This window comes from Uloborus diversus, chromosome 1 (genome assembly GCF_026930045.1).
Source record: "Uloborus diversus isolate 005 chromosome 1, Udiv.v.3.1, whole genome shotgun sequence".
Taxonomy (NCBI): Eukaryota; Metazoa; Arthropoda; class Arachnida; order Araneae; family Uloboridae; genus Uloborus; species Uloborus diversus.
The window spans coordinates 117,666,974-117,811,152 of NC_072731.1; the positions used below are offsets into that span (position 1 = coordinate 117,666,974).

Below are 144,179 nucleotides of genomic sequence, written 5' to 3' on the forward strand. Positions count from 1 at the left end.
GCAGAGGAATTAGTGGATGTTATTTTGAATATTTTCAATGCTTCTTATAACTCGAGGACGGTGCCAGAGAACTGGAAGCTGGCTAACATATCGCCACTCTTCAAGAAGGGGTCTAAAGGTATTGCTGGGAATTATAGACCTGTAAGTTTGACTTCGGTGATTAGTAAGATTTTCGAAACTTTGATCGAAATTAAGATCATGATGTTCTTAGAGACTAATAGTCTGTTGACTAGTTTGCAGTATGGTTTCAGGAAAGGTAAATCTTGTACTACTAATTTATTGCATTTCTACGACAAGGTTACCTCAGCTTTAGATAACAAAAAATGTGTGGATGTTGTTTATATTGATTTTCAAAAAGCTTTTGACAAGGTACCGCATGTTGCTGTTCTCAGCAAGTTAGCTGACATTGGAATAGGAGGAAAAACTTTACTTTGGGTTAGAAATTGGCTTACTGGTAGGAAGCAAAGAGTAGTTGTGAGAGGAAATCATTCTAATTGGAGTGATGTTTTAAGTGGGGTTCCTCAGGGATCAGTTTTAGGGCCTCTTTTGTTTATTATATTTATGAATGACATCAATGAAAATATTTCTGGAAGCATGAATTGTTTTGCTGACGATGTAAAAGTTATGGGGATTGTTGAAAATGAAGAACAAGTAAAACAGCTGCAAGAGGATTTAGATCACATTACTAAGTGGGCATATAAATGGGGTATGGCAGTTAATGTAGGGAAATGTCAAGTGCTACACTTAGGTCATGGAAATAAGCATATGAGATATCGTTTACAGGGTTCAGTCATAAATCAGGCAGAAAATGTTATGGATCTGGGTGTCTTTATAAATCAGGACTTCAAGTTTAGTCAACAGTGCAGTATTGCTAGTAACAAAGCCAACAAAATGCTTGGGTTCATCAATAGATCTATTTCAAACAAATCTAAGAAAGTTCTTCTGCCTTTATATAGGAGTTTAGTAAGACCTCATTTGGAGTATGCTGTTCAGTTTTGGTCGCCTTATTTGAAGAAAGATATTTTTGTATTGGAAAGGGTTCAAAGAAGGGTAACTAAATTAGTAAAGGGACTCTCAGATTTAGATTATGATACCAGACTTAATAGGCTTAACATGTATAGCCTGGAGCAAAGGAGAGTCAGAGGGGACATAATTCAGTTATTTAAATTTATCAAAATGAAAGATGTAAATGGATTAAATTTTTGCGGGGAAAGCAGGACAAGGGGTCATTGTTTTAAGCTATTTAAATCTCAGGCTAACTTGGGAATCAGGAAAAACTATTACTTTAGCCGGGTCGTGGGCACTTGGAATAGCTTACCGGAAGAGGCGGTAATGAGCAAGGGAGTGGATAGCTTTAAGAGGGCCATTGATCTTCATTGGGGACTAATTAATTGACTAGGACCAGCCTAGCTGGGCCCAGAGCCTGTTGCTGGTCGTCACATTTGTATTTGTATTGTATTTGTATCTAGTCGGTCGCCTAGGACGTCAGATTTTAGGGGTAGCAAATTTTGAGATTGAAGCTTTTTTTATTTTTAAGTATGAATATCTGTTCCAGCACCATAACATTCACTGTTTCAATGTAAAAAATAAAAAAATAATAATTTAGAGTGTATACCAATAATTGGATATGCAAAACATAGTTCGGAATTTAACAAAAAATTCATTTTAATTTTAGAGGCAGCAAATTGTATCATTTAAAAGTCTTTTGAAAATATTAATATCAGTTTCAGTGCCATAAGATGCACTACTTTAATGTTAAAAAAGATATTTTAAAGTGTGTACCAGTGCTTGGCTATGCAAAACCCTGTTTGGAATTAAAAACTCACTTTTATTTTAAGCACTTTGCTATTATTTTTGTTTCATTAATATATTATTATTTTACACTATTATTATTGTTATTATTCAATGGGGGGGGGGGGCATTGTCAATATCGCCTAGGGCGGCAGAGCTACTAGAGACGGCTCTGCTCAAGATCAAAGTATTCAATCTTAGGATGAGCTTCCCAAGATTGCTTCTGTATCTGTAAAGTTGTTTATTTTGCCTAGCTTGAATTTTCCTTCACCTATTCTATGCTACGTAAAATAAACAACTTTACAGGCAAAGAGGAAGCCATTATTAATGACTTTGCTCCCTTGCTTTTACTCATTGTCTTGAAGTAATTAGCATACTGTTATCACGATTTAAAGAAAGAATCTTTGTTTTTTAAATTAATGCTGAAAAAATCTTAAAAATTATCACTTGGTGTTTTTAATTTGATTGCTAAAATTGAATTTTGAATTAAAATCAAATACACGATGGTTTTTTTCTTCAGCCTTTAAAACTCTTTTATTTTAAAACCATATACATATACATTTTGAAATTAATAATTGTTTTTGCGTTTCAATGTTGTTTGTTACTACTTAGATTACTAAAGTAATCTAAGATTTTTTTTCGACAACTAATGAAATCATTTGAAATTGAGTTGTGTTCATAAGTAAATATTTTTATTATTCTTTAATAGTTAAAATGCTCTATTCATTCAGTTCTTGATTAGAGAATGCGAGGATGCGTTCCAAGACTCCTCGCGTAAGTCGAAATTTCGCGTTGTGGAAAAATGTTGCGTATATGACTTTTTTATTAACATACCCAATCATTTTAGACATTCAAGATCTTTTAAAGTGTTTTTGACCATTTGTTAACTATATATTGCCGTTTCTTAGATAAACAGCTGAATTTTTTTCGTATTTTAAAAAAAGTTGTATTATCTATACATATAATAAAATAAGATGTTTTTGTGTGTGTGTGTGGCGCGAATTCCGGGAAAACGGTAAGGCCTAGAAAGATGAAATTTGGTATACAGGTGCAGTTTTTGCCGAGGATGTGCACCTCGGGCTTCGATTTTTGATATTTTAATTAGAAAAAAAGTTATTTAATGTTTTATGTGTTTTTTTGCACTTTTTAGTACTTTTTACCTCACAGACCCCGAACCAATCGCACCATACAAATATTTTTTGTACTATAGTGTAGAAAATTTAGTTTTAAATATGATGAATGAAAAAATTTTGTAGATTGAGCAATATTTGTATTTTTTATGAATTTTTGAAAAAACCTTTAATTTGCATTTTTTCCAGGGTTTTATTTTTTTCTAATATCATCCTGCGAGAAGAATCAAAGCCTCATTTCTAAATTTTAAGTTGGTAATAGTAAAAACATTTCGCCCTCTTCAGAAAAAAAAATTTCTTAAAAATACGGAATAGTTTTTTTTTTTTTTACAATTTTTTAATGCTGAACACATTATCTTTTCACGCATCGGTCGAGAAAAGCGTTCTTCAATCTTTTATACTTGTGACGTCACTACTTGGATTTCGATTCGATATTTACGATGGAATCTTAATCGCAAGCAATGTTAATCTTTTTTTTTACTATATAGCTTTCTTCTACATTTTATGACGTGATGACCACGTGTTTTTCTGGCAGCGCTTGCTTTTTTTCATTTTTTTTTTTTTTTTTGTTTTATTTAGGGATTGCATTTATTCCTTTTTGCATCCCCCCCCCCCAAGCTGGATCTTTTGCTGGATCTATATTACGTTACATTTCATGGTTGTGCGAATTTAATTCAATAAAAACAGCGAGATTTTTTTTGTTTGTCAAACACTACTTTTTGCACACTACGGGGAATTTGAGATTTTTTTTTCTTTTGCTTTACTTAAATAAAAAAAGCTGTTTTTTTTAAAGATCTTTGTTTTTATTAGTAAATGGGCGGACATATTAAAATAGAGATGGATAAAAAAATTTAGAAATCGATCGTAAAGGTAAATAGCCGCGGAAGGCGGCAATCTTGGCGTAAAAATGTGAATGGCACAAAAAAAAAAGAGATGGATTGATTGATACTGCTGCCAAATTTATTTAAACAACCGCCGAAGGCGGCAATCTTGAAGTAAAATGGTGAATGACAAGTTCACCAAACAGCCGCCGTAGGTAGCTGCTTGCACAGAAAGGCGAATTGCGTAAGAAGGCGAACCAGCTGGTCGCCGCAGACGGCTAGTTCAATATAAAATACTGTTACAATGCACAAAATCAATGATCAATGGGAGAAATATCTATAAAAATAAAACAGTATGGTATGTACAGTATGTAGTAATAATAAAGCACTGCATTGTAATAGTACTATACGGTAGATACAATAAATTACATTTATAACTTAAAAATTGAAGATGATGATTTATCCTGCGCAATCTGATCTTCATTCTAATATATTTTTAAATACAGTAGCTTCGCATTCACTTTTATAACATTTACATCTATGGTCCTGGGACCGCCTGGACTTATATGGATTGCCTTCGCCTGACTTTTAATTAACATTTGAAGGATTCACCCCATACCTAATTGTCATGCTACCTTCGACCCACTTTCTAATCGTTCAAGCTTTACCTTTTCTTAAATTGTCGAACTTTCGTTTTTTGTTTCCATCTTCAAACTTTAGATGAAACAGCATGCCTATGTGCCACAGTATTTCATCACCTTTCATATTTAAAATAAATATATGAAAAATGAGGAGTGGTGATACATACACACTAACAATACTATGTTTATAGTGTGGTATGTGGGAACTTGCGCAGTCAGTGATGCTGAAAGGATGAAAGTACATTCACGAATTAATGCTTAGTAGTCAATAGCAAGGCCGAAAGTTAGCATCACGATTCCTTTCCAAATATTTTCTTGTTGAGAACGAGAAATTCGCTTTAGCTCTAAAATGCATTGCTCCTGAAAAACTCGCGTTATAGCCATTTCGCGTAAGTCGGATCGCGTTGTAGCAGGAGTCGACTGTAGCTCAATATGACTGGTTGTTGAAACATTTCAATTTGTTACACATAAATATGTCTATTCTGCAGTGTGCATGTAAAGGGCAGTAACAGAAATTTTTTTATTTTCTTTTACATTTTTGTCATCTATGGTACGTTTACCTTAATTGTGCATACTTGCTTATTTGGTTTCGGCAACATTTTCCTATTGTTAGTACGGAATCCGACACATTTCTTCAAATACCTCGAAAACTAATTTCTTCAGTTACAGTAAAACCTGTAAAGTTGACCACCTCTGTAAATTGACCAATTGTCTATGTGGACTGCTTTTGTCAGGAACGGAATTAGTCCTATCTTATATAATGAAGGAAAACCTCTGTAACTTGCCACCCCTCTATCTTGACCACCTGTCTATCTTGACCACTAATGTACCCCAAATTTGGTTTGGAATATTGTAAAAAACCCTTTGTAAGTTTACCCTTGGTTTATTTTTTTAAATTTTACTTAGCAAATTATTTTATTTTATTATTTTTTTATAGCTTTCCAAGAGTATTTTTGATATCAGACCAGCATTTTACTAACTAAATGAAACAGCAGCATAACTAAACATCCTTTTGAGTTTAACCACATGGGAAAACTACTAAGAACCCTTTTGTTCCCCAAACTTGTTTTTCTTTTGTTGATCTATTTGAGATTGCCTTTTGTACTCTCTGTTCAATGAAAACATGTGTCAATAGAAAAGAATATTTTTTTCCAGTTGCAATATTTTGTGGCAACAATCGAATTGTGCTAAAGAGTAAAGTTACTTGCATTGCAGTATTTCTGGTGCAAGGGATTAAGAGACAGGACATTTTCATTTTCAACTGCTTTTTTGAACTATGATAGTCCAGCTTGTTGCTCTTTGTGTTATAGTTTTACATAAAAGGGCTTCAAAAAAAAGTTAGTTGAACTTGAGATTGATAAAAAGTATGAAATATTAAAATTAATTGAAAAGGGAGAAAGCCAGAGAAAATTATCTGACACATATGGAATTTCTAAAACTAGTGTCTAATAAGTGCGCCAACTTCAATAAGGAGTTATTTTGTTGAAAAGTAGATCATCATGGGGTTATAAATGTGTATGAGAAAAAATTAATTTTTGAGAAGCTATGAATTTTTAGGAACTATTAATATCAAATGAGTAACTTTTCATAACAATAAGATTTTTTTTTTGATCAACTTACCGAAATTTTAAATTTGCATGACACATTATACGTCATTCTGGGAAAATAATCTCTAAAAATATTTGAATAACATTTTAAATTATTGTTTCAAAGTAATCTAAACAATGAAAGTGAGTTGAACAGAAACAGTAAGTGTCAACCAATCAAAAAATGAATACATGGTGCAAGAAATGACAAAAAAAAAAAAACATTACCCCCCTTCATAAGTTAACCACCTGTCTAAGTTGACCACCAAAGTACTGCACCCCAAGTGGTCAACTTACACAGGTTTCACTACTGCCGTTTACCTGCACACGGCAGTATTATTTACGTAAGTAAAACTACATTACTTCCATACTTCAACTATCACTTGTTTGTTATTCTTGCAGTGACAATTATACTGCTTAAAAATTCAGTTCAAGATAATTGCCATTTAAATTTTTCAGTTTTATCATGATTAGATATGTTTTTAAGAGTGGTTTTAATAATTTCTTAGAATTCTTATGTTAATTGGTTCCTGAGCATAAAGTATTTTTTTTAGATTTCCTACAATATTTCTCTGTTGATAATTTAAGATACAATTTTTACCAAAAACGGAGCATCTTTTCAAAAAATATTTTTAATTAACAGCTGAAACCGTTTTAAACACTGCATTTTATTTAATATGCAATGCTTTTCAAATAGGCAAAGAAAGGAAACCATTATCATTTGTGACGTAAATCAGGGAAATTTGGTGAACTAAGTCAGAGAAAAGTCAGGGAACTTTTTTTTCCAGTTCCTGTCGCCACCCTGTAAAACTTTGCTTAAATTAATTACAAACATTTTATTTGTTAAGAAGTTGAAGATAGAAACAGAAAGCTGTTTTTTAATCATGCGTTTTTTTGACTGTTTGATTAAATCCCCTACAAGAGTTTCTTGATGCAATCATAATTAAAACATTTAAATTTTATTCATCTTTCACATTGTTAATTACAATACGAGAAACAGTGAAATTCCCCCCTTAGAGTTTTTTGACACTGAAAATGAATTGGCACCTATTTCAGCAAAAGTTCGCTTTTATTCCAAATTTCATCGACATCATCGCATTACTTCTTGAGATTTTTCAGTCATAATAATGCTGTCTAATTAATAAATTTAATTTTGGCGAGTATCTTATTTTATTCATTGCCACCATTTCTTGTGTAGTGACACCGTACCTTATTTTATCCGTTTGATGAGCTTCTACACAAACAAAGCTAAGAGTTCCATTAAAACAAAAATAATTTGCGGGATAATTAAAACAAAACGTCAGCAAGTTTAACCTTTAAAAGTGAAGATAAAGGTCCCTTTTTTAGAATTTAGGTCCCTTTCTCCTTAGGGACAAAATGAAAATCTGTTGCAAGCTCTGGAAGGGGGCCTTAAAGCTTTGATGCAATCCAAAATTTTACACATCAAATTTGGTGCCCAGGTTTGAAATCTGAGCGTGAGAATGAAAATTTTGGTTTCAAATTAACATTAACTGCATATTCTTAACACAGCTGAGTTGTTTTTATTGACCAACTAACTAATATTACTGACTGTATATATAATTATAGTAACTATTTTTAATTTTTGTAGCATTGATGTTATAATTAGTACTGTCAATTATTCTAAGTAGCAAGAAAATTTACTAGTATTGTTCTGACTGCCTGAAGGGAAATATCCCATTTTATTGCTCTACTTACATTACGCTTTCTTAATTTTTAGGCTGAATTTTCAGTTGAAGCCATTGCCAAAGCTTGCTATGAAAGGTTGTTTCGATGGCTAGTAAATAGAATTAATCGGTCTTTGGATCGAACAAAACGACAAGGTGCATCTTTTATTGGTATTCTTGACATAGCTGGTTTTGAAATTTTTGAGGTAAGTTTTTTTTTTTTTTTTTTTGAAGAAATTACCGTTTTTAACACGCTTTTATTAGCTTCACTTGTATGTTTGTGAGTAACTCTCCTTGACTAAGAGCTAGTGGCTTATTACTGTTCGTACATTCAACTACTCTATGAGCGTTCCTGGCTGAGCGGTCTAAGGCGCTGGTCTTCACTGACGTCCATTTCCGGGAATCATTGGGTGTGCATTCTAATCCCGTCTACACCAAAATTAAATTTATAATCTTGCAACTCAATTTTCGCCCATTTTTTGTGATCGGATTCTTTTAAAATTTGGAATGCAACCTCAGACCAGATGACAATGCAATATTCCATAATCAAATTAGTTTATTAAGGATAAGTTATTAGTTTATTCTAATTAACACACTTTTATTAGCTTAACTTGTATGTTTGTGGGTATGTTTATGGGTCCAACTTTCCTTTGGACAAATAGCCAGTGGCTTGTTAGAATTAATTACCAGGTACAAATTAGAGCTGTGGAATGCAACAACATTTACACATGAATTTACCATAAAGCATTCAAAATGTCTGATGCAAATAATGCAATAAAATACTAAGATTCATTCCATTATAAAAATTGAATACACACACAAAGATTTCATTTAAGAGTTACAAGTGTTAGCAATATTTAGCATCTAAATCTTATTTGAAATAAAATGATAGTTTAAAAAACTAAAGAAACACGATTTTGTAGCAAAATGAACTGAAAAGTTAAAAATAATATTTGAATGACAAGTATATAAAGTAATTGACCAAACACTTAATTTTACTGTAATAATAAAAAAAAAAAAAAATAAAAATAAAAAAAAAAAATAAATTAAAAAAAAAAAAAAAAAAACCGTGGGAGGATTCTTATCAGTTGACTTAAATTTCTTCCACTTGTTATCCATGCAAAAATGTAAATAAGCAGCCCTCCACGCTTTTTTTTTTTTCATTACAGTAAATTTAAGTGTTTGGTCAATTACTTTATATACTTGTCATCCAAAGATTATTTTTAACTTTTTAGTTCATTTTGCTACTAAAGCAGTTGGCAGTGTATTTCATGTTTTCTTAGTTATTTAAACTGTTATTTTTATTGTGCTTTGCAGACAACTATAATAGACATATTAATTTTTATCCCATAATGTGATTTGCCACATATTTTCATAAAAATAACCGACCGAAGTGAACAGATTTTGATATATTTATACTAATATTATAAAGAGAGAGGGCAGATTTTTGTGTGTTTATATGTTCGAAGTAATCTCCGGAACCACTGCACCATTTGAAAAATTCCTTCACTATATGAAGGGTGCTTTCTTACTGAGTGACATAGGCTATAATTCGAAAAAATCAGATAAAATAGTTCTTTTTTAATTTAAATTTAGGCCCAAATTTCACATAAGTTTCCGAATATGGGAGTCAAAAATTACTGGCACATATTTGTATTATGTATCGTTGAAAACTGTAGAATTTTTCTCGTTCTAAACAATTTCTTTCAATGCTCTAACTTAATTACAGCGGGAGTAATTTGCGTTTTTAGCTCGAACTTTTTTAGGCTTTGCTGAAATTTAGGCACTACTTTCTTCATTAAATCTATCAATAAAAAGTGAAGGAATTGTCCCATAGTTTTCTTTTTGACACCATTGGAAAAAGCGGCATTTTTTACTCCAGATCTCTCTCGACCAATGGTCGAAAAACTTAGCTTCTATCTTCAAAGGTAAAAAAGTTACAGGCATTTTTAAATCAAATTCGAAAAATGTCATTTTGATTCAGGTTGTCAACCATTTTATTTTCATGTTTCCACGGTTACGTTTTTTAATCCATTGTTTCTTTTCTTATTTTGCATTTCATTTCTTAAACTTATTTTATTTCGTGTTTCCATGGTTACGCTTTTAAAAGCCATCTTTCGCATTTTAATTTCGTAAAAGTGTTTTAATATCGGTCATCATTGTTTGGAAGGGTAATTTTGCATGGTGTTTTTTTTTTCTTTTATTTAAGCCTGATTGTTGAATATACAGGGTGTCCACCCTTAAATTGGAGCAATAGCTAATTCCTAAACCGTTAGAGGTAAACTTATAGTTCCATTTAAAAAAAAATCTTTAAATTGCGCAAGCACTCGAAATTCATGAAATTTTTGTCAAAAAATCAAATTTTGAAAAAGTTACAAAATTTAACTTTTTATACAGTCTCCCAGCCTTAGCAGTGATATTTAGTAAAACATTTTGGATGCACTAACATTTACAACCAAAAAAAAAAAAAAAAACGCTCTTCGACGACCAAAATTGACCAAGTTATGAAGTTTTGAAAATTCACTATTTTCGAAAATTTTATGACAGCGAGATAGCTCTAAAGGGCACGTATGCAAATTGACAAAGTGTGTTAATAGGTTTAAATTTATTTTGGGTTCTTTTCATCAGGAGGCAATATTAATGGTTGAAAAGACTCTGCAAGAACTATTTATAAACTCAATGGTATATTTATGATTAAAAGCTTTTTTTAATATTATTTATTTCAAAAATATCTGATTTCCAAACTTGAATTTGATTGGAAAACATATTTTGTATCTCAATTTATAGGAAAGGTTATCACTGTATTTAAATTTACAGAGTACTGATAAAGGAACAAAAACTAGTATATATAAAAAAGGAAAAAAACCCTAAAGGTTTGAATAATTTAGAACTTTTGTCATGGTATTTCAGAGGACAGACGATAATTTTGTAATGCTGAAAAAATGTTTTTTTTCTCACTTCACATTTCGTTTGATGGTTGTAACAAAAGTTTCCAGCCAAGAAAGAAAAAAAAAATTTGTGCAGACGATATAAGCGGTGGCTTGAATTATTCGTTACAACATAAATTCTTTTTCTGAAACATTGCTGGACTTTAGGTGCTCTTCAACTTAAATATTGTCATTAGTTTTTTTTTCCTTATCCTTTTAAAAAACTGGTTTGATTGCTTGCTTGCCGTGTTTTATAAATTAATTGACGGGTGCGAATTTGTTTCTCATTTCCAACCCATTCCATTTGTAGAACAGAAACTCAACGAGTAGGGTCCTATCGCAATTTGTGGTGTCGAGGAACATAATTTGAATTTAAGATTTTAAAAACAATTGAATTTAAATAATCCTAAATTTAAATTATGTTTTTTGCAATCGGGAATTGTGAAAGCCTATTCGTTGGGTTTCTTGTTTCCACAAATGGAATGTAATAGAAATGAATAAGAAATTTGTACCTGTCATAATATTAAGATTTAATTTTCTAGACTAAGTAATACGAGGCTTACCCAAAAAAAAAGAGAAGAAATGACGATTAGGGTGCGGCAGTAAAGATAAAGATTTGACCAATTTCCACCAGTACACTTATCATATACAGACCTGCCAACTCTCCCGTTTTTCACGGGAGGCTCCCGTTTTTTACTCCATTCTCCCGGTTGTACGTTTGATTATCCATTTCTCCCATTTTTTTAATTCTTTTCGGGTTTTTTTTCTTTTTTTTAAAATTAAACTTAATTTTCTTCCTTAAAATAGTTACTCACAGCTCTAATAGATGGCGTGGCTAGCAGAGCAAGCTCACGTTCGACGAGCATGACCGGTTAGTTAATCACGTGACAACTAATGATCACGTGCTCCAATCAACTGCTTAGAATGGTAACGGATGCGGTAACCAGTTGCTCATAGAACGCTGCGGTTAGTAACCGGTTACTTACCGATCGACCAGTGAGGTTCGTCGAACGCAAGGTGAGCGGCAAACATCCGATGGGTGCGTTCGGAGTGTCGACCGAAATGCTTCCGTAGATGGTGTTTTGGTTTAACTCTACGTTCACACTTCCACTTCTATATCACGCATGCGCCGTTGCCGTTTCGCGGTATCGTTCAGTTTTCAGACGCATGCTAACTGCGCCGCGTGTTTTCATCTTGATCTACAGCGTGCGTTGTAGTTTAACATTCATCTTTAGCGATGTCTGAAAAAATAGAAATATCTACAAACAAAAAGAGCGATTATACGAGTGAATTCTCTTTCATGAAAAAATCAAATAAATACTTGTTATAACAGTGTTTTTTTACTTATTATAGCATCGTTTAAAATCTCCCTTTTTTCTCCCTTAAAGCTTTGACTGGATCTCTCGTTTTTTCTTTTCATAAGGTTGGCAAGTCTGCATATATCATTTACAGCGTATACTGTCATGTATTTTTATTTCTGATCAATCTTAAATGATGAGAATTAGTAATCTCGAAATTTTGTACAAAGATGAAGTTTTTCTGTTTAAGTTCACCTATATAGGTGTTTTTCTGAAAAAAACATAATTTTACACACAGAAACCTTTTTTTTTAAAATAACGTCTTCTTGAGTTATGCCCTGAAAAGAATGAATAAAATGAAACCACAGATGATTTGTAACTATGACCACGAAAATTTTACTCCTTAAATAAATATTAAAAACAACCGTCATCATAGCAATCTAAAAATAAGAGCAACATCAACTTTGATCAAATAAGGACAACAAGCAACTCATGTTGCGCAAAAAATCCCCTGACATTAAAGAAAAATATTTAAAAAAAAAAAGAGAATATAATTGTTTAAAGAAAAATATTTGATTTGAATTTTAAAAAAAATATCCATTTACTTAATGGTATTCGGGGGATGGAAATTAGAGGCTCTGAAAACAAAACGACAACCAACTTCAATCCCCCCCCCCCCACCTTTTGACCATAAATAGACTTTGAGCTTATAAATAGCACTTGCTAAGTCTTTTCAACCGTTAATATTACCCCCGATAACAAGGCCCAAAATAAATTTAAACCTATTAACAAACTTTGTCAATTCGCATATATGACCTTAAGAGCTCTATCGCTGACATCATAATATCTTCAAAAATAGTGATTTTTCAAAACTTCATAACTCGGGTCAATTTTGGTCGTAGAAGAGTGATTGTTTTTTGTTATAAATGTTAGTGTGCCCGAAATGTTTTACTAAATATCATTGCTAGGATGAGGAGACTGTATAAAAAGTTAAATTTTGTAACTTTTTCAAAATTCGAATTTTTTGACAAAAATGCATAAATTTCGAGTTGTTGCGCAGTTTAACGATGTTTTTCAAAATGGAACTATGCGCTTAGGAATTAGCTATTTTTCCACTTTTAGGGTGGACACCCTGTATGTCACTTGACACAATTTTTATTCCCAAGGTAGAGCAGGCAAAGCCGGGAAACGCAGCTCTTAATATATAAAGATTTGAAAGCTACTGTTAATGTGATTTTATACTTTTTTGTTTGTTTGGCGAAACATTTATTATTGCCAAAGAAAAAACATCCACTTCTCTCGCAAGCAACCATAAATGTAATTCAATGTTTCGGCGATTTGTTTTGAAAGAAAAAACTTTTGATGTTTTTATCGGAGTTAAATGTACATTTTCTGCTTTTTTTCTGACGATGATTTTCTTCGAATGTTCCACTGGTTGTTTTTTTTCTTTTCGTTAGGACAAATGGATTATGATAGCGTGGTTGCTAGGCGAGTTTGGCGATAAACAAAAGAGTTGTGGAACTATTTTTACATTTGAAAGATATTATTTCATGTCTTTTTTTTTGTTTGTTTTTTGGCAAAATATTTCAAATTGCAGTAAAAATTGCTTCACTTGCTAAATAGAGTTTTAAAGCAACTGTAAATCTAATTTAATGATTTGACGAAAAGTTTTAAATTCGAAGGAAACTTTAATAGTTTTTTTTTTTGAAAAGGTGTGTTCGTATTTTATACAAAGAAAAATGATAATTTCACATCAGAGGGGGGGGGGGAGGAGGCATCAAATTTTTTTTATTCAACCGACTTTCATTAAATTTTTAGCATGGACATTGCTGTGCTAGTTTGTTAATATTCTGAATTGAGTTTTCAGTGTATGACTTATAAAAAAAGTTAAAGATTTTATAATTCTTTCTGTTTTCTTTACAGCTAAATTCATTTGAACAATTGTGTATTAACTACACAAATGAAAAACTTCAACAACTGTTTAACCATACTATGTTTGTTTTGGAACAAGAAGAGTATCAAAGGGAAGGTATCGAATGGAAATTTATTGATTTTGGACTTGATCTGCAACCTACAATAGATCTTATAGAAAAGGTGAATACGAAGTATTAGTGTGATAATAATGGCTGATAAAAAATGTTTAAATGGCTGTTTCAAATCTGAAACATTACAAAAATGTTCTCACTGGTAGATATGTGTACGCACACATATCAATCAGTGATAATATTTTTCCAATGTTTCATATATATACATATATAATTCATCTTTCTTTTCAATAAAAAAGTATTATTATTTTTGTTATTTTAAAAAACGGTTTGGAGCTTTGTATATACTCTACTCAATGCAAAGCAACCTCACCCACATTAGTGTAAATATGTTGATTTTCCAAAGTCAAGGGGGCTATGCGCCCCCCCCCCCCTTACTCCCGACCTCTCAAAATTACGGGCTGCAGCTCTTTCAATATGAATCATATCATTAGTTTAATATTCGAGTAGAAATAGTAGGGTTAGAATTATTGGTTCGAGTAAGAATTGTAGTTCCAAAAGTGCAATTTGACAATCTTTGGTAGTGTTACAGAGCAATATTTGCAGCCAGGGTTCTAAATAAGCGATCATTTTTTGTATAAAAATATTTAATGTTCAGTTTGTCGTAATTTATTGTGTATTATTTGTTTATTTTTTATAGCAATGCTATCATCGAGTCCCTTTTACTTTGTTATAATAAATGAGTTTGATTAAAAAAGTGATAGAATGACTCTTTGAAAGTCAAAGAGCTATGTTTGTAAATGTTAAAATTAAAGGCTATGGTATGAGACATTAGAGATAGCTTCATTTCTTTTATACTATATGCTTCCAAGAAATATATTTTATTTTTGCTATAAATTTCATTCACATAATTTAAAGTTTATATATATAATAGGAACGATGGAATAATAAAATATTATGCATATTAACCAGCGCACAAATGCAGCTAATGAAATAAATGTATTTCAAATCTGAAACATTACAAAAATGTTCTCACTGGTAGATATGTGTACGCACACATATCAATCAGTGATAATATTTTTCCAATGTTTCATATATATACATATATAATTCATCTTTCTTTTCAATAATTTTAGCCCATGGGTATTTTAGCACTGCTTGATGAAGAATGCTGGTTTCCAAAGGCAACTGAAAAGACGTTTGTTGACAAGTTAGACACATCCCATGCTGTTCATCCAAAGTACATTAAATCTGATTTTAGAGCCAATGCAGATTTTAGTATCATACATTATGCTGGGAAGGTATGAATAAATTAAGTATTTTAATTCATTTATTTATTAAATATTTATTACATTCAGTTTTTTGCTTTTCAAATTTAACAAATGAAGAAGTAATTTGTTACTAGTGTTTGATAAAGAATTTAGAAAAAATTATGCATTAAAATCCTTAGGTTATCATAAAGTTTAGTTTTATGTATTGATAGTTTTTCAGATTTTCATAGAATACCATACTGTGTTATAATGTATTATTGAACTGATTGCCAATTTACAAAATCTAGTATGTAAGGAACAAATTTGAAATTGATTTGAAGTTTGCGGATAGTTTCAAAGTTTTAAATGAGAATACAGTAGAGAAAGTTGTGAGACTTGTATTCTCAAATTTGTTTTCCCGCTTGAAACCTAAAATAAAATTTTGTTTTGTAAAAATGAAAATCAATATTTTATTAGCACTGTTCATTGTTACACCTTATCTAATTTTTCAGGTTGATTATTCAGGTGCCAAATGGCTGCTGAAAAATATGGATCCTTTAAATGAAAATATTGTATCACTTCTCCAAAATTCCCAAGATCCTTTTGTTGTCCACATTTGGAAAGATGGTAAGTAGAACTTTAAACTGAAAACAAAAACTTGCTTTCTTTCTTTTGTGTTCTATTTGTATAGTCAAAATTGATTTCTGTAAACTAACTTAGGTTAAAAATGAATTTTGATAGTTTTTGAATTTTACAGCTGAAATTGTTGGAATGGCTGCAGCTACTATGGGTGATACACAGTTTGGTGCTCGGACAAGAAAAGGAATGTTTAGGACTGTTAGTCAGCTGTACAAGGAACAATTAGCAAAATTAATGGCAACATTGCGAAATACTAATCCAAACTTCGTTCGTTGTATTATTCCAAACCATGAAAAAAGGGTATGCTATTTTGAGTTCTTATACCTTGAAACTATTACTTTACATGAATTGTAGTGCCAATGGTTCAGTGTAGCTTATGCCTTCAACTCTATATCAATATAATTATAGAGCGCTAAAAATGGAAAGGAACATTGTTCCCCAAAATATTTTGTTTATCATTATAAGAATTAAACAAGTTTATGGTAAATTGGCTTCAAGCCGCTTTTTTTTTCAGACATTAAAAAATAAAATAAAATTGTGTCTGAATATTTAATTAAATCTACCATTAGTAATTTAAACTGACCTTTTTTTGACCTAGCAAATATTTATCAACCATGACATATACTCTATTAAAAGGTGCATATTTCTCTATTTTTCCATTTCTCTATTTTTCTCTATTTTCACTACATGCACAATGTGAATAAAAATGATCAAAAGAATTTTATTGATTGAAAGGAAGTATCTTTAATTTTTTTTAAACAAATTCATAACCTATCTCGTGATTATCCTTTTAAAAGAATAAAGAAAACCTTTTTCTTTTTAAATAAATGGATGATGTTTATCTGTCTTTAAACTCACACTACTTTAAATGTGTTTTGTACAAGACTACACTTTTTAGTAAAATTTCTAATTTTCAACTTGTTATGCATTTTTGTATTTCAGCTCTAATTTTTGGAACAGGTGCTCAAAAAGTGCTTAGTTTTGTTGAGTATGAACAATAAATTGCTATATTAAAATACATAAAATGTCAAAGTAAACTTGTCCACTAGTGCTTATTAAAATTGATTTACGTTTTTATTTTTTGTGAATAAAAGGAAGAAAATAATTCTTTGAAATATATTTTGCTAATTTTTGATTAATTGTATGAGTTTTCCAAGTAAATTGTACTATTGCTCAGCTTGCCAGGTGGGCAGTAGGATTTCCAATCCTGCATCGAACTTAGTCCCGCGGGATTTTGGGATTGTAAAGAACCAATCCCGTGGGATTGACTTTATTCTTCTAAAAATTAAATTTTTATGACCAAGAGAAAGTATTGCTTTTTAGGAAGTCCTGCTTTTATTATTTGATTTAATAGTCTTTTTGAATTCCGTACAGCAATTGTAAAGCACTACAATGTCAGATCCTAATTAACAATTATCGTTTGGTAAGCAAAAGTGTACCGTTTGTATGGGATGGTATAGGATTTTCACTCTAAAAATAAGGCGCGTTATGAAAACACGTGCTGTGGCTCCACTGCAATTGGTTTTATTAAAATTAAATAATTGTGGACATTTAGAAAAAGATCTGCATCAACTTCATCATATTCTGAAATAGTTTTTTCTTTTTTTTATGCTGGGTTGCTCAAGAACCTCAAATTTCGAACCAAAACGATGTCTGTTGGATATGTGTTTTACTGCATCCACTTTAACTTTCATTGATAATACCTTTGTTGCTTCATTAATGTTGTTCATTGTATCAGTGAATTTGATTCATTGCGGCAAAGTGTTAATACTGCTTGATTTCATTATTTCACCAAGTCGCAGTCTCAGTAAAAGTGTTTGGATAACTTCGCTAATTTTACCTCTCACTTTGAAGAGGAATTCAAAAACATGAGCCTCTTAACTTACTGCATTGTCATGAGAGTCATCCTGTGTTTCATACAAGTTTCTGTCCCCCCCTTTAAAGTCGTGCTGAATATATAAATAATGTCAGAATTTTCTTTGATTTTTTTCTTTGGTAACTTAACTTTTTGTAACTTATAGGTTTTGAGTGCATTATTAAAACTTACAAAAGTGCTCCAACATTGCATTCAAGCTACTCAGCGGGTTTTAGAATGTGTTTACTTGCTCTTCTTGCAGATATACAAGGAAGAAGGTTCAAGCTTCAGAGGATACTTGTGAAAATAATCGTTTTATGAGCGGTAAAAGCTGGAAAACGCTTGAATCAAAAAAAAATTGCAGCATTGGGAGCCAAATCCCACGGGATCAATCCTGCTAAATATCCTGCGGGATCCTTCGGGATCGGGAATTTCAGGATTGGGAACCCTAGTAGGCAGCTCTGTTATAGATATCTCATATTACCTATAAGCACTATTGATTAATTCTAATATTCATTTTTGAATTTTCTATGTAACGTCTCATATGCCAATACTTTTCTCCGCATTCTTTCTACCTTAAGATTACCTCATTGTTTTCATAAGAACCTGTATGAAATTGTTAACCAATTTTTAGAAATGGCCACAAAATGAATACTGTCTACCAAGAAATAGCTACTAACTAAACTAGTGAAGTGCCGGGTCTAAAATCAGTTTATAAAGTTCTCAGTTTTTTGAAAATTTGTATACCAATGTATGCAATTTTTTTGCACATTTTCTTAAATTGACGAATAAAAATTGCAAAAATTTTGTTGTAAGTGTATGAAATTTCCTATGTTAAAATTAATTATAAAATTCATTTTATGAAAACATATAGGCTGGGAAAATTGATGCTCTTCTTGTATTAGATCAGCTACGCTGTAATGGTGTTTTGGAAGGGATTAGAATATGCAGGCAAGGATTTCCCAACAGAATTGCTTTCCAGGAGTTTAGACAAAGGTAAGTATTTAATAAATTTTAAAATTTTCGCAATTAAAAAAGTGTTTCATGAAATACTAACTATAATGATTAGTTCAAAGTTTTTGTAGACTTGGTGAAACATGATGCATTAATTTATGTCTTGTCTCATTTTTCTTCTTTGTCTATCAATCATCTATCATCTGATCCTCACTAGGAATGGTAAATTGACTAAGACTGAGCTAGCACCTTCTAAAGAAAGAAAGCCATTCCACAGCAAACCTAAAAACGATGACGCAGTAGTAAAAGGCCGAGTCAAAATCCTTGCTTGCCTATTTAGCTATCTCAACAATTGGCAGTGCAGTTCCCTCAATTATTGTTATCTTGCAGTGAAATTGACTTCGTTGATTTAGTCCTCATTTTCAGTTAAATTAATTATACAAATATAAAGGTATTTTAGTAGTCTTTCATTATTATGAAGATGAAAAAAGAAAAAATAAATCCTTAAAGATTTTTAATAATCCAAAATGTATAGATTAGCTCTATTCTAACACTAGATTGGGTATCTTTTGCTTTAAAAGATATGTTTCTAAAATAATGCTATTCGTTACATTTCACACTGCACAAATGTTTAATAAATGTATAGATAAGTACATCAGATTAAAATTTATTATTAGTTTTAATTTATGTTGTCATTTTCATGCTATCAACGCTAAAATTCTGAATATAAATCTTAATACATTTATTCTTTCTTTCTCGCAAATTGCAATTTTACAATGAAAGATGTTAAGAATTTCTACATTTTGCACACATTTTCAAATAAATGGCATGTATTTATACTTGTATGTATATACCATTATAAATTGCTTTTCAGGTATGAATTATTAACTCCAAATGCTATCCCAAAAGGTTTTATGGATGGAAAATTAGCATGTGAAAGAATGGTACTTCCTTTCTTTCTTCTTCTTATTTTTAATGTTTTATTAGTCTTTTAGATCATAGAATGATTTTTTTTATTGTAAAAGTTTTTACTAAAAATATTATAATTTTATTTTAAACATAAATAATACTTCTGATAATTTTTCTAATGTATAACTTAAATTTTGACTTAGTTAAATGATTATACATTAGATCAGTTCGAGTTTTTTTTAAGTTATTCATTTAAGTATTCTGATTTCTTTTTTTCCTCTTGCTTTTTCAGATTTATGCTTTAGATTTGGATCCTAATTTATACCGTATTGGCCAAAGTAAAATTTTTTTCCGAGCTGGAGTTTTAGCTCACCTAGAAGAGGAAAGAGATTTGAAAATCTCCGATTTAATTATACAATTCCAATCATTTTGCCGTGGTGGCTTTAGCACGAAGGTAAAATACTTTATTATAATAATTTTTTAAAAAATGTTTTTAATTTATGGATGCACAACAGTGAATTTTTCTCTGAAACCTGAGCGTATGAAATGGAGAACAGCATGAATAAAATCATTGAGAAGAAAATTCTGTTGCCCTTTTTTTTCGAGTGTGATCAAATAAAGTTCTTGCTTTTGCTTTGAGCCTTTTCCTGTAATCGGGAGATTTAAAATGTTTTTAATCTTTTTGTTTTTTCCGCAGTGTGCTGACATTTTTGCACTGCTGCCCACAGTAGGTAATCAGTAGTATTAATGAACAGTTTTGCTATTCACTTTAATGTTATCGGAACTTTTAGATCTACTGCTAACGTTTTTTTTTAAGAATTGTTGATGTGGATTTTGAGGGGACTGACATTGTTATCCCAATGGAGACTTTTAGAGAACTTTTTTCAAAGGGAAACCTTTCGAAGCTATTGCTCCTATTCTGATGAGGATTAAAAGTGAGAATATTGATGTTATTTTTAAAAAAAATTCTTATTCTGAACGAGTGTTTTTAGAACTAATTTCCTCATTCATATAATTTTGGAGAGACTTGACTTATTTGAAAACTATAACCCTTAACTTACAGAGATATTTAGAAACAGATGTCCTTATTATAGCATTAAAAATTTTAAGGAATGATTTTCTTTTTCCAATGGAGAGTTTGGTAAACTAATGGGAACTTTTTGGGTCTGTTGTCCATACTCTGATAGGGATCTTTAAACATTTTCCTCATTCAATAAAAGATTTTTAGGGACTAATGCGGAGATTGTACTGGACATTTTTGGTGCCTGTTATCCTAATTCTAATGAGGATTCAAAGAGAGATCTGTTGATGCTATTGTGGGACTGTTGCCTTCATTCAAATGATCCTTATATCTATATTTATCCTTATTCATTGGAGTGTTATGATTTTTTGAAATATGTAAACTTTATTAAGTAAATTTTGTTATTCTAATGGGAATTTTTAGGGATCAAGGTCAAAATTTTAACGGGATTTTTAGCAACTGCCGGCATTATTCCGATGGGAAAGTTTACCCTATGTTTTTTTATTTTATCATAATACCCCGCATTATCCGGTATGCCGCAAAATTCGGGGGGGTCACCAGATTTTCAATAACACCTGTCTGGTCCTTTCCGGCATGCCGGAAAAATCGAGGTTAGGGAAAAAATTAATAGATACTATAAAAAAATTCAACTTAAAAATGAATATAAGTTCTATACATATCTTATTAGTATTAATAAACAGTTTTATTTTGTGAAAATATTTACTGACAATGTCAGTTGTTATTTTATTAAGAAAAATATTGTTTAATAATGAATAATTTTATAAAAATTAAATTAAAACCAAGCAAACATTTAAGCAGTAAGTTACCACCCCTAAACCAGTGCTAAGGAATTCATCATAGCTATTCAATAAATAAAAATTAAGCTTACCTCTCTGAAAGGAACCTAAAATAATTTATTTAAAAAAATTATGAACAAATAGCAGTAACAATGATTGCTTCTGAATTGATTACTTTATTGGCATATAATTAAATCCGCTAATAATGACCTACCATAAATAATAAACTCATTGTATGCAATACACCATTTTCTTGAAAGAAGTTCACTTTCTGGATTTTTTTTTTCATTACAGTGGTTTGCTTTCTGATTGGAACTCAATGGGAAATTTGTTTTGTTGCAAAATAACCCTCAAATTATCTGGCATTGCTGAAAATTCGAATTTCTCGGCATGCTGGTCAACCTCGCTTTTTTTCCGGCATGCCGCATAATATGGGGTAATACGGTATTTAACACTGATTGTTGAACATGCGTCACTTGACATTAATAACTATATACACTTGAGCAATATACCCACAGCCCAGTTATGCCATCCGCAGACTGCAGTTTTGTCTTTATCATGAACTCATTAGTGTGAAATAGACAACAACAACCAAGCTGGAGGCGGATGTCATCTCATTGAAGCTCAGTTATTGTCTATTCTAGACTGATGCATCCATAACAAGGACAAAACTACAGTCTCTGGTTCGTATAACTCGGCATCAGTGTATTACATGTAGTTTTGCTGATCCCTCGCTTTAGGGTAACTTTCTACTTTATATACATGTGGTTTTTAGTTATGTGCAACTCTTTCGGTGCAAAGAAATAAAATTGGGTGATCAACAAAAAAGTAGTGTAAGTTAGTGTCCTGTATGTTGGAGTTAAGGAAAAATACAATTACAGTGGTGGTCAAAATTATAAGGACAAAAGAAAAATGTCTAAAATCCTGACTGCGTTTGATCGGAAAGTTATGCAAGACTGAAAACTAATGTTAAAAGGAACATTTTTAACTACTTTTATTGGAAATGCATATTAATTTTGTATTCATAGAATGAAGTCTGAATTTAGACATCCCCTGTTATAAGGACAATTAGATTTGTGTGTTCTAAAATACAAAATTTGCTTCTTTTTCGCTCAACACACTGCACTACATAATGGTATAAATGCTTAGTAAGCAATTAGGGATTTCACATTCTATTTTTACAGTCATGCTGCTAGATACTTAACTTAAAGAATTTTAGAAAAGGAAATTGATTAATTGAAAAACTTCACGACTTATTGTATATCAAATAACAACAAATCTGAAAAGAGGATAGATTAGTCATTTAAAGTTTTCTCAAAAATCTCTTCAAATAAGGATCACAAAGACGATCCGGTAGGAAATCTTGTTTCTATATGTGTGAAACACATGATAATAAGACAAACTTGCTCCAAAAAACAAGCATCATGAGATATTAAATAAGAGTTCAAGTTACGATGCAGTTCTCGAACTATTCAAAATGTTTTACAAAAAAAAGAAAAAGTTTCATGATGGGGAAACTAATGTCATAACTGACTCTTAAAAAAGTTCATAAGAGACCAAAGGTTGAGCATGCCAAAAATGTGTTATGGATAAAAAGTGGGACAATGTAAAATTTTTTAATGAAAAAAAGTTTAATTAAGACGGTCTAGATGGTTTTTGCTGCTTCTGGTATAATCTCTGTAAAAGAAAAAAAGGGTTCTTATAAACTCCTGCTTTTTAAGAAAATAAAATAAGGGCCCTTAAAACTCTTGAATTTTATTATTATCTCCTTACAAACTCCTTATTTCTTTATCCTATATGACCTTAAAGTTTTTCTTCTATCGGCAATCCGATATGAGTGATTACTTCATCGGATGCAATCTCTTTGCATCCGATATGAGAATCGAATTTTTTATATTTTTGATGCTAATTATGCTATTTTGGAGGTCAAATAATGAAATTTCTTTTTTTTTTCGTATAAAAATTACCAAGTTAAACTTTCAAGCCAAATTCTGTGTCCTTTATGAGAGTCTAAAAGTCAAAATCTAAATCGCTGGTTTAATTTAATTTTTGCTTCAATTACGTAGATTTTTGTTAATAATACGTTTATTGTAGAGCTCTAAAATCTAATTCAAAAATAATTTACTCAAATAAATTCTTTTATGTGCCGTTCTTTATATTTTTATCATTTCACTTTAAAAATCTCAATCGCCTTGCATCTGCCACGGGTGTACGGTTTTTTGCATTTATGATGCTTACTGTGCCTTGCGAAGAGGCAAAGAAATTAAGTTCATTTGTATTTTTATTAAAATAATTAAATGGAAACATTTTTAACTAATTTCATGCTCTTTAAGAGTGTCGAATGTTAGTTAAGTACGGAATTGCTGGCTGAAATTAATTTTCGTTTCAACTTTTTAAAGTGTTTTAATACATACACAACATCTGTAGCTGACAGGGTTTGTAATTTTTTTTATTTAAAAAAAATCGGACTTTTTTAAGTTTAAATCTTTTTTTTTTTATTTTAAAAATTTGTAAACATTAATTACTTAACATGAATAAACATAACATGTTTAATACAATAGATAAGAGAGCAACTTAATAGTTAAATAGTAGTACCACTATTTCTTAGAATTATAATTTTCATACTTTTTAGAAGAAAGACTCTTAAAATTAGTCAGTTTTTTTATATTGATCAGCGTAAAGTCACACAAAAGTTTTGAAAGGTCTGCAAAATTTCGAAGATTAAAATAATTTGAACAATTTTTTCAAAAGGATTCCTTATGCTTTAATTGAATTTTCTGTCTTTCAATCTCATATGAGTAACTTTATGTTTCTATGCCAAAATCAAACACATGCTTCGCTGAAAATTGTTTGTTGTGTTTGAAATAAGTCCTTTTATATCCTGTAAATATTTCAATTACTTTATTATTTTGATAGTTGGAAGTTATTTTGACCTCTACTACTTTCAGTTATTATTGTTCTTATTTTAGCAATTATTTTATATTTTAAAGTCTTTTTTTTTCGTTAGGAAATGGTTTTTGTTTTTGAGAAAATACTAATCTTCAATAAATATCACTTATTTTTTTATCAATTATGAAAATAAAACATATTTCAATGGTAATCCCCCCCCCCCCCCCATAATTTGAATTTGATTCAGAGATGGCTAACGTCTAAGAAGCAGAAATGCATATTTTACTATAAATTTAGTATGTTTGTTTATTCAATATATTGTATGAAAGAAAAAATAAATAATATTAGAGTTGTACAAATTTTTCTGAAATACGTTTTAAAAAATGCATCTTTAAACAAGAAACTTGTCCTTAAAAAGTAAAATGAACTCCTGTAAAACTCCTTAAAAACTCCTTATTTTTAATTTTCAAAGTAGAGTATGAACCCTGAAAAAACACATTTCGAAGCTAACATTTAGAGGCAGCTCAGTAATCTTCTGAGGAAGCTTCCCAACAAACGGAAACAATATCAATATTTTTTAGTGCACGGCAGAATGAATTCTGAGAGTAATGTTGATGTACTGAACAATATTTTTAAAAACAAAAGAACACCCTTAATTATGGGTTTAAACAATTTGTTCCAGCAGGATAATGCCTAATTATGTGTTTCTCAAACCTCAAAATGATTTATTTGCCCTTGTTTTATGAAATTATTGTACTGGCTGGACAATCTAAGTTTAATGGAAACTTTGTGAGGCATTCCAGCACCCAAAGTGTGATAAAATGGTATTCAATTTGAAACAAACAAGAACTCATTTTCTCCATTTAGAAAGTCAGGATAAAAATTTCCAAGAACGTTCTTCAGCTTCCATGACATCAAGACTGATGAAAGTAACTGAATAAAAAGGGGAATATTATTGATTATTCGGGGAGGGGCATTGGCGTAAACTAGGAGGGGCATAGGGGGGCAAGTGCCCCCCTACTTTTTTTGAGCTATGGGCAAAGTATTATTTTGCCCCCCCCCCTAGTTCTTAAGCAAAGGATTTTTTAAAATCGTTTGCCAAATGATCTATATATTATTTTCAAATGATAATAAAATGTAATTCGCATATTATCAATGCAATTGTCATGAATTATATGCAAAAGATGTATCCTTGTCTTCAACTACCAATTAGTAATTTCAACCTATAATTAATCTGTTTTTAAACTGCACCAAGGAGACGCAACTGACGCCCAGAAAAGGTCCGTGTACCTGATCGCCTAATCCCGAAATGATGATAAACATCTCCCCCCCTCACAATACATATTGGCATGTAATCCTAGTTTACTAAATTCAGGTAGTAAACTAGGATTACATGACCAAAAAAATGAGTGTTTTCGGGGAAAAGGGGAAATGTTGCTGCAAAATTCCGAAGTTTTTCTTAAAGCGAAATTTACTTTTAATCCTTTAATTAGAGCTCACATGAATGAGCAACCAACCATGTAATGGACGGGTCAAAATAGAACAGTGGTACAACCAGAAAGGAAGCTTAAAGCCCGAGCCCCATAGAATGTTTGAGTTGAATGTTTTTTAAAAATATTTTTATTATTGATGAGAAGACATCTTTCGAAAACAAAGTAATTTTTAGAAATTAATAGTAATGTTACGGGAAAATCTTACTTTCTTTTAAAAATAAATCTTTGAATAAAAAATATTCAAAAGTAACAGCCAATCACCCCCGCCACCACTCTTTCCGTCCTATTTTTTCTCTCTTTTTTTTCCTAGTTCGTCTAAAAATAAGAAAGTTATCAAAATACTGCTCCTCCAAAGAGCCTCCTCCCCCCTCCCCCCTCCCACACACTAGGAGCATTATGGAGCATTTGACATTTCATTTTCAGGTTTCAATTTCGCGAATTTTCCAGGGGAAAGCCCCCAATTACCGAACAACATTGAAAATCGCTTAAAATTACGTTTTTGGAGTTTTAATTTCGAAAAATTACTGGCCCTAATATTACAAAATATGGTCTTACAACCGCGTTTTAAGATTTGAATTTCAGAAAGTATTCGGGCTAGGGTTCCTGTGTCGCCATCCTCCAATACCATAAGCAGTTTGGTTTTTTAAACTATACTTTAAAAAAAATTTTAAGTGAAATAGTCCCTGATTATAAAACATTGCTTTAGTTTTTAGCACCATAATTTAAAACATTTTAACAGAGAAGAGCTTCAGAACCTCCTGCCCGTAAAATCTTCAACGTTTGTCAAAAATTACGTTTTTAAACTTCAATGTCGAAAGCAGGGGGAGGAGGAATTGATTTCAACCTAAAAAAAAAAGTCGATCGGGGACAGTCCTTGAGCTCCATCCGTCACCCTAACGTCGATAAAATATGGCCTATAATCGCGTTTTTAAAGCTTTAAGTTCTAGAAATTCCGCTGAGACCCCCTGTACCTTTTGTCACCCTAACATCAACGAAGAAAGTCAAATAAATTGCGTTTTTGAAGCTAAAAGTTTCAAACATTTTCCGGGGGAGAACCCCCGGACCCTCCTTTCCTATAAGTTCTAAATGTTTCTTTTCTTTTTCGATGTGCCCCTCCTCCCCTCCCTATTTTTTTTTCTGGTTACGTCACCGAAGTAGAATATTACTTTGGTTCAGGGCATAGATCACTAATAGCAAGGTGCTGTACAGATTCTTCATTCTTGGGATCCTGGAAAACAACTTCGGAAAGAAAGAAAAATCATTTCCAAAGTACGGAATTCCTTGAACTTTCCAATTAGTCCATGGAATTATTCCAGAATTAAAACCAACGCAACTTAGAAAACGATATCCGTACTTTGGGATTGCAAAACTGTTTGGCGCCAGTGATCATGTAAACTATAAATACAACAACAAAGGAGTATCAGCATATTTTTTGGGAAAGAGTGATGCTTCTCCGGATGTATGTGCGCATTACTCTCTGTAGCTCTATTCTGTTTAAACTGAATAACGTACACTCTGGATTAATGACTTTCTCAGAGGCAGGAGATTCTCTGTTAAGTTCAATGGTGTGCTCTCTGAGTCACGTAGACTGTGGGCTGGAGTACCTCAGGGTTCAGTTCTCAGTCCTCTTCTTTTTCTTACATATATGAACACCATTCACCCTCACATTCATCCAGACACGAAAATCGCATGCTACGCAGACGATGTCGCTCTATGGCATACTCACGCAGACATTGCAGCATCAGAGGAGGCTCTGAACAAATCTCTGAGGGGCATTGCTGCATGGGCAAAAGAGCTCAAGTTGACCATAAATGCTGACAAGACAAACTTTTGCATTTTCTCTACTGACAGACGACATAGAGGCACTTTTAATGCAAATATCAAAATTGAAGACTCCAACATCGAAAGGATTTTCTTCCCTACCTATCTCGGAGTAACCTTAGACCCTGAGCTTCGCTTTTCAAAGCACATTGAACAAACTTCCAACAAAGCGCTTGGAAAATTAAACATACTTAGAAAACTCTGCGGAACTACATGGGGATCAAGACCTAAAACCCTAAAAAGTGCTTATTGCTCTATTATTACACCAGTACTTGAATATGCTGCCCCAATCTGGTGTCCGGCATCCGCCACTTCCAAACTTAAATTAGATTCAATACAACACCGAGCATCAAAAATTATTATTGGCGCAGTCTCTTCCACTAATAACGAAAAAGCTGAACAGGAATGTGGTCTGCCTCCTCTGGAGTGTAGGCGCAATCTTACCACCATTAAGTTCACCAACAAACTACATTGCTACAATAAAGACCATATCTCCACCAGAGTGTTCAACGAATGGAAAGACAGGAAAAGGCTTAAAAGATCATCAACGCTCCAACTTGATGGAGACATCAGGAGCCAAATAAAGTTAGAGCATTCCACCTTGAACTTTTTGCAAGAGCCTCTATTTCCCAGAAAGCCACCAAAGGAAACAAAGATTAATTTGAACCTCCTACAGCCATGCTCGAAAAAAGAAGACCCACAAACACTCAGACAAAAAGGCCTTGAGACGATTGAAAAGTTCTCCCAGGGTAACTTTGTGACTGTCTATACGGACGGCTCATCTGACACATCCCTCAACAAAGGAGGTGCTGGCATTCTCTTCCTCCTTCCAAATGGAGATAAATATACACATAAAATCAACACAGGCATAATTGCTTCTAACTTCACCAGCGAACTTCTTGCGATTAAGGAGGCACTCACCTTTTACATGACCAATCAAGAGATCTCAGTCCCAACTGATGGATTGGCAATCTTCTCTGACTCAAAAGCGGCCTTAGAAGCAATCAAAAACGGAGCAACCAACATCACCTCTGCCATAAATGCCCTACTCGAAGACTTGCACGGCAATGGAAAATCCTGCATGCTGCAATGGATACCGGCACACGTGAATATTGAAGGGAATGAGTGTGCGGATTCCCTAGCAAAAGAAGGCAGAAACATTGGCAAACCTTGCACCACCATCACGCTAGCAGACTCAAATGCTGTCGCAAAACATAGACTTCTGCCACATAATTTTAAGAAGCCCCTCATCACCGACTTTGATTGCCCCAGAATCCTAACATCTACAATTGCAAGATTAAGAACAAACCACTATAAAGGGATGAAAATTCTTCCCGACAAAACGAGAACTTATATCCCCTGCAAGAACTGCACCGATGCCCAACTGACTCCGGATCACATTCTTGAGTGCCCGGCCCTTATCCCACATGTTCTGCAGCTGGGTATGGTGCCACTGGCTTCAGAACTTCGAAAGGTCCTCTACAGCACAGATGCGTTGCAGCTAGCGGGCGCGGTCTTGAAGACACACGGAGCCATTTAATTGTCCATGGACACGACAAAAAAAAAAAAAAAAAAAAAAAAAAAAACGTACACTGCGTTAAAAGTTATGATTTCTTAAATTCATTAATTTTTTGAAAAAGTAAATTTTTTTTAGAATTTTAGTTGGATGGCAAAATATGAATCAAATAAATTTCCCTTGAAAAAAAAGTTTGCCCCCCTACTTTACGTTGCCAAGTTACGCCTCTGGGGAGGGGGGGGGGGGGTTCAGGGGAAAACCCTAGTTGTCCTTATTAATTTTGTCCAGTTTTAACAATGATTTTTTTTATTAATCACAGTAAAACCTTAATATTTTGTATTTTCAAATATTCTGCATTCCACAATGATTTCTAGCATAAAAATGCATTTTGTGTATGAATTTCACTGAATTATTTAAGAGTTTTTTTTTTTTTTTTACTGTACAATTATCTGTGTGTCCTTATAATTCTGACCACCACTGTATCACATGGTAAATGCAGTGCTGTGATTCAGGGAGAATGTGGGGGAACATTATCCGTTAAAATATTTGGTTTTCTGTTGTAAAAAATGCTGATTTCCTGCAAATTGGTTTCAAACCTCCTTTTCTTTTGGTGAATCCCCCAAATCTCTTGGTGAGTCCCCTTAACATTTTTTTCCAACTTCAGCTCTGAGTAAATGTATGTCATGTTGTGGCTTATCATATTTTTTTTTATATAGAAACTTCCACAAAAGACTGCAACAGCTAAATGCTATTAGAATAATACAAAGAAACTGTGCAGCCTACTTGAAACTCAGAAATTGGGCTTGGTGGAGATTATATACAAAGGTATTTAGTTCTGTGCTGCATTTCAAATAATTAACTTAGCTGCATATACTGATAAATTCTGTTTAAATTTCAGTTATTTGACCTTTTATCATCTTAAGTTCATTGCACTTTTAAGTACTCTTTAATTTTGTATTGTCTTAAATTTTTCCATTTCTTTTAAAATGAACATCGATAGTCGTAGCTAGCATGATATTTCTTGTATTAAATTAAGTTTTATATTAAGTCAAATTAATTTTAGGAAATGAAATACAGTCAAACCTCGTTATCACCAGGGCTGCGGAGTCGGAAGGAAAATGGCTGACTCCGACTCCTGGATTTTGAAATGCCCAACTCCAACTCCGACTCTGGATTAAAAAAAAAATTTTTTTAATTGTATTTTTTCAACTCCCTCTCTCCCTTCAGGGGAAGAGGGAAAACCTCTAAACAGAGATTAAAATATTAATTCCTTTTTATGAAAATTTCGCATTTTGTTTTTTATTGTAAACCCAAGACGCTTACAACGTTACAAATTCAATTTAAAGATCAAATTTTCCAATAGTTACGAGTTAAAAAGTGAGATGACTTAAAAATCCCTTTTAAAAAATTTGAAAAGGATTATCTGAAATTTGCCCTCCTTTAAAGTTTAACAAATAGATATCAATCAAATCGTGTGGTTTCAATTTTTGAAAGCTGTAACTTGAGAGAAAAAAGCTTTTTTTCTAAATCCAAGTTCTTGAGAGGGGGTGGTTTGCTCCAGATGACACCCATCTGGTAAATGACACCCAAAGCTAATTTCAGAGTTTATAAAAAATATAAATACTTTAATAGGGAAGTTGCAAGCTATTAAATGTTCATATTTTGGCTATTGGATATTGTTAATTGACCCTCAAAACTGAAAAATTCACCATCGCCGAATTTGAAAACACCGTGGTTGATTTTTGATGAATTTTTAAAAATCCACGCGTGAAAGTGCGCTCTTCTGAAACGTCACGAGCCTGCGTCACAGGGCGCGAATGGGCAGCCTTCCGCCGAAGATCCTTTGTTTGCGCTAGGGACATTTTGTGTGCGCTGATATTTTTATTTTTTAGAAATTCAATAATCCTTTTGAACACACTATGGAAACCGGATTCGTTAAAGCACAATCTAAATAATCTTCCTCATGTAACATCAATGATGATATTCGAATATTTCCGAAAGGATGAGAGGTTTAATGTTCCAGAAATGCGAGGAGATAAGCCTTTTACGTTTCGTCTTCGAAGTCGAATGCGTGACCTTCGGCTTCTCCCCTATCGGAAGAGCGCATGACGTCACTTGCTATGCCATTTGACGTCGCAAGCGCTTGAACTTTAAAAATTAATTTAAAAAAAACTACTTATTGTATCGCAAAAATTTTTTCATCTATGATGTTCATACATGTTACTCTATCATATAAAAATGAAATTGAAAAATCGAAAACTTCCCTATTCTGAAAAATTTCGCTAATATATTTTAAATTATATTTAATCAATAAAATTTCAACGGAAATAGGGCACATATACATCAGGAGCTAAATTCACACAAAATATGGCGGTATATGAATTTGTACGAATAGCTGTTACTATACCTATATTTCTTCTTCGCTAAATTGTTAATTTAAATTTTATTAGCAGGTTTAGAATTAACCTTAATATGAAGATTTTAAGATTAACTGCAATTATTGAGTGTTGTAATCAAGAAATCATACTTCTTAGTGAGAACCAAGCTTATAGAAATAGCCTTAATAAAGAAAAAAAAATTAGACTTATTCATCGAATCTTTTGTATTCGTACTTTCGCGCCGGAACTTCTTGAATTGCCGATCACCCTTAAACGTTTCAACCTTAGCTACTGGCCTCGACTTACTAATTTGTTACGTTTCTTTTACTATTTTGTAACTGAGATCGAACAAAACACTATATTTCTATTTTTATTTGAAAGTGATTACTTGAAAATGTTAGGCAACAAAACCGTTTGCTGACAGTTGCTATTAGTTAAGTTAAAAAGCAAGCAAACTAGGGGACGGCTACAGAAAGTTCGATAAGCACTCAAGCTAGCTGATTGCCATAATGGCAATTATTTTCTCATTATTATCTTTTTATACATGTAATCGAACCAATTGGTAGTCAGTTTCTAAAAAATGCAATCAGAGTCAGTGAAAAGGAAAGAAAAAAAGAAGCCCGGAGTCGGCATGTTTTCTAATGACTCCGACTCCAACTCCTTTACCCCAAAATCAGTCCGACTCCGACTCCACAACCCTGGTTATCGCGGCAACCAGATTTCACGAAACTCATGATGTCACGGCTATTTTTTAAAATTTTGAACTTATGTCATATGATCTTAATTTTAAATGATTCTACATTTTAGATCAGTGGTGGAACTTTGGTTACCACAACACTTTAAACTGCTCAGACAGAATTAAAAAAAATTTATGATTGAAATATTTTCAGTAAAATGTTGAAAAAACATATTGTAAAATCTGGAAAAGTTAGCTGTGGAATTTCGGACAAGCAATAGCAGATTTTAATCTTTGAGATGAGGGCCAATAGAGAAGAACTCAGATGAATTTTAAAATTGGACTAGAGCAGTAGCAGGAGTAATGAAATACCATTACTATCTTCAGTTGTGGTTGGTCATTACAAGCTTCTCCCATGAGAAAATAATAAGGTCCCCTCATCAGATTGACAAGGAACCCAAAGTATTGAAGTATAGAAAAGAATTCAAAAGCATTTTTCCACTTTCAATAGGGTGGGGATTAGCTGTCGGAAAATGCTATTGTGTGATCAAAAGTCAAGAGTCCTTTCATTGGATTCTTTCTTGCTAATAATGACAAGAATCCCTTTTTTTTTCACTTAAAAATCAACTTTGTGAAAAGTAGGATTGATAAAAATGTTATTTAAAAATTAAGCAAAACCCTTGTTAGAAAGTAGTTAGGATTAAATTTAAAAAAGGAATGAAGCATTTTTTGATTTTAGCTTTGTCCACCAATAATTCAAAGCTCTGTTAGTCAAATCTAATTAAAAGCATTGAATTATTAATTAAACTTTTTAATCTAATTTTACTATAAACTAATGCTTAATTATGAATTTTTAAACGATTTTGGTGAAGTCGTTGCTTTGGCTATGGTGACAGTAGACAGTCCAAAATACAACGTAATAAAGAAGTTTTCATGTAAGTGAGCAAATTTGTCAATTGTTTTGAATGGTCATATAATTTTACCCCAGACTGTAGTTTCAAGGGTTAATTTCTCAAATTTTCATCAGTGTCTATATATTTGAAAGAATTTGCATTAAACAGTTGTAATGTTTTTATTGATAGAGAAGTTTTATTCTCATCTTGTTTAATAGGTAAAACCACTTCTTCAAGTTACTAAACAAGAAGAAAAGCTTAGTGCCAAGGAAGATGAGTTGAGACAAGTAAAGGAAAAAATGGAGAAAGCAGAAGGTGAAGTTTCAGAACTGGAAAAAAAATTGCAACAGGTATGGTCTCACTTGTCAGTATCTTTTTTGAATTCAAACCTGATTTAAATTTGAAGGCTTTGCACATATCAAGGCCTGGTCCCGCAATCGAACAAGGCGTTTTCCTGTAGAAAAGTTATCGAGAGACTGATGAAAAAATCCTTTTACTGGTTAGCAAAGAAAAAGATTAGATGTGGTTGGAATTTACATTTGGTTTGTTGTTATTTTTCTTGAAGTATTTATTATCTTCATTCTGTTAGTATCTGAAAACACCATTAATTCCTGAATTAGAATCATCTAGCTAAAACTTCACTTAATAAAAGCACTTATTCTTATTGTTTTAACTTGTTGTATTGTGGAAAAAAAAAGAAAGAAAAATGAAAGTTCATACCCTAGGCTTAAGACATAAGATTAGAACTACAAGGAATGATATCCTACTAGAAATGAATTATACACTAAGTTGAAATTTTGTTATAAGTTTTATTTGTGAAATAGCTATAATATTCTGCTCTTTTCCATACATTTTTTTCATCATCTTTATGTTTGATTTACTCTTCTGACTTAACTGCTATGTTGTAAACTTTCTTCTATTTTCTTATGAGTGTTCAATATTTAAACTCTTAATAACTACTCCCTGTTCAAATGATTGGCCGCAAAAACCTAATCAACACCAGTTCCCATCGATGGTCATCTATCTTCCAATTTATGTGTGAAAACTTGCATCAATTTTAAGACATAGAAATCAAGTTTAGCAAATAAAATGCTTAATGCTCTTTAATTATTTGATGTAATTTTAAATAGTGCATTTTTATCAAATAGATGATTTTTCTCTTTAACCAGATTTTTGCTAAGCTGGAACGCCCCTGTTCCCATTTGAGACGGTTTATTGGGAGTCGACTGTAATTTAATGTGTAAATTTGTAACCACACTTTAGTCCTGGATTAGTTGAATCTGCTTTCCATATATATTCTTGTGTTTTTATTAATCTGTAAAATAGTTTCTTAATAACCAGTGTAGTTTACATTTGTGCTAATTCTAAAGCAGTTAATAAAATTTGAATAAAAAAAATTAGGGAAGAAATATAGACGGTAGAAAGTTATTCGCTCACAGCTGCATACCATCTGTTCTCCTTTCAAGTTTTTATTTTTAATTTTATTAGCTGCTTTAGAATTTACATAAATATTTGAGAGAGCAACAGCAATTTTCGAGTGTTATAAACAGAAATCTTTTTTATTTTCTACTTTTTAATGCGAACCAAGCTAACATAAATAATCTAGATTCATTTCGTTTTTAAACATTTTATTCATGTAATGCTATGCAGTTTTTCTTTTGAATTAAAATAAAATTACCTTTAGAAGGGTCCGATGGGACTAATGCTGCTTTGCAGACTGTTCTTCGTTTTCTTCAGACGACGTTAATTTTCTCTTTTTAGAGCAATCCTTTTCGTCATTTTCATTTTTTTCTTTGGGTTTAAAAAAGCTTGTTATCGGTTTTGCTCGCTTCATTATGCAGCAACTTTCACTTAGAATGTACTATTCTAAACAGACTGTACGTTTCCAAAAGAATATGCAGTTAATACTGGCTGAAAAATCAATGTGATTGCAGTAGATCCTCTGGTTAGCAAAGGCAGTTTTGACTATGACCTATGACACACACAAGACCAGACCAACAAAAACCTCTATCGTCTCGAATTCCGGTTATGCTATCATTTTCGGATTCAAAGCCCAGTGATCTTTAAAGCAGCAAACAAAAACATTTTCATCAACTCAGAAACAGAGGAATTGTCTTCAAGAGCTGAGGAGCCAGTGGAAAAAAGGGAGAAATGCGTTGCACGAATAAGCTTTCGAGGAAGTTTTACAGGGCTCGGAGTTGTCCTAAAATTCCTAATATTCCTAAAATTTTTATAAATGTCCTAAAATGTCCTAAAATTTACATTTTTGTCCTAATTTTCCTAAAATGTTATCAATTCTTTATCATTTTGATATTTCCAGCTGTCAAGCTGTGAATTTTTGCTTTTTGTTAAGCATCCGAACTTTCCCCGTCTTTTACGATCATCGAGCATTCCACGCGCGAATTCGTTCTCTCCTTTCTCTGATCGGGGCCAATGGGTAAAACCGATGACGTCATCAGGAATCCGCCTCCGCTTTGTATGACGTAGGGAAAAGGAAAGAGATAAACCAATCAAGTGCTGAGAGAAACTCCACGCGTTCGCAAACAGCTACCGATTGACTGCGGTTAACTGGTGACTAGCCGCTGACGTCATGTGATTAACCAACCGTGGTCGACCGGCAATATGCGAACGCATCATAGAACTTTTTTCTTGCGCTGTGAAGTAAAGTGAAGTGAGTTGATTTGTTTATTCCTCACGTTTGTTTGGCTGTCTTTTTTTTTGTTTTGCTCACGTGTTGGTGCGATCATTTTGAAAGCGGAATGTTCTTTTTTGAATGATATTTACATAAAAAGAACAAAATGCCTCGTTTGACGAAATTTTCAACAGCTTGGTTGGAAAAAAAGGATAAAAATGGGGATCCCATTAAAAATTGGTGTATCGCTACGAATAACGAGTATGAAGCCAAGTGCGTTCCGTGCAATTATGTAATGAAGGTTGGAAATCAGGGATTTTCTCAAATATTGTCCCACGGGAACAGTGAAAGACACAAAAGAGCGATTCGTGGACTTAAAAATCAATCAGTGTTATCATCATCCTCAACTGCTGGGAATACTTCAGTTCTTCAAGCAAGTAAAGAAGTTTTGCTATTTTCTTTGGCAGATAAAGTTCTTAAAGCAGAAATCTACTTGGTTTTAACTGCAGTGAAGAATAACTATTCGTTTGCATCACTGACTGATTTGTGTCAGTTATATGGTGATATTTTTGGTGATTCCGATGTGGCTAAAGGCATAAAACTATCCGAAAAAAAAGTGAGGTATGTCATAAATTTCGGACTTGCACCTTACCTGAAAGGTGAACTTCTTAAAGATGTAGGAGGATCATATTTTGCTATACATTTTGATGAAAGTACAACAAAACAAGCCAAAAAGCAACTTGATATTTGTCTTTCATATTGGTCTGAAACGCAAGAGAAAGTAGTGTACTCATACTTTGATTCCTACTTTTTGGGGCATGCTGATGCACAAATTCTTCTTAGTAAATTGTTAACTTTCCTTGATGATAATAACTTAGAAATAGCAAAACTTATACAGTTGTCCATGGATGGCCCCAACGTGAACTTATCATTGAGGAAAAAGTTGGATGGATTTTTAAGTGAAAAGTCACTGCCTCCTTTGTTAAACATAGGAACGTGTTACCTCCATGTACTTCATAATTCTTTACGCAAAGGATTAGCGAAGTTAGTAGAGGTTTTCGATATAGATAGATTTGCTATTGATGTTCATCAATGGTTTAAACTATCACCTGCTAAAAAAGAAGATTATCATTACTTACAAGAACAAATGTTAGATGATGTCTTAGCCAACCATGCTTTCATCCGACACGTAGAAACCAGATGGTTGACACTTGGACCTGTTTGCGACAGGTTAATTGAACAATATGAAGTATTAAAAAAGTACTTCTTAAAGGAATGTGTTGGACAAGATATTATTAAGTCGGATAGATATTCACGAATTGCCATGTACCTAAAAAAACCCACCACAATAGTTTATTTGCATTTCATTTCATTTCTTTCATCAATCTACCAACCATACACATTGCTTTTACAGAAAGAAGAACCTATTGTACATGTCATGTATTCAAAATTAAATGAGTTTGTCAGGAGTGTTTTATTGAAGTTTATGAAAACAGCAGTTGTTGGCGATAAAAAAGGTACTCAGATTTGTGCCTTATCTCCAGACAATGCAGAAACCTGGTTAGATGCAAAAAAAAATTATTATCGGTCAAAAGACTACAGATGCGATGAAAATGAATGCAGTGGATAGGTCTTTTTTTTTATGTGTTAGGAGTGTGTACACAGCTATTTCTAATTACTTGTTAAAAAATCTTCCCATTTCAAATTCCTTTTTAAAAGATGTAGAATGTTTGTGCCCTTCAAGCAGAAAAAAGTCAAACTCCAAATTGTCCGTGTGCCGCCTTGTAAATTATTTACCGCAGATATCAGATGTTGGTAACCTGAGTGACCAAGTAGGAGAAGAATGGCTCATTTACATGTGTGATGAGGACATAACAAGTGTAGCTGACAAGTACAATGACAGTTTTGATGTATGCCAATACTGGGGTGAAATTTCCAAAATGAAAGATGGTACTGGAGTTCTAAAATATGCAAATCTCTCAAGAGTTGCTAAAGCTTGCCTCACATTAACTCCTGCAAATGCTCAGCCTGAAAGAGGCTTTTCAGTGAATAATAATATTGTTACTAAAGAAAGATCGTCGCTTTCAGAGTTGAGCATCAATTCTCTTAGAATGTGTAAAGATGTAATCCGGCAACACAAGAGCATCTCGGATATTAAAATTACAAAAGGAATGATGACATCAGTGCGAAGATCTCATTCAGAATATTCGGCTTATTTGGAGCAGGAAAAAGCAAAAGCAAAAAAACACAAAGCAGATGCCGAAGCAAACGAAACTGCAAAAAAGTTAAAACTTTCAAATTCAGTTGAGTTACAAAAATTACAAAGTGAAGAAAAAAAAAATATTAAGTGATCAGAGTGCTGCCCAAAAATTGCTCAATGAAGCAACAACAAAATTAACAAAAGCTATAAATGATAGCGATATGTCTGACATTAAGGTTGCTCAGATGATGCTATCTACTGCGAACTCTTCAATGCAGATAGTCAATGAAAAGCTTGCTGACTGTCGCAATAAGCAGAAAGTATTGAAGATATGAGATATATTATTTGATTTGTATTAAGTAGTGTTTGGTTAGATAAAGAAGAGAAGTTTTATTGTTTTTCGAAATAATTTTTATGATTTGTTTTTTGGGTATTTTTCCGTTAGCCAGGCGCAAGCGAAAATCCCCGAAATCGAATACATCTAACACGAGTTGTAGGTAAATTGGCGGATTTCTACATCAATTTGGCAAATAATTACTTAGTGTTGGGTGTAATCGTTTGGCGATTTTCGCTTTCGCCCGGCTAACGGAAAAGTAGTTTTTTTGTGAAAGAGATATGTTCAGATTTGGATGCAGTGTGAGTAAACATTATTAATTAGTTTTGTGTAACTAATGACAGGTATTTGAATAAAAATGTTTATCATATTTCTCATGTCTAATTTTAAAAAATCCATCTTCATTCAATATAACTTTATCTAATTCATTTAAATTTTATGTGAAAATGTAAAATATTAAGTTGGTTTTAAACTCCTGTATTTCTTTAAGTCGTAAAGAAATATATTTTCAAAAGGTATACTTGCCTAAATGTACAGGAGAGGACAAAATTGCAAAAATCCCATATTTGCATCTTATCAACTTTTACAAAACATATAAAAAAATAGGAACCTGATACTGCAGGAGTCAAAAACAGTAAATACTATTTTTATTTTGACTAATAGTTGGTACGTAGGGCTATGAAGCCCATATCACATGTCCTAAAAAATGTCCTAAAATTTTAAAAAAGTGATGTCCTAAAATTTTTAAATTTCCACTCCTACCCCTGAGTTTAACAAAAGGACAGTCGTTTCGCGCACTTTCTTGGAAGAAGAGTAAAGGGGTTAAATTCAGAGGTTTGATTTGTAAGATGAACTTTTCAAGTTCATGTTTAAACCTCATTCAAGTTAAAAGCCTTTCGCTCTGTTATCTGGATTAGTACTGTTCTTTCGTTGCTCTCTTTCTTAAAATTGTGATTCTTAAGAAAAACAAAATGATAGGAGTGAAAAGAAAGTATAAGATTTTTTCAAGTGATGAAAAAGGAAAATCGTAGAATATTGGCCAAGTTAGATTTGCAGCAATTGCTAACCTCAAGAGGATAAATAATGAATCCAAAAAAAAAAAAAAAAAAAAAAAAAATCAGGGATAAAAAACCCACTAAAAGATATCCTTAAAGTTCTTTTACTGTCAAAATGATTCCTTAAACTCGCAATAAAGAACTTAATAATGTAATTGTCTAAATATTTGATATTTTTTATTTGTTTTCTTGACTTTCCGGTACTGGGGAAATGATATTAATAATACTTACCTATTTTTTATGTGAGGGGACTCTCCATATTTTGACGCCGCACTAATTAAATACAGTCCCAAAACTTTCGTTCTTTTCCTGCATGCGTAGTAAGAGAAATGTAAACAAACCGCACAGTGTTTGATTGACGGTTCAGTTAAAAATCACAGTGAAAAAAAAAATCTTGTCCATCAATGTAACGGTTTCAACAAAATTAAGTGTTGCCAAAAATTTTTTTTTTGGAGTTTTCTTAGTGAATTTCATCGAACTTGCAACCAAGAATATGTAAATTGTGTGGAACGTCATCGAAGCAGTATTTAAGCGGTGGACATCCGTCCATCGATCTGTCTCTCCCTGTCTATTTTTGTGGGAACAAAAAGTTGTTCTTTGAACTGAATGAAGTAAAAGATGTTCAAATGGAAGTAGCAGTAGGCGGAGTACAGAGCCAAATAGAGGGAATTGGTAAAATCATTTTTAATGTTAAAGTAAATGGAAAAATTAATGAGATAACCTTGAATGATGTATTTTATGCTCCTGGTTTAAGACGGAATCTAATGTCTGGTCCTTGCATAGATAAACATGGGTTCAATTTTTCTTGTTCAAATGGTAAATTATCTGTGTTTAAAGGGGGGAGAAAAGCTTTTGATGCATTTTTAAGGGATAATTTGTATTATGTAAAACCTTTTTCATATGTTTTAAAAGAACCCAAGCCTTCAGTATCAAATTGTAAAATTTTTGAAAATTCTAATCAGGTCAATGGGGAAAGATTGAGTCCCTTGAATCTGGAAGTTTGGCATAAGCGGTTTTGTCATAAAAATAATGAAGATATAGTAAAAACAGAAAAACATGTGTATGGACTAGCTATAAAGAATAAGAATGCTCCAAGTTGTGAGCCTTGTAAATTAGCCAAAAACCGCAGGGTTTCTTTCAAACCGGTTCAGGGGATTCAATCTCGTACCCCATTGGGACTAATTCATATGGATTTAATGGGGCCTGTAAACACTCCATCTTTGGGGACTCGAAATATATTTTGTGTTTAATTGATGATTTTTCTCGTAAATCTGTTGTATATTTCCTGAAATCGAAGGACGAAGTGTTTGAATATTTTGTAAGGTTCCAGAAAAGGGCTGAAAGGTTTACTGGGAAAAAAATTAAAGAAGTCCATTCAGATAACGGTAAAGAATTTAAAATGCCCGTTTTGAAAATTACCTTAGGAACCAGGGTATTAACATACAGAGAACAAACACTTTTAGTCCCGAAATGAATGGAATAGCAGAGAGATACCTTAATGAACGGGGTAAGGACCCTCCTCAGGGAATCAAATTTACCAGACTGTTTTTGGGCCGAAGCGGCCTTATGTTTCAATTACGTTTGAAATAGGACTGTTGTAACAGGAAGAGAGAAGACTCCTTTTGAGTTGTATTGTGGCAGAAAGCCATCGGTTAAACATATAAGAATTTTCGGATGTATAGCCTACGTAGGTTGGCCAAAACAGAAATTGAAAAAATTAGACATGAGGGCATATCAAGGGATAATGATCGGTTATGCCATAAACACTAAGGGCTATAGGATTTGGAACCCCGAAACCCGGGAAGTAGAGGAAACAATCAATGTTAGATTTGATGAATCCCGAATTTCGGGGAAAAATAAACAAGAAGTTAGCCGGGAAGGGGGAGACAGTTTTACTTATATAAGACCTTTAAGTGAAATGGATATCGAGGAAAAAGAAATTAAAACTACCCCTACAAAATCTTGGACATCTTGTCGTGAAATTCCATAGGTGAGAAAAGCAGTTCAAAGAAAAAATGATACTCGCTTGGACATTTACTATTTGATTGAAGGCGAGGATGTCAAATTAAGGTCTAAAAATGATGTAAAAAATTACTGCAATTCCCATAATATAGAATTTGATCAAGATGTTTTCGATTTTTCCACCAAAAATAATGTAAAATAATAAAAATCCTGCGTCCATTTTAATTTGAATGTTTTACAAACCATGCGAATGAACTCCCCGTTTTCCGATTTTTAACGAACTTTGCAAGCTCCAGTTCCACATTTTTTTTTCTTTTTGAACTTTTATGTATGTCGCCCGCGGATTTGTGTTTTTTTTTATTAAGTGTTTGAATATTTTTTTCCTGGTAATCACCATACTAAAGTCCTGTCATATCTGGTCTGCTTCGAAATTTAGCATGAAATAAAGAATGTACGGTAACTGATGTGTTTCATTCCTATCATCCACATACATTCAACATGGGGTAAGTCTTACAAATTTTTTTGTTCTTTGGCGTTCAAGGCTGTCGTTGATCTGAGGTTATGTGCGGCTGCGATGCTTCCACTTTCACGGCCAAAATTGTTATCTTTTTGTGTTTCTGAATAATTCTTCAAAATTGAACGCGATGCATCCTGACAATGTTCAGCAATTATAATTCATTTTGTAAGACATTTCCCTTTAAATCTTTAGATAAAATATGGAGATCTAACAACATACACACAAAACTCAAAATACAAATTTTCAATTCAACAGTTAGAGCAGTCCTACTCTATGGCAACATTGATGTCTTTACAACAATAATGCATAATAATGGCAGCAATACATGGAAGCTAACTAGACAGAAGAAAAAGAGCTTGATGCCTTTCAAACTAAAAGCTGAGAAAAATATTAAACATATACTGGCCAAATAAAATATCGAATTCAGACCTGTACAAACGTACAAATTGCAAGCGGATAACCACACTGGGCAATTCCATGTTGTCGGACGTAAAAAATGAAGAAAAATTTCTCAGTTTTAATTCCATTTACCAAATATAAACTGTTCCAAAATGATCAAATTTATTTACAAGATATTTACTACATCCCACTGAATAAAAAATCATGTTAGTTTTTCAAAATAGATCCCTAAAGTATAAATTAAAAAAATTTAAAGAGTTGGTGTCGGACGTAAACACACAAATAGTAAAATTGATGGTTCACTTAAAAATTATTAAAAATCTGAATTGGCTTACATTTTAATTTTAAAAACAGCATAATTCTAAAGTACACTTATGATTGAAGCATATATCACAGTTTTCAAATGATATTATAAGGAATAAAATTATTTAAAAAAATATTTTTAGCTTGGTGTCGGACGTAAATTGTTCATATTGGATGTAAACTATTGCTCTTAAATGTAAATACATAACACTGATTACCGTTATAAATATGTAAATTATAGGTTACATATACTGAAACAAAATTTACCAAGTAAATTCAAAAGTAGGGTTGATTGGGGGAAGTGGGACACTGGGGTAAGTGGGTCACCCCCCAAAAACTGAAATATCCATATGATTTTTATACTTTTTTATATTGATCATGTCATGGTTCATTGTAGTGATCAGTTTTGCATATATTTGGGTTAAGGGGAATTTTTTTTCTAGGTCAGAGAACTTAGTTAAAAAAAAAAATCTGAACAATATTTTTTGGTGCGTTTAAGCAGCATTTTTCAAAGAAGTGTTTCCCGGTTAGCATTAATTTTTTTATGATCATTAAACATTCATGTACAGTTTAGATTAAAGTGCATACTGCAATCAGAATTTTTGAGTAAAATATTATTAAAAACTGTTTTAGAGGAGGGGCCCCCACTTACCCCGTAAAATTTTGCTATAAGACGTCCGCACACTATGGGGTAAGTAGTCCCCCCCCCCTAACAGTGAGGATTTGAAAATCAAAAGCAACTTTGATGAAATATTTGTATTAGTGAAATACAAGATAATTATGATGACTTGAGGAATTGATAGTTCAGCTACAAAAGCTGGTGCTTAGTTATTTGTGAAACTAACATGAAAGAAAACCATCAAGGTTTATATGGGTTGAATGTTGATAATGGTTCTTCCTTAGCCAACTTTACATAGACTCAGTCATTTAGTGTTTCTAATTTCTTTTTACACTTATAGTTTTGGCAAATTTGCCAAAATTGATCCTAATCAACTGTATTACGTTCATCCAACACATCTTTTCTCAAAAGGGGTCCTACTTACCCCTGTCAACCCTAAATGTATATACAATAAATTCACTAAGTTGTTTTTTGTGCATGTTTCACTTTAACTTTGATATTAAAGGCATAAAAAGGAGAAATACAGTTGAAAACATGTTATTTAAAAGAATGTAACAGTGTCGGACATAAAAAATATTCACTTGTTACAAAATGAAAATAGGTTACATCAACGAGATTGAAATTCTTACTTTGTACCCAAAAATATATGTATGTAGCTTTAAAATTATTGGCTCAGCATAATTAACTGCCCATTTTGGTGTCGGACGTAAAACACTTCATCTACCCCAGAGGAATTCTTTTACAGATCAAAATGAATTATATTTTGACACATTTTTGCAACATCACCAGCAACACTCTGTATCTTTAAATGGTTATTCATCTCAATTCATAATATTTGCATGTATTTTTTGGAAAAAACAGAATTTCTTCGAGAGTCTCCAAATATGGTTTGAAAATACTCAAGATGTTGACCTTGGTTTAACCTGCTGTAACTTATTTATATCTGAAGTGATCAAATTTTAGACAGGCATTTCAAAATATACAACTCTTTACCTTTAAAATGACACCTCATTTGTTTACAAATTTTAATTTTGAAAATTTGATCATCTGGTTGACCTTATCATGGAATTGCGCCACTGATAAACTAGTATGTTGTGGCCATCACGAAACTTTCTTCTATATATATATTTTTTTTTTCTGTTCCCTCCCCATGCTTGACAATATCGCAATATTCCCAACAAAAACAAAATTACACATGCAAAAACTAGACGACCATCCCAATGTCTGAATTATTGCAAAAGCAAAACAAAGAGCAAAAATTGGAAGTTATTTTAAAAGCCTTAAATATTTTATTTGTTAACAAACATAAGATGGCAGCAGTTAAAAATTTTAAATCATTCAGATAATATTTCTGATCATTTCCATACAATTAAAATCACGAGAAATACGCAGACGACAATCTATTACAATTTATCTTTCTTATTGTTGCATTAATAAAGCTATTTTTATTCGCAAAAAAAAAAAAAAAAAAAAAAAAAATCAAGACCTCTTGGAGCCATTGGCGTCAAAATTGAACAAAAGCCTGTTTACATATGGATTAACAAATATTCCAAATTTCAACTAGAACGTAGTATTACTTCTTGAGATAGGGCACTCACAATAGAAAAAAAGAACTGGCGATTGCGCTACCTCCTTTTTAGCTGTTGACACCAAAATAAAATCAGCTCTTATACCCACTAAGGGCTACTTGCCGATAAATTTTTCTTTCATTCCGTTCATTATTTCTTGAGATACAGCAGTCACAATTGACGACAAAAAACGTTCAATAGCTCAACCCCTGTTTGAGTTATTTATACCAAAATTGAATCAGCACCTGTTCCTGTTAATGGCAACATATGGACCAAATTTTGTTTGATTCCGCCAGTTACTTCCTGAGGAATAGCAAGCACTCGCAACTCAAAAAACGTCCCATTGCTCCACCCCCATTGGAGGAATTCGCGCCAAAAACCAATGGGCACAAGTTCACATAGCGGCACATATATGTACCAAATTTCGTTCGATTTCATGCGGTAGTTTTTGCTGTAGAGAGGCCACAAAAAACTAACGTGACACACATACACACACACCACACATACACACACATACACACAGACATACATTTTCCAAAAATAGTCGAAATGGACTCAGTACACCTCAAAACATTTGAATCCATCAAAATTCGAAATTCGAAAATTTGTACGAATCCAATACTTTCTTCTATATATTAGAAATAGAAGAAAGTAAAAAGCACAGATGGTCATGGATAGGGCATGTTTTCAGAATGCAGGCAATAGCCCCTACAAGAACTGCTTTCATGTGGACACTTGATGGCAAGAGGAAGCGCGGGCGTCCAAAACTAACCTGGCGTCAGATGGCCATACAAGAAAGAAATGCCTTTGGTTGGCCAAGCTGGGGAAGTGCCAGGGAGGCGGCATTAAACCGGTTGGGATGGAATGCCACGCTAGCAGCCTCATGCGCCACTAGGCGTTAAGAGAATCAAGTCAAGTGTAAGACATTTCTCAGTTGCTAAATAGGAAGAAATGTTTTCCATTCCAAAAATCACAGATTCCATTTTGGCATGTCAAACAATTCAGTTACTAAATTTTTCCAGCTACAGCACTGTATACATAATATAGTATTACCAATAGACCATGTATAACAGGGCTTCTCAAACTGAGTGCCGCAAAGTGTCCATATTATCAATACCTATATATATCTGGAGGGTTTGCCAAATAAGGTGATATAGACCAATTTAGCCATTCTCCCATTTTTTGATGTAGCATAGTAAAAAGTTGACTAAATAAATTCATCTTTATCAGAAATCTTAACTGATGATGAAATGTTATCAACAAGTAATTTTTAATAATCAGGCATGTGTAGCAATTGTTATTACAGAAGAGTGGTGTAAAAACTACCGGTTCTTATTCTGCTGTAAGTTTTGCTTCTACATGGCTCACTGTAGATTGCTAGTAGTGTAAAAAAAAGTTGTTTATTATTCTTGTAGCCTAATTTATGCAATTGACGAATTCATAAAGATAAATGTCACTGTGTACCTTCATTTTTCGTAAAATTTGATAACCTGGAAAAGTAGATTGTTGTCCGTTAAAGCCGTGGTTAACCTTCTTTGCACTCCAATGTCTTTATAATGTGACACCAGAGTAACAGGATGATCATATGATGTTCATGTTGCATATACTATATGCACGAATTGCACGCAGAAGTGACAAAAAAGAAAACAGAAAATAACGAATTGTCAGTTGCTCCGAATAGGACCATTGATGTTTCTCCTTTCCATGGAAGTAAACATGGAATTTTTGATTGTTTTTGAGCTTATCAAATGTGGCTTAATAGATACTGATATTAAAAACTCTTTTGATTTGTTTGATAGTACTTTTGGGCAATTTTGTCTCCAATTCTGTGTGAAGTAATCTTGACCCAGAGTTTTCCTTATTGTGGCATACATACCATATAAGGGCAGATCGCTTTTCTTTGCTGAAACTGCTCAAAAACATGATCAAAACTTAAATTTTCACTTGGTTTTATTTTTTTCCTTTGTTTTTAGGAGTCAACTGATAAATATGCAAATGTCAGATCAATACAATCATAAAGAAACGAGATGTTAGGTTTTGAACCTTAAGGAGACATTATTCATCACACTTACACACTTATCGCAAAAATAAAGGTGGATTATAGAGTGCCATGAGAAAATTCTAATTCTTCAAAGGATGCCGCAACTCAGAAAAATTAGAACCCTAGATGTATAATGAAAAAAGTAACAACAAATGCATCAGTAACTCAGCAGGAGAACCGGATAACTAAATTTTGAAAAAGACTCATCTATTAGGGAACTTCAAAATTATTCCACAGTACTGTTGAGAACAAAAAAGAAAAAAAAACTTTTTTAAATGGGGAAAAAATTACAGAGCAATAATCCTTTTCAAAATCTCTGGATATTGAATGTAAAATATGCAACTTGGAAGTCGTGAAGTAAGTTCAGGGTTCGTACCCTCCTTCAAAACTCCTCTAATACGTTATGAAAATTTTTTGGAGAGCCCTTCAAACTCCTTCATTTTGGTTTTAACTCCTTCAAAACTCTTTCTTTTTTAGTTCAAGACTACATAATCTTCCTCTATAACAGAAACTTAAAATACTTCGATTAACAACTAACTTCGTCACAAAGGCGATTTTAATGTAGTAATTTCCTTCATTTATTATTATTTTTTTTTATTTACAAATTGATCATAGTTAATTCATAAAAGTTGAAGGTGAGAATTTTATTAGAATACTAAGACATTTCATAAGTGAAGTAAAACATGCTTTAAATGGTGCTTGGCTATTTTTTTCAAGATTATTGTTTTTCCCTTCACCACACTCCCAGCAGCAAAAATCAGGTTGTCTAATTGTTATTTAAATATTTAAAAATACATAAGTAAATGTACTACATTAAGTGATTGCATTAAAAAAACAATTGTTTAGTTAATTGCAGTTATGATATTGTAAAAAGGGTCACCCACAAGTGATGTCATGCTTTGAGGAGGCGACGGGCTCATGAAATTGTGACAAGGGAAAGAGAGAGGGTGACAAAAAGTGACATCACACAGTTATTGTAACAATATGTTTGTAAAAAATGTGACATGACAAGAGGAGAAGTTTGGGGTGAAGTGTGACAGTTTGTGACAAAGGGTGCAGATGGTCAAATATATTGAAAAAAGTGTGACATCATTTAATGACACTCCATTAGTACTCCTTCAAAATCTCATTTTACTCCTTCAAAACTCCTTCATTTTATTTCTGAAATTGAGTATGAACCCTGAGTTAAAAATAAAGTCAAATCAATACAGATGGTAGTTTGATAGGGATGTTAAAGAAAACAAAGGAATGGGCAAAAAAGTGTTTAATGGCATTTTTAAAAATAAGTTTGGCGATTGAAAGCGTGAGAAGGATCTTAGCAATTGCGTGGGACAGGAAGTGGGCATTTTGTTAGTAGCCCAAACAAGTTACACAAAACATTACTAATGGATACATTGGAAAAGTGCAAAGGAACTTCAAAGATTAAAGAAAAACGATGAAAAAACCGAAAGTAAAAAGGTTCAAAATGAATTTTTTGTTCAGAACTGATAAAAAGGAAATTTGAGATTCATTGAGCGTTAAAAATTTAAAGATGAATGTAATTTTTTTGAAACATATGAATTTATCACAGGTGCATCAATACAATGTTCCAAACTGTACACCGTAAAAGAGAATAGTCGTTTATTTTTTAAATGAATAATCGGATCCATTCATTTTAAGGATTCATTCTTTTTGATTTGTTCGTTCATGAACGACGCATCTCTACAACAGATATTTATTTTCAATAATTTTATTGACATTAATTAAAACTGAGATTGTACAGACGATAAATTTCCAATTTAAAACTGATTTTCCAGTACTTGAAAATGCTTTTAACTATTTTCCTAGTCAATTTAGGAGCTTGGAGCTTTCAAATCCAATGGTAAAATATCCGTCAAAGGAATTTTTTGGTGGGCTTCAAGTGAGTCTAAAATCGAGACGATCCAATAATAATTTTTGGGGGAAAGACCCATTTTATCCAATTTTTGGGTCTTAAAATTTGAACAGATTGATACTTTCTCAGCGTTCGACCCCCCCCCCCCCCCTTCCCACACACACAACCCTTTCCGATTGCAGAAGTACCTGCCTGCCAAATTTGGTTGAAGTTCAACATAAATTGTGGATTTCTGTAAGGAATGTACACACACATACATATATATTTTCTGCTTTATTTATGTGAGTTAATGTAAAAAAGTTCATGCTTTCAGATAGTTCTAACTAGTCTTTGAGAAACCTCATTTTCTCTTTTGAAAAATCCTTGAATTCTCCTTGGGAAAAAAATCTTTCTGTATGAACCATGATAAATAATTCAAAAGTTATGTACTGTACATGTCTTTTCTTACTTAAATACTACACCAATAAGCATTGTTTCCTGTTAGTACATGATTTTTGAAAGTTATAAGACTTTTTTGAGTATGAGTTTATTTATTTTGTAAGCATTGGGGTTCACTAAGTACATTTTTTGGAGTTTTTTAAATCATAAATTTATTTCAGGAATGCTTTATTCTTTCTAGTTATCTGAAGAAAAAACTACACTTGCTGAGCAGCTACAAGCTGAGACTGAACTTTGTGCAGAAGCTGAAGAATTAAGGTTACGGTTACAAGCGAGGAAGCAAGAACTGGAAGATATTTTACAAGATATGGAAGCAAGGATTGAAGAAGAAGAAGAAAGAAATCAAAACCTAACAGCTGAAAAAAAGAAATTGCAATTGACTATCCAAGATATAGAAGAACAGTAAGTCACAGCTATATGTTTTGTATCTGACATTGGTTGTACCAGTTAATCTAGATATGACCATAAATTTATGCTCTAAGAGCCTGACAGTTATGTAAAGAGATAAGAAGTTTTAAAAAATTGTCTTTAGTAACTAAACATTATTTCGACACTAGTCACATACTGTCAGCCCCACTTAATCACGCAATGGATAAACGAATACGACCCTGATACAAATAAAAACTCCCAGGACCGAATATTTGTCCATAGACGTAATGTTAAAGATCCCCGCTTAATCGAATATTTTTCCCAGATAAATCGAATAACATTGACCAGCTTTCACAAATATTTTTGCTGATTTTTTTAAAAATAAATTAGAAATTAAATTAGAAATAATTTAAGTAAGAAAAATGATTGACGTTAAAAGATAAAGCAATAGTTTTTGCCGACAACCGATGAGGAAAAACAACATGCATATTTCATTAAAACATTTCCACTATTCTGTCAAATTTCTTTTGTCTTTGCCATTAGAAAAAGCAATAAATAGTGCAGTCGAGTATTAAATAACACAAAGAAATATACACCTTTTAGATGATAATGAATTAATGAAAATTATGTATAAAAGTAAAGCACGGTAAACAAGGAGAAGAAAAGGAGAGTCAGAAAATGTGTTCGCAAAAGACCTTGAACAAGCTATCCACAATTATGGACTTTTTTCAAAAATAATGTAGTGAAAAAAGAGAGCAAAATAAAGATTTCATAATTTAAATTGTAAGTTACTTTTTATTATTTTCAAAGGTAATTATTAATTTTGGAACGAGTCTTTTGTACTTGATTTATCTTCTTTCAAAAACTTTTTACCAATAACATTAATTATTCCCTTTATATAGCCATTGATTTATTATTGTTACTTTTTAAGACAAATGTTGTCAATTTAGAAAGGTAAAGAAAATTTACCCACTTAATTAAATACTCCGCTCAATCGAATATTTCTTAGAACCGACAATATTGTATTAGCGGGGCCCACAGTATTTGAATTTTCCCAAGCGTAAAATATTTGCTAACCTTCTTGTGATTTCTGAGGAAAAAACATTAATTCATAGGTACTTGATAAAATCTGCAATTATTCTGTCCCTGCATATTTTTTCTATTTAAATAATAGCACTGAATTAGCATTCTTCCATATCTCTCTGGTTTGGCAAGTGCTAAATCCTAATTGCTTTTAGAGCAATATTTTCCTTTTAAAACTTTGTTTCATGTTTTGCTTGCTGATTCATTTTATTTTCTCTTTTGTTATGATTTTCACACAATTGCTTTGAGTTTTAAAGAATTTATTTGAAATTAATATTGTTAGAATGATGTGACCATGATGTAAAATCTGTCTGCCGCTAAGCCCTTGGACGCTGTGATTTGCGATCAAGACAAGTGTCACATGTCGGAAACATGAATAAGTTCACATCTCACTGAACAAGCCTCTGCAGATATATTTTTATATTACAATTAGATATTGAATGAAATGTTCAAATGTTCTTAACTTTTCTCCTCAATGAAAATAATATAATTTATGTACATAAGCACCCCTCCCCCTCCCCACTGGTTTCTTCCCAATTTGGCTGTTGCTGATATCAACTTTAAAAGATCGAGCAATTTCCAGATAAACTTTTTGAAGTAAAAAAGAAGCAACAGTATTTTCAGGGGTGCTCTGATCTGAGGTCATTATGACTCTCAAAAAATATATTTATTTGAAAAAAATTGGCCAACTTTACAGCAAGAATGGAGACAGTATAGCATAAATAGTAGAATCATTTTAATGATGCCAAATGTGTGTAGGCTCAAAGTTGATCATTTGGTAAAATTCAGTTTCGTTCAGTAAATTGAGAATTTCCTTCCTTCTAAAAAATAAGTTTGGAACACCCGTAAGTATTTTAAATGTTATCTGCTAACTAAAAAATAATTTTAATTATTAATCTTTTTAGTTTTTGAATTAGAATCATAAAATAATACTAAATAGAAAAGTAGCAGTATTTACTCTTTCCCCCATCTTCTAGATTAGAGGAAGAAGAAGGAGCTAGGCAGAAATTGCAGCTTGAAAAAGTTACTTTAGATTCAAAAATAAAGAAGTTAGAAGAGGATTTTGCTACTTTAGAAGACAGTAATCAAAAAGTAATTAATTGTTTGTTTTTCTTTAGTATATGTATTAAAGATTGTATAAAGTTTTGAAAGTTCTTTTACATTTTAAAAATATTTTTCTAGGTTGTTAAAGAAAGGAAAATACTAGAAGAAAAACTCTTAGAGGTATCTCAAAATCTTAGTGAAGAAGAAGAAAAATCTAAACATTTATCAAAATTAAAAACTAGACATGAAGCAACAATAGCTGATATTGATGAAAAGCTTAGAAGAGAACAGCAGGTAATTAATATTTTATACCACTTAGTAAAGAAAACATAAGTAATTAATTTTTTTATTAGCCTAAGTTCACACTAACCCTTTTTACAGTAAAACAAATTCTTACGAATATTGAAACTTTAATGACACTTATAATCCTCTTATAATTCAAAAGATTTCAATCCCATCCAATAATGTGGGATTTTTTTTCTTTTCATTATTGGTAGGTTATATTCAATATCATGTTCATTCTGTTTCATTATTCAAAAAATGCATAAAGTAGTATTTATTCAACTTCCATTGATTTTTTTTTTTTTTTTTTTTTTTTGAGAGAGGGGCACAAAAACTAGACAATTGGAAAATTACCAACCCCACCTGCCCCTTTTATAGTTAATTATAATGTTGTAACCTCTCTCTCCACTTAAAAAGTTTCTGCCTAAGCTATTTACTCAACAGATGTGCAGCCTGCCGATCTAGCTTTGTGAATGTGTTGATGTGGCCCTCTGAGGATGAAGCATTGAAAAAACTTCAAAACTAGAGCTTTAATTAAAGTTTTGCCAAGTAAAAAATAATAATAATTAATTTTTTTTCTAGTACCAGAAACAGGTCATTTGGCTTAGAAAGTGTAACTGGTATAATTTAAATAAGTTCTCTTTCGTTTTTCTATGTCTTGTGTTTCATTTTTGTAAACATTTAATGTAGTAACACAATAACAAAATATGAAGTTCAAATTATGTAACCATTTCCATGGTGCCATAAATGTTGTTAAATGCCTTAGCACTGCAAGTTGATCCCATTTTAAATTAGTGATCTGTTATTTGTCTGATTTCAAGGAGTCGTACTCTCTAATTACATAATACATCAGAACCTCGTTTATACGGCCCCCGTTTATCCAGATGTCTGGTTTATCCGTATCAAATTTGTAAAGTCTAAGAAAATTTATATTCACTCAAATAATAATTCTAAATAGCAATAGCAAGAACAAAACTATAAATGCTCCTAATATACGCTCTTTATTTCATATAATTGTACAACTACTCCTGCATGACATAACACCCCAAAGTCCCCCACATCTACCATTTGCATGGTTCATCTGTTTTAGATATCGAGGAGTTCCCCCGACAAATGGGACCGCAGGGACAGTTAAGCATGGACCCTAAGCATTTAATTCGACATCCTTGCCAGTCGACCTTTACCAGCAAGCTCAACAAGAGAAATATTGCCCATTTATTAAATTTTAAAACAATACATAGTTGCAATCTTTTGATAAGCAGATGAATTTTTTCTCATCATGCAGGATGCTTACAATAAGAAAAACATTAAAGTTTTTGTTAAAACAAACATTGTATGAGGAAAACAATAGCAACATTAAATAAAAGTAATATAATGAAAATAAAATATAATAAAACTATTTGCTTTTTCTATCCCTCCCCCCCCCCCCCAAGACACACACAAATTCTTCAAAAGGGAGAAATATTAGGCTGATAAATATAATTCAAAGATAAAAAAGAAATTTATTTGTCCCCCCCCCCCTTTTTTTAATTCCCTGAATTAGATATCCCTTTTTTGAAAATAAAATAAAAAGTTGGTTCATTAAGGGACAGGAATGTGGGTGAGCTAGAGCTGCCAGAAGATTTTGGCTTGTGTAGCTGTGAGGAGTTTTCTCTTAAGTGAAATTTAGATGAAATTGGGCATTTCTACAAGAAGTGCTTTATACTGTGTACAACTCCTGAATAGGTTTTGCAATAAATTATGGGCATCTAATAAACAACATGGCTTATTTGGAGTGTCATTCTGACACCAAAAAGCTGAACTATAAATGATAAGTGATTGTGAATAACAGTCCTATGGAATTTTGTTACAAATCATTAGTTTTTGAGATAAGTCTGCATATTTACAAATGTGTTTACTTATTACCCATATTACCAGGATTTTCGTTTATCCGGATATCCTTCGGCCCTAGTTAGCCCAAATAAACTAGGTTGTACTGTACTGTGAATAAGTAGTTGATAAGTAAAAAATGCATGAACACTAATTTATTAGCTAGTTAAAATGATTTTTCATTCATGTTGGTTTATAAAAAGTAAAGTTTTAGACAAATATATAAAATTGCATAACTTTTTTTTCTAGTGGCAATTAACAATTGCTTTCTCTGCTGCTTTCGAATGTAATGTGAGATTAAATATAATTATCCTGATCATTATAAATATGAAACTTTAAATAAGAAATTTGAAGCTTTTTTATTGCAGAATTTGCTTATTGCTTAATGGCAAAACCAGGTTTGTTACAAACAAAAAGCTAAAGCTGTTATGTCTGGCTTCTAGTTTCCCTGTGAATTCACATTAAAGATGAATAGATAGGAAACTCCTGGACTTTGCCAAGTTTGGACAAAATGTTTTATGAAAGATACTTACAAGTGCACTTACTTACAACAACTTACAAGACAGAATGCTTGATTTCAGTCATCAGTTTTAAAATCTGCAATATTCTTGCTTTACACTGAAAAAAGTTCAAAAGTAGTAATTTTGGGAATTTCCTGATTTTTGATTACAATCTTCTGCTTTGACACTGTAAAGGGATGTAACTTCTTAAAAGAGTTTTTCTACGACATTTTTTATGGTGTTAATTTTTTTTAGATGTGTTTTAAGTATTATAATATTGCTACTTACATAAAAACTGTTAACTGTGTTTCCAATAATTCTGTCTTGGATAGTGTCTTAAAAAACTTTATATCAGTCTTTAAAAGTCCTTAATTTATTTGACTGTCCCCTCCCCCTTTTTTCTACTCATTCAATTTGCTTTAAACTTAATAGGTTAGGCAAGAATTGGAACGAGCCTCTCGTAAAGTTGAAACAGAGTTAAATGATTTAAAAGAGCAATTATTAGAGAAGAAGCAACACATTGAAGAAGTACAAATGCAGCTAGCAAGGAAAGAAGATGAGTTAGCTCAAGCACTCAATAAGTAATTACATGCTTCATTTTGATGCTTGTAACATATAGAAAATATAATTTTAAAATATTTTGAAAAACTATTTACTGTTAAATTTTTAAAGAAAATATTTAAGATTAGTTGTTACTAATTGTTGCATTACTTGAAAAGTAAAAGCTGTATAATTGTTCAAACAACTATTTTTATGTTATTTAAGGTGTGACGAAGAACTTGTTGCTAAAGCTCAAGCTCAGAAATTCCTTAGAGAAATGGAAAATCAACTGACAGAAGTTCAAGAGGATTTAGAAGCAGAAAAAGAAGCAAGAGCGAAGGTAGAAAAACAAAAACGAGACTTAAATGAGGTAATTTAACCCTTGATTGATTGTATTCCCCCCTCCCTCTTAAGTTGTCTTTTATTAAGTGTGTTGTAGTGCATGAAAAATGAATGTCACACTATTCATGTCATTATTAATCTTCATCATATCTTCTCAAACTACTTCCGAATATTCCTTGACTGCATTCTACATGCTGTGCGTTTTGTTTAAAAGTAATGGCCAATAGATTATTTTCCCCTTAGTTAAGAAAAAAACGAGCTGATGTGTGCATTACATGACTTCCTTTTACTCCAATTTAATGTCATTTCCCCATTACTGGCATGTCATTCAAGTGTTTACTCTCTAAATATCATCAACAGTGGCCAAATTGAAACAGATTTTTGAAAAAAATAGATAAAATCACCACATTTGTCACCAAGTTGACGACAAAACTTACCGACCAAAAAACTGGCGATATATCCCCAAGTGTCTGCCAAATTATTACACCACTTGAGTTTACATCGAAATTAACAACGATTTCTCCCCTCGCAAAAGACCCCTTTAGAAACACCTGAATGCAACCAAAAAGGGAGGTGCACAACTAGACTTCACTGGGAGTCTATGTACCAAATTTCAACTTTCTAAGACATATCGTTCTTGGGTTATGCAACATACATACGCACATCTGTACATACATACACACGTACATACAGAAGTCACGAGAAAATTCGTTGTAATTAACTCGGGAATCGTCATTACGGATATTTCGCGTGTCTATACGTTCTTAGGCACTTATCCACGTCTGGTCAAGTCGAAAAAAACTCGATATTCATTTGGGGTTGAGTAAAAATGCAAGGTCGATTTTTGAGTGAAAATTTTTTTGCGAATACAATACTTTCTTTTTTGTAAAAGGAAGTAATAAATACATTTTTTTCTTTGTTTTGGTAAAATAACTGTTAAGGATGCTCTTCGAGAAGTTATGAAATATGTCAAAAATAACTCGTTTAGTTGAATTAAAAATAAAATAATAAAAATAATTGAACTAATATAACTAGAGTGCTCGGGAAAAAGAGTATAAGTCAAAAATTGAGTAAAATCAGGTTATTTCATATTTATACTATATGGACCTTATCTTTCATTGCGGTTCAGATAGTAAATGTCAATTCGTTTTAATTCTTTGTGAAAGCAATATAGTATAAAGCAGGTAAGTCATTTTTGCTAAAGGGAAAAAGAGTATAAGTCGAACTGTACTGTTAAGAGCATTCATCAGTATTTTTGACTTATACTCTTTTGCCCGAGCACCCTAGATAAAACAAATTAACTGCAACTGCTTGGCAGATCATCTTAATAAAGCAGGTATACTGCCCTCAAATATTTATCAAGTCTGCAAAGTGGATCCCATGAATACAGAACACCTTCTTAAGTGAACTTAGAGCCAGAGACATGGTGAAATACCCAAATTATATTGGATTGCCAGAACTCTGATTAACATTACATTTATTAAACTCAACCCTTTGTTCTTTCAGGGGCGGATCTAGAGGGGTGCCATGGCCCCTCCCAAAGCCTTGTGATTGTAAGAATTTTTTTAAGAAAAAAAGAAGAAAAAAATATGAGAAGATATCAAAATTTAACACATGTGTTTTACTGAAAAAACAGTGTAGGCCTTAATTGGGAGATAAATTATGTCCCTATCCTCAAAACAAAACTTTTATTTCCAAAATTTTTCTCCATCTTTTACATCATTTCTTGATTCCAACTACAGACACTTGGACGATCTCTAAATGCTGCTGTTCTCAGAGTATACCTATTGTTCACAAGACCAAAGAGAGCCTAAATTTTCGTTTTTATGGCTTTAATTTCGAAACTAGGGAGAGAACCTCCCTTTCCCATGCGTTTTCACAAATGCCTTGACATGTAGCAAAAAAATTGCATTTTAAGTCTTTTATTTGGAAAAGGTCAACGGAAACTAGCTTATCCAGCCCTTACCACTTAACTTGCTTAAAAGCAACTTAAATGAAATTTTTTGGACTTCAATTACAAACGATTTTTGATAGGACCCCCCCCCCCCTAGTTTATATCGTGATGATAGCTTTAAAAGGAGGTTTTTGGAGGAATTAACGAATCTTCCATCCCTTGATTAAATATGTATAAATATAGTTAAAAATCGAATTTTTAGAGCCTCGAATGCAAAATATTTCCAGGAAGGAAGGATTCTGAGCACCTTCACATTTCCTTTAATGTAAGCAAACATTACCTAAAGGTGCATTTTTAGGCTAGACAGCTTAAGAGCTAGAGAAGAGTACCCCTCCTCTTCTAACTTCTCAATGTATAATAACAGAACATTTTGGTTTCTAAGTTTTATTTTCAAAAAGCATTTTGGGGCCAGCGCCCGAAACCTGACCTTTCTCCGTACATCATCAAAAATAGACAAAATGCGTTTTTAGTTTCATAATTTTCAGAAAATACTCGGAAATTTAAATTTTGAAACATTTTCGAGGGAGATTCCTAAATCCACACCTTCACTTAATGTCTCGATACCCCAAAAATTGAGTTTTTGAAACTTCATTTTAATAAAATTTCATGGGAAGTTCGGAGTTTGTTCAAAAATTTCGGATGGCCCCTCCCAAAACAATCGGTTGGATCCGCCACTGTGTTCTTTGTTGGGCAGACAATAAGAAATTTGCAAGAATATATCGTTATTTTTTTCTTTAATATTTAGTTAAAAGGATTGAGCCAAAATCGGGAGAAGCTATCCAAATTTTTGAGTAGTTTGAGAAAGTTTTTTAGAACCTTATTTTGGGAATAAGTCCAATCCTACATCTTTAAAAATTGTTTTTTGGATTAAAGTGCTGAGATTTAAGCCAACTTTCCTGTAATTATTTCAATGAAAGTTCATAACTTTCTTAAAATATACATTAAAGTGATTGTTCAAATCAAATTTTTACCTCTGTTATGTCAAACTTTTCGACAGTGATCTGAAATTTGGAAAAGTCTGTGGTTTAAAGATTTAGGGTCCTTAACTATAAGTAAAAAAATTTTAAATTGAAAAAAAGCCTGTTTGATTTGTAATCTGTTTAAATTCCTTTCCAGTTTCTTTGAAAAACAGATTTATCTATTTATTTATTTAATTTTTAAAGCTGTTTAACTTCTGATGTGGCGCTTACAATCCCCCCCCCCCCCCCCCAATGCAGCTCATACAGTCGATTATTTCATTTCTTGAATAAATATTGCAAACTTTTTTTTTCTTCCCATTTTCGCTTTTTTTTTTTTTTTTGTCTTTATCTTTACTAATAATAAAGCTGAAATTCTCTCCCTGTCAGGATCTCTGTGACGCACATAGCACCTAGACCGTTCAATTGATCTTCATGAAATTTGGCAAAGAATCAGTTTGTAGCATGGGGGTGTGCACCTTTAAGCGATTTTTCGAAAATTCGATTTTGTTCTTTTTCTATTCCAATTTTAAGAACATTTTCCTAAGCAAAATTATCATAAAATGGACGACTAAATTACCAAGTTATCATAATGTGGAACCGAAACGTGGGCAAGCCAATTGGCGAGAAATTCATCATGCATTATTTGTAAATATACAGGGGAACGAAAATACCTTTTAATTTTCTACTACGGGCAAAGCCGTGCGGGTGCCACTAGTCATAAATACAAGCACCTGACCGAGAGATAAGAAATAACCAAATGTTTTTTTACACTTATTACACTTCATTACACTTATTTTTGCATGTTTCACGTATCAACTAGTTACTCACACAGAACTATTAATGCGAATTCCGTAGCATAACATGCCACATAATACGAAACGCAAATTCCATAAAGTTGAGCAAAGCTAAATCAACGCTGTTTGATACAAACAATGTGGTGTTTTCCCATTTGGTCCAAAAATTTCTCGTGGTTTTGACTGACAAGCTTATCTTGATGTGTTTGACAGTTTAGGCCAGTTGGAACCTCACCAAACAATGTAACTACCAGATGTCAAAACTCAAATTTAACAAAAAAAATTTTTCCCCGAGGTTTTTTCCCCCCAGGTTTTCCCCAAGAAAATAATTTTTCTCCTAACAATTCCCCTCAAAACCCATTTCCCCAAAATTTCCCCAGAGAGCAGCAGATTTCCCCAAAATGGGGAAATTTCCCCCAATCTGGCAACACTGCCCATAACTTGTAATTTACCCTACCCAGGACTCGTGCTAGGGAGCAGAATTGCTTTATTCCCGCAACTTTTTTAAAAATCTCTTTCCAGGCTGTTCCCACTGATCACCATTGACAGACCTACATTAAAAAGATCAGGAAATTTCCCATCTCCAGACCTGCCAACTCTTCTGTTTTCCAAAAGGAGACTCCTGTTTTTTACTCCATTCTCCCGGTTGTATAGTGTTGCCAGATGGTCAAATCCAGATTTCCCCAATTCCCTTCCAACTTTTCCCCAAAAAGCGATGTTTTCTATCAAAATTCCGCAAATTCAAAAATTATTTTTCCACTAATATTTTCGTAAAATGAATCGATATCCTGTAATATTTTTGTCTCTTGAAATTTTTTTTTCCCCCAAATAGCCAAATTTTCTTACAATATTCCACAACTTTTTTTCTTTCCATTTTCGCTTTCTTTTTGTCTTCTTTATCTTTCTTTATCTTTACTAATAATAAAGCTGAAAGTCTCTCTGTCTGGATATCTCTCTGTCTGTCAGGATCTCTGTGACATGCCTAGCGCCTAGACCGTTCGGCCCGATTTTCATGAAATTTGGCAAAGAATTAGTTAGTAGCATGGGGGTGTGCACCTTTAAGCGATTTTTCGAAAATTCAATTTTGTTCTTTTTCTATTCCAATTTTAAGAACATTTTCCGGAGCAAAATTATCATAAAATGGACGAGAAAATTCCAAGCCAATTGGCGAGAAATTCATCATGCATTATTTGTAAATATACAGGGGACCCAAAAGATCTTTTAATTTTTTACTACGGGCAAAGCCGTGCTGGTGCCACAAGTCATAAATACAAGCGCCTGACCGAGAGAGAAGAAATAGTCAAATATTTTTTTTCCTACTCGCATTTACTACTCTGCTTCTGTATGTACATTTAAACTATGATTTTTGTATATACAGTGAAACCTCCGAATAGCGGACAGTCAAGGGATCAGAAGTTTTGTTCATTATTGGGAGGTGTCCGCTATTAGGAGGAATCACTTAATTTACCTTTTTCAAAATGGGCTGTTGTACCCTTTGTAGAACACAATCGAAACAATTGCGAAAGGTTTACTACATTTTACGTCAAGTGTAATTAATCTTTTTTTTTTCTTAATAAAGGTATACTGACAGCACATACTTGTCTTAAAAAGCATTTAATCAATTGAAAGTAATCAGTTAAAACAGTTTGACATCTCTTTTTTGCATTACCAACGGCGGCGATTCGGCCAAGCAAACCCCCTCCCCCCCCCACACACATTTTTTATGGTTAATTTATTGATTTTATCTCGAGTATCACTATTGCATGATTGACAGTTGGCAATATGACCTCGAATATGGGCAAATCTTTTTCATGTCTAAAAATTAAACAACCCAACGAAACCACGGCGCCATTAAGCCGACTACTACCGGTGCCGGTCTGCTCAATTGCATCTCCCGAGAGCCCCAGTTAGAAAAAGCACCCAGTTTCCCCTTTTCTATCTTAACTTTTGAATAGTTATTGTGTACAAAATTCATTAAAATCTTAAGAAAAACGTACGTTAATTGTTAGACTGACATCAGTTTTCACTTATCTGCTTCAATACTCTCAAAACTAGCCGTAACAAAATTATGACTTTTTTTTCTTTTTCATTTTTTGCTGCCCGCAAAAGGTACCATGCCTTTTAGTTCTTTTTTTTTTTCTGCCCCCAACTTTTAAGCCCCAAACGCTGCATCTGCCTATTACCACCCTTTTAATTCCAAGAAACAGTGATAAGGAAATGACGAGGGGGGGGGGGATATCAGTTGTGGAGGATGAAAAGCTTTGTAAGGCAAGCAAGTTACTGAGATATTCTGTGAAAAAAAAAAAAAACGGAAGTGCTACGATCGCAAGGAAATTTTTTTGTGAAATAACTGTCCGTTATTCGGAGTGTCCGTTATTCAGAGTGAATTACATGGAATGGCCTATATTGAGGGACTGGGACTTGCAAAAATGTCCGTTAATTAGAGGTGTCCATTATTCGAGAGTGTCCGTTAAGGGAGGTTTCACTGTATTTATCCAAGAACATTTTTCATCGCACTTATTTTTACCCGTTTCACACATCAACTAGTCACTCACTCAGAACATTAATGCGAATTCCGTAGCATAATATTCCACATAATGCGAATTCCATGAGGTTGAGCAAAGCTAAACCAACGCTGTTTGATACAAACAATGTAACTACTACTTGATGCGAATTTAAATACGAAAAAAATTCTTTTTTCCCCAGGTTTTCCCCAAGAAAAAAAATTTTCCCCAAAGAATTCCCCTCAAAACCCATTTCCCCAAAATGTCCCCAGAGAGCACCTTATTTCCCCAAAATGGGGAAATTTCCCCCAATCTGGCAACACTGCGGTTGTATGTTTGAGTATCCAATTCTCCCGTTTTTTAAATTCTTTTTGGGTTTTTTGAGCAGTCACGATTGCTAATTGTTTTCACTTGACCGTCCTTGCCGTTTGGTTCCTTTTTCAACCCCACCGTCCTCTGCAGGCGCAGCTCCCCCAGTCCTGAGCATGTCCCCCGAAATCCGGTCGATGGGTGTCCATGCCCTACACACGCTTATGTACATACACTCATACATATACACAGTTACATACGCACTTACCTTTACACATATACCCGCCAACGTGCATTCACTCAGGTCTACGCACACACACAAGCCTACACATTCACAACAGTAACCGCCCAAGAGGAGGGGCAGGCTTGGGGGGGACAGAAGCTGTTTCTAGAAACAATAACTCCAATGAACAGGGTTCGTCGCAGCTCGTGATTGCAAAAAGCATAATTTGAATTCAAAATTTCAGAACTTAAATTAATTTTCTTTTCTTTTTTTTTTAAAATTAAACGTTATTTTCTTAAAATAGTTAATCACAGCCCTAATAGATGACGTGGCTAGCAGAGCAAACCCGCACTGCTCAGTGAGCGGCAAACATCTGACGGGTGCGTTCGGAGTGTCGACCGAAACACTTCCGGAGATGGTGTTTTGGTTTAACTCTACATTTGCACTTCGACTTCTATTTCTATCTCACGCATGCGCCATTGCCGTTTTCGCGGTATCGTTCAGTTTGATACCATTGATGAATGATATCACCTATTAACTTTAATACTTCTTGCAGAGTTAGTGAAAGAACTAACATTTCATCTTTCTGTGAATAACAGACGAAGAGACTTCTTTAAAATAACTAAAATGTATTAACATGTGAGAAAAAAGTAAATATAATTGTATAAACTATTAACTGAAGCTACAGGTAAAAAGATAAATTAAATATGACTAGCTTGTTCGCTAAGCTCCATCCTAATACTGCTAATCTATTACTATGATCAGCTAAGCATCATCGGGAATCAGCCGAGCAATACGAGCTCCACTCAAGCTACCTTTTACAGGACAGACATCACTGACCGAGTCTTAAAAAAGAGAGTGCGAATCTCAACTCCGTTCGCTGTTAAATAACCTGTCCTCATCAGTATTCACATCAATGCCCACACGTCCACGCAACCAATGAGAATGCACCAAATGGCAGAGACGCCTCCCTGCTAAGCCAATGGCGGGAGTCCAATACGTCACGCGTCCAATCCGACAGCCAGCTTCCGATTCACTTAGATCGTTAGTCCGAACGAGCATCGGTTGATTATCATGAAGTTTAGTTGCATGGGCAAAAGTAAGTGTAGAGGTGATTGTAGCAATTCTATTTCTAACACAGTTTTCAAGCGCATTCTAACTGCACCGCGTGTTTTCATTTTGATCCTTGATCTACAGCGTCCGTTGTAGTTTAACATTCATCTTTAGCTATGTCTGAAAAAAAAAAGAAATATCTACAAACTTATGAGAGCGATTATGCGAATGAGTTCTTTTTCATAAAAAAATCAAATAAAGGTCTGCATTACGCGTTTTGTGAAGAGTTCGCTATAGACATTAGTATCAGCCATAGAGGAAGAAATGACATTGTGCAGCATATTCGAATGAAAAAGCTGTAGTAATTACATTTTTTTAAACTGTCCATTAACCCTTTTCAATCTACAGTACAAGAATTTTTAAAGAACTGCACTGGAATAGTATGAAATTAACACATTATGTAACATCAATCTACTTTGAACTAGAAATACTTGATATAACTGTTTTTTATTCATTATAGCATTGTTTAAAATCTCCCCTTTTCTCCCTTAAAGCTTTGAATGGATCTCCCTTTTTTTCTTTTCATAAGGTTGGCAGATCTGCCATCACAGATTTAGTTAACCAATTAAAATGGGATGACTTCTGATAATTTTCAACTGCTATCTTATTATCAATGAACAGAATAACTTAAGAGTTTAGCCTCAAAGAAAGTGGAATAGAAGATTGAGAATAGCTTTATTCTTTTGGTTTACTAACCGGCTCAAGCATCGTTTGAAATTTTAAGTGTATCTTCAACTCCTAGTTGTATGAAACAAAATGTAATTTTTAACCTATTTTACGTCAAAGCTGCGCCAAAATCCGTTTGTCTGCAAAAATTGATTTTTTTTGTATTTTTTTCTTCGTTTGGAGGCCATGATACATTTTTTATAACAATTCAGAGTACTTCATTAGTGCACCATTTATTAAATGATTGATTTAAGAAAAGAATCTTGCCTATGTAGTGGAAATTTAGGGATTTTAACTTTACACAAATTTTTTTAAGAGGAAAAATATCTCTAAAATAATAAGATGCACATTTATTCTAGAAAAAAAATGGAATTTTCCCTTTCAATGTTGTGCTCATTAAAAAGGTTTTGTGCTTCATGATATACAAACACTCTGATCAAATAAATATTTATCTCAAATGTTTAAGCAATAAAAGAAAAAAAAAATGACTGCTCCCACTTCAATTTAAAAAATCTCACTTGAAATTTTGGTCAGAATGTTCGATCCCACCTTACTCTTTTTCCTTAGTGTGAACCCTGATCAACCCAAACATAAACTATGAACTAATTGTGTTGATAAATCTTTTTAAATATTTTTTCCAGGAATTGGAGGCATTGAAAAATGAGCTTTTAGATTCAATCGATTCCACTGCAACGCAACAGGCTTTAAGATCAAAAATGGAAGAGGAACTTACTTTATTAAAAAGAAATTTAGAAGAAGAAACTTCAATTCATCAAAATCAAATAGGAGATCTGCGGCAAAAGCATACAATGGTTGTAGAGAAACTAAATGAACAATTAGATGCTGCCCAAAAGGTAAGCTTGATAAAATCATTCTTTCACGTTTTATGATTACTTTAGGACATATCTTTTATTTCTATTTTATTTAAAGACTATTTTCACCATTTAAATATTATCTGATCATATACACATCTTATGTCTGGAATTTTATAGTTTTAAAGTGATGCAGTAAGCTAAATAAATGCAGTAACTTTTTTCAAATAAATAAATAAATAAAGATTGAGTTGTACATACCACTGAAAGAAGATCAGTTTAATTTTTTAAACGATACAAGTTCCCCCCCCTCCCCACAATAAATGAACTATTGGAGAGACATAATGTCCACTAAAACTAAGTATTGTTGAATTTGATAGTAATTTGATTACCTTAATTTAGATTAAAAAATATTAAGTTGAATATCATCCTGCAAGTATGGCAATATGACATGGCTTCTTCTTTAGGATTTTTCATAGTTATTATTTTTCCTTTTTACTTCAGTATAAAAGCAAAAACATTTTGTTTCATTTTTGGTGTTCATATAGTATTTTCGCATTTTGTAGAAAATGTGACTATAGTGGAAACCCTGATCCCACCCACTGTCTATTCCTAAAAGACCTCAAAATTATGAATGGTAAATGACTAGTTTCAATAGTTTAAGAATATTTTTACATTACTTTGTGGAAGAAAAAGAAAATTGTTTTCTCCCTCTTAGGCAGTTATGAAGAAATAAAGCATGTTTCATACAGCTGATTGCTTTCAAATGAGATCAAAGTAAATGTTTCTAAGTTGATTTTTATGAGTGTTTAAATAAGAGACAAGTATATTACATGCTTAGTAATACAGCTAACAATTCTAGAACTTCTGCACACAATACAACAAGTACAGTCGAACTAGTTTATAATGAGTGTCAAGGGGATCTTTTCATAGTAGAGTGCTTTTAAAAACACAGGCCTAGTAAAATATGAAAAAACAACTTTTTTTCTATGCAGACCCGAAGAAGTTAGATAGTTTGAACAGGGCTGCCGCTGACGACTAAAAAAGTGACTATTGTGACTACCTTGAAGGGTTGCCGACTATGATGACTATTTTAGCCTAAATTAAGGCAAAAACGACTATTTTGTAAAAAACTGCTACTACTTCAGTCGAAAAGCGACTAAAATGTAAAAAATACGACAGATGTATGAAAAAAAATGTAAAAATTTAAAAAAAAAAAAAGCTTTTTTAAGTAACAGCGGCCGAACTTTTTTGATTTCAAACTCACTCAGGTCTGCTGAATTATGGGAAAACTCGTAAAATGGGTTAGGGTGACCTCATTTATTGGCAAGGATAAGTAAAACAGCCATTTTTTTCTCTCCTAGCGCCATCTGTCACGAGATTCATATTTCTTGCCAACAAGAATAACAATAACCCCTCTTAAAGAGGAATATTAGGTTTATTAATGGTTTTTATGGTCCGCAATTAGAACATTGTACCTTGTACGGTAGGAAGTAATTAAGATTTCACAAACAAATGCACTTAATTTAATTTCAAAAAAAGGTGATTCAATAGCAAAGTCAAGTTTAAGTGGGCAAAGTTGACCTTTTTAGGTATTTTGTGTTACTCTGGATCATCATTCACTTCTGGTAACCCGGCTATTTTTCTCTGCTTGATGTTCTCTGCAGCTGCAATATATTTGGACGATGTTAATTAATTAACATAGAGCATTCTGCTTTTTTATTGCTGTTATTTCCATTTTTCTGAAAATATAAATGAAACTTAAATGTGTAAATGTGCATCTCTAAGCTCTAATGATTATTTCATCTGCTAAAGTGATAGTGAATTTAGAAGTGTTAAGTATATTGTTTTTTAATGAAATACTACAACGTGTTGTAAACACTTTCTTTTGTTTAAACCCTATTAATGATAAAAAGATTTGGGGGATGACTTATTACATTTTTTCAACCACTTGCCTACAAGTAACCATTACAATTATATGAGTGCTAATATTAACCTTGCCTTATTTAATGAACATACACCATTCTGTCTTTTTTGCCTCTTTATTTTCATTTTACTGTAAATTTAAATAAAACTTTAATGTATAAATGTAAATAAAAGCTTTTGATTGCTATGCTTAGTTGATTGTAAATTTAATAACACTGTTTAGTTTTAGTGATTTTTTTTAAATTTAAAAGTCAAAACAACTAACGTGCATTAGCAATGCTTTTAAACGGAAAAGTGTTTAACTGCAATTGACATATTACAGCAGCCAGCAGATAGTTTCTTTTCAGGCTATTGGGTAATCCGTTATATCATATAGTGAAACATGTCAAAAATTTTGCTTTGTTTGATGGGTATGCAGAATAGTATGGATAATAAGTTATTTTATTTGAGAAAGAAAATTGACTGATTAATATTTAAAAGTAAAAATGTGTGTGTGTGTTTACTTCTATATTTTGGAACATTTCAGAAAGTAATTACCAACTATAATTAAATGAATCAATCAACCAAGGTTTTGAAGCACAACAATTGCATTTTGTGCTTCAAAACGTTGCTTAATTGATTCATTTAATTTTCAGCACAGAGGTATTTATTCATTACTGACTATAATGTTTTCATTGTTTTATAAAAATATCTCTATTATATACAAAACTTTCACATTCTTATCATTGAAATACGATTGGTATGAAACCATGTCGGGAACAACGTTTGTGTGTAACTGTCCAGGTGATCCCGCTTATATGCTATACAATTGAGATATGTCTATTCATCAAAAAAGTATGTCATTTAATATTGATACTATTTAAAAAATAATAAAAGACTATTTTGATACTATTTTCCTTGTTTTGCGACTTTTTTTCATTTAAGATGCTACTAAAACGACTATTTTTAGGATCATAATTCAGTGGCAGCCCTGTTTGAACTGTCATATCTTTTCCTGCATTAGTTTAAATTTTAGCTGCAATATGCACAGGAGTAGTACATCACAAATAAAAAAGAAAGCTATCACTTGTTTGCAGGATTTGGGATTTCCCCTGAGCTTTTGATTGACTTCAGAGTTTAAAAAAAATATTTCTAAGAAATAATTTGCTGCGCTGGAGATGTGGAAGTCAATGGAATCGAGTCAGCAGAATCACAAAAATATTGCTTGCTATAACACGGGTTTGCTCCTTAAAAGCCAGTTATTCTCCCATAGACTTAACATTATACCATGTCTGGTTTCCTTGTTACCTACTCGAGTTCTGGTAAATCAGGGCTTGTTACACGAGCCTGACTGTACTTATGTTCTATGAAAAAGTAAGCTCTTCCCAAATACGTGGTGTAACACAAATGTGTACGTAGTTTTTAAGGTTTTTTTTTTTTTTTTTAAATTCTTAATCACAGATAAAGTAATTATCTTCTGTGCTAATGTGTTTTAAATTCTTTTAATTCTAAGCTTCATTTATAATCATTAGTCACTTAGTTATCAGTCACTTAATGTTATCGAAAGGCTCTACTCTCGGTGTCATTAAGCAGAGACTCTCGGGGGGAGACTCTACTAAGGGATGCAGCTGTATACTTATTGCAGCATTGCTCTTTAGATTGTATAAGTTAATACCTGAAAATCCAATAAATACGTTTTAGAATGATTTTAGATTAAATAATATCAAAAGTTTGAAATCTGTTATGTGTTATTTTGACATGGTTAATGCAAAATTTATTGAATATTTGAATTTTTATTTTATTTATATTTTTCATTTCTGTATTTTTTTAATGGTGCTTTTTGTTTTCTGAATTATTTATTCTTTTTTCAGGCAAAAGCTGTTCTTGAAAAAATGAAATCTAATTTAGAGAGTGAAAACAGCACACTGTCTTCTGAGTTACAAACTTTGTCGTCTGCTCGGCAAGAATCTGAAAGACGGCGAAAGCAAATAGAGAATCAACTTCAAGAAGTTTCTATTAAATTTGAGGAAGTTGAGCGCAGCAAAGCTGAGATGACTGAAAGAGCACAGAAATTGCAAGTTAGTTTTATTTTTAGTTTAAGGAAAATGGTTCCTAACTGACTTCGACGATCCTGTATCGTCGCGGCGTTTCTAGCCGTTTTTGCTTCGGCCAAATATATGTCGGCAGTCCTTCCAGGGGCAGAATACCTGTTATTGCGCTTCTCTGTTGGGTTCTGGTGCTTTTAGGGGAGAGGTACTCAAGCTCTTTTCCTCAGTCAAAAGGGACGTAACTTATATTATTTCAAGAAACTGTTGTTGTAATTTGTTTTACTAAGATATTAACATTTCAAGTACTCTTAGATGGTACACGTATAATGCTTTAAATAATCAGGCAAGATATTTTTATCTTTCTGTGGAAGCTTTGTTTCTCAACATTTTGCTATTTGAACTCATAATGAATGAGTGTAAAAATAATTCCTTACAGGTACCAATATTTTTATGCTTGAATAAAGCAAAGAAACGGAAATGTGTTTTTCTTATCAAAAACCCCCACCTTCTTACAAAGTATTCTTCACAAAATTTATCATAATCCTCAAGTTTTATAATTTATTTGACACAATATTATTATTTTTTTAATTCTCTGACATATTTTACCTTTGTATGAGTATGTTTTATTTTTTTTAAACATTATAATGTGTTTACTGCGCTTTTTATTTATTTATATTTTATTATTATTATTTATTTTTACTTCCTTTTACAAAAAAGGAAGTATTGTATTCGCGAAAAAAATTTCACTCAAAAATCGCCCTTAATTTCCATTTTGCTCACCCCCAAATGAATGTTGAGTTTTTTTTTCGATTCGACCACATGCGGAAAAGTGCCTAAGAATGTATAGACACGCGAAATATCCATTTTGACCATCACCGAGGTAATTACAACGACTTTTCTCGTGACGTCTGTATGTATGTGCGTATGTGCGTATGTGCGTATGTGCGTATGTATCTCGCATAACTCAAAAATGGTATGTCCTAGAAAGTTGAAATTTGGTACATAGACTCGTAGTGGGGTCTAGTTGTGCACCTCCTATTTTGGTTGCATTCGGGTGTTTCTAAAGGGGTCTTTTGCACCTTTTTGGGGGGAAATCATTGTTAATTTCGATGCAAACTCAAGTGGTGTTATAATTTGGCGGTCACTTGGCGATATATCGCCAGTCTTTTGGTTGCCAAGTTTTGTCGCCAACTTGGCGAAAAATTTGGCGATTTTTTTTTTTTTTTTTTTAAATCTGCTTTCAATGTGGCCATTGCTAGTGATATTTAAAGAGTTAGAGAGAGAATCCCATTAAAATTGCAATAATAGGGAAATAGCATTAAATTGGTGTAAAAGGAAGTCATGTGATGCACACATCAGCTCGTTTATTTATTTATTTTTAAATAATGATATTTTCAAACTTAAATTATAACTTTTTAGATTCGTGGCACCCTTTGATGAAATTTTAGTGAAACGGTTTGGAATATTTTTAATTTCACAAACAAAAATTAGGACGACCGCATTGACTATACGTAAAAGTTGACCATGCAAAACATAAAATGTATACGAAAGCACAAATAAAATGGTAATATCTTGAATTCTTTTGTTTAATATACGCTTTACTCATACCAAATAAAACATTTCTTTTCTCCCTATCGTTTTCAGATTTTATGTATTGTCTTAGAATAACTTCAATATGTTAATTGCACCTTCTTTTATGAGATTTCTAAAATTTATTTGGTTTCTTTTCAATAATCAAATTGCCTTAATTAGTAAATTATCCTATGAAACTAGCTAAAATTTATCAAAGTATGTTTGAAAAAAGAAAAAAAAATCCGACTTGATTTCAAGCAAGATTTCCTTTTTTTTCATCTGAAGTGTATATCAGATGGTTTGAAATTTTGCAGTAGTAAAGCTTGCTTTGAAATTCCTTTCTGATTTAAACTGTTTTGATGTAAGAAAATGATGTGAAAGGGTTGACCACTAGACACTGTGACTTTCTGACTACTCTTTGAATGGAACTAACTTGCTCAGATGTTTGCGAAAAGCGCTCCTTAGGGAATGGACCTCCCAGGGCGCCTCTGTTATTCCGCTCTAAGCTGGGGGCCTTTAGTTACATGCACAGAAATATCCTTTAGGGAAATATCGCTGCAAGTTTTGATCTTTTGTGCTCATTTATCTTTAAAATACTTCCCACACTTGAGCAACTGATATCTGGGCACTCAGAAGGGATTCAAAGTTGTAGGAGTTATGACAAAAGAACGGACCAGCAAATGGATGTTTCTGTGTGTATTGGTCGCTTTGAAGTGTCACAATGTATCAAAAGGCACCAAAGAATACTTTTTATCCTCTTAGAAAATCATTCACACAGTTAAAGCATTTTTGTTCATTCAATTCCCTTGCTCACAGGTTGAATCTATCAGTCAATTGTTTGAAGAATGCTTTGTTGAAGCATTTTGAAAGATATATGATCTTACATTTAACGGTTTTGATTTCTTAGGTTTACAAAAATAATAATGATATACTAAGATAGAAGCAAAAAGAAAAATAAATTAATAAAATAATTATTGCTATAAAAATTATTGCTTTATGGTCCATCCTCTATTGTTCATTATTATCCCGTTATGCACTGTGTAAATTTAATGAATATTTCAGTACAGTTTTCAGGGTTTGTGCCAGTCATGGAAATCCTGTAAAGTTATGGGAAAAAATATGCGAATTTCAGACCTGGAAAAGTCATGGAAAATTGAAATTTCCATCGAAAGTCATGGAAATTTATTTCAAGTCATGGAAAATGTCCTGGACAAAGAGAAAGTAACCGTAACTAAAAGAGCATTACAAATCTTGAGTTATTTATCAGTACAAAGCAATAAAAGCTATTAAAAGTAAAAGTAGAAAATTGAATGATCCCAAAATCAAATCTGAATTTTGAAATCTCATTGCATCCACTTCTGTCGCAACCGTTTGCCTTTTTTTCCGATGTGATTTTACTGCTTGGACATCACTTATTTTGAATAAACTGTTATTTTCAGCACTTATTATGTTTCATATTCTGTAGTAGTGAACTTGCACGTTCTTAGTTTTGCCACGCCCACTCAAAAAAAGCAATTCAATTGCATCCGAGTTCAATTCCATCACTCATAAGAACTTATTTATTAAATTTGTCAGAATCAACCTAAATTGTTAAAGGTTTTAGAAAATAAAGATCTTTAGTCAGTCGATAGAATACAGGAAAAGGAATTTTAATACTCGAAAACAGTAGTGCCCAACATACGGCCCGCAAAACTAATCCATGCGACTGACTGCTATGCTCAATGTCAGGAATCAAACATGTTCTGGAATGTCTGAACCTATTAATTTATATGCATTTGAAAATGTGCAAATAAGCAAACAAAACAAGTATACTTTTAAATAAGAAGATTGGTTCATTACTGAACGGTTTTTACGAAAAAGACCTGGTTTAGAAACATAAAGAACTAAATTCTGTGACTTTACATTAAAGATCCAAAATACTATCAAGTTACCTGGATAATTAAATGCTCTGTTGACACTAAAAGGCAATTTTTTATGCAAATTTATTGAAACTTATTGATGACTCATTCAACCTTTGTCTTATTCAATATATCATTCTGCATGTTTATTAAAAAAAGTGCTAGACACTTAAGCATCATCATATTCATTTCACTGCCTTTATACTTCACTTAAATTTATATGATGAAGGCAAATAAAAGAATAGTTTAGTTTTTTAAGCATACACTTATATTTTTTCATTACGAGTAAGTGCTTCAATAAGGCTGTGGCATTCATGTAGACATTTTGCTAATGCTCATTTCCAAAAATTAGCAAGTTTGCAATTAAATAATTCTATTATCTTTGTTTAACAAGGTCATGAAAGTTTTCATTGAAGTCATGAAAAAGTCTTGGAAAAGTCATGGAATTTTTTCATCCAAATTAAGTATGAACCCTGATATTAGCAACCTTGTATTTTATTGCCCTATTTAATCCAGTGCCTAAAATCTAATGAAGCGAAGCGATTTTCGAATGCAAGCTCAACAGCAAAAACAACATTAAAATCCCAATATCAAAATGGAGAGAAAAGTACAATTACAGTGTAGCAAGAAGCAACCCCATTCGTTATCTGCTACATGCCCTTTAAGGGTTTTTGGGCTAATCCTGGTAATGTGTTGAAGTTCAGATCCTAGGTAGGCTTTCATTCTTTTTCCCTAAATCATGCTGTACAGCAGCACCAACTAGGACTACTAGTACTATTTATTGCCCAAAGTCAAACGAGAAGTTCTCCACCATTTGTACTGGTTATTTCCAATTTTTTAAATTTTGCCACTTACAACTCAATTAATATGATGTATAAATTATAGTTAAAAGCCTTTTCAGCTTGAAGAAATCTTGTTTGTAAAAAATGTCAATATTGACTATATTTGAAAAAAATGTCAATATTCGACAGGTTTTTGACACTTTTAAACAAGTTTTTGCCATGTCTTGTCAAAAACCCAACCCAGCTTTTAACCCATCTGTATGAGAGATTTTTTTATGTTGATTTTCATTGTCACTGTCTTAATCATGGGCGCTAGATTAATTTTCCTTATTGATGAAATTAACTATTATTCCATCGGTAATAGTGTTGTTCATCAGTATTCTTCCATTCATGTATATCTTCGTTGTTAATTGGCTCAGACAATGGCATTTTCATCACTAAATCCAAAAGCTCTTCACTACTTTCATTGGAATTTTCGAGCTCTTCTAAATTTGTTGTATCAATGATTTTCCTCCAATACATGCTATCCTTTTAAAAGAAGGAGTAGGGTAGAGCAGGGGTGCAGAAAATGTTTTTACTGCCAACATTTCCCCCAATCTATATAAAAATTTCCATAAAATGTTACAATATGTTTTATGTTTCAGATAAAAATTCATTCATTACTATAGGTATAGATAATTTTGAAAAAAACAAACAAAAACAATTGCATCTTTAAAACTAATAGAATGAACTGGTAACATGTAGAACTAGGTATCTAAAAACTAAATTAAGTAAAAACATGCAAGTTTTAATTAAAAGCTCCTATCTAATATTTATTATTAAATGTAAATTATTATCCAACAAATAGTTAATGAAAATATGCATTCAAAAGACACTTGCGAAAAAAATCAGAAAATTAAAAAAAATATAAATAAATCGAATTTGCAAAACTTCCCCAGATGGTTCAAATTTCCCCTGATCCTAGATCACCGGATCGGACATATTCTGCACCTGTGGGGTAGAGAAGTGCAGGATACAATGGAAAAAAATTTCAGCCATAGTTTTAAAAATAAAACTAGAACAGAAAAGAAGTCCTTAAAGTATTTGATAGCTTATTTAAAGCGGAAACTAGGATAGTGGGTATTCTACTGTATATGCATGTACTTTCTTTTGTTTTTGAGTATATATTTCGAAAAATATCTTACAGGTACAAATTAGCATTTCTCTATCTGAACCCACCCCCTTTTTTTTCAGAAAGAGAGAGTGAGAAATCATTTTGTTATTTAATGAGTGACCACTATCATTTCTTTGCAATACAATGTACTTTGAAAACAGCAATTGTGATGAATTTATCTCCAAATCAATTTTAGGCTGAAATGGAATCTGTAAGTGTACAATTAGAAGAAATGGAATCAAAAGCTTCTCAAGCTCTTAAAAGTGCTGCAACATTAGAATCACAACTGGCTGAAAGTCAAGTAAGTTTGTTTTCCCTTTATAAAAATAGTCCTTTTTATAATGGAAAAACAATTATTATTATTATTCAAATAAACTTTCTCTTTCTACTGCAAATCAAGTGTTCACAGAAAAATTTCATCTCATACCTCAATTATCAGCTGAAGTTGGGACGTAAAAGTATGTTTCAGCTGTTTTGAAGCTTGAAAAAATGCAGAATGTATTACTTTGCAAATCATTCTGCATACTAATTCTGACTGATAAAACTTAAGTACACTGTTTGCTGCTGGTTCAACATAGCACAAAATACAAGGGTTTCCTCTCGCTAGCGTAGGCAATTTTGAATGAAACATGTTTATCGTAAGCAGGAGGAGTTTTAGCATCCAATGCAAGAACTGTTGGACATAGAGGACATAATTAAGCTATAGCCACCAGCTACAGGGCTGCTACGCAAAAAAAAGGAAATTGAAAATCATCAATTGCCAACTAGTTGCTACCTCAATAAATAAATTAATGACTTTAAAGTGTGCAAATAGATAAAGACATAACGTAATTGGTAAAATATTTACCACCAAAATCAAAATGCTGGTGTATGTGCTACATGTTTAACCAAGCATATGCGGTGGCCCAAGCAGATGTGATGTCCAATTGTTTTCATCACCATGGCAGAAAGCTGCCGACACAGCAACATCGCCGCAGAATGAGAGACAGCGCAGAAAGATTTTGCACTAAAGGGGGATAAAGGGAAAGGGAAAAAAAAGTCAGCAATAAGAACATTCTGCAGAACAATAACAAAGGATAGCTGTTTCACGGTAAAAAATGTACTCGACTGCGAATTAAGGAAAAAGCCTGATTTTCTGGGAAAAATAAAATAATTGCCACATTTTACAACAAAAAAAAACTTTGGCGAGCGCAAAAATTGAGCGATCAAAGCTGTGGTAGTCTGCAGCATCAGAGATCGGGAAATATGGCATGGATAAAAACTGGTTCTAACCAGAACTTCTCCTATGTGGAGCAATTTTAAAGCAACCTTGTGTTGATCAAAGAAGTGTGGTTTCCCATTGGCTTTGCAATGGCCATGTTTTTGTTTGTTTGTGTGAAAGATTTGTGATGACCTATTTTTGAGCTTTTTTTCACCTCTGTTGAAAAATTGCTTTAAGCCCTTAAAAAATGGCTTATTGCAGTGTCGTAGGTTGCAGCAACAGGAAACAGATGGAATACTTGATAAATTGGGTGGTATTTTGGGCTGACCAATTGTTATTCAGATAGGGGTGCTTATCTGAATGAAAATTCTTTCTTTTTGGAGGAGTTATAGATTTTTTTCGAAATGCATGTTCTAATTAAATTATTTTTTCTTCTTATGAAGGAAACTATCGTTTGCTCCAGTACTTGATTTAAATTATTTTTTTCAGATGAGGGAGAGGGCAGGGTGGGATTTCTTTTTTGCTTTAAATGCATTAATTATATTAATAAAATCCTATTTTCTTCTGAGGGGGTGGTTGAATTTTCGACTTGTTCTGACTAAAATGTGTTTTTTAATTAAATTTATTTTCCTTAGGGGGATACTTTGTTTATAATATTGTGTACTGCATATATTAAGTTTTTTTTATGGGGGGTGACCTTTATTTATTCATTTTTTCCCCCAAATCACATGCATGTTTTAGTTTTAGTTTTTTTTTTTTATTTTTCCAAACTGTTATGCATATTGTAATTAAATTCATTTTTCATTTTCCTTTTGTGGGGAGGGGCATACTTTGTTATAATTGTGTAATTCATATTTTAAGTTAGTTTTTTTATGGGAGGAGGAGGGGTGATTCTTATTTATTTTTTCAAATCATATGCATGTTTTAGTTTTTTTTTCTTTGGGGAAGGTTCCCCCCCCCCCTCTCCGAACTGTAATGCATATTTTAATTTAAATTTTTTTTTCTTCGATCTTATTTCTTTGAATATTGAATAGATGTTTCATCTGCATTTTTCTGGTATTAAGAACTACAGATAAGTGCCAAGAGATTAAGACTAGAAACTTAAATATGAGATTGGCTTCTCTGTTTAAGCAATCACTCCTGTTATAACATAATAATTTACATTGCTTTTGGTTAGATTTGATTTTTTTCTCTACTTACCAGTTGCTGTTACCATGGTGTTAATATTTTTAACCATATAGATTTAGCTCAAGTCCCTTTTTTTTTCTCTAGGGAAAACTGAAAAATTTGTTGGAAGCCCTGATACTGAGCTTTAATGCTTTTTGTTTTTGTGTTAATGAATTTACTTAAGTTTGTCCATTAGTTCATTTTTTACTTCATGGAGCATTCTTGCAGAAAGAAATTAGGTCCAGAAAATTTGTCACAGAAAGTAAAATAAAATTCTTCCACGGGGGTTTTCATATTATATTACTTACTCTTTGTAATATTTATCTGTAGCGTATTTGTGTTTCTGGAGTAAAACGTGTTAATTCTAATGACTGTCATGCAGAATAGAACTTTTTTTTTATGCGGTAAACAAATGTATATCTTACATAGTACTGATTATTAATAATGCATGAAGAAAACAAATAGCTGAAACTGGTGCTGAAAATATGAAACATTACAAAATGCTTCTAAAATACCACGAGGTTTAAAGTTTTTTTAAGAGCAAATGATGCATTTATAAATGAATTCCATTCTTCGTTCCTACAAAATGCTTACTTCGTGAAACCTCCCCAAGCTTGGAACTGCCTGCTTGGTTTCGAATCTGAAGTAGCACCTACAGCGTCTCCTAACTTTGGATAAGAGCCATGATGACAATGTGTTGTCCTGGCAAAACCCCTTCATTTCTCTTTGCGCTTGGGTTTGCCTCATAGTGTAGTTTTCTCTTTCCTGGGAATATGTGTTCCAGAGAAATTACTGTTTGAGCAACTCAGGAGTGTCTTAAAACCTATTTCCAGGGAAAGAAAGATAAGAAAAAAAAAATACAGCTCATACTTCCTGTCTCTTTTGAGCATACAAATAAGAAATGAAAATTAATTTATTACTGCCCAAGCACTGCTTGTTTTGCTAGGGCGGACCGCAAGTCACTGTGTTTAATACAGTATTCTCTCGATACCTCGAAGTCGAAGGGATGGTTTTAAAAAAATATCGAGTTTTCAAGATTGCAAGGTTTTAATCATAGCAAAGTAATATCCTAAACATTAGTCACAAAAGGAAAAATAAGTGGAAACATGTATTAAAAGTTGAAAAAAGTCTAAATGCAATAACGAAAATTTTAATTTTTAAAATGAGCCAAAAATAATAGAGAATCAAAATTGAAAACGAACGTTGTAGTGAAGTAACAAAATGTAGTGATTTACGATTACTAAACTTATCACAGGATTTCACCATTCCCTGTGTCTCTAAAGGGGTTTTCCATTCATCTCCCTTTTTTACGGAGGTAGAAATAGGGTCAAAAAGTCCAACAAAATGGCATGAGTAGGGGGTGAAAAGTTTTAGGAAAGTTTTTTGAGCTTCTCGGGACTTACTCTGGCCTGGCGCCAAAGGCTTGCTGGCCAAAGTGTAAGTAATATAATTTGAAAACCCCTGTGGCAGAATTTTGTTTTACTTTCTGCAACAAATTTTTCGGACCTAATTTCTTTCTGCAAGAATGCTCCGTGAAATGAAAAACGAACCAATGGACAAACTTAAGTGCAATTCATTTCAAAAGGGAAAAATTTATTTATTTTTTAACTAATTTCGCACAACTTCTTGTATAGGTAAATTCATTAACGCAAAAATGAAAAGCATTAAAGCTTAGTATCAGGGTTCCAACAAATTTTCAGTTTTCGCTAGAGAAAAAGAAGGGACCTTGAGCTAAATCTATATGGTTAAAAATATTAACACCATAGTAACAGCAATTGGTAAGTGGAGAAAAAAAAATCAAATCTAACCATAAGCAATGTAAATTATTATGCTAATTTATGTAATGCTAATGCTGCTCTGCTCTGACAGTGCTCTAGAATGAAAATGATAGTAGATAAGCTTCTCCAAATCATTCCTATTCTAACCCCAAAGTAATGAAGCTGTGAGAAATTTCTGGAAACATTCCTCGAGTTGCTTTGAGATAATAAACTGTGGTTTTTCCGGGAAAATTATATTTGACTTCAAAAAATATTTGACATAACAAGGTTTTGATTAAAAATTCTTTAACATAAGAAAGAAAAATAGCATAAAATAACTATGCAAAATCAAGGGAAAAAATATTTTTTTGTCATATCAAGGTTTTTGAGATATCAAGAGCATACTCAGGGGTCTGGCCAGAGGAAATTTGGGTCCGTTAATGGACCCTTCACAAAAATCCGATCATCCAAAACGGACCTTTCACAAAATCCCGATCAACCAAAACAGACCCTTCAGAAAATTCTGATAAACAAAAAGGATCTTTTACAAATTGTTTATTGAAAGCGCAATTCTCAAATCAAAATAACGCATATTTCCATGCATAAAAACAATAATTTTTGGAACCTTTTTTAAAGTTAAATGAAAGGGATCAGCTTATACAAAATGTGCTAACTTTGCAAAAAAAAAAAAAAAAAGGCACTCTTGTGATGCTCTTTCAAGCGATAAATTACTACCACCAAATAAATATAATGCTTGTTTGTTTCTTTGAAAGTCTGTTTGGTTTATAATTTTGCTTGTTTGTTTTGTACAGCAGTGTTGTTGTCAACTTGTCTGAAAATGTGTCAACCTTCTCTGAAAAGGGCATGGTCGCAAGCACCCCCCCCCCCCCCTCGCTCATGATTTAACAAATAATAATATAGGTGCCACAAAATGAACTTAGAACTTCCAAAGGATAGTAGGGGTGAGGGAAAAATGTGATCGCTTCAGATAGGGTTACCAACTTCAAACTTATCACCACTTAGCCTCTGGTAGTGCGATGTTTGCCCTGTTATTTTGGGAGAAAGTTTTATGGGTTGGATTTTTCGATGCTAAAAAGGATAATTAACTAAAAATAAACTTTTATTTACCCTTTTTTCTTTAGATGCCTAAATTTTGAAAAATGCAATCTCTTTACATCCAATATGAGAATCATATTTTATTCTTTTTTCAAGCTAACTTTGCTTTATTAGGATGCAAATAAATGAAAAGTCTCTTTATTTTTGTAACAACACTTATTTCAAGTTTTTAAAGCGAAATTCCATTTTCTTTTATGAGTCAAAAAAAGTCGTTTTTATACTTTTGATGCCTTTAATTTGAGGATTGAGACCTTTTTGCATCCGCTGTTTGAATTGGATTTTTTGATTTTTCGATGCACACTTTGTTAAGAGATATGCAAATATTTATATATTTTTTTATTTTTGTAAAAATCACAGAGGTCATAAGTTTTAAACGAAATTTTGTGCTTTTTAACAGTGTCTTTTGTCAAAAAGTTAAATGCTGAACCCCCCTGCCTGGTCCTTTTTCTTACAGTTATTTTAAATACAATAATGGGTGCCCATCTCCCAGAGAGCGATGCCCCCCCCCCTCCTAATATTAGAAAAACACTCAAGAATGGTATTCTCAACAGAAAAGAGGGAAAACACTCAACTTTAAGTGCCAATGATGCAGTTTGCGCTTTCTCAAGATGATGTGTAAAATTTCGTTTTTTTTTTTTTTTTTTTTCACAAAATTATTTGATTTTTCACAAAAAAATGGACCTTGTGAAAAATCCTGGGCAGAACCCTAATACTGTACTTGTTATGATAAAGCATAAGCATTAAATATAAACTTTATTTACATCATGAGTATTCTTATCCTTTTTTTATGTAACTTGAATACATTTAGTTCTCTTGATGTGTAAGCTGTAAAAATACATTAACCTTAGTTCTTGTGTAATAATTAGATATTTTAAAAAATCCTTTATTTAGTTTTTCAAAAATTCTATATTTTGTTTGAGTGGGTTTGGTTGGATTTATGTAATTATGCTCGCTTTTTGAATTTGTATTCATTTGTTGGTTTTTTGTTAAGTCATAAATTATTTTTTAGGAACAGCTGCAAGATGAAACTAGACAGAAATTAGCTTTGAGCTCTAGATTGAGGCAGTTAGAAAGTGAGAGAGAAAGTTTACAAGAACAGCTTGATGAAGAAGAAGACATCAAAAAGAATCTTGAAAAGCAAATTTCCCTTTTAACAATCCAGGTATTTCTTCACTCAGTGTCTCTTTGTAAGAAAATAATTGCATTTGTGCTTAAAAACTATTTTAATACTTAACAAAAAAAAATTGTTGCAGGTTGCAGACTATAAAAAGAAAGCTGAAGACGAAGCAGATGCTTCAGTGTTGTTAGAAGAACAAAAAAAGAAGTTGGTCAAAGATGTCGATGTTTTGCAGCATAAATTAGACGAACTACAAGTAATATATGAAAAACTTGACAAATCGAAAAGAAAATTGCAATCAGAAGTAAGAGTTTTTGTAGATAAATTACACATTTAAATAATCACTTTACATATATGTGTAGACATGCTAACTTTTTTGACAACCTGCTTTAGATGCAAGAAAGAATGCACTTGCTTTTGGTACTAAATCTTGAGTTGTATTGCGTGACATCTTGTGCATCATAAATTTTATGTTTAATGAGTTTTTTCTGGTATTAGTTAACATGTAAAATACTTAAGTATACTTTCATAGACAGCAAGCAGACTGATTGAAAAATTATTCTTTGTCTCATGATTGCCTCATTTTTAAAACCTCAAGCCATTTAATTTTCGGCCATGAGCTTACCTCTCAAACGTTGTTTTAGGAAGTTTACTAATGATAAATTACTTTTATTTACTATTTAGTAGTCTTGAATTATTTATTTATTTATTTATTACTTTTTTACATCTTGCAAGAAATACATGTTTTTCCCGCATAATTATTTGAGCATAGACCGATTTTTTGAATAATTTTTTTCACTTAGGTTGAAGACCTAACGATAGAATTAGACAGTCAGAGGTCAAAAGTTTCAGATTTAGAGAAGAAACAGCGTAAATTTGATCAGCTCCTAGCTGAAGAAAAAGCTATTTCTGAACGAATTAGCCAGGAAAAAGACAATGTTGAGCGAGAAGCAAGAGAGAAGGAAACAAAGATATTGTCACTCCTTAGAGATCTAGAAGAAAGGGAGGAACGTATTGATGAGCTTGAAAGGGTGAAAAAGCAACTGCAAGCTGAATTGGATGAATTAGTCAATAGCCAGGGTACAGCTGACAAAAATGTGAGTCTTTTATAAATGATTTGTAATGTCAATAAGAATGCTTTGAAATGTTATTGTTGTTCCATATGTTTAGCCTATAGGATATAATTTCATGATTAGCTTCAATTCATAAAAGTGCGTTTATGCTCAAGAGATTGCTTTAGCAACTAAGGATGTTTTTATTTGCAATGCAAGAAAACTTGTTTTGTTCTAATTTCTGATTTCATGTTCTTCAAAGTAAAAAGTTTTCTTTTAGTCTTTTGGCATATTTCCATTTTTTAAAAAACATATGAAATAGAGTGAGATGGAATAAGATAAGTTAAAAAGTAATAAGTGATCAAGTAATGAGTTATGTCTGGGAAGTTGAGATAATATTTTTTGTTATAATTATATATTTAATGATTATTTTGAGATCATATTTAAGAGAAAACCTAATGATGATAAATAAATTATTCTTTAATTAAGTGATATAATTTCTTAGTTTGCTTCTTAAAAATTCATTATAATTTTTCATTGTATTTGTTAATATTCTCTATTTTTAAACACTTTATGTAGAAAAAAAATATTTTTTTTTTTACTTTAAAGTAAAAAGATTCTTTTACTTTATACTTAAATACTAAATTTGGGACACACCACAATTCTGTGTCAAACATTTCCGTCTTGAGAATTTTTGCGCAACTTTCACTCCTGGAAGCAACACTTGGGTTCTCACTTTTCATTTGATGGTTTTAAATGTTCCAGTGTTTTTGATTTTGCTGTTACGAATTAGCTTATCTGTTTAGTTGTTGTTCATTCAGAGTTTTAAGTGTAATGTGATCCATTTAACAGTGCAGTTTAATTTTATTACCTTCTATGTATAAAAGCAGGTTTGCTACGCCATAGGGAAACCTGAAAAAAAACGGGAAAAATACAGGAGATTCAAAATTCAACCAAGGAAAAGGGGGAAAATCCTGGAATTTTATGAAGTTGCAAAAATTTAAGATCAAGAGTTTTTACTACCTAATAATAAAAATAAAATCAAATAAAAAGTGGTAATTTTACTTTGAAGTTTTTTGTAAAATAAATATTAGTACACTGAAATCTCAATTTTATGTTTCTCAAGAGACTAGGTTAAAAAAAGCATAAAATAGAGGAAAACTTAAAGTACTGGAAATGCATAACAAACTGATGAATCACCCAATGAGAAAAATATTAAATGTGGGGAAAACATAGATTCGGGGAACCTAAAATTGGGATTTTACTATATGTGTCAAAAACATTTAATGCTTTATCTAGCATGCATCTTGAATTTTATGCTAGTTTAATTTGTCGGGCATGAGATAATCATCAATATTTATTTTCTGCTTAACTTTTGCTTTTTTTAAAAAGGTCCAAATGGTTAAGAAGTCTTTTTAATAAAAAGTTAATTAGTCTGTCACCAGTTTGTTTCAGTTTGAATGAATTCTTCTTTACTTTCTTACTTTTTTTTCTGTGATGAAACTATCAGGATATTGAGGTTCTCATACAATTACCAGTGTTCATTCATTTGCAATGCTGAGTATTTATACAGGGGTGGGGGTGCAGTTCATAACCAAGGTAAAAAAAATGAAGCAATTCAAGTAACAGTGTTTGTTTTTGTTGATATAGACATTTGTCTTTGTCCTAAAATTTCATCAAAATTGAATCCTAATTTTATGTGATTCCTTACTCTGAACGCCTGCTTTAATTTATTTAACATGTGACTTTTTTATTGGATAGGTACATGAATTAGAAAAAGCTAAAAGAATTTTAGAAGGTCAATTAGAAGAGCAAAAACATCAGATAGAAGAACTGGAGGATGAATTACAATTGACTGAAGATTCAAAACTTAGGCTTGAAGTAAATATGCAAGCCTTAAAAGCTCAACTTGAGAGAGATCTTCAAGCAAGAGATGAACAAAATGAAGAAAAACGAAAATCGTTAATCAAACAGGTGCTTTAATATTTTCTTTTCTTTTTTGTTTTGGTAAGCAATACTTAGTATGGGCAGTAATAGTCTATATAAAATACTGGTCATTAAAATCACTCCACCCCCGAAAATTGCATCAGGAATAAATAAAATACTATTAATGTGGAAACATAAAACTTTAAATAAATAAAGAAAGTGTGTATTCAGTACATGTAATACATTAAAATCAACTTTTTCTCAAAACTTTTTCCAAACAATAAAGAAAATAAATTTTAAATTAATGCATAGCACAATGGTATTTAATAATTACTATAGCTAGTGTATTCTAATTAACTTTATTGTGCACAATTTTGCTAGTTATTGGTTTGAATCTTACTTTAAGAGGTTATAGAACATTAGAAGTCATTTAAAAGACGTTCAATGCCAATCTTGTTCTAGCGAATGACACTAAAACTAAACCTACAACACACTAAGCTCCTCCGTTTCAAATCAGTATGATTTGTCAGTTATGTCCACTAGTACTGCTGTGGAGCAAATGAGCTGTAAAAATTGACTTCTAAGAATTTTCACCGTGTTTGTAAAAAGTATGTAAAACTAAAATTATCAGTACCAGTTGATTTTTTTGTGATGTGAAATGTTAATTTGAGGCTGTCTTTTGTTTGTTTAGCTCTTTTATGATCCTTTTTCACCAATGAATTCAATATTCTTTTTCTTTTATGTTAAATTCAGGTTAGAGATTTAGAAGCAGAACTGGAAGATGAACGCAAGCAAAGGACAGCTGCAATTGCGTCCAGGAAGAAATTAGAGGCAGACTACAAAGACATGGAACAGCAACTTGAAATTGCAAATAAAGTTAAAGAAGATGCTCTTAGGCAACTTAAAAAAATACAGGTAAATTTTTGTATTCATCACAAAGAAAAAAATATAAACGAAATTGTATTTGTTTATCTATGCTTTAATTGTTATGAAATTTTGCTGCTTTCTGAAGAATAAAATAATTGAAAAGAAATTAATTCGCTTGAATCAGGCAGTAACAGAATTATTTTAACAAGTTTTCCCGTAAAGTTTTATCCTACTTGGTAAAAGATATTTTTGTTAAATTTGAATTTTTTTAATCGCTGATCCATGAAATTAGACCACTAACGTATGAGGAATCCTTCTGAGTATTAACATTTTTTTTAAATCAAAATTCTTCGAATTTTTACTACTCAAAGCTTTTTTCACTACCTCCTTCCTCCATCAGATATCTTACAGTTAAATATAATAAATTTCTAAGCAATAATTTAAGTAACTCATCACTAAATGCCATATTAATGGCTATTGTTATTACTTTTTTAACTGAACTATTTTTTACTTGTTAAAAATCTAAGTGCTATTTTATTTAAGGCTCAAATGAAGGATTATCAAAGGGAGGTTGAAGAATCTCGTTTATCTAAAGAAGAACTGGCAATACAGACGAAGGAAGCTGAGAAAAAACAGAAAGTGCTTGAAACGGAATTGATTCAATTGCAAGAAGATCTTGCGAGTTCAGAAAGAGCAAGAAAAGCTGCTGAATCTGAAAGAGATGAACTCCATGAAGAGATTAATAACAACGCATCTAAAGGGTATATTTTTTGAAGAGCGAGATTGCTTTTTTGGTTGGGGAGAGGGATGTAGATTTTGGTTCCTCAGAGTTCATACACTTGTCAGAGCCAAACTTAAGCCGATTAGAGCAAAAGAGCCCAATGGGGCCCCATGCCAGCACGGGCCCCACTCTATTTCTTTTTTCCCTTCACGAAAATAAAAAAGGAAATGATAATTTCAGATGAACTTAACTGATATTAATCATAAAATACTTAACTGATATTTAATCTGGGGGTATGGAGCTACTTTCAGTGCTGCTGTTAAGGGAGTAGAGGGAGTTTCTTGAGGCTTTTAGCATCCCTATTAAAGTTAGCAAATAAATATCCAAAACTACTAGTCTCAAATAAATTTTCAGAAGAAAAAATTAAAATATGTAGCCAGTTGAACATTTTTAAATGCATATCTAAGGCTGTATTCTCTGCTCCCTGAAACTTCCGGTCAAGAGAAAGGAACTAGGTAGTGGGGAACCAAAGTACAAATTTTTAATAAACATCCGCAATTAATACGGTCCGCAATAACGTAAGGGTCAAGGGCCCTTATCCCAAGATCTTACTATAACATTAGCAATGCGGAAATTTATCCGAGACTCCGTAATTTCAGGAACTTCCTGAGCTATATTTTTAATTTATTTCATTGATACGAGGTGTGGCTAGAAAAAAACCGAACTGATGCTATAAAAAAATTTTATTTTCCATTATTTACAATTTGATGTTATCTCCTTCAATGTACTCTCCTCCTCGGTCTATACACCGCTCCATATGAATTTTCCACTGTTCATAGCAATGCTGCAGATCATTTTTGGTAAGTCCATACATTACTTCCGTCGCTTTTTCTTTTACTGCTTCAACACTCTCAAATCTAGTTCCTTTCAAAACTGACTTGACTTTAGGGAAAAGAAAAAAATCACAGGGGCCCAAATCAGGTGAGTAGGGTGGATGGTCTAAGATGGGAATGTTGTGATTGGCTAAAAACGTCTTCACTGACAACGCATTGTGAGCTGCGGCATTTCATGTGATTCAAACTTTCATGAAGAATCTGCCTAACACTTTCCTTGTCAATTCCTGTCAACTCAGACATTGCTCTGATTGTTAAACGGCGATCTTCTCGAACAAGTTTACCGATTTTTTTCAATGTTTGCATCAGTTTTTGCTGACAATGGTCTGCCAGTGCGAGCGTCATCACTTGTGCCTTCGCGGCCATCTTTAAATCGTTTAAACCACTCAAACACTTGTGTTCGCGATAAACAATCATCGCCGTAAACTTGTTGCAACATTACAAACATTTCACTTGCAGATTTTCCAAGTTTGAAAAGAAATTTGATGTTAACACGCTGTTCTTTCTGTACGCTCAACATTTTTCCGACGCACAGACAAAACGTCAACTACTTAGAACAGACGCCACGGGCAGACTGAGTGCAGGAGGTAGATGAAACTCGAGCAGTAGGCGGAGCAAGAGTCACATGACAGGCCAGGCGACTTTCAGCCTTATTGCATTCGTTTTATTGTTTCACCTGTGCTAGTTTGATTTTTTTCTAGCCACACCTCGTATATTTACTTCTAATATTTTTTTTTCTTTAATTGTGTAGATACAAAATCTAAAAAACTCAACAGCAATGACAATTTTTTTAATACATAATTACCATTAACATAGGTACAATTCTGAAAAATAAATAAATGATAAACTTTAAATACTGCGTGCTTAATACACGTAAAACATCTCCATAACAATTCCAAAGAAAGCAAATTGCCGTTTATCTTCTAATGATTATACATGTAGCCTGGAATTTGGTTTGTAAACCTTCAAGGCCAAAAAATTTCCTGAGGCAGTCACCAAACCCTGACATATCTCCTAACATGACTGAAGATGCGTTTTCAAGGTTTCAATTTCAAAAAATTCAGGAGAAGGCAACTCAAACACCCTTTCCTCAACTTTATCACAAAAAAAACTGACTAAAATATAAATCATTCAGTTTTCAATTTTCACTGATTTCCAAGGAAGGAAGATTTATAAATTTCACAACCCTCCTCCTCTTTTTTTCCACTAACGTCTCCAAAGGTAGCCTAAAATAGTGTTTTTAAGACTTGGCTTTTGAAATATTTCATAGGGAAGGTCTCTGAAACCTTTTTCTTAACTAATGACCCCTTTCTTTAGCATCAGCACAATAGCTCAAAATTTTCCTTTTAGAAAATACAACCACGAGAAAACTCTCGAATCTTTCCTTCCCATGGATAGCATAAAATTGATTTTAGTTTCGAAAAAAATCTGGGAGGAATCTCCTTTCTTTAACTGTATCGTTCCCAAACAGGGCCTAAAACTGAATTTTTAACACTTCAGTATCGAAAAATTTACGAAGTGTTACTGAATCCCCTAAAGTCACCAATGATAATCTAAAATTGTGCCTTAAAGCGCTCAATTTTGAAAGTTTTCTGCAAGAGATCACCTTATTCCTTTCTCCAATTTCATCAAACATTATCTAATTTGAACAAAAAATTTTGAGAGGAGCCCCGAGTTTCCTATCACTACCAAAATTAATCTAAACTTACAGGGAACCTCCGCCTCTCACTATTTCCCTTAATTTTAATTAAACACAATTGTCCAAATTTGTGATTTTAGACGTCAGCTTTGGAGACTCTTCCAGAGATCGTAGGAAGTTTATTTGACTTCTAACGTCCCCCCCCCCCCAAACCTCATCTCCTTACAAAAACTGCTTTTGTAAACTTCAATTTCGAAAAATATGCCAAAAGAACTCCCCCCTTCCCTGCAATTTCATTGCACTTCTGACATCCCAAAGGCATCTGGTTTTTTGCATGTAGTCTAAAATTAAATTTTTTTAACTGATAAATTTTGGTGCATTTTCCTTTTCCGTGTAAGTTATAAATTGTGCATATAGGCGGCTCGTATGGGCTGGGGGTGGAGGGGGGCTACTGCCCGCTCCCTTCCTATGGTAATGGGGCTTGCCTATAACACTTCTCAAAGTTATGCAATAATTATCGATGGAAAAATAATTTTTTACTAGGTGGGTTGATTTGTTCCACGAAAATAAAAACTAAGAATTCCAACTAAATGAATTTTTCTCATGTTATTTCACGATAATCGAACTTTGAATTGGAAGAGGGAAGTCTACGGCAACCATCCATTCTGGTCTTGGAGGCCATATTCCATATTCGTTGAAGGTCATTTAATTAGCCATGTTAAAATCCCATAATATCGTTCAATTTTACAAAAACATAAAAAGAAAGAAAAAATCCGCATCAGCGTCCTCATGCGCCAACTGCAAGTGATTGGGCATAAAGATTCTTAGAGCTACCTTGCTTTGTTGTTAAATTTGCTGTTATTTTTTTGGCCATTCATTCATTCTTTTCTTAAGATAAAAAGAAGTAAAAATCAAACGTGATGTAGAAATTCAAAGGAAGACGGATATTTGCGGCAGTTTCGAATCCTTTTGCCCGAATCAGAAAAATCGGTCGACACCTCTTGAATTCGTAAAGGGCCCCGCCAGATTTCTCCAATCGAGCCGTGCTTGTGCAAAGGCTGACTCTGACACTTGTGGTTAAAAAAAATTCCCCGACTTTTCCGGGTTTTCTAGGTTATTTTTTAGAAAATTCCCGGTTACTTGCTTAATTCAAAATCAAGTTTAAGTAACAACATTTTCAAAATAATCAAAATTGTTTAAAGTAGCAATGTGTTAGAACTAAAACTTTTCCACTTATAGGTTTAAAAAAATATATCTTGGATTTTTTAAAAAATTTTCACTTACAATTTAAGTTTTTTTTAAAACATTTTGTTCAAAATTGTTTTAATTTGTTTACTACTTGTTGAAAACAAAGTACTTTCAAGCTATTGTAGCGTTTCTTTGATGCCACATGTCATGCATATTAGCGTTTTGCTGTTATCATGCAGCAATCTTTCTTCGCTTTTGGTTTACAATTCTTCATTTTATTTTCTTATTAGTATGTAACACAAAACATATTGAGCAAAGTACAAAGCTATTTTCAGTATAAATATGATTAACTTGCTGCATCAATGGGCATACCATATAATGCATAATAACAAAAATCAACACATGCGTTGATCATAGGCCGATGCCAATAATCATCAGTTTAGGGATAAAGGATGCTTAAAAATGAGAGTTATTATAAACGATAAAACTTAATTATTTTATGTACCTCAAATTAAAACTGTTAGCACAACAAGAAAAAACTTCATCCGCTTTTCTTTCTGTACTAAGAACAAAACGCATTCCATGAAAAAAAAAAATCTGAGCTTTTCTGTAGCAATCAAGTTTGTCTGAGCAACAACAGCAAAACAAAATTTAAAATTAAATAACTAGAATCATTCTATTTATTTTATTTCATATTTTGTCTCCACAAGACAAACCTACATTTATTTATCCTTTGCTAAATTTAGCCTATGTTTAATCCTAATGTTATTTTCTTACAGTGCATTAGACCCAAAATAATATTCACCTTTTTTCTTTTAAAACACTGATGAGAAAAACCAAGTATGTATTTAAAAGTTAAAAATTAGTATTATTCGCGAAACCAAACTTTTGAGCCATAGACACAATTTTTTGTAAAAGTTTCATAAAAACAAAGTAAAAATTTTATTACAGTTGTTATCATACATTTTTTAGCAGTATATTGAACAAAATATAAATTCCTTCTTTTAAAATTTGAGTTACATCAAAACCATGTAGTTATAAATTAAAGTTTTGTATGGTGTAATATCGAAACCGTGTTATAATAATCTCAAATTTGGTACCGTGTAAAATCGAAACCATGTTGTAGAAGTATTGCGTTACACGAGAGATGCCTGTATAGTATTTCTTACGATTCTCTAGCATTCAATCATAAATTTGAGTTTTGAAACATGCATATTTTCCTGGGAAAGTTTGGTTTCAAATGAATTGAGCCGCACTTTTCTTCGTTTGTGGTGGCATTTTCTTGGAATAATTGAAAACTACAAGAATAATTTATGATGTGATTCTGTTCCTTTGACTTGAAAAATTTTGTATTGACCATTACTTTCAACCATTTTTATCTTTTATTTTTAGAAGAAGAGGACTTGTAAGTTTGTCTTCTTGCCACGCCCACTCGAAATGTAATTTAGCTGCATCCAAATTGATTTAAGCAAATGCCATCCGTAAAAAAGAATATTGTTCACCAGTTTTTAATCTTAAGTTTCTTAAGATTTTAGGACGGAAAATTGATTGCTAATTTTCGTTGGAGACACTTAAGATAGCAATAATTGAGGAATTCTTATGCTCTGGTAATAAATATGCAGATATTTCAAGTTTCTTAGATTCAGGCATTTTTTCCACATTCTTAGTGTGTCTTCAATTTTTATTTTTACTTATTTATTTTATTTATATTTTTTCTAAATTTTTCATATTTTTTTCACATGTATTTTAAAATTCCTTCTTTTATGACAGCATTATTTGTTCATTGTAATTTCATTATTAATTTTGTGATTAAGTATCAAACACTTAAAAATGAAAAGTTTTAATGTTGCCTTTGCTTGATATTCAGATTTGTTAATCAAGTTATAATATATGCATATATATATATATATATATATATATATATATATATATATTTGTAATGTTATATAAGGTCAAATATATAAGTAAATAACTTACACATACCAAAAAAAATAAATAAAAACAAAAAGCTTATTTGAGGCAGTGAGAAGCAAAGGGATGTAAGTGCACATTCAAGTTTTGAGTAAAACGCATTTAAAGATATCCTAGGTAGGCTTTAATTGTTTTTTTTTTCCCCTAAATAATGGTGTATTGTAACAACTACCAGAGCTACTAGTACCATTTCTTGCCCCAAAACTTAGGGGAGGTTCACCTACCATGTGTATTGGTTATGTCCAATATTTTCAATTTTGCCACTTACATCCCTTTGTTTCTCAGTGCCTCATTTAATAGCTCTTTAAAACTGACTTGTAACTTGCTGAGGTTAAACATTCGTTTTTGCTTTCTTTCTTTTTATTTTTTTTATTATTTAATTTTTAGTCTTTTTGAATATGTTTTTGAGTTTCATGAAGCAAACAAATTTTTAAAATAGGTATCAAAGCACTCTAGCTTAGATGTGCACTTAAGCAGTGATGTATTAAGCAAAGCAAATATGTGAACTAAATTTAAATCTGAAGAGTAAAAAAAAAAGTAGAGCAGGACAAGACTAGTCTTTTAAGAAAAATATTAGAGGAAAAAAAAAGAAAAATAATGTAGCAATAATAATAAATGTAATCAACAGAGCTTCAATTAGTAGTTGGAATTATGGTGGTTTTGCATCCTTAATCTCCGTTTTTGTTGTTTTATCTTGTCCCATATGTTTCTTTGTGTGAAATATACATTGCGGCTCCAAATCGATGGAAAATTTAAATTTTTGCTGCTGCAAGCTGCTCCAAATTTGCAAATTTACTGCTCCAGACTGCTCCAAAGTCACTATTTTCCTGCACCTGAGGTTGCTCCAAAAGTGGGTTTCAGCTGGCACATCCCTGCTTTACTTAGGCCCGTTATCTATCATTGGCATAGGTGAGGATTAAAATCCTACGAGCGCAATGACAGTGAATACGTTTCATGCTTGTGCTTCAGAGAAACTTTGATTCAAAATTTTAATTATGATTACTATTAACATTACTGTTGCAAGGCAACAAAATTTGTAACAATGGGTTTTATATTTGAACATTTAATGTGGAAAATAATTGAAATTTGCTGTTTTCCATCTTAACCGAAATAATAACTTTATTTTAGAATTTAAATTTTTCCTCCTTAAGATTAAACAAATCATTTAGTGAAATCCCCAAGTCTCTAAGTGGTCTAATTGCTGAGACATAAGCAAAAGCAGGCCTCAGATTTTTTCGTGACAATCAGGCCAAGTATTATAAAAATGCTTTAAAAGAAGAAATTTTCTTAATATCAGGTTTGCCTGTTGTTTAGGGGGAAGATAAATAACAAATTAATTTCTTTTTACAGGTCTTTCTTGGTTGACGAGAAGCGAAGACTAGAAGCTCGCATACAACAGCTCGAAGAGGAAATGGAGGAAGAGCAAGGTAATTCTGAAGTACTGCTAGAGAAAGCAAGGAAAGCTCAGACACAAGTAAGATGCAAAAAAGAAAAGAAAAAAGGTTTACATTCTACATTACATAAAAATAACTTCAAAAAGATTTATAGGAAGTTTATGTTTATATGCTATAAAATTAATTATTGTATTTTAGTCAACTACTAAAATATGCAAGTGAAATTGGTACCTAAAGAACAATCTGCATAGTTTGAATGTAAACTGTGTCCCTAAAATTTTAGCTGCCGTTAATTCACCAGTTTTTATTTTTTTTTTCTTTAAACATAAAAAAACTATAAATGGTCTTTTAAATATCCTCTTCATCTCTCGATTGTTAAAAACTAAATTTTTGTCCTTAAATATAATGCTGTTTTCAACAAGGATGCAGCACACCTTCTACTGAAAAAACACAAGCATGGTGTGGGAATTCATAATTTTATTAGGGCCAAATAATAAACTACCTCATCTCCAAATGTATATCATTTTGATCAGTGGTTCTCAACCAGTAGTCTGGCAAACTGGCACGAGTCCATAGAAAAAATTGGAAAGTCCATTTTGTGTGCATGTGTGTGTGTGGAGCGTTCATACCTAAAACCCGGCCAAAAGTTGAAAATGGAATGGAAGTCAAAAATGTTTGCTTGTCCTCGTCAAAAATTTTCGTTACTCAAAAGAGAAAACACCATAATAATAATATCCTTAACGATTTCTTTTATGCAATTTTGTAATGAATTTTCGTATCTTTCTATGATTTTGCAGCAATATTTATTATTTAAGTGTAATTGTTACAATAATTACTTATTTTATTTTTAACATATAAATATTTCTTTTAAAAGTTATTTAACTCTAAGTAAAGCTTTATTTATGTAGTATTTATTAATTAATTTTGTATTATATTGTTTTCTAAAGAAAGGGAAAAAGACACAAAACCATTTGCAAAATGATTGATAGAGAACGAACCCATAAAATAAATAAAAGTTCTTCTCAATTTTTGAGTTTGTCTCTCTTATTTATTTTGTTACACATTATAAAATATTTTTAATGCAGTTGATAACATCCTGATACCTGTGCTTGTTCTTGTGATAATTTTTGATGTGCATGTTATTATTGTGAAATTTTTGATTCACATGAATATTAGCTTCTCTCCCCCCCCCCTTAATGACACATTCATAACTGTTAATAATGATAGTTTCCTCTTAATTAAACGATCTGGCAAGAGCTGTTGGGCATGCTTTTGAAATTTCAATTATAAAATGATGATTATTGTGATCAGCTAAATCTTTACATTTAAATAAACATAGCAGAACTTGTATCAGAAATGCAATATTTATGTATTTAAATATTATTTTTTTTAAATAGATTGAGCAACTTGCTGCTGAATTAGCTTCAGAAAAAACAACAACACAAATGCTAGAAAACAATCGAATACTCTTAGAAAGACAAGTTAGTACATTTCTGTGCATTTGTTCATTTTAAAAGTAAAAATACAATGAATAATAAGCAATTATTTTATTAACAAATTTAATAGTTCACTTAATGTCTAGTAAAAGTTTGTCAAATTTTCTGCGTTTTTACAGTAGCCGAGCAATTAGAAACTTATTGTGTATGTATGTTTATAGAACAAAGAACTGAAATTAAAACTTCAAGAAGTTGAGAGTTCTCAGAGAGCCAAATCTAAGACAGCCATAGCTTCATTAGAATCCAAACTAGGTCAACTAGAGGAACAGTTAGAAGAGGAAACAAGGTTTGAACTGAACATTTTTATATTAAGCTATGTTAGAGAAATTGATATGAAAATAGTTGAAATAATCTTTGTATTCAAAAAGAAGAAGAAAAATAATGCTTCAGCAGTTGCAATGTACTATAGTATTCAGAGCTCGTATGATGCTAAAAATAGCCTGCTTCTTGTTTTTATGTTTTAAGAGACCATAGAAGTGTTCAGTTTTACTTAAAAGTGCTTTAATTTTTGTTTTGTATGTACATAAACATGAAATGCTCTGCTTTCAGGCTAGAAAACTAAATTCGCTCTATGAAATTTTTTTAAAAATAATCCATAAAATTTACTGATTGAAATAAATTTTTGCTAAAACTAATTTTAATCGAAAACAAAACCTATCAGGTGCTTTCACTACATTTTATCTTTTTTGCATAAAATAAGCAAAAAGAAAGTCTTTTATTTTTGAAAAAATAGATCTTGTTTAAAATATTAAATGGTTCGTTTGCCTCAAATGCCATTGAAGAACTTAAGTTATTATTTTATCTTATTTTTTATCTAAGCTTGTTGATTCTTGAAAGTATTCTTGAATTATGGAGCTTACAAAATTAAGCCAGATGTTTTCCTCAAAACATTCAAATACAGCCTCAGAATACCCACAAAAAACATATAAATCCGTCAAAATTCAGAAATTTCCCCAAACTTAATTCTTTCTTCTATATACTAGATGTTGAAAAAGTACTAGTGTTTTAGAGCTAGTAATTGGACCAACTTTAATTTGACAGAGATTAGTTAAAATTTTCTTTAAAATCATCTCGAACTATATCGGTATTTAAAAAATTCTGGAGATAGGACCAGTTTTCCAGTTTTTAGAATGATGGAAGCAGATAAAACATCTTTCATTCACTGGGTATAATGATTCATTTGTAACACTAGTAAATAAACATGCAAATTTAGTAGGATGGGCCGAAAAAAGAAAATTTTCGAAAAGCAACTTCCAATAGCAAGAAAAAGTTGTGTCCGAAACATATAAAAAATAATTTAAAAAATTAATATTTATGTCTTCAGATCGTGCAAAAAAAGGGTAAAAAATTTAAAAGGCAGCAAGGTTTGAAAAAAAAGGTAAAAAGTTGTCAATTTTCAAATTTTGTTCTAATACCATTTAAATGCTTTCTTTTAATAGTCTTTTCATATATTTTTTAAAATATTTGCATTCCTTTGCAGTTTTTAATTCCCTGCATAATCCTCAAATTTACGTGAAATTAACCAAAAATTGACATTTTTAGCTTATTTTGTACATTGCAGTATTTCTTCTTTTAGATCCCAGCCATAATTTTTTTTTTTTTATAAACTATAATGTGCCGTACACAGCTTTTTGCTGGAAATGTAATCACATTTTGTTCCATTAACAACTCAGAATTAAACCTAAGTAGGGGGTTGTACTATGTATTTCACCCTGCAATTCCCGAGAAGAGTAGTTAATTACAGGACTTATAAGTAACTTACACTCACAATAACTATATTATTTTAAACACGTTTCTACATTTAAATCAAGGTTTGAAGTTGGACTGCTGACTAAATTTTCACATTGATGATTGCGAACATAAAATTTTTCACATTAATAGAAATCTTGTCTCATGCCAAAATACCCAACCTACCGACTCACTAACCAATATAACCCTTTCTACAGCCAGAGTGTAAAAGAAGAACATTAACTGAATAACGGGTAAAACTTCAACTGTTTTTGTATAATTATAGAGTATTAACTTCGATAGAACTCAGTTGGAAGAAATGGAACTTGTCAAAACTGACTTAAAAAGCGAGCAAAAGTATGTTTGATGGATATTGTCAATGTAATACAGAAATGCAAGTGCAAAATTGATCTCGCTCTACCAAAACCAAGAACTTTCAGTCATTAGCATTCTTTAACACATTCTAACGGAGTACTGAGGCTGTATATTTTTCCAACTAAACTACAAAGCTCATGAATTATATCTTTACAAATTATGCTTCTTGGTTCGATAAAATTATAATGTAAAGAAGAGAATAAACTTCCAGGGACCCGTACAGTTATTTAAAGTTACAAAATCTACAAGTCAGGTATCTGATGATCTTTTGAACATCATGGATCCAGTGATACAAAGAAATGCTTACTTTGCCATTTTTGAGAAATTGTTGTTGGTCATGGCAGTGGACTAAAGACGAAATGCAAGGGAATTGGGATTAAACTACGGTGTACAGTACAACGCAAAATATTATCCATCGGGAAACGCTTCTATAGCTGTAAGAGAATTTCTGCCCCCGATATTAAAATTTGAAACTTTGAACATAACAGTTAAACAATTACTTGATTGACCAACGTGTTTACTTACCTCAACTTCAGTGATGAACTGGAAAACAAGGATATTTTATCTTCTTTAGGAATTATACATTTCTAGAAATTATACATTTAAGTACAATCGGACCTCCATATATCGAAGTAGCAAATTGCCGGAAAAAAATTCGATATATAGAAACAATCTTATTTTATCATAAAAAAAAACTCCTAAAACATTAAAATTAAAGTTAATTTTCGTGCATGAAACCCAATTTCTAATTTATACGAGCATCGGATTAAACGAAAGTTAATAACTGAAAAATTAACAGAAATTGCATTTTTGTACCTTCATACATCTTCATTCTTCGGAAGTTCAACTTGATTCGTAACATGAGGGGATTTTCGTTTTGACAATGTAATCGAGAGAAAAGTAAAAAAATCAATCTACTTAACTTGAATGATTTTTACTGAAACTAAAGGACTAGGAATGATAATCAACAGACAAAAAGGAAAACTTGAAACTGATTTTACAGTGTTACTGGTTACAACTAAGATTTGAAACAAACTTGAGGGAATTTAAAAACTCCAGAACGGAACAACGAAGTATCTGCACACCCGTCAAACCCAGATTTCTTATGAGTTTCTTAGCAAGCTTTAGTAAACATAATGTTCTCCCCTAACCTTCATTTTTCATGAGACAAACAGTCTAAAGTGGAAAAAAAAATCTACGAACCCAGTAGCAGAAACTTTTTAGCCAGTCTGCGACACTATTTTGGGCAGTTCAAAATAATCTGCAGCATTATTTTTACTTTTATTTTAAGTTTTCCTAAAATCAGGGGTGATTGTATTCCGGTATTTTACCGGATCTCTGGTATTTTCGTCTTGATTTCCGGTATCTTCATCTTCGAAAATACCGGAACTCCTTTATTTTCAGAAAAACCCACTTTTGTAAAATTTAGGTCGATGTTTAATGAAACGTCGAAAGTCCAAATTGAAGACGTTTCCTTTGGTATAAAAAAATAGCTACCGTCATGTCTCATGTTTTGCAATCTCTATGGTAATTATTGAAGAATAGCTGTGGTGGGAGATGGAATAAAGGCTGGATAAGAAGAGGAAGGAGGGTTACTTGCCATTTTTCCCCTTAATATTTTCTTTTCAAGATGTCTAGCATTTCTCTGTTGCATATCTTAATATGCAGATGATGTAACTAGGGGTGCCCATTACCCCAGACTGCGATGGCACCCCTCAATTTTACCAAGCCCCCCTCTTCCGTCAAGAACAGCCACCCACTAATAAAAAGACTTAAATTCTTCTAAATTAATTTCTCCAAAAGTTTCTGTGGTAAAATCTGCCTCATGATCCCCCCTCCCCGACACAAATGCATGAATATCCTTGCTGTAACTATATTATTAGAATAAATTGCTAAAATATTTATTCACCAAGATGGCCTATGACTTTTTCCTGTTGCAGGTGCTTATGTAATAGGTTTTGCAGTTCCGCCCCCTTAAAATGTTGAATTAACCGACCTGTATGTATCGAAAATATCGATATTTGGAGAGCGATATATCGTGGTATTAAAATTCGGATATCTCCCAGCCCTATTGCACAGTGATCATAATACATGCTGCCCCTTTTGCATCAAATTTATTAAATTCTGAAATCTTTATGCACTTTTAGTAAATGAATGTAATTAATGGTTAAGGATTCAGATACAATGGAGAAAAATGAAACATTCTTTGAAACATTTTAAAAAATTAGAAAAATTAAAAGAATTTAATTCCTTTCATGCACTTGGACATATTAAGTCCAATGAAAATTTCGAGTTTTAGCCCCAACAAATAATTATGTATATAAATAATGTGTACATACATGTAATGTTAATATATGCCTATCAAAACACTTTTTCTTCTTGGAAAAAAAGTTCAGGTATTTTTTCATGGAGTCACAATCACCCCTGTAAAATACACAAGTCCCTTGAAAGGTCAAGATTCAGATATGTTCCAACTGGCCAGTGGCCACTAGACCCGAAAAACTTAGTGGCCCCCACCGTCGCCGAGTTTTAAAATATAAAAAGGGTTTTGGGAGGGGTCACTACTTTCATAAAAATAAATAGAACTCTGCACACTATAAAAAACAATTATTCAGTTCATATTTATTTAAATGTGAAAAATTCACGTTTAAATAGGCTTTTGATTTTTTTTTCAAAAAATGAATAAATAAATAAATTAGTGAATAAGAAGTTGGCAGGAAACTGCATTTTAGATGAATGTTTTAGTTTATAGCAGAACTTCCAAAGCAATGAGGATCAAATACAATTGTGCAGATAATAATTCATTTTTCATGAAAATAATTTTAAAAAAAAACATGATTTATTGTACATTTTGTTACCTTCAATAGTTTGTATTGAAGTTAACTGATCAAAAACTTGATCCCCTATTCATTTTAGGGAACTTAGGCAAGTAATAGTCTCGTCTATTTCTATCTTGCAAATGACCAAATATGGCGTCTACGCGAAAAATTCAATGATTATAAATAGATTTTTTTAATTTGTAATGTAGTAATAGAGAGAGATTCAAAATCCTTGAAATAGCCTCTAAAACAATGAATATAGGATAATATGTCAAAGATAATGTTTTGCATTTTTCAAGACAATAATTAAGATTATCCGAAAAAAATGGCAATTTTCAACAGTATACAAATACAAAAGTGACGACCAGCAACAGGCTCTGGGCCCAGCTAGACTGGTCCTAGTCAATTTACAATCCCCAGTGAAGATCAATGGCCCTCTTAAAACTGTCTACTCCTTTGCTCATTACCACCTCTTCCGGTAAGCTGTTCCAAGGTTCCACTACCCTGCTAAAATAATAATTTTTCCTAATATCCATGTTAGCCTGAGATTTAAATAGCTTAAAACAATGACCCCTTGTCCTGTTTTCAGTGCTAAACTTTAGCCCCGTAACATCTTTCGTTTTAATAAGTTTAAACAGCAGAATCATGTCCCCTCGGTCTCTTCTTTGCTCAAGACTGTACATTTTTAGCCTTCTAAGCCTGGAATCATAATCTAAGTGGGAAAGTCCACTTATTAGCCTTGTAGCCCGCCTTTGAACCCTTTCCAATACATTAATGTCTTTCTTAAGAGAAGGAGACCAAAACTGAACAGCATACTCCAAATGGGGTCTTACCAAACTTCTATATAAGGGCAGAAGAACTTCTTTAGATTTATTTGAAATAGATCTATTGATAAACCCAAGCATCTTATTGGCTTTGTTGAGCAATGCTGCACTGTTGGCTAAACTTTAAATCCTGACTTATTAGGACCCCCAGATCAGTAACTTTGTCTGCCTGACTAATGACTGAACCTTGCAAATAATAACTTGTACACTTATTTCCATGCCCTAAATGTAGCACTTGACATTTCCCAACAGTAACAGCCATACCCCATTTATCAGCCCACTCCGTAATATGATCTAGATCCTCTTGCAGCTGATTTGCTTGTTCTTCATTTTCTACAGTCCCCATAACTTTGACATCATCAGCAAAACAATTCATGTTCCCAGAAATATTTTTGTGAATATCGTTCATAAAGACAATGAACAAAACAGGCCCTAACACTGATCCTTGAGGAACCCCGCTTAAGACCTCACTCCAATTAGAATAATTTCCCCTTACAACTACTCTTTGTTTCCTTCCGGTCAGCCAATTTTTTACCCAAATGAAAGTTTTCCCTCCTATTCCTATATCAGCTAATTTGCTAAGTAGAGCAACATGCGGTACCTTATCGAAAGCTTTTTGAAAATCAATGTAAACAACATCTACAGGCTTCTTATTGTCCAAAGCCATGGTAACTTCGTCATAGAAATGTAATAAATTAGTTGCACAAGATTTACCTTTCCTAAAACCGTACTGAAAACTAGTCTATAGATTATTAGTCTCTAGAAAGTTTACTGTCTTAATTTTCATCAATGTTTCAAAAATTTTGCAAACCACCGAAGTTAGACTCACAGGTCTATCATTTCCCGCACTCCCTTTAGACCCTTTCTTGAAGAGCGGTGTAATGTTAGCCAGTGGCGTAGCTAGACCCGACTTTCGGGGGGGGGGTTACTTCTTATATATATATATATATATATATATATATATATATATATATATATACATATATATGTATGTATATGTATGTATATATATATATATATATATATATATATATATATATATATATATATATATATATATATATATATATGTATGTATATGTATGTATATATATATATATATATGTATGTATGTATATATATATATATATATGTATGTATATATATATATATATATGTATGTATATATATATATATATGTATGTATGTATATATATATATATATGTATGTATGTATATATATATATATATGTATGTATGTATATATATATATATATATGTATGTATGTATATATATATATATATATGTATGTATATATATATATATATATATATATATATATATATATATATATATATATGTGTGTGTGTGTATAATTGCTTGGAATTTTTCCCTTTTCTTCTTTTTTTTTTCTTTCTCTTCTCTCTTCTTTTTCTCTTTTTTTTTGAGACTAACTTTTCGGGGGGGGGGGTTTGTCCCCAAAAACCCCCCCCCTTAGCTACGCCCCTGATGTTAGCCAGCTTCCAGTCCTCTGGCACTGTCCCCGAATTATAAGAAGCATTGAAAATGTTTGCGATTACATCTGCTAATTCCTCTGCACATTCAACTAAAATTTTCGGATAAAAATTATCTGGCCCCGGAGCCTTAGTCTCTTTAATTTTTTTCAAATGAAGTAAAACCTCATCCCTGGAAAATTTGCAATAAACATCCCATTCCGTTTATGAAAATGTAGGCACTTAAAGAGTCTTATACAAATACAAATACAAAAGTGACGACCAGCAACAGGCTCTGGGCCCAGCTAGACTGGTCCTAGTCAATTTACAATCCCCAGTGAAGATCAATGGCCCTCTTAAAACTGTCTACTCCTTTGCTCATTACCACCTCTTCCGATAAGCTGTTCCAAGGTTCCACTACCCTGCTGAAATAATAATTTTTCCTAATATCCATGTTAGCCTGAGATTTAAATAGCTTAAAACAATGACCCCTTGTCCTGTTTTCAGTGCTAAACTTTAGCCCCGTAACATCTTTCATCTTAATAAATTTAAACAACTGAATCATGTCCCCTCGGTCTATTCTTTGCTCAAGACTGCATTTTTAGCCTTCTAAGCCTGGAATCATAGTCTAAGTGAGAAAGTCCATTTATTAGCCTTGTAGCTCGCCTTTGAACCCTTTCCAATACATTAACGTCTTTCTTAAGATAAGGAGACCAAAACTGAACAGCATACTCCAAATGAGGTCTTACCAAACTTCTATATAAGGGCAGAAGAACTTCTTTAGATTTGTTTGAAATAGATCTATTGATAAACCCAAGCATCTTATTGGCCTTGTTACTAGCAATGCTGCACTGTTGGCTAAACTTTAAATCCTGACTTATTAAGACCCCCAGATCAGTAACTTTGTCTGCCTGACTAATGGCTGAACCTTGCAAATAATAACTTGTACACTTATTACCATGCCCTAAATGTAGCACTTGACATTTCTCAACATTAACAGCCATACCCCATTTATCAGCCCACTCCGTAATATGATCTAGATCCTCTGCGTATTAACATTTTGGAAATGACCAAACATGGCGACTACGCCAAAAATTAAAATCTTAATTTCTGAATTTGTTGCTAAAAAATAATTTAAAAATAAAAATCCTCATGAAACTACACTTAAGTTAAAAAGTTTTAGCGCTTTTGCGTCCAAAGCAATGAGGATAAAGTGAAATTTTAAATATAAAGTTTTTCATTTCTCAAGAAAACTATTTTAAAAAATCCAAAAAAAAAAAAAGATTTGCTCCACGGTTTAAGTCATTTTTATTAGATTGCAGTTAAATGAAACATCCAATTCTCCTTTGTTTTGGAAAATGTAGGCACTTAAGCATCTTATCTACTTCGATTTTATGAATGACCAAATATGACGACTAAGTTTCTAGCTGAAATGCTGAAGAATTCATCGCTTTTCGGGTGAAAAAACGAACTCCGATCAATCTTTTTGCCAAGTTATATTTCTTTTTTTTCTTTTGTTTATTAATTTTTTCTTTCTTTTTGTTTTTTTTTTTTGGTAAAATTATCTGCAGGCCGCTGAAAAATCTGCGACGTGCGTCTCACAGTCTCTGCTACCGGGTCTACGAATATCTTGAAAAAATTTTTTCGATATATAGAGATTTTTTCGATACATAGAAACAATTTTTCTATGTGATGAACATTGAAATTTGCTGGGATTTCGATATATAGAAAATTTCGATATGTGGAAGTTCGATATATGGAGGCTCGACTGTATATATATTTTCAGAAATTCATTTGAGGCATTAAGACGCAAGAGATGGATACACATAAATGAAAAACTTTATATTCGAAAGCATCAAGGCCAAAACTGAGTTTATGTCCAACTTCAAGCCTAGATCGAAATGTAGAAACTTGTTCAAGAAAATCTAGTTATTGTGAGAGTAAGTTGCTTTACAAATACATAAATCTTGTAAATAACTACTTTTCTTGGGAATTGCAGGGTAGAACACAAAGTGCAGAACCCGCCTACTTCAGGTGGGTTCTGGATTGTTAATGTAGTTAAATATACTTACATTTACAGCAAAGAGCTGTATAGTGCACATTTATTGAAAAAAAATGTACTGGAAACACACACACAAAAAGGAGAAATACTGCAATGTACAAAATAAGCAAAAAATATCGATTTTTGGTTGATTTCACGTAACTTTACGGCTAATGCTCGAACTAAAAACTGTAAAGGAATGTAAATATTTTCAAAGATAAATGAAAAGAGCAGCAAAAGAAATCATTTAAATGGTTTTTGAACAAAATTTGAACATTTAGATTTTTATTTAAAAAATTTGAAAATTGATCATTTTTTACTTTTTCAAATTTTGCTGCCAATGCGCGATCTGAAGACATAAATATTAATTTTTTTAATAATGTTTTCTATGTTTAGGATGGCAATACACAACTATTTTTTGCTATTAGAAGTTGTTTCTCGAAAATATCATTTTTTTCGGCCCACCCTAATATTAAATCACTGGTTAGAAGATTTTTTTGCGCATATACCTGAAACGTTGTGCGGGCATTGTATAGATCAGCAGTTTTAAGATTTTAATGTACTTACAAAGATTTAAATGTTTTTCTTTTGTTTGTGTTTCTTCTTTGTTTATCCATTTATGCATGAAGTATAATTTTATAATCTTACTACACCATTTCAGTATGAAAAAGCACTAAACTATGCTCTCGTTTTTGATCGTTATTCTTTTAGAGAAAAGCAAGTTCTTGCTAAATCTAGTCGTAAGCTGGAAAAACGTGTAAAGGAGCTATTATTACAATTAGATGACGAACGTAGGCATGCTGATCAGTATAAAGAACAGGTAAACTTTTTACAATACTGCTAGTTTTCATTTTAAGAGTTCAACTGATAATTGAATCAGTTTTTGCTGAAAGAGTGAAAGTCAACTTACAAACAGTGTTGACTTACGCCCTTTCAACAAACAGCGATTCAGTTGCCCTTTATGTATGCGTATTTGAAATTTCAGAAAACACAAATGAAGTTTACATGTGTGTAGAAAATGGGTGCCGACTCCAGGCTGCTGCTGTGCCTGAGCGCCACCCAAAATTTTTGTGGTGGTGCTGGACAAAGTGCCCGTACCGATCACTTATAAGGAAAAAAAATTGGCGAATACAAATTCAGGGCTTCCAAATGGTCCGCTTTTCCCGCCAAAGTCCGTTTTTTTAGGGTTAAGTCCGCTTTTTAACATTTTGTTCCAATTAGTCCGCTTTTATAGGGGGACCTGGGGTAAAATGGGTAGCCGGGGTAAAATGGGTATAGTTGCAATTTTCTTAATTTTATTCTACTGGACAACATTTTTTGAAAATAAAAAAATATGATGAAAATGTTTACATATCAGGCAACTTTTTGACTTGAGGAAAAAAAATCTTGCAACTCATTTACCAGGCTTAGCAACAGTTTTAATTTTCAGAACACAAAACAATGCGTTTATAGTGAGTGATAAACTTCTTTCTAAAAAAATTTACAGGAAGATTTTTTAGAAGTTTTTTATTTGGATTTGATAGAAAAAGAATTTTTCTAACAGAAAACTCAAAAAATAAGTAAATTTTAATATTTACAAAAATTTTATAGCACTTTTAGTTGTACGGGGTAAAATGGGTATAGCCAACATTTTTGAGTTAAAGACATTGAATGCATGAAGATTAAAAAACTTAAATTATCTTTGCAAGACAAATGTTAGATATTATTCATCTTATAAACTAAAAGTATGTTTTTAAAAAGTTTTTTAAATAATTACTCTATTTGTTTTATTTTAATTACTATGACTTACGCCAATTAGTACTTAAAGGTATTACATTTTTCGATTATTATCGATATAGTTCATGATTACTGTACGTTAGTAATTTACTGTAAGTTAATTATGTATATGGTTCATTGCCACATTTTAGAAAACATAGTATTGATAGCTAATACGCTGTCTTTTTAATTTCCTTTTAAAACGACCAACCTCCCATGCTCAGAACATAGTCTAAGTACAACCTCACACACAATCACAACAGAATCCTTATGTCTCATAGCAAAGTTGTACTGAATAACAAAATCCTCCTGCTATACCTCTTGGTTCAAAGCCATTTTTTAGCACTGGTAAGGAAATGAAAAATTTACAAAAAAAAAAAAAAAAGTAATAGTCCAAACAAAGGTGGGAGGAGTTTTAATTACAGAGCAGGTGGCTGCAAGATTGTACACAAACAGGCAAGAGACAAACAAAAGCAGAAAAAATAAATAAATACACATAAATTAAATAAATTAAAAAAAAGACATTAACAATAATTGATAAAGTAACTAATGAAGTAGGAGTGAAAATTAGTGGTTCTCCTAGTTGTTCATCCCAGCAATTGGCGACAGGGCCGTTGTTAAATTTGTGGAATTCAAAAGTTTAATCACTGAAATCTCAGCTGAAGGTGAATATACTAAGAAGTTTGCTACAAAATCATCTGCCAAATTATCCTACGTGCTTGCTCCCCAAGAGAGAAGACACTGATGTTGTGCAGGCATTACAAAGTTGTAAAAATACTACCTTAGCCAAACCACATGTCTGCCAATGCGCCTTTTTTTTCATAAATTTGGATCTGTAAACATTTTTTGTGGTTGTTTTGGATTAAAGTTTTTATCCTCCAATGCAATTATACTCGATTAAAAAAAAAAATTCTCCATTAGTTAGTGTAGTTCAACTTTAAACAGCATATACTCATTTTACCCCGGTGTATACCCATTTTACCCCAAAGCACGGGGTAAAATGGGTATACACAGGGGTAAAATAGGTATACCCCTTTACACTAAATTTAAAGTAAAAAGTTAACACAAACAATGTCCAAATTAGACCTAAGATACACAATGTATAGAATATTGAACAAAAACACAATTATATATCATGATATTTCTGCTATGGGTCACTGAAATCAAAAATGTTGTTTTTTATACCCATTTTACCCCAGGTGACCCTATTGTTTTTACTTAAAAATCAGATTTTCAAATTTTTCATAAGGTTAAAAGTTACTGTGTGCTGATGTTTGTGACGCCCAAACACGTGGCCGCGGCGCATGGGTGCAAGTTTGGTGATGTGTTCAAGACGGGAAATATTTTCAGCCTCCCCCCCCCCCCACCGCCCGCATGCGGGCTTAAGGAAAAATTTGTATGTATAAATGTTGCAGATTTTAACAATGTCAGATTTGCAATCTGTTTAATTTAAATTTTAAGCCTTAAAATTGTAATATTTAAGTGTTTTGACATCATAAGTCCAAAAAATCTAATATCCGGCAATAAGGGGGGGGGGGGGGTCTGGGAGCTCTCTCCCAGAAATTTTTCCAAATTGAAGTCCAAAAAACGCTGTGGTAGGCCATTTTGGTAAAGTTCAGGGAAAGGAGGAGTTCAGGGACTCTTACATCAATTATTTCAAACTGATAGTCCCAAAATCACAATATTGGGCAACCTTCAAAAAATATTAAAGAAAGAGGGGGGGGGGGACGCTATGGGCTTTCCCAAAATCGAAGATTTAAAAACGAAATTGTAATTTAAATTTCATAACGTTTATACGCTTTTTGAATGCACTATTGAAGGGTTGGAGTTCAGGAACCCTCCTTCGGCAATATTTCGAAATTGAAGTTTCAAAAACGCAATTTTAGACGATGTTGGATAATGTAAGGGGTAAAAGCGTTTGCAGCACACCACCATTAGTTTTTTGCCGATCCTAAACATTTTTGTTGTAGCAATAAAATTGCTTAGGACATAAGATTTTCACTTTTGCAACATAAATCAGTTCTGATTCAAAAGTCTACCCAAGGTAGCGCCAACAAACTAGAAAAGAAGGAAAGGTGGGGGAAGGGGAAGGCCGACTAATGATAATGAACTGTCACCATTCCCCCACAGTCTTCATTTGAAAAAGAATTCTTTTATAAGATAGCAGGTGGTGAAATTAGCAATAAAAAATCGCTTCAGTGAAGTAAATATATTTTTTAAACAGGGTACCTTTCCAACATTCATTAATTAAAAAAAAAATAGAGGAACTGAATCCTAACTCCAGGCAGGGTTCCCGAATCACATCCCTCTTAAGGCACTCAAATATAGCCAAAAGTGGCGCTTTAAATATTTCAGCATCAAAGAATTTTCGGAGAACTCCCGAACCCCTTCCTCTGAGTTCACCACAAATGTCAAAAATTTCAATTTTTAAGGCTTCAGTTTCTAAATTGTTTTGTAGGAATAGTACCCCTCTTACCTATAAACATGACTTATGATAGCCTAAAAATTTTAATACTTTAATTTTGAAAAAATCTTCCTACACTCTTCCCCCTTAAGTCATCCAAAGATAGCCCAAAACAAAGCTCTTAAAATTTCAGAAACTAAAATATTTCGGGCTGGGGGTGCGGAATACCCCGCCTCCCTTTCATTGTGTTTACTAAACGCAGTGTAAGTTTTTGTTTAAGATTTATTTTTCTATTGAGAGAGCACCTCCCTTCCACACATCGTCAAAGACAACCCAAAATTTTAAGACTTCAATTTCGAAAATGTTTCGAGATGAAAGACCCCTGAATTCCCTAACTCTTAACTCACTCAAAAATAGCCAAAATAGCATTTCAATACTTCAGGGAGAGAGACCCCCCTCCCCCCCCCGAACTCTTTCCTCTAAGTTCACTAAATTTTACTTAAATTTGCGGTTTCCCCTTTTCATCACCGAAGATTTAAGAATTTAAATTCTAAAACGTATTGAGAGAAAGCCTTCGAATTCCCTCTTCTTAAGTCTTCCAAAGATTACCTAAAGCTGAGTTCTGAATGCTTCAGCTTTGAATATTTTTTGGGAAAGGAGAACCCCTAACCCCAAGACGGTCCAAAGTTGCGCTTTTAAGACTCCAGTTTCGGAATTTCGCCTAAAGAGAGCCCCCTCCCTCCCTCTTGACATTGCCAAAGACAGCCTAAAAGATTTAAGACTTCAATTACAAACACTTTTCGGGAGAGGGTCGCAAATGCCCTTTAACTTAAGTCATTTAAGTATAGCCTCAAATAGTTTTTAATACATCAGCTACAAAACATTTTCATGTTAGAACACCAAAACCATCTCTCATAAATTCACCAAAGATTGCCTAAATTAGTGTTTTTAAGACTCCAGTCTTCGATTCTTTTTTAAAACTCACATTTACATCATTAGAGGCAGCCTAAAACTTTTTGACTTTTAAATTTTTAAGAGTTTGCAGTGGAGAAATATCGAACCACTCCTAGCTTCAAAAATATTTTCAATTCCGTTTTTCGATATTTTATACTGTAAACCCCCCCCCCCCCCTCCTTAGATTGTCCAAGATATCATTGTTTTAAGACCTCAGTATCGTGGGTTAATTTGCGCACAGATTACCCTCTTTGCAAGAGCAGCGTTTTTTCGCAAACTCGTGCGCTGCCGTTATTTTTCTCCTTTCCTTTCTCTCCCCCCCCCCCCACACCCATATTTCCATTCTAGCAAGTGTTCGATTCAATGACATTAGAATTTAGTGATACCTCAAGTCTTTGTCAAAAATGCAGGAACGGTTCCCCATCGGTGTTTCCAACCAGCTTGAAATCCCCCCCCCCCCCCGATTATTTCCAAAATTCCCATTTTCATTAAAATCTTCAAAATCCTTGATAGTTTCTGTTTTACCTGGTATGTGGACGCCCTTTGCTGAGGCGAAAATATTTCATCTTGTCAGCAATCACTCTCAAACGGTGATGCAGATTCAACTCTTAAGACATTTTAAGAGTGTACCTAATTTTCATTTATGCGTGTAAAGTTTGCAAAAAAAAAAAAAACACAAATGAAAAAAAACGAAAGAATGATCGAAAATAGCATGAGAAAAGGCTAAATTTTCAATTAGAGCCGATTGCTTCGAAAAATCAAGGAGAATAGCGAGCAACTCCTCGGCCTGCAATGCAGTGAGTTGGAAATAACAAAGCTATACCTAAAAAAAAAGTCAAACAGCGCGAGCCGAAAAGCCACTCCTCCAAAAGCACGTTGCAAACAAAACAAGCACATGGCGGAAAGCCGAGAGAATGTCGATGTAAATTCGTGGTTATGGAACGGTCCAGTAATATTAAAGCATATTTTTCAAACACTCAATTTTTCTTTTTTCATTAAAAATTAAAAGAAAGTCATTGAATTTCTTTCCGTCCCGACCTCCGTCTCGGAAATTTTGTCAAGACGGAAATCCGTCCTGAGACAGAAGGTCTTGCACCCATGCCGTGGCGCCTTTTTTCTTTTAAACCAGGGTTGGCAAGGTTTTGGACACTACGGTAAAAACCAGGGTAAAAACCCTGGTTTTTACCATCTTGTCCAAAACCCTTGTGTCCAAAACTGTCCAAAACTATATTTTTTAGAAAAATTTCATTATGTGAGGAAGCATCAAAAACAGAATAAAATGTATTGAAGTATTTTTTTATTTTGAACATTTATTCAATGTAGAACATTCAATTAATTTATGCAGCTGATTTGAATCTAGTTACATAGAAGATTCTTGATCAAAATTTCAATTTCTTCGCATTAGTTTTTTTTTTTTTTTTTTTGATAATAGCAACCAAATTTCCCTATGTTTTATGCATGTGTGCAAATTAAAGCAGGGCTGGCAAGTTTTTTATCATCCTGTTCAAAGCCCTTGTGTCCGAAAGTGTCCAAAGCTATTTCTTGAGAAACTATATTTTGTGAGAAAATATTGAAAACAGAACAAAATGTGCAAAAAAAAATTTTTTTTTGACTATTTAATGTATTTATTCAATGTGAACATTCAAGTATAAATATATATGTAGTTTATTTATGCAGCTGATTTTAATCTAATTATGTAGAAATTAAATTCTCCATTAAAAATTTCAATTTGTGTGCAGGAGTTTTTTTTTTCTTTCATAAACCAAATTTTTCGACATTTATGAACGTGTGCAAAAGAAAGTGTTCAAAACACAATGCAATAATTGACTTAAATGCAATAAGTTACAATTTTTTGTTTCAGAATTTATTGAAAACATATGATCTAAAAAAGAGAATAACACAAGTTTTACAATATAAGTGTTTAATCATCAATTTCTTGTTCTTTAATCTATGATTTAAAAAATAATTTTCGTTAAAACATCATATAAAACTTATTTGCAAAAATCATTTTAAAAATTAAGCTTTTTTTTCTCACCTAAATATTGCACACATTTAATAACATTCCTTTCAATTATAAATGGAACTGAAATTAGTTGTCTTGGTAGTGTTTTGAATTTCCTCTCATAACTCTACCAACTGTTACATAAGGAAGATTTTATGCAGTAGTTTTATTGCCAATTTTTTCAAGTAAAATATTTTTAAAATGACATTTTAGAAAAAAATATTATATAAACTCATTAATTAAACCTTGGTTATGTCTATATTTATTCATTATGAATACTGCAGTCAATACGACTTGATTAGATTACACCCCTTTAACTTTATCATAGTTTTGGACGGTTTAACACAGTTTCGGACACTTTTGGACAGTTTTAGACAGATTTGGACGGTAAAAACCACCTGTCCTGTCCTAAACTAGTTTTGGACAGTCCAAAACCCAACCCTGTTTTAAACCTGACTTTCTGGTATTATTTCGCTTCAGATTGACGTTCTTACTCCTCCTTCAACCGCTGCAGCATGGAAATCTAACAAATGAAGAGGTTTGGGGGAGGAGTTATGACGTCAAATCGAAACAGGCTGCTACCGAAATTTCTCTAGGGCCGAAATTGCTTGCCTTGTTTGAGATTGCAATCTTTCTGCATCTTGTTAGTGTTTTGATATTTTTGCAAATTGAAAGTTATTTTGATATATGCTACCTTCGATTAGCTTGTTTCATGTTTAATTTCAATTGATAACTTTTTTTTCGGAACCATGGCAACTTCAAATTTACTCGGACTTCCGCCGAAACTTGCTTGCTGTGTTTGAGATTTCAATCTTTCTGCATCTTGTTAATATTTTTATATTTTTGGCAATTGGAAGTTATTTTGACATACACCACCTTAGATTAGCTTATTTTATGTTTAACTTTAATAGATAATAAACTTTCTTATTTTTGAAACCATAGTAACATTACATTTACTCGAACTTCGCGTTTTTATTGATAATATTCTGGACTATGAATATAATTCTTTCATGTACTTATCTTACATTACAGCTTGAAAAAGCCAATAACCGAATGAAAAATCTGAAACGACAATTAGATGAATCAGAGGAAGAGTGCTCTAGGGAGAAAGCAGCAAAGAGAAAAGTACAAAGAGAGTTAGAAGACCTACATGAAAACTGTGAAGGTTTACAACGGGAAGTTACTAATTTAAAAAATAAAATGAGGTAAATAAAAAGTCCTTTTCACTTTTCAACTTATTATGTTCTGTTTCCCATTTATAACTACCCTAGATTTTGGAAATTTTGAAGGAAAATGGTGCAGACCTGTTGCTTTTGTTAAAACAACACAGAAAATTTACTAAATTTAAAAGATGAGCCATACATTCAAAAGAAATTTTATCTGTGTTAATCATTTTTTAACAGTATGTGACACAGCTATTTTATCTAAAAGCAATGAATCAAATTCCTGAGGGAAATATTTCACTTTTTTAATCTACAGGATTGCATAAAAGTAAATTTAGTGAGCAATTTCTACCTTGATGCTCTTCTATTAGGATACACCACTCATTTTGCCTAACTAAGCATTAAATTGTAAATCTTAAAAAGTTTTATATTATTAATTTCTCCTCAATAAGATTATTATTACCAGTAAAGGAAAATACTTCATTGTTATGAAAGTAGGGTGTAAGTGCTATGGCAAAACCTTAGAATTCTGGCAGTTTTAAGCAAGGCTCTACCAGAATTTCGGCAATTCTGTGACACATGTTTAATTTTATGGGCACTTCATCATAGAGCTGCCAATTATCCCTTTTCTCTTCCCTCATTGTTTCTTCGCTTCGACTGAAGGAGCTCTTCACGAAAGTTCATGATTCCTTCCATTTCTCTTTTATATGTGGTTTTCTGTGATAAACTAAGACCAATTACAACACAGGCACTTCAGTACCCAGTGCCAATAATGATACTACGGCCACATATGATTTCTACCAGCAATACTCTTTATGTTCAAGTCAAGCTTTTGTGCAAGGCCTTTGTAAGTAAGTCTGAGAGCTTGACTTTGCTCCTTTACGCAAGCAATTGTAATTTGTTTCAGCTCTGAAAGACTGATTTTAAAATGAATTCAGAGACATTATTAAAGAAATGCTCATTAATGTAATGCTACTGGCTACCGCCTATGTTATATGTGCTCAAAGAAGGAAATAAATCCAGTAAAGCTGATATCCTTTGAATTTCTGTTGCTTGTTTTTTGTGCAGTATCTTACCTTTTTGGAGAAGATTTTTTTTTTCTTTAAAAGACTGCATTCTTCTATATGTTTGAAATAATATATATTTTTTGCGGCAATTTTAGAAAAGAAGTGTACAACATTTTTATGTGGATTGCCTGCAACTCAAAAATACAAGAGAGAAAATTTTCCACGGACCCGCGATTTTCCGCTTTTTGTATTTTTTTCATTTCCCGGCCGCCGAGCATTTTCAAGTGATCGCGTTCAACCCCCCAGGATGTTTAAAGTGTCAGCATTTATGCATTTCGAAATTAGATTGCATCTGCTTCCATAACACTCACTCATTTTTGTCTGTTATGCCATACTATTACTGAAACTTTTATAACTTTTTGTAGACTATTATTTTCAACCCTTCTTATATGTATTTTATTTTTCGCTGAAGACTTGTAGGCTCATTATTTTGCCACGCCCATTTCACAGCCACTTTCTAGCGATCGCGCAAATAGCCCCTCACCTCCCTTCTCCTTAGGATTCTTGCTGAGGTACGCGTTCTTTCTTGAGTAGAAAGAAGTAAGGAACTTTTTGCTGTTGGTGGAGGGGGAAATTCTGAAGAGTGAGGTGGGTGCAGTCGTTAGATGTAGCATTTGAAATCCGATTGCATCCGCTTCTGTAACACACTCTCATTTTTATTTGCTATGCCATTCTACTGCTTAGACATTAATACTTTTTTGCAGACTAATATTTTCAACCCTTCTTATACTTTATTTATTTTATGAAGACTGTCACGCCCATTCAAAAATGCTTATCCTATTCCATCCGAGTTAATTTAAGCCAACATCATTCTTCAAATCTAGTTTTAATGCTTATCAGACTTACCAAAGATATAGCTCTTGAAGATCTTTAAAAAATCAAATTTGTTTTAATTATACTGTGCTATTTTATTATAACAGACATGCAAATATAGGAAATTAAAGATGCTTTTATTCTCAAATCATGACATAGTGTTTGAAACTTTTTTATCAATTTAAAAGTAATCATTTTTATGCTAGTGCTTAAAATGAACATCAAAGCTCAAAAAGTTTTATATTGGGTTTAGTTTTTTTTTAATGATTTTTTTAGAATATACACAGCTGCTCCACAAAATTTTAAGATGCTTTTCAAATTGTTTCTCCAAGGTTAGCCACACTGATATTGTCATTTTGTGTAATTATGGTGTCCAATGATTCAGCTTGTATTAAGTGTTTAATTATATGTCATTAGGTTTTATAGCATTAGATGTCACATTATAAAGTTTTAATTTTGATCTGATTTGTGGGCTATGGGAAATTGAAAGTGGTAAATGGAATTGATATATCTGTTAAAATCTTAAATAAATGCAAGCTTATTTTATTTATTCATTTGTTAGCATTTCTACTAGTAAAAAAAAGAAAAATTATCTATTAATATTTAAAAGACAGTATAGTATCAATATAATTTCGCATAATGTAAAAAAATATATACATATTCAAATTTTAAGTCTTGTAATTTTTCCTCTTTTTTGACTTTGGGCTGTTTTTATTCCTGAAAATATCATTGATGACACTCCAAATACAAGGTGTTTTTCTTTTAAATAGGGATTTATATTTGTTTGATTATCTTACCATAAACTTCACTTAAAGACATTCAGTTACTTCATTACAAGATGAATGTAAGGCACCACCTTGCAGTCAGTATGTTGTCACCAAACAAAACTAATAGAGTTCTTGAAAATGGTTTCTGCTGCAGCTAAGGAGGAACTTTTAAAATAATTCTTCTATGTTGCAAGTTAGTAGACTGCAGAGTTGCTTGGATTCTAGATGATATGGTTCATCAATTTCTTTGGAAAAAGTTCAATCTCATAAGTCTCGGGTGCATTTTATGCCTTGGCCCAAAGCTGTAATTCATGTGTTATGATTGGTCTGTTCCCCTTCTTTTTTGTTCTTCCCCCTGGTTTTATTTGCTCATAACTTCTGCCATATTTCAAACTTTGATGCTACATACTATGGCACTGGTCCTTTCAGTGCCAGAGAAATCATATACAGTGAAACCTCCCTTAACGGACACTCCCGAATAACGGACACCTCTAATTAACGGACATTTTTGCAAGTCCCAGTCCCTCAATATAGGCCATTCCATGTAATTCACTCTGAATAACGGACACTCCGAATAACGGACAGTTATTTCACAAAAAAGTTTCCTTGCGATCGTAGCACTTCCGTTTTTTTTTTCTTTTCACAGAATATCTTAATAACTGCTTGCCTTTCAAAGTTTTTCATCCTCCACAGCTGATATTCCCCCCCCCCCGTCATTTCCTTATCACTGTTTCTTGGAATTAAAAGGGTGGTAATGGGCAGACGCAGCGATTGGGGTTTAAAAGTTGGGGGCAGAAAAAAAAGAACTAAAAGGCATGGTACTTTTTGCGGGCAGCAAAAAAATGAAAAAGAGAAAAAAGTCATAATTTTGTAATGGCTAGTTTTGAGAGTATTGAAGCAGATAACTGAAAACTGATGTCAGTCTAACAATTAACGTACGTTTTTCTTAAGATTTTAATGAATTTTGTACACAATAACTGTTCAAAAGTTAAGATAAAAAAGAGGAAACTGGGCGCTTTTTCTAACTGGGGCTCTCGGGAGATGCAATTGAGCTGACCGGCGCCGGTAGTATAGTCGGCTTTATGGTGCCGTGGTTTCGTTGGGTTGTTTAATTTTTAGACATGAAAAAGATTTGCCCATATTCAAGGTCATATTGCCAACTGCCAATCATGCAATAGTGATACAGTACCCGCCACTAATAAAATCACTGGATTATAAAATCAGCCGCTTTTTAAAATCAAAACTGGAAGAACAGAATCTTTGCAATATCAAAACATGCTAAAACCATCTTTAATAAAATCACTATCGCCGTTTTATAAAATCAAACTTTTAGATATCAAACGTAAAATTTTGATAAAGAAGCACTAAGAAATGAACGAATTTCAGAAGGTGACGAAATCTCAGTGCCAAACTTGCCCTTTCTAATAGACGTGAAAAAAGTGTTTGATGTTTACCGATGCACTATAGATCAAAGAGGAAAATATAACGTTGAAAGTTACAAAACGTTTTAAACATTTTTTCAAACTATATTGAATCTTAACTTCTCCATTATGATAAAGTATTGCTGCATAGTTGTTTAATTAAAACCCTTGTGCAAATAAAAAGAAATATGTACCTCATGTTATTTTGAAATGTCAACTGTATTTTGGAACACTTCAAACAAAAATAAATGAAATAATTCACTTCGTTTTTTAGAGTTGTATTTAAATTTCAAAACCTTTCGTTTTTTTAAGTGAGAGTTGATATGCCGGTTTATAAAATCAGCCGTTTTATAAAATCAAGTGTCCTCAGAACGAATGTGATTTTAATAAGCGGCGGGAACTGTACTCGAGATAAAATAAATAAATTAGCCATAAAAAGTGTGTGGGGGAAAGAGGGGTTGCTCCGCCGAATCGCCGCCGTTGGTAATGCAAAAAAAGAGATGTCAAACTGTCTTAACTAATTACTTTAATTGATTAAATGCTTTTTTAGACAAATGTGTGCTGTCAGTATACCTTTATTAAGAAAAAACAGATTAATTACACTTGACGTAAAATGTAGTAAACCTTTCGTAATTGTTCCGATTGTGTTCTACAAAGGGAACAACAGCTCATTTTGAAAAAGGTAAATTAAGTAGTTCCTCCTAATAGCGGACACCTCCCAATAACGGACAAAACTTCTAGTCCTTTGACTGTCCGCTATTCGGAGGTTTCACTGTACCAGGAATTTTATTCATCGAATATTGCAAATTCTTGTGTGAAAATTATTATGTGTAATTAATTTCAGGACTCTTACCAAAATGATTAGATACATTAAAAACAACAGGAAAATACAAAATGAAGTTAAATCACCAGATGTTAATCATGATACTAGTCAGAAACATAATACCTATCAGTTTTGACTGTGTATTTTTCCCTCTAAAAAATGATGTAAATATTGGTCATGAGTTCATAAGCATCACAAAAAACATAAAAATTGAAGAATTTGTTAAAAATTTCAATAATTTTTCCTGCTTAATAACCAATTTGCTTCCAAAAATATTTTATGAGAAGTATTATAACATAATAACTTTATTAGGAAAAAAATCCTTAACATGTTAATGTGTGTGGTAGTCCAGTGTCAATAGCTTAAATAGATTAATTGTAATCAATGAGTAAATAAAAAAAAAAACCTACTATTTTATTACTGATCATTTATTATCATCTCCCAGTATTGGCATTATATAGTCATAGTATTTTTCCAGCCACCAAAAATGTAACTTTTTTTAAATAATTGTCCTTAGATCATCCTAGTGCCCCTGCATTTAAGTTCCCTGGAACTTTGACAGAGATTCTGCAATTCATCACTATTTGCTTAATCAAAGTGTCAAAACTTAGTATTTTTGTTTAAGATTCAATTCTTAAAGGCGAAATAGATATTGTTTTGTTGCCTTTGTTTATTATTGCTGGAGGGCATTTTAGAATAACAATTTTTTTAAAGAAAACCTCATTAGCTAACTTACGTTTCATTCATTATTGTAAATATCTTATTTAGATGTTTGTATTCTGATTTTAAAAGATGCAAAAAATCTTTTTGTAAATTTGAGTAAAGCTGTGATATTTTTTTGTGTTCTTTGATCAAGAGGTTCCTCAAAGAAAACAAACATTAATGTAAAAAGAAAAAAAGAATGATGACTTTGCAGATTTTAAGAACTAAACAATCACTAATAACTGTGTCATTCTTACTTTCATACAATTTAAAATAGTGATTTTAAAGTAAGTTTAAATTTTTTGCAAATGTTACTTTTGTTAGGTATTTTGCAGGGTTTTAAGTTTTTTGTTGAGTTTTCTCATGAACTTTAGTGTATAAAAATGAAAAAGTAACAACTTGTCTTTTAGTGAATATTTTAAAACTCAAATTGGTTTTGAATTACCTATCTAAACGTAAAATAAACTGAAATCTCCCTTGTGCATTTGTAGTCACATAACCAGAAAAGATATATTTTTTCCTTATACGTGCTGAAAATATGAAGAACATGTGGCTGGCCATCTTGAGTTTTTAGTTGGCCTTAGCAGTAATTTACAATTAGCATAAATGTGTACAATTTGATGAATTGTATGATATAAACTGCTGCAAAAAAGTTCATTTCTCCAAAACTCAGAAAAATAAGATTGGGCTTCCCCCTTTAATTACTTCTAACTGCAGGAAAAAGGTGGAATGGGAGTCGGGGAATGTTTCTGCTCCACATTTAAAAATGTCTTTCAGCGACCTGCTTGCAACACCTAATTCAGGACTGATTTTATACAGTGGTGGACAAAATTATAGACTCAATTTTTTTTTCTTTTGTTTCAATTACAACATGACTCAGTTTTAATTATTTTCATTGAAGTAAAGATGAATAGTTGAAGAAATAATTCTAAAATTAGTACATCTTATCAATTAAATTAAAAAATTCATAAAATTATAAAATTTGCAAATTTTATCATTACGTGAAAACTGGACAAAAGTATAAACTCAGAGGTAAAAAATCCAGGATTATGAGAAAGTTTCGTTCCAAAATGTTAATTTAACGCCATAGAATGAATAAATGTTGCCATCAGTGATTGCTAAAAGTTTCGTTTTTGGAAATTAATGAGAAACATATAAATGCACCGCTGGACAAAATTAAAAACTTTTTGTTCCAGTAAAAATAAATAACTGACTAAATAGTCCTAAGTTCAGTATACCTCATAAAAAATATAAAATAAATAATTTAATTAAAAAAAATTCTCAACTTTAATACCTTAAGAACACATGAAACCTGGACAAAAGTATCAACTCAAAAGTAAGAAACTCTGAAGTTTGGTAGAATTTTATTCAAATACTTAATCATTTAATAACCAAAAATGAACCAATGCTGAATTACAAACTTACAATACTGCATAAACACAATTATAAGCTGACAAAATTTTAATTTTTTTTTTGAGTTTAATTAAGTTACATTTGCACTTACTTCAGTAAAACAAAAGCATAGATTTAGGAAAATGTAATTTTACTATTAACATAGATATTTAAAAAAAAAAAAAAAATCATTATTTGAAATGTTTTAAAAATTAACACTGCATTAAATCTAGCCATTAGTGTAAACTACAAACTTTTAAAAACAAGTTGGACCCCCAGTTTTCTGAATTACCTCGAATATGCGGCTGGGCATGTAGATTTCACAAGAGTTTCCGACAGCTGCAGTGGCATATGGTTCTATGCTGAAAGTATTGCGCTTTTTAATTCCTCTGTGGTTTGGTACTGTTGCCGATCATGATAAACTTTGCGAACCGTAGTCCCCCAAAGATTTTCAATTGGATTAAGATCCAGACTACGAGCTGGCCATTTGATAACTTTGATACCCCAGCGCTTGAACCATTCTTTTGTACTTTTCGCTGTGTGTACACTCGCGTTATCTTGCTGAAATAACCAGTTACCTCCAGGAATCAGATGAGCAAAAGGTAAGAGACAATCTTCCAGTATTAATTGGTAATCTTCAGCGTTCTATCTTCCATTAAGAAATGCCAATCCTGCTTTACCATGCTGAGAGAGTTATTTATCTTTACTGGAACAAAAAATTTTTTAACTGAGTTAAATTATGATTGAAAAAATGAAAAAAAAAAAAAGAGTCTATAATTTTGTCCAGCGGTGCACTTCTATGTTTCTCATAAATTTCCAAAAACAAAACTTTTAGCAAACACTGATGGCAACATTTATTCATTCTATGGCGTTAAATTTACATTTTCGAACGAAACTTTCTCGTAATCCTGGATTTTTTACCTTTGAGTTTATACTTTTGTCCAGGTTTCACGTAATGATAAAATATTAAATTTGCAAATTTTCTAATTTTATGAATTTTTTAATTTAACTGATAAAATGTACAAATTTTAGAACTATTTCTTCAACTATTCATCTTTACTTCAATGAAAATAATTTAAACTGAGTCATGTTGTAATTGAAACAAAATAAAAAAAAATTGAGTCTATAATTTTGTCCACCACTGTAGTGCTGATAATTATGATGGTAATAATTTTTCTTTCAGGCGAGGTGGCAGTGGATCTGGTGGATCTTCATCCTCAATATCTTCGAGACTGGGATCTTTGAGTTCGAAAAGAGGGTCAATAACAGTTGGAATGGGGGATGATGGTAGTCCCACCATGTCTCTGGCTGATGATTCGCCAAATGAAGACAGCCAAGCATGATTCTCTCTGGACTTGCTGTATAGCATATTAACAGTCAATCAAGCAGGAGGCAATAAGTAGGAAACCGACTCGAAAACATTCCTAATTCAAACTTTTCGGGCTTCATCTTCTACTAATACTCACAGTCACTACCTTTTGTATAATAATTCAAAGATCAACGATGAGTGCCTCATTTAAATTGACATTCATTCCTACTTTTTTTAGTCATGCCCCTGACAAATTTTACTACTAAAACTGGACAGTTTAAGGAATCTTACTAATGATGCCCACTGCCCGAGAGGCATAAGAGTATGGTATAAAAAAAGAACAGCAAGCTAAGTTTTGTGATGAACCCATGTTTTTAATTACTATGCATTAATATCTGCTATCCCTTCGAATATAATTGTCTGAAGTTTTTGACAAAAATTTGGTATTGTTTGTTGATACAATTCACTTGACTTGAATACAAACTTGAAGCAAAAATACTGGAAAAACTGCAAGCACCACATTCAAGATTCTGCCTGCCAAGATTTTGTTTTCTAATGGTATTTATAAGTGATGTGCAACCACAATATTCATGCTCTTAAAATGTGTGCAATATGTGGCCTTTTTGTAGCAAAGTTTTTGATAGCATCAAAAAGAAATAGCTTGATTATTGAAGGGAAAATGCCTTATTTTTCAAGCTATGCATACGAAATGCCTAATGATGGCTTTGTGATTGAACTCAGTTTCAAGTTGAATTATTATTTTTGTATGATCATTCATTACAGTATGTTTCTGTAAATTGAATATCAATTAAAGGGTTTGAAATATTTGTTTTGCAATGATTGTTTTTCCATTATTGTTATTTTACACTAAGCATAGAAGCAAGACACGCTAAATACTTTGAAACATTTTGAATATTTGAAAAGAGCTTTTTGCTTTGTTTTGGTCACAGAATTGCAGGTAAGGATAGGAAACTTTCATGTGTGCAATAATGTGCTTCTGTTTTAACAATTTTCTATTCCATGGTTCATACACAAAATTCTAATTTTTTTTTCAAGGACAAGTTAAGACCATTTGAAAGCATGCACTTTTTTACCGTAACAAAATATTATGTTGCTTTGCTTCCGGTTCGTACCAACGTCGAACGAGAAATTTAAGAAAGCTTTTTAAATATATATGCTCTTTCGAACAGTGTGCGGGTTATCTGGATGCAGTGGCGTAGCTACACTTTCTGCCGCCCGGGGCGGTTCCTCAATTTGCCGCCCTTTTGAAAAAAAAAACTAATACATTATAGAGTCAAAAGTACTTGAAGTAAAAATAAGAACTTAATTAAAAAGAAAGGGAATTTATTTTATTTCTTCATATTTTTCTTGCAGAAAAAAAAAAAGAGTTCAGGACCTCACTGAAAAATTCCAAAAGTTAAGTCAAAATTTGAAATTTTACTAATGCTAATAGAAAAGAAGCTTAGAGCTCCTTCTAGATTAATTTTGAAAAAAAAAAAATCATTTTTAGCCTTTCTTTGGTGCCATTAGGGGGAAGCGGGATTTTTCAAAAAAAATTTCCGAAATTGAGTCAAAATGCAATTTAGGATATCTTTGGATTTTCGAAGAGATTGGGGAACGTTCGGGGGAGCTGTTCTTAAAGTGTTTTGACTAGACTGTGAGAAAAACAAATGTGTAGGCTATATTTAGTGGTGTAAGGGATTCAAACTGGATTTTCTTCCCGTAATATTTTCCATAGAAAAATCAATTTTTGGCAATCTTTAATGACACTAAGTAGAGTAGGGAACTTCCGGAGAGCTCTCTGGAAGTTTTTCGATGTTGAAGTTTCAAAAACGCAATTGTAGGCTATCTTTGGTGGGCGTTAGGCAGTGGCTGAATGTTTCTAAAAATGTTGGAAAAACAGATGGCTCTTCCTGCTTCCCTGGAAACATTTTGAAAATGACTTCTCAAAAACGCGATTTTAACCGTTGTTTGACAGACAACGTTATGAGAGAGAGGTCAGACGGGGGTTTCCCACCTGAAATCTTTCTCGAAAAAAAAATTTGTTGTTCATTTTCATCTCTTCATCATTGAGGGGGGAAAAAAAGGCTTCGCGAAATTCTTTCCGAAATTTCTAAAAGCGAAATTTTGAGCCAGCTTGTGACTTTAGGTGACTGCGTGGACATTTGTAGCCTCTTCCTTAGAATTTTTCTGAAACTGAAGTTCAAAAAACCCACCTTTATGCGATTTTTGAAGATATTGGATGAGATGGGGTTTATAAAGTTTGAAGTTGATGTGCTAAACCCCCATTTTACACTATCTTTAATCACGTTACAGGAAGGATCAGGTCGGTCAGAATTCGACTGCTCTGAGCAATTTGTTAATACTGAAGTTTTAAACGGAAATGAAATGTTTTGAGATTGAAGGCCTAAAACTGCATTTTTAGGCTGTTCGGTGACGTTAATGGATAGGAAGGTTCAGTTGCTTTTCCCGAAAAATGTGACATTTATTGAGGCTTTAACAACACAATTTTAAGCTGTCTTCATTTTTATTATATGGGAAGGGGTCAGAATTCGCCGGCCTGAAAGCACATTTTAAAGCTATCTTTAGAAACGTTAGACCAAGAGGGGGGGGGAGGTTGAAAATGGAGCCTCAAAAAAACTGTTCTATCCTATGTTTGGCCAAGTTAAGAGAGAAAGGGCAAGTTCGTGGCGCTCTCCTCCGAAAAGTTTTCTAAATCGAAGTCTTGAAAATGCATTTGAAGCTTTGTGACAGTTGGAAAGAGCGTAAATGTAGGGGCTTCGTCATGGAAGTTTTCCTAATTAGAAATTTTAAAAAACGCAATTTTAGGGTCTCTTTGGTTTTTCAAAGGGATGAGCGAATCACTTAATGTTGACTAATTCAGAAGTTGCCGCCCAGGTTACGAGCAATACTTTCTAAGAACCAGTACTGCTATATTACCAAATTTAGATAATTCTTTTCTTTACTGATAGAGGACGGTAAGATAAAGAAGCCCTATGCATTCGTTCAATAATACTGTAATCAGGGCCGATCCTAGGGTGTCGGCCGCCCGTGTGCAAAGACCTAATGTGCCGCCCCTCAAGAGTAATTTGCATATTTTGACTAATCTTTGACGTGCATATAAATATTTCTTCAAATTTCTATATCAAGTTCTAATTTAAAAAAGAAAAAAAAAACAAGAATGATGAACTTAAAAGGAAGAAAAGTTTCATAGTAAGAAACGTCTTAGGTACAATTTATATCTTTGAAGAAAGTAATAGATACCAAAATTTACTAGTCGTAAAAACGCATTTTATGGTCTGTCTTCGGTGACATCAGAGAAAGGACAAAGGAGGGGGAATCAGGGGAGGGGGGATTGCTCCCAGAAAATTATCGAAATTGGCGTACAAAAAATAGTTTTAGTAATCTTTGGTTGTGTTTTGTTGCAAGAGAAAAGAGTCGGGTATATTCAAGGTGCGTGGGGAAATTTTCGAAATTGACATCAAATATCGCTATTTTAGGAATTTTTTCGGGACTTCAGGGGAAAAGTAATGTTGGTTCTCTTCTAAAATTCTTTCAAAATTGAAATAAATTTGAAGCTATTTTTTGTGACCGTAGCTTAGGAAAGATCAGCGCTCTTCCCGACAATTTTCCGAAACTGAAGTTTTAAACGCAAATTTAGGCTGTCTTTGGTGACGGTAGGGGATTTGGTGGCTTTCCTCCTGTAATTTCTCGGCACTATTGTTTTAAAAACCCATTTTTGGCTATATTTGAAAACGATAGGGGAAACGTGAAAAAAATTCCGAACCGAAATATTTTTCGGAACTAAAATCCATTTTAGGCTATTTTTGGGAAGGGAGGGTTTTGGGGCTCCCAAGCGGATATTTCTAAAAGTGCAATTTTATGCTATCTTTGGTGACGTTAACAAAACTGGGAAGCTTCGGCGAATCTTACGGATATTTTTCGATATTAATATCTGAAAAACACAATTATAGACCTTTTGTCCACCTCACTTCGACGATTGATGGGTATATGCCCTACCGTGAAAAGTTACACAAACCAGGCAGTTCTCCTCTAAAGTTTTTTAGAAATTGAAGTCCCAAAATCGTATTTTAGGCATTGTTTGATAACGATGGATCAAAGAGCGGGCGGGGGTTCAGTGTGCCCTCACGAACTGTTTTTTGAAACTGAAGTCAATTTCAAACTGAGGTGATGGGATTAGGGGCCTCTCTAAAGACGCTAATGGAGACTATCTTTGGTAGTAATGTTTGGGAATGGATTTCGAATCGCAAAAATTTCGAAAAAGAAATACGAAAAATGTCATTAAGCTATTTTTGATGACATTAAGAAGGGCTGCCCTCTGAAAACACATTTTGGATTTTAAAGCCAACATTTTCAGGCTATGTTTGATTAAGTTAAGTTGGAAGGGGTGAATCAGAGAGTTAATTGGGTCCTTAAGATCGGTGGTTCAAACAGCAAAACTTTCCGAAATTAAAGTCCTAAAAACGCCATTTTAAGCCTTCTTTAGTCTCATCAAGGATGTCATGGTATCTTTTTAGATCTTCGTTTTGGAGCCAAGTTTAAATTTACTACCCGGGGCAAGAGCATTGATCTGAAACCGGGCAGTTCATTCGTGATTTTAATTCGAAAAAAATGCTGTAAAGGGGGAAAATTACAAAATTTTAGTTCATTAATAAATGTTTGACTCTCAGGGGAGTCGCAATTTTCCAGTCTCTCCACGCAGCCGCGATTGTTGAAAACAAAATTTGTTATTTGAAATGCTTGCTAGAGTATCTAATCAGTATAGCTTTTTTGAAATGTAATATATAAAAAATGTCTTAATTGTTTAGGTCTATAAAAGCTTGGGGGGGTAAACATTAGTGGCCGCCCTGGGCCCTGAGTGCTCCTTTTAGAAGGCACCCTTTCTTCTTCAGGAGGAGGCCATTTCCCTCATCAGCCCCCTCCCATGTATCCATGCCTGATTACCGGTTCCGTCATAAATTTTGCAACCAAATGAATCATGTGTGTAAGGAGTAGATATTAATGGACAATGAACCAACACAATGTTCCCTAACAATCTATTTTTCTTAAACTATGCTATGCTGTCAGGAAATCGGCACTTTGATAATTGAACATTTAAAATTCAGCACATTTATTTGACTTATTATGAGTTATCTTTTGAGAAATTCTTGAGGAATTTTGATTGATTAAAAGAACTATATGATAAGGCCTGCGGCCGCCCCTTGCTTTGGCCGCCCTTGTGCGGTGCACACTCTGCACACCTGCTAGGATCGGCCCTGACTGTAATTTATGAGAAGGAAAGGTTGTGCATCAGAATCGTTACTTTTGACGCAAATGTAAAAGGCTTTGCCTGGACATTTTATTGAATAAAAGGTTTTCATTATAATGAATGACTTAATTTGAAACTCATGGTTTAAAGGAATATTGTTGATATAAAACAGCAATATTAACAGCAAATAATATTTGAGTTGTGAATAAGTGCTTTTATAAAGTGCACATAAAATTCATTCTGTCTGGACTTTTCTCATCTTACTCTTGCTTTTTAATCAAAAAAAAAAGTGTTTTTTTAATAAGGTGGTTTCCAAGGAACTTTCTGAACATAAAGAGGTAGATTCATCGTATAACGAAAGGTTATGAAATTTATTGCTTCCTCCCTACAGTAAGCCTTTAGAGTGAAAAAAAAACCCCTTAGGTCCTTTGATTTTACACTGCAGCTTCCCTCAGTCTGTATATTCAGACGAAGGGAGAGAAAAAGAAAGAATAGTAATGCGATGTCCAGAAGAAAAACATATGTTTTTTATTAGTGTAATTTTATTATCATAGTCCTACAAAAACTTTACAATTCAAAGACCCTTCTTTTTCTTTTTTTTTTTTTTTTTTGCTTCCAGTAACAGATGAAAAGTCTGATTTCCTTATTGGGAAATTACATTGAATTTTTTCGCATCAATAGTGCGAAATTGCCGCCCGGGGCGGACCGCCCCCTCCCTAGCTACGTCACTGTCTGGATGTAGGTAAATATTGTGTTTATTAGTGTACATCACACTTCAGGGCATAAAACTGGTCAGTAAAAGTCAGTATTCTTCATCTTGGTCAGTATTTGTCAGTTTTTTTCAAAATTTAGTCCGTAAAGTCAGTATTTTTTTTTACAAATTTGCCCATGAATTCATTTTAAAAAAAACATCAACAGTGATATTTTATGTTTTTCTTATTAACTTTAAAAAATGCCAAAAAAAGTGAGACCTTGCCAATACTGCAACCTAATTTTGCCAACCTGGTAAAGCTTGCATTATTTTATAAGATTTTGCTGTTAGCTTCTTTTTAGTCTACTTTTCACAAATATTTTTAACAAGGAACAAATATATGCTTAGTCTGTTGGAAAAAAAATCTTTAAAAGAAATAACCAGGGTTCGTACGCCCTTGAAAAACCTTGAAAAGTGCTTGAAAAAAAAAGTTCATTTTCAAGTGCTTGAAAACCTTGAAAAAGTTTTAAAACCTTGAAAAAGTTTCTTAGTGCTTAAACTCTTTCAAAAATAATCGGATTGTGCTTAAAACTTTTAAAAAAGTATTTCACTAATGCAATTTTCTGAACATGCGTTTGATTTGCAACGTCGCGAAAAATCGCTTCCGTGTTTGGGATTTCAATCCTTTTGCATCTTGTAAATATTTTGATGTTTTTTACAATCGGAAGCTATTTTGACCTATGGTACCTCAGATTAGTTTATTTTTTGTTTAATTTCGATGTCTAAAAAAGGAATAATTTTGGAAACCATGACAACATTGAACTTACTCGGATTTCGCGGAAAATTTCTCTGGTTTTTGAAATTTCAATCTTTTTGCATCCTGCAAATATTTAAATATTTTGGCTAATCGAACGTTATTTTCGCATATGCTACCTCAGATTAGCATATTTTATGTTTAATTTTAGTAAAAAATTAATAAATGTATTTCATGGGAAAAAAAGCCAACATAGAACTTACTCAGACTTAGCGGAAAATTAATTCTCGTGTTTGAAATTTCAATCTTTTTGCATCTTGCAAATATTTAAACATGTTGGCAAATCAGATGTTATTTTCAAATATGCTACCTTAGATTATCATATTTTATGTTTAATTTTAGTATAAAATAAATGAATTTATGGGAAACATGCCAACATTGAACTTAATTTGCGAAAATTTGCTTCCCTTGTTTGAGGTTTCAACCCTTTTGCATCTTGTAAATATTTTTATATTTTTGTCAATTAGAAATTATTTTGACACGTGCTACATCAGTTTAGCTTGTTTTACATTATTTTTTTAATAACTAAAAAATTAATTGCTTTTGTTTTGTTTAATTACATACATACTTTTTTAATTTATCATTAGCTAATTCTTGGTTATTAGAGATTTTTTTTGAAAAGAATTTAAACAATTGAGCACCTAACATTTTAACTTAAAAGTTTGTATTTTAAAGATAAAGTTGAATTATACAATTTTATAAAGTTGAATTTATAAGTATGTCATTTTCTTTATATCTGCTGAAATAATTAAGGTATGTAACAAGAGTGATTGTATTTTGGTTATTCACTGGAAATCCGGTAGTGTTTGTTATGCTTTCACCTCCCTACTTCCAATTTACCCCCTGTAACTTAAAATTACCCCAATGTTCAAAATTATTACTTTTGTTGGATTGTGGGCATTTCGAACAGCTTACCATAAGAGGTTGTAATCAGCAAAGGGGTAGATAACTTAAGGAGGATCCTTAATCTTCATTGTGGTCTAATAAATTGACCAGCCTAGCTAGGCCCATTACCTGTTACTGGTTATCAACAGGCACTGGGCCTGGTATTTATCTGTACAATATTTTGACTTCATAAGTTATTTTAACATAAGAAATGAATTGTATGTATATCAAAAATAATTGTTGTACACATGTATATTTAAGGAATAGAGGTCTTAGTTTTAAAAATCATCTCCCCCCGATTAGCTCTTTAAAACTTACGGGTGATTTTTTATGAAATCACAATCAAACCTGAATAATATCACTTCTCTAAATTTAAATTCTAATTTCAATAATAATCCATTTGTTCCCAAAATAAAACTACTTTTGTCATAATGTATGTCAACTTCTTATGAATCTTTTCAATTTGGAAATATGACTCTGTGAATCAGAACTTGTATATTTATTGACTATTACAAATTATTCAGTAAAAGCAGGCTCAAGTTTACATTCAGAGTATTTATCACTTCTTAAGCAACTTTTGCGAATTTTGGGGTTCGGAGACTGGACAGGGTACTTTCATAAAATGTTTTCTTTCTAAATTAAAAAAAATACCTAAATTTAACTTTACTTGAAACAGTTTTAAATTTACTTGAGAACAGTTGAAATGCCTTATATTGCCTGAACAACTAATACATACATACGAATAATTGATTAAAAATTTGAATACTTATAAATAATTATCGAATGTCTAATACTTTTGAACTTAATAGTGCTACCGGAAATTTCCTTCTGGGTGTTGTTTTTAATCCTAACCGCCCTTATATATGTGTATAAACCAGGGTTGGCAAGGTTTTGGACACTACGGTAAAAACCTCAGTAAAAACCCTGGTTTTTACCGTCCTGTCCAAAACCCTGGTGTCCAAAACTATATTTTTAGAAAAATTGTGTTTTATGAGAAAACATCAAAAACAGAATAAAATGTATCGAAGTAATGTTTTATATTGAACATTTATTCAATGTGAACATTCAATTTATGTTGCAGCTGATTTTAATCTAGTTACATAGAAGTTGAATTCTTGATTCAAATTTCAATTTGTATGCATGAGTTTTTTTTTAATAATAGTAACCAAATTTCCTTATGTTTATGCATGTGTGCAAATGAGAGCACAGTTGTGGAGGTTTTCACCGTCCTGTTCAAAACTCATGTGTCCAAAACTGTCCGAAAGTGTCCAGAACTATTTTTGAGAAACTATATTTTGTGAGAAAATATCAAAAACAGAACAATATGTGTTAAATTATGCTTTTTTTGACTATTTAATACATTTATTCAATGTGAATGTTCAAGAATATAAATATATACGTAACTTATTTATACAGCAGATTTTAATCTAGTTAGGTAGAAATTAAATTCTTCATTAAAAATTTCAGTTTGTATGCATGAGTTTTTTTTTTTTTTTTTTCGTTCTATAAATCAAATTTTTTGACATTTATGCATGTGTGTTCAGAAGAAAGTGTTCAAAATGTAGTGCAATAAATGTAATATATTAAAAATATGAACTAAATAAGAATAGCACAGCTTAAAATATAAGTGTTCAGTTATCAATTTCTTGTTCTTTAATCTATGATTTAAAAAATAATTTTTGTTAAAACATCATGTAAAACTTAATTGCACCTAATATTTTTTGCACCTAAATATTGCACATTTAATAACATTCCTTTGAGTTTTAAATAGAACTGAAATTAGTTGTCCTGGTAGTGTTGTGAATTCCCTTTCATAACACTACCAACTGTTACATAAGGAAGTTTTTGCAATAGAGTTATTGACAATTTTTTTTCAAGTCAAATATTTTTTTAATGATCATTTTGGAGAAAAATGTTATCAAATACTCATTAATTAAACCTCACTAATATCTATATTTATGCATTACAAATATTGTAGTAAATATGAATTGATTAGATTTCACCCCTTTAGCTTTAGCATAGTTTTGGGCAGTTTAAGACAGTTTCGGACACTTTTGAACAGTTTTAGACAGTTTTGGACGGTAAAAACCACCTGTCCTGTCCAAAACCAGTTTCGGACAGTCCAAAACCCAACCCTGGTATAAACCACTATCAATATAGGAATTAAATGTTGAAACCTGGGGTGGGGGAAAGGGGGGGTTGACTTCAAAACCTCCTCTCTGACTATTCCATTGAATTTAGGTATTTTGGTTTCTTCCGTTAAAAGTTAAAATCGTTCATGAAAGTTTTTTTTATTATTTATTTATTTATTATTATTTTTTATAAATATTAACTTGCGTAATCAATAAAATATGCTTCTTTGAATGTGAAGATTGCAAAGTTAAACCTCATTGAACCTGCTCCTCTTTGTGATCGAGCTTTTCAGACATTTGCAGAAAAAACTTTTGACACTGATCTATTTTTTTTTTTTTTTTTTTGTCAAAGAGTCTCTTGTTGTAGAATTGGCAATTTTGTTTTCCTTAACTTTTTTATACTATTACCTATTATTTATACGTTTGCATTAAATAAAATCTGCATACGATATTTTTAGTACAAATTTATGATATTGCCTTGAAAAAAAATTTTTTTGCCTTGAAAAGTACTTGAAAAGTGCTTGAATTTTTTTCTCCCTAAAGGGTATGAACCCTGATAACTGTTAAATAAATAACTAACTTAATGAATACTGCAAAATAAAAATTTCGGAAGTAAGGTATTGAGATGGAAAAATGTGTGTCAAATGGTCTGTCTGATCTCCCCCCCCCCCCCAGTGAAAAAACCTTTCTTGTTCAAAAAATGTTGGAGAGGGTGCATCATTCCCTTTTTTTCCTCATTGGTTCAAAAAGAAAAGAAAAAATAATAAAAACATAAGTACCTATACGAAAATTGAAAGAAAGATATAAATCTCGAACTAACAGGAAGATTTGTTTTGAACAAACTTTTTTAAAGATAGCTTGATGTATGAAAAATATTTCTCAAATTTGGCTGTTTTAAGGGTATTTTTGAGGAATTTAAAACGTTTCAACAGTATTATTAATGCTGATTTAAAACCTTTATTGAAGAATTTAACCATGCTAAAAGTAATTTTTTGTTGCAGATATTTAGAGAGTAGGCGTATGTTTAAATTTTTTCCTAAATTTATAAAGTTTTGAGAAAAGCGTTACAAAAAGCTTTATATTCTTCAGTTGAAATGGTTTCTTGTAGATTTAACAGCATTGACAAAAGTTGATGATTGGTTGATAGAATAAAAATGAAGGAATTCAAAAGCATAAGAAAGATGTAAATGATTTTTTTTTAACAAATCATGATTGATATGTATCTTTATTTCCGCAATAAATGTTGAAATCGCTATGATATTCATTTTTGTTTTTGCAATTGATTAAAAAGGATAATCAAGAATTCTATTGGAAAAAAATTTAAATAAATTTTCAAGAAAAAATTTTTTATTTCAAATTTATCAGATTAAAATTGGTTTTTAATACCTACAGAATAAAACATAAATATCATTGTTACAGAAAAATGTAATATGCTCATGCAAGATGCTGAAGTATTAGTCCATCAAATATGCAACAAATATTATTTTTAAAAAAAGAAAAGAAAAAGAAGATGACTCCTCTGTAGAAAGAAAATTCTTTTGGGAAAAGATTTTTACAACAGCTGTATTTTAAGAAGAGTTATTATCAACCATTTCCTAAAAATTCCAAAATTGAAGACACAAAAATGCAATTTTAAGCCTTTTCTTTGGTGTGGTCAAGAGGGTTATGGCCATTTCTGAATTGCTTCTGATCTCTTGGGGGGAGGGGGGACTTAAGGCCCTTAGCTCCCTCCTTGGGTGCACTAATGGAGTAGAAAAAATTGCTTAGTCTCCATCCTTCAGTAACAAAATATATTTTTTAATAAACGTGAAGCAAGTTGATGATGTATTCAGCGTGCATACCACGGAAAAGTGCCTTACCTTTGGAAAGAAAGGGGCCGACTCTGACTCCTGGATTTTGAAGCGTCCGACTCAGACACTAACATTATTTATTTATTTATTTATTTTTTAATTTCCCCTCTCATGGGAAGGGGCAAAATGAACAGGATTAATTTGATGCTCTTATGTTCAACAAATAAGATGTTGATCAAATCATGTAATAAATAAATCTGAAATAAGATAATTTATGCTGAATTTTAGCTTAAAAAATTAAACATAAAATTTCAACAATACTCATTTGACTATAATTAACGAGCAAGTAAGAGAGAGAGTGCTTTGTTTTGACCATTTTTTTAAAATGAACTGCCTTATTAAGATTATTCCCCCAGGCAGTGTCGGATATAGGAAGTTTCCAAGGTGGGGCGAAACTTCAAAATGCCCCCCCCCCGCCCACATCCACCTTGCTTTAAATTTTTTTATCAAGTTGTATTTTATTTTTTAATAAACTGTAAAGTGCAAAAGGGTTTGATTAAAAATTCACTTTATACTAAGCATGTATGTATGATTTTTTTTTTTTTTAAATAGAGATATACCGTAAAACAAACTGCAATTTAAAACCCTCTCCCCTTTTTTTCGAAAATGAGTTCTAGTTTTCGCCCTTTAATCTAGGATCTGACAGCACACGTGTAGGAAAATTTGAGTAGGGAGATTTTTTTCAAAAATGTTTAATTGGTGTAATAGAAAGTATTTTAGACTTGGTTGGACATCCTCCACCTGATACATTTCCTGCTATGACGTCATCAAAGATGACGGTATCGGCAAAGATGATGCTACCGGCCGTTATCAAAGATGACAGCCGGTAGCTCTCATAAATGTTCAACACTTTTGTAGAAAGTTTGAGCAGGGTGAATTTTTTATCAAAAAAGTTTAGTAGGTGTCCTAGAAAGTATTTTGAGCTTTGGGTGGACAAAGATGGCGGCAGTCTGCTCTCGTAAATGCTTATATTTATATTAATACTTAGCCGATTTGATCGAAAATTTGGCCAGATGTTGCAATTTGTTTTTAAGGTAAATTGCAATGCGTTTTAACTCATAAATTTTTTATTATTTATTTTTTGTATAACACTAATTCCTTTACGAATAGTAAAAAATGAATGCAGATATTAAATGCGTTGAAACATGTGCAAATTCAAGTTAAAAAGTATGGTATATAAGTTAAAATATAATACAATCTTAAAAGGATATTTCAAAAGTTTTGTTAAAAGTTGGTTGTAAATCTTTGCTACTACACTCACAGAAAGAGCAACAGGTTCTTTCATCAGTACAAGTTCAGGAGGATTTGGCACATTTGAAGCAATTACATACTGCAATAAAATCAGTTGTATATGTCTGCAAATTCTTTTCGGACCCAAATCTTTTTTACTGTTGAAAAAACAAATTCACATAACAGTAGTGCAACTAGAAAAAAAAATATAGAGGGGGGGGGGCACATTTAAAATTTTGCTCATCTGATAGGGGGTCCTGGGGTACTCCCCCGGAGAAAGTTTTGAAATTGTAGTCCTAAAAACGCAGGTTTAGAGTGCCTGTGGTGATGTTATGGTTAGAAATTTTTTGTGAGGACTTCCAAGGAAGTTTTTAGAAACTGAAGTCTTAAAAACCCTACTTAGACGATATTTATTGACGTTAGGGTAAAGGAGGGGACTTAGGGACCATTTTTGATTGATTTCTTTAGAAACTAGAGTGAAATCGATCACTCCTCCCCCAATTTTTCGAAATTGAAGTTCCAAAACGCAGTTTACGACATACTTTTATGATGTTAGAGAAAGGGGTGCTCTAAGGCTTTCCCCAAAAAACATTTCGAAATAGAAGTTCTAAAAGACAAGTGTTTAAGACATATTAGATTTTATACCGGAGCATCAGCTCACTCTATTTTAAGGGGACTGCGTGCTAAGTACCTAAATCAATCGTTGTTTTAAAAAATCTAATTTTAACGAATTGGATGCTATTAGAGAAAGGAGATTCGAGGACCTTGTTCAGAAATTTTCTGAAGTATTAAAAACGCTTCTATAGACCATATGTGGTAACGTTTGGGGCTTTGCAGTTTTCAAATTAGTACTTTCAAAAAAATAGCAGTTTCAAATAATTTTCGATGTTGTAAGAAGGTGAGGTGTTTGAGTTCTCCCCTGAGATTTTGCAAAATTGAAGCCCTGGAAATGAGATTTGAGATGCTCTTGAATGGTTTGGGCTAGGGGAGGGGCTTTCGAAGCGCAGCATTTTGGAGACTTGATTTTTTGGTCATCTGGGGAAAAGAAAAAAAAAGGAGGAAGAGGAGAGGGATAAGAGACATAGGAGATGCGGGATGCGATTAACTGATGAATAATCTGCAACTATAGAAATTTTTAAGTATCTTTTTAAAAGAAATTTAGATTTTTCCCCAACATTCTATATTTTTTCATAATAAAATAACTTTGTTTTCCCAAGGCACGTTCTTTTCTTTTCTTTAACAATATGGGATGTTTTTGAAAAATTTTTATACTCAGCCTTCTGTGTGGGGAGGGGGCATGCCTCCCCCTTTGGTTGCATCACTATCACATGGGTCTAAGCCAACCGCCCAATTGTCGTTGAAGGTTTGTGTTAAAATAAGGTCTCAATATATGACCCCCTTATTATAGTGCCTAGAAAGAGTAGTGTGCCAACCGGCGCTTTTTCCCCCACGATTCTTGAAGACAAATTGTATGAAAACCGCTAGAGCGCAGTACAGTCGAGGTGCACGTTCAATTTCGCGGTGTTTACATTAGTAGATGCGGGATTTTGTGACAATTTAGTTCCGTGTTTCTCTTTTTTACCTTTATTTCGTGAATATTTCATGAAATAGCGTTTAAAGCTTTTAATGGAGTCATCAAAGTTGATTATTAGAAGAAATAAAGCTTCATCTTGTTTCGTACCAGGGTGCAAAAGTGGATACAAAACATTCAAGGAAAACGTTACGCTTTTTAAAGCTCCAGCAGATGAAGAAAAACTAAAATGGAATTCGTTAATTCCCAGGTTAGATAAAGTTTTTGGTAAATATTGCTCAATTTGTGCTCTGCATTTCGAACAACATTTTATTGAAAAGCATTTTAAGCATATTATAAATGGTGAGGAAGTTTTGATTCCTCGGGGGCATCTTTTTTGAAAGATGAGGCAATTCCGACAATTCTCCCAAATCTGCCAACATTCTTTACTAAAAAATTACCAAAGAAAAGGTCCGTCAGGAATTATGCAGTTAAAAAAAAATGTTTCCTGTTTGAGAAAAATAAAACTTGATCTTTCCGCAGATGAAACTGAAATAACCACGTATAAATCCATTATAAATGAAATTGTTCATATTAATTTGCCTAACGAATATTGGGTTTGTATGAAATTTAAAAAATCTCCAAATACTGTAGTTTTTGTACATAATGAAAATTATGTGGAAAATAATATTGACGATAAAAAGATCATTATTGAAATAGACACAAAGACAAGGATGTTTTCAAAACAAAATTTTACACAATTGACTCTGAAAATTTGATACTTATATTTTAAGGCAAATGTATTATCAATCAAGATGGCATAGGGAGCAGTTTGTTGTTGTTTTTAATGCCACTTGGGAGACTCAAGCCCCATTCATGTAGCCAGCATGAGTTTTAAGCAGAAAGGAGCGACTCCTGAGTCTTATGATAATTTTGCTTCGGAAACTGTTCTTAAAATTGAAATAAAAAAAAGAACAAAATCGAATTTTCGAAAAATCGCTTTGAAGTGCACACCCCCATGCTACAAACTAATTTTGTACTAAATTTCATGAAAATCAGCCGAACGCTATAGGCGCTGTGCGCGTCACAGAGATCCAGACAGAGAGACTTTCAGCTTTATTATTAGTAGAGAAATAAGAGACGTGCAGATATTGAATACTTAGGGGCCATTCATAAATTACGTAAGGGTGATTTTGGCAATTTTGGACCTCCCTCCCCCATGTAAGGGTACGTAAGATTTTTCACCCCCCCCCCCCATTCTTACGTAAGATTCCATTTCGTTTTTCAAAATGATAAAATAACAAATCTTGGAATCGTTACATCACTGGAATCGTTATTAAATTCACATTATTAAATTAAACCTTTTGCGTAAAGAAATAGTTACTGAAAAGTTAGAATCTAAACTGAATGTTTTTTCGACTTTTTTTTTTGATGTAATATTAATTACAAATAAAACATGCCGTACACAATGACTCTTTTATTATATTTTACACTATAAATTCTTTGTAAAACAAATAAAAAAACATCTTATCCTAACACGTTTCTTACCTTCCAGACGCAAATGGAACATAATCTCTGCCAAATCACTTGACCGCGCAATTTCTAATGTGAAATACCGACTTGGAAAATATTACGTAAGAATGAGTTTGACCCCCCCCCCCCCCCATCCAAGTAAAGGAACATAGAAGCTTTTCCAACCCCCCTCCCCCTCGGGACCCTTACGTATTTAATGAATGGTCCCTTATAGTCTACTATTTTCATTGAAGATAAATTAGCATAAGGTAATTTTATATGCTTCAAAAAATAAATGAATACCCATGTAACAATTAGCACATATTACAGAATTTGTCTTTTGCACAGAAATAAGTTCAATCCGAAAAACGGGGCTTTTAAACTGCGAAATCAGCATGCAATCGCTGATTTAAAACGAGTTTGATTGAGGAGCATAACGTACTCCTCGAGCGCAGCGCCATCTGGATTTTCCTCAGATCTGACCTCACTTTTTCCCCTTCGATCGGCACACTACTCCTTCTAGGCAGTATACCTTTATGCTAGTAAGCAGCAAATTCTCAATTTCAATATTCATAGCCTGATTCAGCTACAACCTAAGTTATTCTAAATATTTACAGAATGACCCTCTTTTCCTAATACCTGAACTAAGTATTACGTTATACTAAGTGAGCAAAATTTAATCTCATCCTCCCACCCCCCATTTCTAAGAAAAGGGTGAGTTAGAATATTTGTAAGGGCAAAATTGTTGTATGGTTTTATCACAAGAAGAAAAAGTTGATTCATTCATTTAATTGTTAAATGTGCCTCCCCCTAATATAAACTGCTATTGGTAGTAGCACAGTACCTACCCGAGGAGCCAGGAGTTTATCAATGATGAAGCAATCAAAATTCAGTAATTAATTATTCAATTTGCTATAGGGACTACCTTTACTATTTGGGTGGCCAGTGCACACATTCCACTTCACTCCCACTAAAAGTGCTTACTTATCCCACTCTTTAAAACCGAAAGCACCTGTATAAAGAGCCTCATTTAATCAACTTCTTTTGGAAATTATGCCACTGTTTCTAGAAATAAATGACTCGATTAATCATTTTCAAATGTCAGCCAAATACAGGAGAAATCATAAAATCCCACCTATACGATTTTTATCCTACCTGTTAGTGAGTTTCAGTTTAATTAACTTATGCATTACTCCCTTTTTTGTCTAGTTCCATATTTTAAAAGTTTAATATTTCATGTATTTTCTGAAATGTTTTAGAATAATCCTATTTTTCCCTGCGGGAAGCACCCAGGGGCAGTCTGGATTCCCCAAAAAGGGCATCAACCTGGAGTCCCAAAGCCCTTTGGAAATGCAGGTTTGTGTAAAAAGCCAAAGACGCACAAGCTCGAGGGTGCAAGAAAAAAAACAGCGGCAGTTGCGCATGTTTGGGGGCAGAAAAAAACAAAAGCAAACAGATGGAGGGGGAAAAAAGCCGCAAGGGTGCGGAAAAGGGGGTTAGGGGGTGTACCGGCCCGCGGGCTGGTTGATCCATCCGCCCCTGGAAGCACCACTTGATTTTGCTGCCCGCAGCAAGAACCATGGCTTGACCCCCCCCCCCCCCCATTGATCCAGCTCTGTCCCCCAGGCATACTCTGATTGGGGTTACAGAAATCAAAGCATTCAAAAAGTGGACAATATGATTGGAACAAATAATAAATTTAAACCAAATTTGCTGCTTTTTATGCCTAAATAAAGTATTTGCACTCATGTATATCATTTATCAGAACTTTCACCCTTATCTTGGCTTTCGTAGGCTTTTGAAGCTCATAAAAGAGTACAAATTCTCTTCTGCTGAAATTTATTCTTTCACCTTCATAAAACAAAATTTGCAAAATTATACCTTCGAAAAAAATTATATGATACAATACATTAAGAATTTGGATTTTAACAGTTAAATGATATTTTTGTTGCATATACACTCTGTTGCAAAAAAATATATGCACCTAGAAGGATTAGAGCCACAATCATGAAACTCGGTACAAATGCAGTTTGGTAGCCGGCATGCAAATGATTAAAATTTCAGCGCCAATGAAACAAGGCTTAGTGTGCTATGAGCATGTGAGTTCCACAGGTGGGAGAGTTTAAAAGCATGAGTACTTGGGCCGTAGGGCTATTCAATCGAAGCTGTTGACTTCGGTAGACTGTATTGTGACTAAAGATGCCTCTAGGATGTAACCAGCGGCAGTATGAACAGCTGACGGAGTTGGATAGGAGCCGTATATTAGGCCTCAGAGAAGCAGGTTGGTCAAACAGGAGTATCGGCCGCGACCTCGGTCGGAGTGATATGGTAGTTGCACGGTGGTGGCAACAGTGAATCACGGAAGGGTCGTCTACCGTCGTGGAGGGTCAGGACGTCCCAGGATTGCAAATGAACGCGAGGATAGTGCAATCAGAAGAGCGGCCACGTCAACATCGACAATGTTGCTAGCATCGATTCAACGCCACTTACCTCCTTCCAGGCATCCGCTGGTATCAAGGGAAACCATTAGGAGACGACTTGGCTGGAGCCGAAGTTGGCTTAAGGAGCCAACTTCCGTCAAAGCGCTTGACACTGACCCCACATCACAGGCAGTGTCGACTGGATTTTATTGACCTCAGACAGCTTGGAGTGTAACAGACTGGAGGCGTGTGATCTTCAGCGATGAATCCCGATTCAGTTTCAGTGCTGCTGATCACCGTAAACTTGTGTGGAGGCGCACCGGCCAGCGCTCCGATCCGGCATTTATTGTCGAGTGGCATACAACCATTTCACAAGGTGTGACAGTGTGGGAAGCAATTTCTTGGGACACAAGATCACCTCTAGTTGTTCTCCAAGGCACTTTGACAGCTCGCAGATACGTGGACAGCATTTTAACGCCGATTGTTCTGCCTATGCTATCAGGTCACCCAGGTGCCATTTATCAGCAGGATAATGCTCGTCCACATACTGTGCGACTCTCTCAACATTGTGTTCAGGGATATGACGTACTACCATGACCAGCCAAGTCACCAGACCTTTCGCCAATAGAGTGTGTCTGGACGTGCCGGGAAGGCAACTGCAGCCATCCCGGGATACAGGGGAATTAACGACACAGTTGCAAAGATTATGGCATGATTTTCCGCAGGGGGTCATAAATGACCTAATGGATTTAATGCCACGTCGTGTTTCGGCTTGTATAGCTGCCAAAGGTGGCTTTACTACTTACTGATTTGTAACCTTTTGCATGCTGTAACTGCTTAATAAAATTATCTTTTATTCTGAATTTTTAATCATCTTCTTATCTCCTTATACACTACATACCTGCCAAGTTTCGTGTGTGTAGCTCAATCTCTTCTGGGTGCATATATTTTTTTGCGACAGAGTGTATTTTCATCAAGTTCTTTCTTTCTTGGGGTGGGAGCGAGACGTTAATCTTGTTCCAATTACAATGAGTTTGTTACAAAAATTTCGTTTTTTACGGAGCGGGAATAGGGTTTTCATTTTGTTTCATTAGTTACACATTTTTTCATCTGGTTCTTCCTAAAACACAAAATAAATTTTCGCGTACCAAATAAGATCACAAAGCAATCTTCAAGGGTTGGTGAACATCAGCGACTTTGAGGTCGTCAAACATAAGCTAAAAACAGCCACACACATATTTAAAAAAAAAATGTATTCAAATCAGCATTCAGGATGATCCTAGGAGTGATCGCAGGATGACTGCTAACTTTGCAAGTAAGAAACTTTTTAAAGAAGTACAAGTTTTTTAATGGTCAGAGAAAAAACATTCATTCAAACTCTATATTTTTCAAGAATTATAAAATATTTTGTACAACTCACTCCTGCATTTAGACATTCTCATATATAATAGCCAATTCACTGATCCAGTACCAATGAAATCACCAGCAATGAAACTCGCATCATATTAGGATAATTTGATATTATCTGGCTATGTTTAACATGCAGGGAAACTCTTTACAGTTGAATCCTGACTTACGCGAGGAATGTGTTCCAAGACTCCCCGCGTATGCGTTCCAAGATTCCTCGCGTAAGTCAAAATTTCACGTAGTTGAAAAATGTATGCATACAATTTTTTTAGAAACATAAAAAATTCTTTTAGGCATTTGTAAAGACCACTCAAACTGCTTTAAAGCATTTTTCAACTATCCATTATAGTTTTCTACATATAAAGAACTGAACTTTTACTGTAACTATTTAAAAAAAAAGCTGTTTTATTCAACACAAAATACTTTAAGATGCACAAAATAAATGATTGATGGGGGAGAAAGACATAAAATAAAACAACACGGTAAGCATAGTATGTAGTAATAATAAATGCTGTACATAAAAGTACTGTATACATAAAAGTACTGTAGAGTCAGCAAATTTCAATATTGAAACTAAGTTTTGAACTTTTAGAGATATCTTTTTGCTTTGTCTTTTAATTGTATGTATGGAAGATTCACTTATAATTATTATTGTGCTACCGGAAACACTTTGTAGTTGTTCAAGCATATCAAGAATCTTAACCTGTTTTTTTGAGCAATCATGATTGCTTATTGTTTTTATTTGACCTTTGAATGACGTTCCTATGATTCCCCCCCTCCCCCTGGCCTTCCTCTGCAGCACCACCATCGACCCACCCCTCCCAATGCTGCTCCTCTAGCAAAAACCGTCTCCAGGTTGCGTCCATATCCTACACACACATGCACATACACACGCATAGTATACACACTCATGCCTGCACAAAGACACAAACACACACGCATACAGACACACTCGTGATTGCGAAAAACATAATTTGAATTCAAGATGCCAAACTTCAAATTAATTATTATTATTATTTAGTTTATTTGTCAGAAAATTTCTTTTTCTTCCCATCTTCACAAACTTTAGATGAAACTGCACACTTAGATGCAATTGTATTTCATCAACTTTAATATTAGGAATGAAAAAAAGAGAAATAAATGAAAGATAGTGGTTATTTGATGCACTAACAACGAGATGCATAGACTAGTTTGATGTGTGAAATTTCACTGTCAGTGATGCTAGAGGGATGTAATAACATTCACAAAATCAATATTTAGTAGTCAATAACGAATCCAATACTTTCTTCTAAAAAAATTTGTACTGTGGAAGAGGAATTGGCATTGTCTCTAAAATTCATTACTGGTGAAAAATTCGCATTATAGCCATTTCGGGTAAGTTGAATGGCATTGTAGCAGGCGTTGACTGTATTTTGACAAGGCTAAACTGGATCTGGTAACTTAACTGTTTTACTGGTTAGACTGTTAAAGTGAAGAAATGAAAAGTGAAAGGAAGAAAAAAAGGAAAGTGAAGAAATGTGTGTGAAGAAAAGTGTTAGGAAAGTGAAGAAATGAAAAAGTTGTCAACAACTAATGCTATCTACTGGAGTGTAGGGTTTAATCCACTGGAGTTAGGGTTAAAATTTCAATCTCAAAATATTACCAAACCGGCAATTGCTTCATTCACATGCAGAAGCAATTTTCACCCGATGGGAGATTTTCTAGAGTAAGCTACTTACAAAATGTTATTATTATTTTGTTCAACCCCCTCCATTTAGATAAATGAACTATTTAAAAAGCATAGAGAAACAGAACAAAAACGTTTCATAGAAACGATAAGCAGAAAAGACGATGCCTGAATTTTATGAAAAAGTTTCGTTTGAAATGAGTCAAAAAGATAAACATTTTTAATAGGTTTTTTTCGATTTGTCATCATTCAAAAAAGTCGGAAGAATATTTTTTAAATTACACATTCTGAATGTATAAAAACTGACGACACAGTAAAAGCTCACTACAGTGAATACCAATATAATGAAATATCCGTTTCAACAAAATAAATGCTCAGTGCCAATTTAACTGCTATTACAGCGCTTGAGTTCAATTACAACAAAACTCTTGCTATCACAAAAAAAAAACCTTGTGGTCTCTCGAAATTTGATGTAGCAGGACTAAACTGTATATTGAACAAAATTGCAATAAATTTTAGACAATTTGAAAAAAAAAAAGCTTATTTCTCAACAGTAGATAAATATTTTTATTTTAAAAATACTGTTGAATCAGCCATTAGGTTAGGAGTTGCTAACTGTACTATACAACCGGCAATTCCTAATCAATACAGTAAATAAGGTTATTATATTACAGTCTTACTTTCCTTTTGAAATAACTTATAAAATTCTGTATTTGTTTTATTAAATGGTATGCTGTCTTTCATTAGTTCCTCAAATGTCAAAATTGTGAAGTTTTGCAATTCATTTTTCAAGGGTTTAGACTCCTGTAAAAGAAGAACATAAATGAAAAATCTTCATTTTAAATAAATCCAAATTTAAAACTTTTCTAAATTTAATTTTAAACTGTTTATTATACATCAATGCAGCCCCTTGTTCCAGGAGGAGGGCAAACAATATGTAGGTACTTAATGTTTGTTGTATAAAAATAAATAAAAAATAATAATAATAATAAAACTGCATATGAGGCAGTGAGAAGCAAAGGGAGAAGTGGCAAAATTAAAAATTTGGAGATAACCAGTACAAATGGTAGGGGAACCTTTGCCTCGGGGCAAGATATTATACTAGTAGCTCTGGTTGGTGCTGCTGTATAGCATGATTTTTTTAAAAAAATCAATGAAAGCCTACCTAGGACGTTATATTTAAATGCATTTTACTCAAAGTTTGAAAACGTCCAGTTTCATCCTTTTGCTTCTCACAGCCTCATATTTGAAAATATATGGAATGCAGTGTGGCCCCTTCCTCACTTTCCTAAATGACAAGCCTCCGTCTACTCTATAAAAAATATTCAATTCAAACCTAAGAACACAAAATAAGTTTCTAAAAAATAAAGAAACTGTCCCCATACTGTTTGTTACTTTGAAAAATGTGCACTCATACCTGTCAACACCTCTGAATGAAAAAGAAGAAGATTCCTGTTTTATACATTGGCGCTAAGTTTTTGGCAACATCTGTTGGACTAAAATCTTTTTCCTATGTCTTGGAGCCATCCTCATATATATAATAGCCACTGATCGAGTAACCCTCCTGACATCATCAACAACGAAACTCACGGGACGACATGATAATTTAATAATACCATAAAAGCAAGTGAGAATTGTTTGGAGGGTGAGAATGATACAAGCCCTAGTTTTAATGTAATAAACGTTCGTAGTGAACTCTGGAATATCCCAGCTTCAATAGGAACTATTGTGCAACCTTCTATAGTAATGAGGGAGTTGTTATTATTGTCATTTCGGCCCACCAGAGGAATAACCTGGTAATTGTGAATTTATTTCTTGTGAGTAACTGGTGCTACGTGTTTGTAGGTAGCTCAGAAATTTATGTTGGTGGACTTTTCATGCAGAAGGAATAACAAATTTCGTAAGTACCTTTCGCTTCTATATTATATTCAGAAAGTTACCTCCAATTTTCATTCAAAAGTAAAATATTTTGATGTTGCTACAGTTACAAATGTGTAAAGTTTACAATTTGGAGGGTGAGTGTGGTACAGTAATTAGTCGATATTTTGGAGGGTGCGTTGAGTTATCGGGGGAAAAAGTACCCAGGAAAAATCACAGGTGTAGATGCAAGTGAGTTTGAAGTTGCAACAATGTTGAAGCGAGATAAGTTTTGGCAGTAGCCTGAAAAAAGATGATAAGATTTGGTATCCATCTCAAAAATTATGAAGAAAATAAAGCCTTTGTTTTATCTTGATTTTATGATATACCTGACACTTCAAAGTTCAATTTTCAGCATAACTTACATCTACAACTCTTCCGTTAAAATACAAGAGAGGTAGAGGTATGGTGCAAACCACAAAAACCTATATGAAAACGTTGATGAAACATGTGCTGTACCATTCTTACCCCCAATGAGAGGGTGAGAATTAGTACCAAGAGAAAAACTGCTATGGAGAGAGTGCACGTAAAGTTTAAAATTATTTCAGGTTTGGAATCGAAAGCCAAGGTCCTAAAATATAATAATAACGCAACTACATTTTTTTTTTTCGAATGAATGTTGAGTAATTACAGTGAGAAATACTAAAACTGTACCATAGTCCACCCTCTTCTACGGTATGTTTTGATAATGTTTAAAATGCAGGGAAAGGCTTTACTGTGATAAGGCTGAACTAGGATCCAGCAACATAACTATTTTACTGGTAAGACTACAGTGTTTCTTTCAGGATCCCTCTGGGGGGAGGAGGGGCACTGCCCTCCCGGAGGATGCCAACTGCAACCCCCTCCCCAGACAAAAATTCGTTTTACACTACCGTGAGAAGTTTTCTTTTTCTTTTTTTTTTATTTATATTTTTTTTTTAATGGAAATGGAAAAGGAAATGATAGGGAATTCTGAAATCTATCTAGAGGAGGGGGGAGCATTCAGCCTCCATGGCCTTCATTTTGTCGCTGTCAATGAAAAGTCTGTCTCTGTCAACAAACTGCTAAAAGTAATTTTCCCCCTGGCAAAAGGCGGCAATTAATGTTCGATGCTTAACAAACAAGGAGGGATGTTTCCTCTTTCTTTCCCTCTTGTCTGTTGCCTGTTTATAGCTGTTGTAATATTCTGTGTGTTGATAGTGCAGTTGTTCCATCCAGGGAAGGGGTGATGGTGCAGACTGTGCCATTGAAATTTTTTGGGGAGGTTTGGAGGCATATTTTTTCTCTTTTGTTTGGGGGGGGGGCAGGGTGGGTTGTGGTATTTAGGTAGGGATAGGCCCCCTGCAATAGGGATAGGGTGGTTAGAACTATGGTATCTATCTAGTTGTAAACTCCAATAATGCATTAGTGAAGTCCTGGTGGTGTGGTCTGGTTCGGGACCTTATGATACGTACTCTGAACATTCATGCTGCATTCTGGTTGGAAATCATAAGTATCCTGGATAACAATCATTGTATGGAGGGGGATGGAATAGTGAGCTGCTTTGAGTTATCTTTGGCGGCCTCTAATGGAAATGCCTTTGTTCGTTTCTCTTTTGTCTGAAGTTAAAAAAATTTCTGAGTAGGTAATTTTGAATTTGTTTCTTAGAGAGTAAGGGGGGGGGGGTCATGTCCCACTTCTTAAATATGCCCTTGACCCCCCTCCAAACTCTTCAAGTGTCACGACCTTTTAAATATGCTCTTGCCCTCCTCCCGAACTTTTAAAAAGCCCCCCCCCTCCCCCCAGCAAAAAGTCTGAAAGAAACACAGTAAGATCAAACAGGCAATTGCTTCGTTCAAATATAGAAGCAATTTTCACCCCTCATATCTTGATGGGAGATTTTCTAGTTTCAGAGAATAGTTATCAAAGTATTATTCAAAGTAATGAAAACTTATTGATATTAT

The 144,179-nt window shown here is 32.8% G+C and overlaps 2 protein-coding genes across 2 annotated transcripts in view; one reads left to right on the top strand and one right to left on the bottom strand.

Moving 5' to 3' along the window:
* Window positions 1-6,107: 6,107 nt before the first annotated feature.
* On the top strand, window positions 6,108-119,783 carry LOC129234547 (myosin heavy chain, non-muscle-like). Its single transcript, XM_054868565.1, is given in 32 exon segments — window positions 6,108-6,113; window positions 7,708-7,860; window positions 13,803-13,973; window positions 15,001-15,165; window positions 15,627-15,741; window positions 15,872-16,053; window positions 18,483-18,604; window positions 19,437-19,506; window positions 19,764-19,910; window positions 19,912-19,925; window positions 29,725-29,833; window positions 33,174-33,305; window positions 49,078-49,298; window positions 51,326-51,440; window positions 51,531-51,686; window positions 54,476-54,624; window positions 54,809-54,953; window positions 64,089-64,301; window positions 68,036-68,242; window positions 73,814-73,918; window positions 79,868-80,020; window positions 80,112-80,279; window positions 80,779-81,072; window positions 82,789-83,001; window positions 83,707-83,868; window positions 84,364-84,581; window positions 91,583-91,706; window positions 93,024-93,107; window positions 93,284-93,408; window positions 103,094-103,202; window positions 110,530-110,702; window positions 118,829-119,783. Coding segments are annotated over 32 exon segments (4,680 nt in total). The 3' UTR covers window positions 118,989-119,783.
* A 21,097-nt stretch (window positions 119,784-140,880) lies between these two features.
* LOC129219279 (L-aminoadipate-semialdehyde dehydrogenase-phosphopantetheinyl transferase-like) overlaps window positions 140,881-144,179 on the bottom strand; it is a 43,787-nt gene continuing 40,488 nt past the window's right edge. Inside the window, exon 5 of the mRNA XM_054853617.1 lies at window positions 140,881-141,144. Within this exon, the coding sequence (XP_054709592.1) occupies window positions 141,004-141,144 (141 nt within the window). The 3' untranslated portion in view covers window positions 140,881-141,003. The remainder of the gene's footprint in view (window positions 141,145-144,179) is intronic.